At 46.9% G+C, this 144179-nt stretch overlaps 2 long non-coding RNA genes across 3 annotated transcripts in view; both read left to right on the forward strand.

Moving 5' to 3' along the window:
• The first annotated feature begins 6455 nt into the window (after nucleotides 1-6455).
• LOC138515488 (uncharacterized) lies at nucleotides 6456-108878 on the forward strand. 2 transcript variants are annotated; one of them, XR_011282024.1, is made up of 3 exons: nucleotides 6456-6591; nucleotides 75583-75690; nucleotides 108571-108878. It is a non-coding gene; the product is annotated as an uncharacterized lncRNA (long non-coding RNA). The 2 variants fall into 2 exon arrangements; XR_011282023.1 differs by lacking the exon at nucleotides 6456-6591 and adding an exon at nucleotides 66310-66386.
• Nucleotides 108879-142465: 33587 nt separating this feature from the next.
• LOC138515490 (uncharacterized) overlaps nucleotides 142466-144179 on the forward strand; it is a 2673-nt gene continuing 959 nt past the window's right edge. Inside the window, exons 1-2 of the long non-coding RNA XR_011282025.1 lie at nucleotides 142466-143083; nucleotides 143955-144100. This is a non-coding gene — a long non-coding RNA (uncharacterized lncRNA). The remainder of the gene's footprint in view (nucleotides 143084-143954; nucleotides 144101-144179) is intronic.

The following is a 144179-nucleotide window of genomic DNA, read 5'->3' on the forward strand; positions in this document are numbered from 1 at the left end:
CAGAGAAGTGATAGAAGGAATAGCAAGAGAAGGAAGGAAGTTGAGATCCAGACCTCATTTTTGACATCTCAAATGTACCTACTAAAGTCCCCATCACCTAGCAATGGCTTGGAAGTAAGTCACTGCAAGGTCCCAGTATTAATGCTTGATGGAGGGACTTGTACAGGTTGACAATTGCGGAAACCGCCGCCTGGCAAAGGGCGTTTTATATTGGTATGAGAGAGGTGAGTGAGGATGTAAATGCATGGAACTCTTCGACGCAGGCACTGTTTGCTTCCTCGGATGATATGCCTTCATGTGTAACTTATAACGCAGGACATGCACAGCTGGACATCATGAGGCACCGATGAGCCTGTCTGGAGTGCAAGGACATGCCACTGATCATAGATAGGGGAGGTGCAGGACTGGGGTGCAGCACTGTATCGACACAAGCAGAGGTTGCTGTTTGCTTTTATTTGGATGCTTTTAATTCTTATTGTCTGAAGCTGTTTTTGGGGGGATTAATTGAGATTGCAAGTGTGAGGAGACAATGAGCTGCAAGGACATCAGTTTTATGTGTTGTTTGTTGATGGGAATAATAAAATTGTTTTTTTTTTAAAGTCCCTATCGCCAGCCCTGGGGTCTTTTGTCACAGCATTGAGATTGAATTTGCTCCCAGATGTGACGTGCGAGTCACGTTGCGCGCATGCGCGAGCCTCGTTCGGGCTACGCGCATGCGCAGTTAAATAAAATGCGCCCGTGCCGGCAGTTTCGGCCGGGACGCGAAACGGCCAACACCGTGTCCCGTGTGTTCCTATGTGAATGTGCGCAGGAGTGCATGCAGGCCTGCCCGAGGCACGGGCGGCCACACAACATCGTGGCGACGAGGATAGGATACCAGCGGGGCGCAGAGTGAATGCTTTTATTTTCACAACGCTGCACCGCGGTATCTTACGAACCCGGCGCGAACACAACGGAGGTGTTTTCACGCTTCGTAGACAGCAGTAGCGGCCTGAAAAGGTGCTCGTGCGCTACTGTTTACCTGAAAAGCCTATCACAACCGAATTTTTGGAAACCCTGCAGTCTTCACCAAACAGGAGGACTGTACCTCAACTAGCCGCCACCACCCCGGGGCAGCTGGTGCAACATTCAGGCAACTCGGAGGTTCAAGGACCGCGCAGTGTTTCAAGATACGTCCAATAGTCATCCAAGGCAGGTTTGCGGCCTCGAACCCACCACGAGGTGCCTGTGCGACCTGTGAACATGGCAGAGAGCGACGGCGAACAAGAGGCAGCGAGAGTGGTGGTAAGGAGGCAACAAGGGGCATTACTTCCCATGCAAGAGTTCGACACGACGGGCCCCCCTTCCAAACTAGGCCCGAGGTGGCTGTTGTGGATCAAGAAATTAGACATGTACTTCACTGCGACGGGGGAAACCGATGACGACGCAAAGAGAGCCAACCTGTTGTACTCGGCGGGCATGGACGTATTACGCATCTATGAGTCCCTGAATCTACAGGTAACAACCTATGACGCCGTCAAAGCTGCTCTTGAGAACTACTTTATCCCGTTATCCAATGTGGACTACGAGAGATTCCTGTTCTGCGGTGAAAAGCAGCGGGAAGAGGAGTCACTCGACCAGTTTTGCGCTCGCCTGTGTCAAATGGCTACAACTTGTCGGTGGGACAATGAGGAATCCATGGTTCGTAATCAGGTCCTCCAAGGCTGTGGCTCAGGCAAGTTACGCAGGCAAGTTTAGAGGGAGCCGGGTTGGACTCTACAACAAATTTTGGACAGCGGCAGGACGTATGAGCTGGCGGAGTCAAGGGCTGCCAAAATGGATGCCGCAGTGCGCCCGGGAAAAGTGGAGGAGGCTTTGCCATTGGCAAACAGGGGGCGTCAAAGGCTAAGTGGGTCCAAAGGCGCCAGGACACGGGGTCGGTGCAAGGGGCGTCGTCTGTGTGCCAGTACTGTGGATATGACCTTCCACACTCCAAAGAGTGTCCGGCCAAGTTGAGAACATGCGGCAGATGCAACAGTCCTGGTCATTATGCACGGATGTGTCGTGCTCCTGCCCCAGTGACCCTACAGAGGGGCCCCGCCAGGGCGTTCGGCGGAAGTTCAAGGAGACAGAGGAGCGTTGCCGTACTAGAGCAGGAAATGCAGAGGCTCAACTTGGCAGAGGAAGAGGAAGAGGAGGAAGAGGAGGTGTTCTTCATTTCAAGTTTGGCCACGGGGGCGAGGAAGAAGAGGCAACCGAAGTGTGTTGTGGACATTCGAGGGGTGCCGACACAAGTACTGGTAGACACGGGAGCCTCGGTGTGTGTACTGGCGTCCGACCACTACCAGTCCATACCGGGCCCACCGGCGTTGGACGTTTCAACGGCGAAAATATTCACGTTCGGAGGAGATACACTGCTCCCCATCAAGGGCGTTTTCGTGGCACCGGTGTCCAGAGGAGGCAAGACCATCAAAGCTTGTTTCTTTCTCACAGATGTGAGCCCTCACTCTCTACTAAGTTGTGCAGCTTCTGAGGCCCTCGACCTGGTGCATTTCGCATGGGAAGTTTATCAAGTCGACATAGTGCAGTTACTGGGCAAGTTCCCAGGCATTTTCGAAGGCGTGGGGAAACTGAAGGCTCCTCCGGTACGTCTGCACATAGATGACACCGTCAGGCCTACGGCGCTCAAGCATCGTAGAATCCCGTTCCACCTCAGGGAAAAGGTTGAGGAGGAGCTTCGGTCGCTGGTGCAGATGGACATCATTGAGAGGGTGGAAGGCCCTACGCCCTTGGTCTCACCCATTGTGGTAGCCCCCAAGCCGAAGCAGCCTGGAGTGGTGCGTATATGCGTAGATATGCGGCTCCCCAACGCCGCCATCAAGAGGGAGAAACACATCACACCCACTCTGGATGACATTATAGGCGAACTGCAAGGCGCAACAGTGTTCTCAAAGCTAGACTTGCGAGCGGGCTACCATCAGCTTGAACTCCACCCAGACTCCAGATTCATTACGACGTTCACGACGCATGAAGGCCTGTACCAGTTTAAGCGCCTGAGCTTCGGCATTTCCTCAGCTGCCGAAGTCTTCCAGAACACCATCAGGGGGGCGCTGGCGGGCCTAAAAGGTGTTTTGAACATGAGTGATGACATTCTAGTGTTCGCAGAATCTGAATCGGAACACATGAAGAGGTTGGAGTGCACACTAAAGAGGTTGGATGATTTGGGACTCACCTTACATCGCGAAAAGTGCAAATATTTCAAGGACAGGATTGGGTTCTTCGGATTCACCTTCCATGCCAGCGGTGTGTCTCCGGATCCGGCAAAGATTAAAGACATTTGTGAGGCTGACGCGCCCCAATCCCCTACCGAGGTGAGGAGTTTCTTGGGGATGGTCAATTACTGTGGGCGCTTTATCAGAGGGTTGGCCTCCCTGTCGGTACCTCTCAGGGCATTGACCAGGAACGATGCCGTGTGGACATGGGAGAGGGAGGAGCAAGAGGCTTTTCAGCGCCTCAAGAATGCCCTGTCGGATGATGACACCATGGCGTATTTCAACCCATCAGTTGAATCAGAAATTGTTGTAGATGCGAGTCCCGTGGGTGTTGGTGCAGTGCTACTACAGCCAGACAAAAGAGGGGAAATGAGACCCATCGCGTATGCGAGCAAGGCGCTCTCTGACACTGAAAGGCGCTACTCGCAAATTGAAAGAGAGGCTCTAGCTATTCTGTGGGGCTGTCGCCACTTTCGGCTATACATTCTGGGCAAGCCCGTGGTGGTCGTGACTGACCATAAGCCGTTACTGCCCATCCTGGCGGGAGTATCGTCTAAGCCGCCTCCCAGAATCGAGCGGTGGATGCTGGCCCTGATGGAGTATGGGGTGAGGCTCGTGTACAGGCCAGGCACCAACAACCCGGCGGACTATCTGTCGCGCCACCCCAACAAGGGGAGTGGGGACCTGAACGAGGAAGTGTTCGAATGCCAAGGACTACTCTGCCACGTCGTGGAAGGGGTATTGCCAGTGGCGCTATCGAGACTCACCATCGCAACGGAGTCATCCAAGGATGAGGTGTTCCACATCATCAAGGCGGCGGTGAGGAGTGGTGACTGGAAAGCTGTGCTAAGGGACAACTCCAGGCGGCAGCTAGAAGCCCAGAAGGACCTTCAGGCGCTCTGGAAGGTGAGGGATGAGTTGTCCATTTCGGATGATGGGCTGCTACTGAGAGGGAGACAAATTGTGATTCCGCAAGCCTTGAGGAATCGCGTCCTGGAGTTGGCACACATTGGGCACCAAGGGGTCGTCAAGACCAAGGCGAGGCTCCGTCCGAAGGTGTGGTTCCCCGACCTTGAGGGAATGGTAGAGCGCTTTGTGGGAAGGTGTCTGCCGTGTCAAGCCGCGGCTCCCGGGGACAAGGCCCCACCGATTAGGTCGATGGAACGAAGCGAGAAGCCCTGGGGAACTGTACACGTGGATTTCGGATCGACTGGTCGGGGCATGTACTTTTTAATGGCCGTGGACCAATGGTCACGATACCCAGAGGTGGAGGTGCTGGTACACACCGCGACTGAATACACCACTAGGGCCCTGGACAAAATGTTCGCGACCCATGGGTTCCTGGAAATATTATGCTCGGACAATGGGCCCCCGTTCACAGGCAGTATTTTCGCCGAATACCTCAAAGACAGAGGAATTCACCACCGGAGAGTATCCCCTCTGTGGCCTCGCGCCAATGGGGAGGCCAAAAGGTTAATGCGCACTTTGAACAAATTGCTAAGAATTTCCGCTCACGGAGGGGAGGACCTTCCCAAAAAGCTAGTGGAATTCTTAAGAGAGTACAGAACCACCCCACACCAGTCCACGGGGGTAGCCCCCGCTGAAGCACTGTTCGGACGCTGCCCCAGAGGCATGATACCGGAGATCGAGGGCCGCGGGCCAGGCGTCATTGACAACGAGAAGGTCCGAGAGGATCGCATGGCACGAAACCAGCGAGAAAGTGAAAGAAGGGGTCTACAAGACAAAGAGGTACGTGTGGGGGATGCAGTGCTGGTCCACAACCGCCACCCCGAGGGCAAGTTGTCATTGCCCTACGAACCCCACCCGTGGAGAGTCACACATGTAAAAGGGACCATGGTGACGGCAGCCTGTGCCCGTGGCACAGTCACTCACAACAAGTCATTCTTTAAGCGAGTTGACACTTCAGCGGATATGAGTGAGCGGAGCGAGAGCAGGGTTCCCGAGGAAACCCCGCAGGGTCGAATGGAGGACATCCAGAGGGAGCCTGGCCCAGCTGAAGATGGTCTCCGTGGAGCCGCGCCAGAGATGTCCAGGTACCCGATGAGGAGGGGTCGCCGACCTCCCTCAGACCTCAAGGACTATGTCCTGGACTCGGGAGACTGAGCCGGGGTGTGTGAAGTCATTTCTCTGGGAGTAAGAAAATGTTGGGGGGGTCTGTTCCAAGTTTGAACTGTTATTTCCACATATGTTGGGTTTGTGTTTTCGTTAAAGAAAAAAAGGGATGTGACGTGCGAGTCACGTTGCGCGCATGCGCGAGCCTCGTTCGGGCTACGCGCATGCGCAGTTAAATAAAGTGCGCCCGTGCCAGCAGTTTCGGCCGGGACGCGAAACGGCCAACACCGTGTCCCGTGTGTTCCTGTGTGAATGTGCGCAGGAGTGCATGCAGGCCTGCCCGAGGCACGGGCGGCCACACAACACCAGTGTTTGAGGTGAAGGGTGCGTGGTTGGGAAGACAGAGGCGGTAGGATATCTGGAGTGCCGCTGGAAACAGCGCAACATGTGCTAACTCGCAGTACCAAATTGGGACATCTGTATAATCTGTGGCTTTGTGCACCTGAAGGAGGAAATAAAGAGTGTACAGTTTGGGAGGAAACCCCTTATTGCTACAGACTAAAGACCAAATATGGCCCTTTGCAGATGTTGGTTTAGGACAACTCTATTGGACCCCGAGAATGTATAACAGCAATCGAAGGGCGTTTGCCCCTATTTTTCCTTTCTCTGAAAGATCTGTAACAATATGGATTTAAGGAAAAAGTGACTATGGGAAAATGCACCTCTATACAACAAGTGTGTTTGGTTCTTTTATTATATGTTTTAATGTCTAGGTAGTGATGTTTTATTTGATGTACACTTAAAATTTGTAATAGTATGCGTAAAGTTCTGTGAACTTAAACACTATCAAACATATTTTAAAGAAGAAGCCATGCTGTGGCGCAGCACGGTTTTGGTACGCAGCGTCAGAGACCCTAGGCATACGTCCCTGTGGCTGTGCTCTTCTTCTTAATGCTCTCGGCACTTCCAATGCACACATTCGCAGCCACGCCCTTCCATCTCGCCACCCATCTCCATTGGCGTAACATCATGCGCACAGGACGGCTCGAGCAGAAAAAAGACTGAATGCCGTAATCACTTCATTGCTTCTCGGCAATGCCGCGCCTTGTCACGTGAGGGCCTGGGGCGGAAACGCCTCACACAAAGAACGCAATGAAACAGTTTACTGTCTGTCACCAGGGCTGGGTTAGAGCACGGTGCAATGGAAGGATAACAAATGTATGGCAGATTGGTGTTGCAGTGCAGTGGGCAGAGGCAGAAAGACGAGGTAGTGAAATACAGATCTAGGTTTGGGGCATGAACCTGTTGTGTAACATTGAGGCGCAAGGTTTCCATTGTCGTAGGTACTTAGGTGTTCGTTTATGAATCCCCTACTTCACCAAAGGGTTTTAACTATAACTCCAAAAGGCTTATCTCTTAAACCCAACAGTATAAGGATGGAGGCTTAACCAAGAGTCCAAAATTCCAAGGATGTAATCTTAAAGCAATCTAGTGTCTGTGTCTTACTCCAGCTCCATTTCAACAAAAAACACAGTTCCATTGATTCAGACCCCTGTTCGCATGTTCCTAAACTTCTCACAGTCGGAGGATGTATAGAACTCATTAGCACATTTTATTAGCTTGTCGCTGATGGCTTCTTGGTGCAATTGTGATGTTCCTCTTGCTGGGTGCAAACGGAGCCAGTGCCTACTAGGCAAGAACTGTGTTTCCCCCTTGCCATTGGGCATACCGAAAACAATTACCAACAGGAATTTCTTCCCCGCCTCTAAGGTCTTTCTGGGCTTAGGTTATAGGCCCCCCGGAGGCTGTTATCGGTGTCCTTTATGGGCTCTGTGTGGGAGACAAGGGAAAAGCTGCAGTTGGAGAATTGGGTGAGTGATGTAATGATGCTATCTGAGTTTGAGAAAATTATGTTTTTTAAGGCAAGATCAGGAGGACAGTTATTTAGATCTGTGGGTGCCCTTTAACAGCTTGTATGCTGGGTGAATATTTGATTGATTTGTAAGTGGTTGCAGATCAATTGAATTGCTGAGAGGACATCTGGGCAATACATTTTTTTTTTTAAAAAATTCTCTTTCTTTTACCCATTGCCCGTTGTTTGTTTTTCTTGTCTTGTTGTCTTATACGCTTGGTTGATTTGATTGTTGGAACAAACATGTTTGGGAAAAGTTGAATTGAGTTCTGATTCATGTAATGTGTACTTCTGTGAAATTTGAATTGTCTTGATGTAACTACATTTGGAAGGAGTTTATAACTTTAGGATTACATTGTTTGAGATGTTCATTGATGCATTTGGTTATACTTTCTTCTGTAAACAATAAAGAAAGATAAAAAAAAGACTTGGCTGCACCGCACAGCAATTTACTCTCCAAGCTCCCGCTCACATTCTCGCTACAGTTCTCACGTTCACCCTCCTAACTCCCACACTACTGCTTACTTCTGTTCAAGATTTCAAGATCTCATAGGCCCTCCAACATAACCTGTGATGGTTAGATATGTCTCTCACTATCTCCATGTCACCCATTGGTCAGGGCTTCTAAGGTCTGCCTCCTGATCACATGATCCCTTCACGCCCTCCTCTCAGTATTTCAGACATGGGTCCATGTTAATGCTTTATGAACATTGATTTGTACACTCCCACCTAGAGTTACCCCTCCCATTGGTAATTTTTAAAGTGATGGCTAAATATGTCCCTCGGCTCCACAACTCATGAAGCATCCTCCCAAAATTGAACATCAGACTTGGATCTGTCAATGCCAGATCGGAGAATAAAAATGCTGGCAATATTTAGAATCTCCTGGCTATCTTTGTCCTAGCTGGGTTGAGAGTAACATAAATCATTCCCCTTGATACCCTCACCCAGAATTGTATAAGATTCTAGTAAAGGATATGGTGAAGCCAATACAGGGAGGCGGCTGGGGTTTGTAGTGATCTGACCAGAGGCAATTCCTTGCTCTCACCAATCTCACAGTGCCCTTACTGATAGTGAAATGCCCCCTAGACACACTAACAAATCCCCAATGATGGTGACAGCTTGTGGCCTGCCAGGCAAATATGTCTCTTTTACGACGAACCACTGAAATTGATTAGCTCAATTAATACATCTTTCAACATAATACTAATGATAGGAGATCTTGCATTCACAGTAATTTGACAATATGGATCTACACACACAGATATTAATGATACATATGGTGATCCATTCTTGTGTTAAATGTATATCACATTAGTGAAATCATAACCATATTTTTCGTAGTGTATTTAGGAACAATGTTATTTGATACCACTTCCTGTTTTGTCAAGGGGTGAAAGGTCGTGTTTCATGGCTTCCCGGGATGTCACTTTCGGGTGGGGTCAAAAATCACTTCCGGTGGTGTCATTAGAAGTCAAGGGCCGTGAGGCGAGGGGTGGCCACCTTTTTGAGGCAAGGGTTGGGCCACTTTTTCTTGGGTGTCCAGGCCTATTTCTTGTCCCAGTCCAACCCTGCCTGGTTGTGCTCTACTCATAATAGAAATGTGCTAGATGTTCTCAATAGCACGACAGCTAAAGTTTGATCCACTCAGGAACCAGCCTACACATTCAAGTGGTGAGGCACGCAATGGTTTTTTCTCCGTGAATGTGTCCCTAACGTCATGCGCCATGAAAAACTGCCAAGGTCTCCCCTCACACATCTGGAGTAAGTCTGCCTAAGGTGCTTCCCAGCCTTGCTCACAAGTGACTGCGGCCCTCTTAATTCCATGTTCCAGCGGGAACCAGCTGGACATGGCGGTAGGATTGAACGGTGCCCAACCCCCTTCAGCGCATTCTGGCTAGCTGGGCCCTGTGCGCCAAGCCAGTCAGCACTAGCAAATCTTCCGGCGGGATCAGACGCCAGATCACTTTCACTTTCTCTTTTTGGGATTGGTTAAGCTCTACATCCAGGAGTGTACACGGCATCACCACAACTTGTGTTGTTGCGGAGTTCTGGAGGATTTTGGAGGAGTTTGGGGAAAAGGTTGGCCACTGTGTTCGATTTGTGTGCGTTTTTATCCCTCTCTCCCCCTTTTTGTCTAGATGTGTGTTTATTAGGGGCCCATTTTTGACCTTTTCATTTGCTCATTAAAAAAAAGCACCACAGAAATATTCCCGTCTTTTCCTGCAGCTTTATCTACCAACCCATCTTAAAAAGCACATTCATTTAAAATCTCCTTTCCCTTTTGCATTCCTAATCCCATTAGGCTGTGTGTTTTTTCTACGGGGCCTTGTGTGACTTCCATCATCTTTACCTTGCCTTTAACTCATTTTAATCATTTAACCTTCTCATTTGTGCGTGAACCCGTGAATCCTTCCTGTGTTTCAGTCGCCATGCTTTGTGTGTCCAGGAAACCTGTGTGAATCCATTAGATTGCCTTCGATAGTCACTGGTCTTTGTTGTCTTTGTCTAGTGTTTGTCCTTTAAAAAGCACAGGAATGATGAAGTAGAGTAAGGTGTTGTATTTGGGAGAGGTGGAGAAGGAAGAGGAGGTTGCCTTCTCAGAGGACAACAATGCGAATTGCCAGGTCTTTCAGGAGAACAGTGTGGCTGCTGTGCCTCTGAGGGTAGGTGGCAGACACCCACAGCCACAGCAGGTGTTAGCTGAGGTGGAAGAGTCATAAGGGGACAGCTCAGGAAGGAGAGCTGGCAGGGCTGACAAATGAGGGGTTTTCACTTCCACAGGAGGAGGAGATGAATGAGGCATGATTGACAAAGAAGGATTTGCCACTTCCACAGGAGAAAGCTGGGGTGGTGGTCGAGGTAGAGGTGGAGGAGGTGGACGGGTGCAGAGAGACTGTGCCAGAGGCGGTGGATGTGTCTGGATAGCACTGGACTGCAATAGTTGCCTTGATATGTTTGGAGGACGTTGCAAGTTGGTGGCAACACAGTAGACATGTTGCTCAACCATGCCTCAATCAGCTTTTGAGTTGGAGAGGAGATGATGGTGGCACAAGGAGATGCAGAAGAAGAGTCGTTGGGCTATTCGAGAGGGTTCCATGTGATTATTCCGTATTTTGAAGGACCACCATGTCCATCTTCCTTTGCGGCCCAGCTGCTCCCGTCAGCCCCTGCAGGGCCTGCCAGTTCGATTTAGAATAGCGACTCAGAGCAGTCACCGAGTCTTTCTAAATAGTTTTTTTCCAGTTTTGCCCTTTCAAAAATGTTTTATTTCACTTCACACCATTGGCGACAGGCAATGAGAGGGTGCAGCTGGATGTGCTGGAAGAGACGGAGCGGCAACAGGCACAAGAGACAGCAGATGTACCGGAGGAGAAAGAGTCTGAGATCCCTGAACCCATGCAAGGCAAGACAGGCACAGACACCCTTTCAGCATTCAGGTGGGACATGAAACATCCTGACCCTAGGCCTGGACAGTGCCTACCTTTTAAGGGCCTAAAACCACTTTAGCTTGAAGGAAGGAAAGGCTGTGAGGGGCAGGAAAGCACTATAATATTCAACACTTGCAAGATATGATATGATATGGCATTTATAACGCGCCTATACACAATAAAGTGGAGTGCCAAAGCAGGGTTGCTCGGTACCACAGCACAGGCACATGAAATTAAAGCATGGTCTGATAGTGTCTGTCTAGTCCTAAGGCACACATGTCAGCTTCCAGGAACCCTTCCTCCACAACAGCCTCCAGCGGTGGAGACGGAAATGAGGGCGTGTCCTCACACCTTCCGGTCACCTGACACACCACCACAAGGTGCCCTCAATCCTACAGTCCTTAAACTCCCAGCCTGCATAATCACTTCTGCCATACATTCATACTGCGCCAGTGACACAATCCACCAGCAGGGCCATATCCCTACTACCAGCCCCACCACCACCCCATGATAGCTTGTGATTGTTTGTGGTCGTAGCACTGCGGGTGTGCAGCTATTGGAGGATCCTCTGGAGGTGCACTTGCGCTGGCAGAACCCACTGCTTTAGTAGCTGTTTGACCTGGCATTGGGCAACTAGGATAGAAAAAGGGTAATTGGGAGGATTGCTCCCGACTATGGTGCCCAGAGGCTCCCCACTCCTGCAAGAGTGTAACGAGGACTGGCAGAAGCTACGACCACTGTCTGCAGGGTTGAAAAGGAAGTGAGAAAAGTTTTTTAAAAAGAGTTAAGGAGTTAAAGGTACTAATCCAGCTAAGAATCAAGTTACTTACTCAAATGTTGGCCCATCACAGCACATGCTGCCACACCAATGCAGACGACGGGAAGAACCCCAGGAAGGTAACAGGGGCTTCCCCTGACTATGGCAGTCAGAACGCAGGTGAAACATTATTGGGAGTATGGTGGTATCGAGTGACAAGGCAGAGGGAATTCCACACAGCTCTTCATACCTGTAAGAATAAAAGGCAGTGTACTTTTATTTTGCGGTCATTAACTGACTGCTCGTAGAGTTGTCTTTGAAGTGGATCAGTCAGGTTTTATGAAGGGTACTAACACTTCTTTGAATGGCTTTTTAATTTCCTACCAAAACAGGTAGGCAATTATCGGCGTAATCGACTGCTCGTAGAGTTGTCTTTGAAGTGGATCAGTCAGGTTTTATGAAGGGTATTAACACTTCTTTTGAATGGCTTTCTAATTTCCTACCAAAACAGGTAGGCAATTATCGGCGTAATCTCTATATGGCCCTTTTAGATAGTAAAGCATTCCATTGTGTCAACCGTTAAGAACTATGGTCCGAATTGCAAAGAGGCGGTTGTCCTGAGGCCCTGCTTGATTTATTGATCAAATTACACTCAAATACCAGGATAAAGTTGAGGCTTGATCAAGCGGGCTCTTCTCGGTGTGGATACTTAGCAAACAGGGTCTACGCCAGGGATGCATTCTGGCTCCCTTTCTTTTTAATATGCATAATGCAGACATTGGAACATGTTTTGTTAATAGTGGCTGTGAGAGTCCAGAGACAGAAGGATTAGCAGACACAGGGCGAATGCTTCAGAATGTCTTTATTTAAATAATAAAGGGGGTGAGAAAAACGCATACCTTGCCCTATTGATAATTGGGAGTACTCTCAATCATCAAAACAACCAATACCTCAGTCATTGTCAGGATGTCAAAAGGTGTCCACCTTCCTGTGTCAAAACTAAAACAACTATCTAATGTATTAAAATAATCACTTGGAAACTTTTTCTATAACTGTAATGAAGACAGTAAATTGTAGACAACAATGTCAGTGGAATGTTACGGAAGTTGAAGACAAGATTATCGAATACACTAAAATGTTAATCAAAACAATGGTATTACCCAAAAGTCTGATTCAGAACTTTACGTGTTTCGGGTGCACAACCTTCATCAGGAGCGAAATGTATACATCATAGTGCCAGAATATTATAGTCATCATCTATAAAACAACATAATATTGAAAACATGATTTATCTAATGCTCAATTTAGCTATCAATGAATGATTAAATGTACTGGGCAATCATTCTCCCATGGTAAATTGTGGTCCTTTACCTGGATTTAATTGTGTTCAAGGCACGGATTGAGGTTGGACACCTTGTTCCAAGTAAAATGGGAGACCGCTCACAAGCGGTGCAAAGTTTAAAGTCCACACTAAAGTACAGGAAAGAAGTGAAATCAAAATTGGGACCTATGATTTTATCCAATAACCGTAATCAGTCTATGGAGATCAAAATAAAGAATAAGGCAGCGGCGGCCTCGCCTCCTACTGCAGGAGAAAACGGGTAGCAAGGGGACACCTCCCAACACAGACCTGATGCACAAAGCCTAAAATCTGGAAACGCCTGGAGCATATTTGAGAGGCTTGTGTGCAAATGCAATCCCTAAATATGGGCTCAGAAACATCTTACAGTGCTCCAAGCGTGTCCACCTTTTCCCTAGATTTAGACTTTAGGAACCAGGTACAAATTAAGAGGAGCGAGTGTGAGATGCTCATGGGCATTTCCTAATTTGTACGATTGCAAATCTTCATGCTTCAGGCCCAATGGGTTTAAAGGACACGTTGCTCAATTTGATGAAGTCCTTTCTCTGAAACTCTTCCTGACAGGTCAATAGCGCAGAGTTTCTTTCCACCCGGCAGGTCTTAGATGCAGAGTCCTTCAAGTAGTTGCTCTCGCTCTCACTCTCTCTCTCTCGCCATGTCTGTTTAATATGTACATGCAGCCATTAGCATCCATCCTGGCAGGCTTCACTGACTCTTTTCAAACCCATGCCAATGGCAAGCAGATGTTGGTTACTGCCACCAATGACCTTGACTCCTTTCTAAGGATCTCACATAGTCTCCTAGCAGTGCAAGACTGAATGAAAAAGAAGCTATGGTTTAAAGACAGCAAGGTTGAGAATACTATTATTGGCATGAAGACCCCACATACCCACCACTTCAGTGGCCTTGCTACGCTGGAGATTCTCCAACCCCTTGAACCAAATCTACAAACCTAGGCATCCTCAATAACTCACAACTATTACCCTAAGATCTACACTCTCAAAAAGACCACATCAAGTGAGATCTGTTGAAAAAAATCACTGTGTTCACACACCTCCAGCACGAAGTCCAATTTAGCCAATCACTTGCTCCTTCAGAAAATGATTTCAACTGATTTTAACTGGTGTCTCCAAATCTTTGTCCCTCCAGACAGCTACAATTGGTTCTGAATCATACAGCCAGGATCCCCTTTGCTCTGAGCAAACACACCCATATCTGTGCAGGCTGGAAAACCCTACGTGGGCTCCCAGTTAGCCTAAGGATACAATTGAAAGCCTCCTGCGTCACACAAACATGCTAGCGGAAGATGGGTCCTGAATATTTAACAAACCTGCTCCCCTACTAACAACCAAACAACCAATCAGACTATTACTACACAGGTAGTAAAGCTCAGTGCGCTCGTCTTGGAAGCAAGACAGATGCAGAGCAACACAGGTTCGAATCTCTGGTCCACCTTAGAATCCTCTTTGGTATTAAACAATTATAACCTGAAAACAAAATCTGCCAATAAAGTAAACATTTTGAAAAAATGACTGGTCGTTCAAAAGCAGCTGCAATGCTACAGATTCCTTAAGAAGGGCCTGGAGGCTAACCCACCGAGTCATGCCTTTGCCTAAAAAAGCCTCACCCAGAGGCCTGAGAACCTAGGTCTCAGCTCTGAACTTTTTTTTTATAGTAATCGTAATATTTCTGTGTGTGTCTCTTGAGTGGAGAAATCTTTGGCAGAGCAACAACCCTATAGCAATTTCACGCTCACAACATTTTTCATTTTAAATGTGGGCAATATATTTTTTAATGTTGCAAAAAAGGCGCAAAACAATATTTGATCCCTCTGCCACTTATTAAAATGAGTCTGATCAACAAATACTTGTCAATTTCCGATATCGCGGGCCCCGAGCACCGCTGGCCCGGTGCCCAGACCTCATCTTTGGAAAAGACTTACCTTTGTGAGAGATTGAGTTACATCCAGCGCACAATGAGGGCTTTAGAAATGGAATTCTGTGAGCTTAGTAGCTGCCATGAACTATCCTAATTAAGCATAAAGGCCGCAAAATGTACACAGTTGTGTTGCAATATTTCCTTTTTCTTGCCACAAAATTCGGAGATCAATTCTGTAATATTTTATTATATTTATTGTATTAATTAAAGCGAGGGCCTAGCTCGAGAGCAGCGGAGCGCTGTGCGGAGTGTGGCTAGCCGGCATTTGACCTGCCATCTTTTAACAGCCCATATTGTTTTCCAACTGTGGCTCCTTCTTCGTCTCTCCTTTTGTGACTTGAAGCACTTTTGTGCCTGGCTATGCTGCTTGAAGAACCAAAATAAAATAAGTAAACGACAATAAATGAGACCATGCACATTTTCTTTGCATGCAGCGTCACGTGACACGCTACATTTGAGGATGTGCAAGATTGAACACTTAGATGTAGAGTATCCATCAGTCCTGTTTTTATGTTCTGTGTCCTGTGTCCCTCGCATCATCCTTTTTGGGATGAGGAACAGTCCCAGCGTTGCTTGACTGCCTGCAAGATTAAAGCATCCCCAGTACTCACTCGGTCGGGGCTAACGCTTTTGCAGGATAGTTCCCCAAGTGTGGCCTGTAAATCAGGGTCTTAGCTCTATTGGCTAATATGGGTTATTTCTAGAGGCCGACGCCCAGACAGAGCAGTGAGGGCGCCATTGAGGAGGGAGGGCCTTCAGAGATGCCTTTGGTGGGGGGGGAGGGAGCACGCCTCTGCATGCTGTGTGACATGAGTGCAGTATTAAAACCCATGGGGTATTTGTTTATGCTCACATTACATGACGCTGCTGAACCTTCCTTGCATGATGTGGAAAATAAAGCTATAGCCATATTGTTTTGCTTGCCATGTTTCTTTAACGATTGTGCACTTTTGAAGTCATACTATGAATCGACCTAATGTTTAAGCTCGTGGAACCCAAACCTTAACACATATTTATATGAACTAAAGCTAGGGAGATATGTGGTCAGGTGATTAAATCGTAGACTGGGGCTAAATCGTGGCTTCACTGCTTGAACAAAATGTGTGATTCTGGGCAAAACGGGAAATCTTTCCATTTGTATCTTTTGCTATTAAAGAAGTCCTGCTCATGGTTTTCTAGACTATAGAGTTGCTCCGTATGTAATACAATGGACTATTCATATGTTAAACACGGTTGTAAGTCGCTTGTAACTTCTTGTAATGTCACTTCCCATGATGCCCTCGGCTGCCAAAAACTGGTTGCACTCGTTATAATTTGGTTTTCTGTGACATCACTTCTGATATCAATATATATATGCAAAATAGGAAACCCAACCCGCCTGGAGGAGGTCAGTGCCCTGTCTAGTGGTCGTACAGTGTTTTGGTTTTCTTATTTTTGTGCTGTGTATTTGTTAAAACGACATTTCACTCTACTATTTCCAAGGGAATAGGGGCGTGAAAGACGCTGTGTGGGACTGCAACCTGCTTCTAGGGCATCTGTGCCTCTAAAGTGTCCTGCAAAACCGTGTAATCCTTTGATAATAAAGTTGCCCACCCGCCATGCTTACCTGTGTGCTCAATATCGAGTCCTACACAAGAGGCAACCCTGTGTGACACGCACACCTTCTTCATACTCACTTTGTGAATTCGCCCACCTGCTGAGCAGCACAACCGTGCACGCTCATTGCAACGTGCGTATGCATTTCAGTGCCACGCGTGATTCTTTGTCAATGAGTTAAAGAGTGGAGGGAATGAGAAACTCTGAGGGTTACAGAAGATTGAGGGGTATTTTAAGAACAGTTGGTAGGTAGGGAAGGTCGTGTGGAAGGGGAGGGATTCTGAAGGAAGCGATAGAGCAGACAAGCAGCAAGGCTGTGATGGAGGGTGTTGCAACGGAGGCGATCCCAGTGTGATGCAGGGGCTGCTGATGTGCGCCGAGAAGTAGTGGCACAGCGGAAATTACGTATACCAGCACGTTACCACACCAGACAACTACAAGTTTGCCGGTGGGGTGGAGGTAAGACCTTTTCCTCCAACCTTTTCGTCCACCAAACGCGTATTTCGGCGGTGCAAATACGCCAACCTTTTAATGAGGCCAATCGTTTTGCTGGCAAATGCCCCCGCCCTAGGCATGGGCCGGCCTCTTTATTGAGGTTGCAGGATGATGTTAAGTACATCACCCCTCTTAACATGCATAATGCGTGTCGTATCATAACATCCCTCCATTATAATAAGAAAAATCAGCCCAACCAGCAGCCAACAGAAATCTTGAACAATTTCGCTCCCCTCTCCTATTCCTCTTCAAGTTACACCACCTCTCACTGGTTCCATATATAGTGCCTGATTCATGGATTTTTTTTAGCACGGTGCAAAATGACTTTCCGCTGCGAACAAACCCCCTGATTCACAGAGCGGTGACTTTGCACTGACTTTGCATTTAGCGCTTGCACTTGCACTTTGCACCGCTCTGTGAATCAGGGAGTTTGTTGGCAGTGCAAAGTGACTTTGCATCATGCTAAAAGTTCCATGAATCAGGTCGTTTGTCGCTGAAACTTCTTGGTGCAGACCTTTCTGTTAGCAGGAGGATAGCTCAGGGGCAACGTGCTTCCCTTGGAAGCAAGATAACGTGAAGCAAAACAAGTTCAAACCCCAGGTCGCGCTTAGAAACCTCTGAGTACTAAGCGTGTGATTACATGGGATACCTGATGGGCTTGGAGGTCACTACAGACCCTGGGATCCGTTCCTTGGAGCCAGAGGCCTCAGGCACTGCATATATTGGCCTTCTGCGTCTCCGACTTCCAGGTACCAAAAGCCGTGAGATGGCCCCTGAGCCATGCATTCATCTCCTCCTTTCCTGTCACAAGGGAGACCTCCAGCTGACAAACGGCATCTAAAAAAACGGGAGCTTCTGGGAATAGTTTGGGAATCTCATGGAGCATTTTTACTTCAGTAACTTCTCAAGGTTGAGGCACAAACCATAAACTTAGCCTGTTACAGGGTTTCCTGTTCTTGGCTAATATGTAATCCCCTCCATTCAGATCAGTGAACTCATGATTGCGCCACCTGAGACTTTCCCTGGCACTTTGACAGTTGCCTGTTCCTGATCGCATGGCTCTCAATGTTCTAACACTCACTTGACCTGTGCAATGGCATAATCCCTATCAGACATTTCCCCAGAGTGCTTCAGCCGGGGCTACTCCTGTAGACGCATGGGGCGGTTGTTGGGATGCCGTGACCTTGGCCTTGCACTTTACTGAAAGTGTGCATGAAGCGCTCCTCTTCTCCATTAGCTCACGGCCACACTGGTGTAATGTGCCCGTATTGCCAAAACATCTTACCACTATCTCCCCTGAAAAGGTGGGGGGGGCGTGTTATATTCTCTCTTCTTCTCCTCTGGTTGACCATGTGCGGCAAATACTTTCGCCAGAGCTGGAATAACATCCTCTGCTGATGTCGAGCATATGAAGTTAACCTCTGAATAGCGTGACCACTGAGCTATCATCCACAGCAAATGCCAGTCTGTGTTGATGGTGCCAAAATCCATACTCAGACTCAGATGCATCCACGGGTTGTTGCTCCCAGTTGAAGATTCAAACAGTGGAGGGTGCATTGATGGAGCAGCAGCCTGACACCACACACACTTCTGTAGCCTTTCTTCCACCTGGGCTTGTAGGTGGGGAACATAGCCTTCTCTCTCAGCATCGCCTTAATTTTCATGGAGCAGTGATGGCCTTAATGGGATGGTGGTACTGAGATGCACACATCACTTAGAAGTAGCCCTGCAGCGATATGGAGAGTTCATGCTGGCTCTGCAACAATGCTTTGGCCTCTGCCGTGCACCAATTCAGTGGAGGCAGAAGATCTTTCCAGCCCCCGCTCCCATCAGTCTCGAGGACCATCCTGAAACATGTGTTTGCTGCTGAGGCATCTGCCAGGTCTTGCGGTGTCGCTAATTTAGGAATGGCTGCTTCTGCAACCGTGCATACATGTTCATCAGCTCCCAATTCTCCCATGTCTCATGTCCTGTCCTTATGCTCTGTCTCTGGGAGAACGTGAGAGATCGTCCGCTGGGTTATGACTACCTGGCCTGTAGGGGATAGTCACATTATAATCCTGAAGTTACAGGCTCTACTTCGCAATCCTTGCAGGAGGGTGTAACACAGAGCCCGACATTAGGGGGATCAACGCTTTGTGGTAAGTCACTACTGCAACTGGTTTGCCATATTTTTAAACGTGATGATGCCAGCCCCGCCACAGGACAGCGAGGGCCTCTCTATCGATTTGGGAATATCATTGCTCTGCCCCAGGAAGAGCCCCTCTGGCATATACAATGGAGAGTACCCGGCCATTTTGATCCTTTTCGGAAAGGCATCTACTCCGAATCTGCTTGTATCCACCAGTATTTCCGCCTGGCATGCAGGGTCAAGGAATACCATAGTGGCATGTTCCGTTAATGCCCTCTTGATGTCTTGAAATGCTGTTTCCTCCCATGCCGAGTCCCTCTTTGTCTGGTGGTGCAGCAGTCCTGGCAAAGTAGCCAGATTTCTGATGAACCACCCGGAGCAGGTGACCAGTCCAACAAAACTCCTCACCCTGGAGCGTTCTTCGGCGTTGGGACTAAAATAATATCTCTGACTTTTTAGGGTCAGCCGAAAGACCTGCTGCTTGAAACACACAGCCAAAGAATTGCAACCTCTTGCAGAGGAATTCACACTTCTCCCTGTGAAGGGTCACCGCTGTTCTTGCAACTGAGCCAGTATATTTGTAAGTGGAAGCATATAACAAGATATCATCACTTATATTAAACACCACTAGAAATCCATGCCAGCACTCTCCTAACAGGGTGCTGGAAAACCGCTGCTACGGGAGAAGGCTTAGTATCTTATATTGGAACAGCCATTGACGGTTGGTTAATGTCGTGGTACGCCATGATTCAGGGTGCAGGACCCCTTTATGGTATCAGTGGTTCAAATCTAATTTCGAAAATAATGCTGCCCCCTGGACAGCCACAACCACATCATCAATAGTGGGGCCGTATGCCTCTGTTTTTCTATGACCTTGTTTGGGCGGCGTATGCCCATGCAGATGCGAACGGATCCAGGCAGCTTCGGTTGGTGGTGATCACAATGGGCGAGCCCCTGGCTGTAGGGCTGGTTACCTTCCCAGTTATATCCTTAAGTACCAAATTCTCCCATTCTCGCTTGCTTTCTTTTTCAGAGGTGGAATGGCACCCTTCTGTGTTTGAGATCCGCTGGTTGTGTAGTTTTGTCAATGTGGAGCTTTATGGGCGGCTCCTTCAAACACCCTACTCCTTGTAACATCTTCACGAGCCCATTTACCAACCTAGCCACTTCCTGGACATAGGTCTCCAAATGCGAAGTTCACATCCTAGCAGAATGTCCTCACGTATGCTGCTGATGCAGAATCTAGAGTTTATCCATTTCTGGACATAGGGAACGTCTGCTACGAATGTCCCTTCCAGCGGGGTCGCTTGGATCGCCTAAGATCAACATCTTGACCTTTGTGAGACGTAATGGTTTTGCTTTTCACAGCAGCTTGAAATTGTATAGCGCCATGACTTTAACTGATGCACTAGTGGCTGCGAGGGCCAGTGTGTCTTCCCCCTTCAATGGTTACTGAGCAACTTGATTGTCTGTGCCACTTCCGTCCTGCACACAGGACAGTGCAGATTAATAATACTTATTTTTCTTCTCCTTATGATTAAGTCCCTTGATCTGCAGGTGGTTTGTCGCTGTGTGTCACTTTATCACTCCCTCCAGCCACATTTGGCCTGCCTCTGGGTCGTTGTTTTGGAAATTGGGATCTACACTGCCTGCAAAATGGTTGTGCTTCCTGCACCTTCTGCATGCTGGGACCCTCTGCTGGGCAGGACCCTGCATGAGGATCTATGCTTGATGACGGTGGTGGTGCATCTGCTCTGGCTGTTGGTCAGTGGTCCTTGATTTTGGTGCAGGGACTTCAGCGTTGTATCCATTTGAGCTACATCATGGTGGCCCGTTCATTGCAATGCCATCGCTCCAGGATCCTCATCAGGCATTCCTGGCTCAGATTAGCAGCCCTCTATTACCTGCATCCCATGTCTGCCTACATTCCAAAATGAAAAACCCAAAGATCTACGTCACTGCAAGGCCACGCCCACCACACGTTTGCAATGCTACACCCACACCTTCGCAAGGGGGTAGTGATGTGGAAGTTTCTGTTGCGGCGCACAGGGCTAAAGTGTAATTTTCATTTTTAAATGAGAGTGCCCATATTAATACAGTTTGCGCTACCATCACAAATAGGAAAGCACAATTAAACAAGGCCGTGAGGGGGGGCGCTGTTGCGCACGAGAGGAAATGGTCGCTCTTGTGTGAGCTCCGGCGACATTCTGGGCCGCAATGCCATATGACCACCAGACAGAGCCGTTCTGAATGATAGCCAGAGGAAACGTGCTGCATGATTGCCCGATCACTCATGCAAAGTTTGGGCACGATTGATTGCGTGGTCCCGGAGTTGCATCGAAGAAACGCTCCTACGCGGATCGTGGGAGACAGCTCTGCGGCACGCCGCGGAGCAGAGGGAGGAGCCCGGCGTCAATTCCACGAGAGGGCCCAGAGACGGACAGTGAGCCTAGCTGTACATGGAAGTCGTGGGCTCTCCGATCCCTGTTAAGCGCCCGCTGACTGCAGCAACACATCGGCCAGACCCGGAGGGGAGCCGAACCCGAGACCCGTTGGGAACCGACGCCTGCAAGGTAGGAGAGAGAGGACACGCGCCATCGGGCCCCCTCTGCAGCAGCCGGTCCCATGAGTGCTGCGCCCACAGCATCAGACACTGGTGGGGGCCCGGAGATAGAGTCAATAACATCACGAGCACTCCCTGGTGTCCGGAGCCATGCAAACCGCACCTACAGACACTGGAGAGTAGGGGGGGGGCGCGAGAAGTCACTCTCCCCCCAACGACCATCCGGGTGGGCCCCTACCCGTGGCGCCGGGGCCCGCGGCCCAGTGTGACAACTGGCCATACCAGCAACAGGTCGGAGCCCCCACTCCGGACACCTGCCGAGAGGCAGCCCTCCCCCTGATGGAAAACACTGCCACGGAGCAGTGCTGCCCCATAAAATTCATCACGAAACTCGCCGGAGGGAGAATGCATGGGCACTAAGCACAGCACTTAATCACCTCCCTGCCACTCTATCCCGGGATCCAGTGGAGCCAAAGGACCATGGGTGCTACCAGAAGCAGACAAGAAGAGGATACCAGGATCACCCAGAAGGGTAGAGCGACCTAAATATAGGCAATACGGGAGCCTGTGGAGTGGGATAACCAAATGAAGCAATAAGTGGAACACGAGGTCACAGACCCAACAGGCCACAGAGTATTGGGAGGCACATTGGTATCCCCGCCCGCAGCAGATCTAAACCATAACGCAGCTGGGCAGACAAGGCGGCCCCCCCCTCTGGGGAAAGAGGCCTGCAAGAGACAGTACTCTAAGATACAACAAACTCATGCTCCCGCTGAATTAATAGGGACAAGATCCCACCTCTTCAACAACGAGCTAACCCCTAAGAGCATTAATTAATCATAGAAGAGGCTGACAGGGACACAAGGCTGATAACACGCAGGGGCAACTAAAAACTGAACTAATCCATATACTGAGAAGGCACGAGAAGGTGCGCAGAACCATCCTTGACAATAAACCAAACCCCTCCATTATAACGGTATTAATCACCATCCCAAGCCAACCCGACACATGACTCAAGCAGGAGGAGATACTAGCTGGGCAAGCTCCCGGAAAACCTTTCTTTAAAAAACGATGCCCAAGAGCTTTGGTTCCAAGAAAAGGAAAGGGGCCATCGAAAAATACACTACAACAATACGGAAAGAAGCTGAAACCATGATGTCCAAGGAAGTACCCTCACAAGAGCAACCAGCCACCCCAGTACCAATGATGGACCCTCAGGCGGTCTTTCAGGCCATGCAACAATGCTTCTCCGCCCTTAATAAAAAATTAGATGGGATAACAGCAAATGTCGCCTCCATTAAGGCACAACTGCACAAAACTACATCACGCATCGCAGAGGTGGAGACAAGAATATCGGTCACAGAAGATGCACTAGAGGCACTGAAGACCACGGTGCCCACAATGGCAATAGAGTTCGGCACAATCAAAACTAAATGTGAGGACTTGAAGGCTAGATCCCGGCGGAATAACATCTGCATAATCGGAGTGCCGGAAGAAGCACTGAAGGGATCAATGGAAAAGTCAGTAGAGGATCTTCTACGCAATCTCCTGGGAGATCCCGGATGGTCGGCAATGTTCATCGTGGAGCTGGCACATAGATCGCTTGCCCCAAAGCCAACACCTGGTGCATTTCCTAGACCAATCATTGCACGTCTGATAAACTATAGAGACAGAGACCTGATACTGAAAACAGCCAGGGAAAAACAAGAACTAAGATGGGAAGCCAACACCATACGTATCTTTCCTGATTTCACATTGGCGGTGCAACAGCAAAGGAGACTCTTCACTGGGGTCAAGAAACTATTGTGTGAAAGTCAGGTGCAATACGCCATGCTCTATCCGGCGAGGCTAAAGATACAGCATCAGAACAAAGCATATTTTTTCACGTTCCCTGAAGAGGCGGCGAGCTTCGTGGAAACACACATTCCAGCTCTGGCCGTCCAACCTAGAATTGAACAAGACTCGTGAAGCCCTGAAGTCATATAATGAGAAGCATGTGAATGATGAATAATAGACCAAGGAAAATTAAGGCCCCCTCCAGGTGGCCCACATAGAGGGTGATTATGAGCTATTCTGCAAAGCATATTGTTGAGCTTAACCCCACATGTGTCGACCATCATGCACATGATCTCAATCACTTCATAGGTAATGGCTAAATATAACATTTCTGAGCTGGAATGTACGTGGCTTGGGATCCCAAGTCAAGAGAAGGAAGATGCTAGCATATATAAACAGGCAGAGTGTAGAAGCAAAGAACCAAGCAACTTGAGTTAGACAGATGGTTTATTGCTCATAGGGAAGACTGGGTAGTAGAAACGCCCAACCATCTCTACAGTGTAACATCAACTGACTGGTTAGTCAAGCAATAACATTCTATAAGCAATGCTCCAGAACTTACATGTCATAGCATCAAGTCATAGCATCATTTACCAGAGTTCCACTCAGCACAATAATAGAAGACTATGCTAAGACATCACCATAACACAGAGCCCCAAAATAATCTTTCTGCAAGAAACACACTTAGGACCCCAGCAAGAGAAACAACTTGTGCCGAACTGGGGGACACACCAATATTACACTACATATTCCAACCGGGCAAGAGGGGCGGCGATTCTTGTACACAAAACTCTGCCATTCACCTGTATTAACTCTGAATGTGACCCTGAGGGAAGATAAGTGTTGCTCCATGGCACCCTCTATGATAGGGAAATAGTCCTACTCAACCTATACGGTCCAAACATCGATGACCCCGATTTCTATTCTACATTATTTGAAAAACTGGCGAGCTACCCTACGGCCTCCCTGATATGTGGCGGGGATTTTAACACCATCCTTGATGTACACTTAGATCGCACATCAACACAACCAAGAATACTCACCAAGGCAGCACAAAAGATACTCGTCCACATGTCCGACATAAACCTTACAGATGCATGGAGAACTCTAAACCTCTCAAAAAGGGAAAATACATATTACTCCTCACCTTGCATGACATTCATTCTAGAATAGATCTATGGTTGGTGGGCAGTGATGTATTGAGCTGGGTTACTAATGCCCACATCTATCCCAGAACATACTCTGACCATTCGCCAATACAGCTAACCTTATGAATTCCTGACACTACGGTAAGCAGACCACCATGGAAATTTAAACCTGCGTCCTTGCAAGACTTGATCTATAGAAATACCATGGCCCAGCAAATACAGGAATACTTTGATATTAATGAGGGCTCTGTTTCCGGTCAGGCAATATTATGGCATGCATTTAAGGTCTGCATAAGAGGTAATTCAATATCCGCTGAAAGCGGAGTCCTCAAGGATATCCGGGGTAGACTGGCACGCTTAGAAACACAAATAGCCTCTTTACAATCCTAGTATGCACACATCCCATCATCACAGCTAAATTCTGAGGTTAAGATCAAGCTGGATGAATATAAAGAAGCAGCGGATCAAGAGATCCGTTACTTCGACAAGCCAACGGCGGCACGTCGATATGGGGAAAGTGAAAGCCCGGGGAGACTATTGGCCAGAATGGTAAGGGGTGAAAGAGGCCCGACAACTATACCATGCATAAAATTACTGGATGGTACAGTGACCACGGATAACAATAAGGTGAAAGAAACATTTTATGAATTCTATAGAAAACTATACTCCCCCCAGTGCAATACCACTGAGGAAGAGATAGATCAAAACCTTTCCCAATTACCTACGACGCTATTAGCTGACACCACTAGAGAATCTCTAGAGAGTCCGATCACTGAGGCAGAGATAGCGGAGGCAATAAAAACACTACCCAATGGGAAAGCCCCTGCTACAGACGGCCTAGGGGCGGAATTTTATAAAGAATTCAGTCACCTTTTAGTACCCAGGCTGTATGCAATGTGGGGGGAAGCTTTAAACAAAGGGGAGCTGCCCGAAACCACTGGGGAGGCTGTAATCACGTTATTGCTTAAACCAGGGAAACCCCCAGAGCAATGCGGCTCGTACAGGCCACTGTCACTAATAAATACAGACGCGAAGATCTTCGCAAAAATATTGGCAACTCGATTAACACCATTGATGCCCTACATGGTTCATGAGGACCAAGCTGGGTTTATTGTGGGTAGAGCCACAGCAACCAACATTAGACGATGCCACAAAATTCTGACGACAATACCCCCCCGAAACTCAAGGGATAGCGGTCTCTCTCGATATGCAAAAAGCATTTGATACAGTCTACTGGCCCTTCCTATTTGGGGTAATATGAAATTATGGATTTGGCCCCAACATCATTAAATGGATTCAAATATTATATGCATGCCCCTACGCTAAGATAAGAATCAATGGCACTTTAACGGACATACTAGAACTACTTGGGGGCACCCGACAGGGCCGCCCACTGTCACCATTACTATTCGCTCTAGTGATAGAGCCCCTAGCAGACATCCTTAGGGCTCGCTACAGCTCATATGGGAAATGAAAAATACAAAAAAGAAAACAAAAAAAAAACAAGGCCTTGAGAGAGCTGTTTGATCTTCCCTTCCCATAGAATATTTGGATGCATGGGGGTTTTCGGCCCCGACAGCTTGTTGTATTTGCCTAGGAATGAAACACAAATAAAGTCCTCCAAACGGGCAGCGGCTCGACATGGGGAGAGGAGGGAATGTGTGAGGAGACATGAGGGGATGCTGGAAAACCCGGACACTCCATGCTCTTCCCTGGAGACTCGTAGAAGAGCGTAAAAACCCAGAGTCTCCGGGCTAAACCCAGGGGTTAGGCAGGTATGCTGCACACGCACTTCATTGTGCATGTGAACGCCAATTGCCTCAGACAGACATGAAAAGCGTCCAGCGTGTCCCCTTCTTTCTCTTTAGCATCCTTCAGGAGAGAAGGTTCATAGTCTTCACCGACCATGACCCTAAAGTAGTAGTCCATGGCCACCTTGGCTGCCTGGTACGAGTTGTCCATGGGGGCGAGTGTTCTAAAGATATTATGCACCGCCGGGCCTGCCCTATACAGCAATAATGATCACTTTACTGCATCATTATGTTCCCTCCTGGTTGTGAAGAACCTTTCCACCCGCAATGCCCACTGTGGGCCTTGACTGGAGGGAGCAACCATCACTTCTTCAAACTCTGCCACGGGACTAGACCCCTTTGATGTCTAGGGGGGGGGGACAGGACTATTCTGCACTTCCTTTTCATCACCCATAATGCCCACTTTTCAGGAAGTAGTAGCCAACAGAGGAAAGTATCGGCAGATCAACTAGTATGCAAACTAAGGGACAACTGGAATTGTGAAAGTTATTCAAGGGGATGGGGCCACCAAATAGCCAGATGAGTGAGTAGTCCATATTTTACTGTAGCGCACACAATCACTCATTTAGAGTCTACCCTTGTTTTTCTTTTTCTTTTTAATTAGCAATTTTTGCATTTTTACAACACTCAGTCAACATGTCTTAATAAGCCAACTCCCCCCCCCTCCATAAAGAAAAGTATAAACAGAGCTAGTACATGTCCAGGAATCTACCCCATACCTTCTCACAAAAGACCATTGACTTCTTCCGACGATAAATCAATCTTTCCATGTCAGCCAATTTTATCATTTCGTCCATCCAAACATTCACTTCTGGAGACAGTCTTGACTTCCACCTCTTAATATCAATTATTTTAGCCACTGAGGCACCGCTAAATAGCCATTTTAGTTGCGAGGTGCTCAGATCATTCAGTAATTTGTCATCACCAAAAATGAATGTATTAAAATCGTAATCCAAGGTCTGTCCTAACACATTGGTAAAAATGATGCAACGTCCCAGAGCATGTGTTCCAGGGTGCCCACTCTGTGAACAAAACCCCAACATTCACCCGTATCAGAGAGACCTCTCTTATGCAATCTCTCAGGTGTCCAATACACACTATTTAGAGCCTACCCATGAGATGGTGAATGAAATGTCCGAGGTATGGTGTGCTCCAAAGCCTCTTATCTTGCTGCCAAACGGACGGACTGGGTAGCAACGTCGGGCGCCAGGCAGACGGGCAGGACGTACATACGCAGAGTAGCCTCTGGCTTCGTCGCCAGTTGCTAGGGCCAAGGTGGTCCCCCATGTGGTGCAGACAGCCGCTGATATGTGCCTAGGCAGAATGGCACACCGACACAGAGCGCGTGTTGTCTTGCTGGAAACTGACCCCAGGCTGCGCCTGTCCCGTCCTTGTTATTATGGGTGAGCGGTGATGTGGTAACATGCGTACAGCGTGTCATGTCATTACAGAGAGGCAACAATGGGTTGAGAACAGTGCCTTGAATGTGCCGGTACTACCCTCAGTACGTGCACTTCTTATTTTTGAGCATTCAGTACCTGCACTTCTCAACGGGCGAGGAGAAAATGAAAGCTTTTCATTTTACTTTATTGCAACTTAAATGACACCGCTTCTGCAGCCTTTGCTGGGGAAAGCAGCGCCCTCTTCCACCTCCTCTCTCCACCACATGCAGTGCCCATAATGGGCCTCATCACGAGTTTGGCGGTAGCGCTATTACCGCCGGATTTAAGGGTCTGCCAAATCAGGGCTTCTGCGGATTTCTCCCCAGCTCTGAGCTGGGGGGAAATCCGCCAAAAATTCGCGCTCATACCGCCGGCGGGAAATCCGCCGGCGGTATGAGCGAGAAAATTCCCCATTGAGTCCAATGGGGAATGGGGCATTCCCGAATGGGCTCAGTGGGGAATGGGGACTTCCATTACCGCCAAACCCGTGATACGGCGCTAATAGTGCCGGGGGGTTTAGGGGTAGGGCAGATCGCGCCAGCGCTATTAGCACCGGCGTTACCGCCCAACTCGTGATGAGGCCCATTGTCCTTCAGCGCTCAGCCTGCGGAACAAAAGGAGAGACAAACATGCGCACACCAGGCGTGGAACACTGTCTTCGCCAAGTGGGCTTCACCTGTTACCATTGGTGTCATTTGATGGAGCGGGAAAGCTTGGAAAATTACTTTTTTAAGCTGTTTCTTATTAGCAGTGCCCATTCTAATATGTAAATGTTTAAGTAATTTGAGTTGTGATGGAACGTTTTCCACTGAAAACTCCCACACAGCTCCAGTTTTACCAAATTTCTTGTTAGGCAATGAAAGCTAGCAATGATACAACTACCCTTCTAAAGCTTAGTTTACAGCTATGATACCTGCTAGTTTGATATGCCAAAAAAAAAGTCTAATTTTATATGGATATTCAAACTATCTTAACACAATAATAACAAACTGGAGGTTTGTGTGAAAGGATCCCGCATACACTGCAGTGTGTGATCCTCGGCACATAATTTAATCTCACTGGGCATTGCCTAAAAACAACAGGCTGCGCCTAAAAGAGACCTGTGCACAAGGAGCCGCAAAGCGGCCAGAACCAAAATCGCTGCACAGGAATGTCCGTCCGGCTTCGTAACTTGGTGAGTACCTGCACTTCATTTTTCCATTTAAAGCACTGATTGAGAGTTGATCATGTTATTTGATCGTTATTACCATCTCAAGTGCTGGCCCGGCGTGGCACACCATCAATGGCAGAGTTTTAGCAATTTCTTTAAGGTCAGTAGTAACAAGTTGGCGGCCCTTTCTCACAGGCTAAATGGGGTACTACTTGGAGATAGCATTTTTTTTTAACCCTTTCTCACAATAAAAACATCTGTTCCATCCAGGAAGCAAGCAAAACATGTATATCTTGTGTGCGTGGTCATAACAGTTAACTGTTTATTTGTGTGCAGAGCATGTGTTTATTTTCGAAGATGGACTCACATCCTACTTGCTTCATTGTCTCACTGTAGTCCTGTATTTTCGCTAGTCTTTGCGCAATTGCACACTTATAACAGGATAGGGCATGCTGGGAAGGAAGCGGAAGTGTTTATCTGCAGACATCTGTTTGTGTCCCTTAGTTGCTGAAGGCATTTCCTGGTATTATGGCGGGGCGGTACATCCTCCTTCACGGTGGGACTCTGTTTATTCAATCGCTCTTATGAGGATAATAAATCTGTCATTTGATGGTGCCCAAGAGACCACTGGACGTCCAAGACAAGCGCCCTGGCCCCTGACTATGTAAACATGCGACGTGCTTCACATCGCAGGCTTAATGGAGCTGCTAAGGAATTTTCCAAGCGCTGGGGAATTAATGTTATGTCGGTTTGGTACATATTACAGTTAAAGGTTTGAGTGAAATTCGATTTTAAAAAGCCATAGGATTTTCAAGCAGGTCTGTAGACGAGTCTTGAACTATCACTTTACTTCAGAGGCAGGGTCGTAATTTCACCAAAATGCCAGGGATAGCGCAAGTGACATCACACGCCCCCCCTCCCTCCCCCTCCCTCCCTAGGCATGGCAGGGGCGGGCATGCACAGTCGCATGAAGAGGGTGGCTTAGGGGGCTATAGCCCCGGGTCTTTTGGTTGTAGCCCTGGATTGAAGCACAGGAGCTACAAGCAAAAGGTTAGCTAGCCCCTAGTCCTGACATTAGCGTAGCCCCAGATATTTTCCAGACCTAGCAACACCCTTGATCGCATGTGTGGGGCCCACTAAGGCAATGAGAGCGCAGGCAGCCGCTCAACTCCTATTCCTTTCTTCTGACCACAAGGCAGAGACTCCCCACATTTACGGGCCAGGATCTTCAGGGGCCATTGTCCTTTTATTTGCACTGCGCCCCCTCAGAGCGTTTCACTATGATCAGTGCCAGAGGCTCAAGATTACTGCAGGAGGGGCTGCCGGCACAACAGAATGCTGCCGGGTCTCAATGTATGGTAGTCTGTGCTGCTACAAAGAGCACCGAAGGTATATGCAGGACCCGTGACTTGCCATGCCTTTCTTGGTACTGTCTTTCATATTGGCGAGGATCACTGCTCCGCTGCTCTCAACATCCTTTCTTTCCATCATTATGTTTGTATTCTCCTCACCAGGCGTCTGAGTGGAACATGAGGATGGTGAGGGTCCAAACACAGAACGTTGCACCACTATGGTTAGTCGACAGTTGATGGATACGTGACGGCTTTTGGCAACTTGTGTCTTCCTCTTCTAAGCCCACTACTCAAATGGCTCTAGGTATTGGCCCTGGAAGGTTGTTTCTCCTTTGCTAGAGCCAATCGCAGTATAGGACAGCGACAACCAGACCGCAGGATGGCCTTGATATACTGTGTCTGGGCTCCTTGCGGCTGTATTGGGGCTTAGCTGTGTGCATGGGCTATGAGATGAGGTAACAGTATGCTGGGGCCGAGAGCAAACTCATTGTCACTGACAACGTGAAGTGGCAAATAGGTGAAATGCCCACTTACACTGTTTTCTGAGCTGTGACTTTGCCTGTTTCCAGTGGAGGTGCCATCTGTCAGGGAAATCCAGAGGAACAGATCTGCTGACTCGTTTCTTTGACCATCTGCCTATAATTCTTTATGTTTCCGGCTCCTGACCACAGGACAGGTCCAAATTTCTAGGACGGCAGATGATGTCCTCTGAGAAAATTCACACCCAAGTTGCTCGCCATCTTCTAGCTTTCAGGCCGTGTCAACACTAGAAAAGGATATGCAGTTGGAGCCATCACTCGAGCCATTGCTGTGAAGTTGCTCCCTTCAGTGCTGTGAGCTCTCAGTTTTCCTACGAGCTGATTTCCCACTGCCCCCACGTTGTCAATCAATCTGCCTTCTTCATCTTTCTGACCGGATGTGTGTTAAGGTAGGCGCCATGTGAGTTGTCTGCCCGCTCTGCTGTGATGTGCGTGATGGCACACAGAGTACACATCTGCAGGAGGGTCCATTATTAATTCACCACCAGGCGGCCCAGGACATTCATGCAGGGCGGCACACAGAATGCTGGCAGCGACGTCACTTCATACCACCTTCTTCACTGTTGAAACTCTGAAACTCGGAGCATTTTCATTTTCAGTGCGCCACCTGCAGCGCTTCCTTTTTGGTTTACTGCACAAAAACCAGTCTTGCTTATAGTGGAAAAGGTCACTTTAATGTGATAGGCCAAAGCTTACAAATAACCGCTTACCTCGCTCCCATAGCCTTACAGACTAACAAAATGTTTTAAACAACCAATTAATAATTCAACACCTTTCCTTTTCCCAACAAATAAATAATTAAATAGTTCCACTTCATTCCTAACTATCCCTTGGTCCCTACTGTCTCCTTACCACTTCTCAAAGTGTCCTGCTTTCTCCCCGGGGCCATGCCCCTCCAGGTTCAATACCTGTTCCCCTGGGGTAGCCCATTTGTGCAAACAGCACCACCCCCATCCTTTCCCGTGCCATTCCCCCATTGTGCTTAACTCCCCCCACATCTAAAGGGGCCATGCCCCCAGCAACAGAAAAACCCTCCACGAAGTGTTCTTTCTGCCCCACCCCTACCATTTCTTTCTACTTCCAACTCCTAACTATATCTCCCACCAGCAAGGTCAAATCTGCCAGATAATAACTATTCCTGAAAACTGACAAGTGGACACCATCCTCTCTGAATATCATTAAGCCTTCATAAACTATTTCTTTGTGGTCCAAAACCTTTACCGCCGCTGAGGCACAACATGTTACCATCTCTCTGTTTATCCCCTTGCTTGCCCGTTTTATCGCTCTGTCACTTCTCGCTCCCCTCCAAACACTCCACGGCAACAACTTAGTCCAAACTACACATGCTTGAGGCCACATTTCTCTGACCCATACCAAATCCCTTTTCATTTTTCTAAGAAGAGCCACACATGTATCTCTTACCAGTTCATTTTCCCCTGCATGAATGATCATCCCCTCTGGAGACCCATAGCGTTCCCTCAACCCCGCCAACATCGGCAGTGGCTGATCCTAGCGAAGCCCCCCTAAACCGGACCATCTTACCAATGCCACATTATAGCTGCAACCCAATTGCCTGCCAAAAAACCCTTTCTCTGCTTCCTTCCCCGCCCACTTAACAATAGAGTGGCCCACAATCCAAATCTGCAGCATCTCCCCCGGCCTCCTAGCAGCATCTAAAAAAGAAATTACAATATCACTTACAAATCACAACCATCCTACCACTTGCAACACTCCTGAGATCCTCCGAAAACGACTTCAAACGTCCCTTTTACCCAAGTCTCTGATGTACCCTTTGTATCTCCCGGACTTCCACCGCCCCAAACTTTTCACCTTAGCCTCCGATAATCCTAGTCTACTACCTTCAGATGCTGCACCCATCCTAAATGAATGAGTTCCAAACTCCTCCACCTTTTCCCCTACCGCTACCAGAACCTTTCGTATGACCCCCAAAACTTGCGCCGCTGATACTGCCGCCCCATCCTCATGCTGAAAAACCAAATCTGTCCTCCCCCTGCAACGCTCCTTCCACACCAAACCTGTCAGAACCGGGCACATATCCTTGCTCCCCCGACCCAGCAAAACCGAAGAGCCTTTTCCTTTTTGATCTGTCTTAGACCTCTTAATCTTGATGTCCAATCCTAACTCGGTAAAGTGAACATCTTCCCAACGCAGTCCACTTACCCCACTTTTTTCCCCCACCAACTCAGAAACCCTAAAGGCCCCAAAGAATAACCAAGTAAAACAAGTCGGAAACAACTCTCCTTCCCAGGCCGACCAGCAGAACCCCCCCACCCACAGTCCGACACAACCTTGCTAGCAGTTCTGCCGATACCGGTCTCCTCTTGTCCTTTTCCCTCTTACTTTCCCTTGCCCATCCTTCCAACATCCTGTTCGCCATTTCTCCCCCACTCGGCTGAAAACCCCCAAACCATTTCCCATAGAACGCAATCCGTGCCAATTTCCCCGTTATAGTTGCCCTAGACCAACCCCTGTCCATGCCCCTCAAGAGGAAGTTAGTGACATCATCCCTTCTCCCCTCTTCCGCATCCCCTCTACCCTTCCAACTACAAGCTCCCCCCTATGAAATCCTCCCAAGCTCTCCTGTATGCCTCCCTAGATGCCGGTCCAGCGCAAGTGCTCTCAGCTTCCTATCTTCCACAACTCCTCCGGAATCCACTGCCCCTCCTGTTCCGCTTCTGAAGCCAATCCACGGAATCTCTGCCATTGAAAACGAGATAATGCATCAGCGATGCCATTAGCCTTTCCCAGCACATGTGTTGCCTTAAACACCACATTCCATTCCATGCAACGCAGAACAAACTCTCATCAGTCTTGCCACCCTCTGATCCCTTTCTGACTGCCTGTTCACTACATGAACCACGCATTCATTGTCCATGTTGAAATTCACTTTCCTGTTCTGCAACTCCTTCCCCCACAACTCCAATGCAACCAGCAACGGAAAAAAATTCAAGGAATGCTATGCTCCTTCCTTCCTTCAACCAAAGCCATGGCCACTTCTCCACGCACCACTTTCCTCCCCAAAACAATCCAAAATCTCCTGCACTTGCTGCATCTGAGAATATCTGCACTTCCCATGACACCGGATGTCCCTGCAACCACATGGACACCCTGTTAAAACTCCCCAAAAAAACGCAGCCAAATCCTACAATCTTCCTGAACAGCACCTGATACCCTTACCCGATGATGTGGGCCCTTTGCTCCCGCCATAGACCGCGCCATGTTTCTACAAAATGTCCGCCCTGTGGCTTCCACCTTGCATGCAAAATTCAAATGCCCCACCAATCTCTGCATTTCCACAAGCATCATCTTCCGGGCTCCCACAGCTTTCTCCAGCAATCCTACCAGTTTGCTCACCTTGTTGTGCGGCAGGCGTGAAGTCATGGCCACTGAGTCCAATTCAATCCCTAAAAAGGTCAACACCACTGCGGGCCCCTCTGTTTTGTCTTCTGCTAAAGGCACACCCAACTTGCCCATCAAGTCCTGAAACATTTTTAGGATCTCCCCGCACTCCCTCTCTCTGCCCCGCTAATGTACAGAAAATCATCTAGGTAATGCAATACCCCTTCCCAACCGGAACTGTATGAAAAAAAACCACTGTAAAAAGGAACTGAAACGCTCAAAGAAGGCGTGGGAAATCGCGCACCCCATTGGCAAAGCTTTGTCAATGTAGATGCGGTCCTAAAATTGCATTCCTAGTAGCCAAAAATCCTCTGGTTGCATCGGCAACAACCTGAAAGCCGCCTTAATATCACACTTGGCCATGAAGGCGCCACACCCAGCTTTCCTCACCAAATCCACCGCCTGGTCCACACTTGCATATTCCACCCCACACTCCTCAGGGGCAATGAAATCATTGACCGACATGCCCTCCGGCCATGACAAGTGGTGTATCAATCTAAATTCCCCCGGGGCTTTCTTGGGTACAACACCCAGTGGGGATACCACTAAATCACCTGGCAGATCGTCAAATGGCCCTACTACCCTCCCCACTGCTATCTCCTTGCCCAATTTCATTCTCACCACCTCCACATTTTCTTTGGCGGACTTCAAATTTTCCGCCCACCGACGCACCCTTGGCCCCTGGTATCCTAGCCTGAAACCATGACAAAAACCTTCTCCCAACATCTGATCCCCTTCCCTGTCTGGATAAAATTCCAACCACTTCTCCAACACATCTAATTTAATTGGCGTAAAAGCCTTTCCCCACAACCCCTCTGCTGGCACCTCTCCCCCTCCCCCTGTCTCCTTGTTGGAAACACTGTGTGATTGGGTGCTTCTCCGCACATTTGCTACATTCATGTCTGAACCTACATAGGCTCCTTGTGTAGCTGTCCTTGTTAAACGCCCAACATGCCGCTGAGGGCTGCCCTCTACCTCCTCCCCCCTCCCCCTTATGGGCGGGGCGACCAAGAAAGGGTCGGAAAGGCACAGGCAAACCACTCGCTGTATGCAATGTTGGGGCAGGCCTCGTCGGTGCCATCCACTGCAGCCATAGATCCATGTCTATTTCACCCAGACTGCCTGACTGCCCTCTGCCATCCTTGCTCTAAATTCTTCGTCGTAACGTACCCACGCAAAGCCCCCAAAACCTGTAAATGCCTTTCTGATCACATCCATATATTTTAGCAGAGCCACGCATCTCTCCAGAAATTTCTCGCAATAGACACTGGCGTAGATAATAAATGCTGATGTTCAATTTTCAATTGTCACTGGGACCCTTGGGCGCGAGGCCGGTTCTCTCTCCTCTTCTTTAGAACCCTCCTTTGCTCTCACTTCCCTATGAAGCAGGTTAAAAACATCCACAAATTCCCCTGCCTGAATCTTATCCTTAGTCGCTGTGATCAAGTGCGCACCCAAAGGTTTTGTGATGCCCATGTATGGTAGTTTTTTCTCCTTGCCCTTCACTTCAACCTCTTTTTCTTTTGAAACCTGTACCTCGAGCACCAATGGCTCAATCACCTTGTCCGTTTGTACCTCCACCGAGCAATTTTCCCTTTCTCCCACCAAGGCTCCAATAGCCTGTACACCAATCTCTCTCCTTACCCCTTGCAAACCAGACCCTTCATTTCCTGCCCCCGTTCTCGTGTCCCCCCTCTGCGTTGCAGTTCACCAGTCCCTTTCCTGCTCACCTCTTTCCGCCCTGCCATCGCCTGTCTGCGGCCTGGCTTCCACTCCGATGCTCCTCATCTCTTTCCTTACTGGGCTCCTGCTGCGGGGACAAAACATATCAGCAGTCTCACCCAGCCAATTATTCCCCGACCTCTTGCCCCCAACCCCTTGCTCCTGTCTTTCACAATCCCACCTAAAGCCCCTTCTCGCCCTCCCACTCCTCCTTACCGCCCTATATCCTTCATCCTCCCACTGCCCCACATATTCTTCCATCCCATCTTCATCACCCCTGAAATACCATTGCTGCTGCGAGCACATGCTCGGGTTGAGTAGTTCTTCTTCTGTGAGCCTGGGGCGCCCACCCCGCCACTCCTTTGGCGTCTTCTCGGCAGGGCCGCAGAAACCCCTTCCTGGTCCTCTTCTCTCAGGCGAGGTGTGCTCTCCTCCACCCTGTGGTCTTCATCGCTAGCGGCCGTGCTGTGCCCTCTAGACTGCCCTTGCGCAGTTCGAGGAGGGGCCGTTCCTAAACCCTCTCCATATTCATCATCTGGAACAGCGGGGGCTGCTCTGTGCCCTCTGCCCGAAATCCTCCTAGCCGGAGGGGGGGTAGGGAGGGCATTCCGTGCCCCTCCCTAACCTCACTAATTGATGGGGACCTCTCCCTCCTCCTCCCACCAGCACTCTTCTGCAGGTACTTACCCCCCTTGCCCCTCTGTCCTGTCACTCCATCACCTCCATCTTCGTGGCTCCCAAGAACTACCCCTTTTTGGACACTCCTAACATCCCCTACCTCCACCTGGTCCTTATGCACCACAGCTCTATCTGACCCCCAACCCAAATGCACTTACCCCCTGGATGCTCTCCTGTCAATCTCCCTCCTCATCTTCCTGCCCCTGAACTCCCAGACCTCCCCTCTGCCAGCCGCAGGGGTGCAAGCCACCACTGCTGCGAGAGCCCCATCTGCTGCTGCTCTACGCTGTGGCATGCTCCTACTTTCCTCCCCTTCTCCCGCAACCTCAACCACTGCCCCTTCCAGCTGGGCCTTAGATGCCCTGCTAATAATCTCTAGGGCCTCCCTCAGCGCTTTGGCATCCACCAATCCCTTCTTACTAGCTCCCTACCCCACCAAAGTGCACCAAATAATATGGCAGTGCACTAAAATATGCCCCTTAAATGATCACATAGCTGCACTAAACCCCCGAACCAGCACCTACCCGGGGACAACTTCACACTGAACTGGTCTAACCTGGAAAAGCGGGGACACCCCAACAATATGGACCTGATAAATAAAGAGAATTAACTGTTCTTATATTAATACAACAATAATTACCACTTATTTGAAAATTATTTTAATTTGTTTGTTTTTTAAACTTGCACCACTGTACTAGGAACCCCCTCTCTGGACCTGACTTGAACCACACAATATAAGATCACCCTCAAAAGCAGGCTGCCTTTTAAAACAAAAAAGGGGCACAAAAGCAGCAGGAAATCACTGCCCCCTGAATGAGAACGGAAAGAAGCGCACAGATATGAGAATACAAACCTAATCGCGTTACGGTCCCTTTAAGGGAACTGCAGTTCCCCCTGTGTACAGCGACTGCTACCGCGCACAGGTGCCGCGTAGCAAATGAAACGGGCTGCTAAAGCTCTACAAACAGCACCGGACGTGGCAACAGGGGCTGGATGGCCCCGGCGCTTATATCCCAGACTAACAGCTCACCACGGAGCACGGGCCAGAAAATGCCTACCGAACAGAAAAAACACGCTGTCGGAATGGAAAACCCTGCTCCCACTGCCCAACGGGTGAAAAACGAAGCTGCTGCGACCCCGCCAAAACACTACAAAAAAGGGAATGGGAAACGAAAAACCCCTGCTCCCCCGCCCAAACAGCTGATAGGCTCCGGTAAGAGGGGGGGGGGTACCTTATCTACAGTACCCCTGGCTATAGATAATACATTTTTTTAATTTTATTTTTTATGAACAAATATATTCCTAAACCTATACCTTACCTACCCCCTTTACCTAACCACAAACCCTACCTCACCTCAGCTAACCTCAACACTCTAGGCCCAGCTACTCAGGGAAGGCTCGGGAGCAGGCGACGTGAAACTCACGTCCCAACCGTCGCCTGCTCCAGAACCTTCCCAGACCCCTTAAATACCCCCGGGGGCGCTCTATGCACAGACCAGCTCACTGGCCTGTGCAGCGCCAAAAATACCCACGGGGGAAACGCTTTGCGTTCCCCCCTGGTCCCCCTTCTGTCCCGGTAAATGACATGCCGAATCGGCTGTTCAATAGGGCCGGGCACTCACCACCACTGATGCTGGGTGAGGAGACCCAAACCGCCGGCAGCAGCGGAATCTCTCGCTCAGCGCGGCAGAACGCTTCAACGCGCAGGAGACAGCACATCTTCCATTCCTTTTTTTTGTTTGTTTTCTTGTACAGCAAAACAAACACACACCTCATCCATGGCCTCGACCATTCAGTGAGAGCACCAGCATTCACCCAAGCCTCAATTATGTATATAATTATACTGGCCGGGATCGACCTCTTCACTTTTACACAAGCTCTGATGACAGTTGCATGGATCACTCCACTCTTAACCGCACATGCGGCCCGGTTATGCCTAGGGGAGAGCGGTCCCCTCCTCAGGAGTGAGGCGGGGCAACCACTGCCAGGGGCTGCTGCAGCACATTAGTGTGGCGCGGTCACAGGCCTCAGGCATACGTGCCTACATTTGAGAATAAAAATTCCTGAGATGTATGCCCCGCCCACAGCCACACAAGACTGCCCATTTGCACATGGTTCCGCCCACACGCCCTGCCCACCTGTCAAAAAGGTAAACTCAATTGTTGTAGCCTTCATTTTGCTTACTATAGCATTGCAAATCATTAATTCAATGCTATAGTAAGCAAAATGAAGGCGGAGCCGCCGCAGAAATAATACTGCTTTCAATCCATGTCATTGGATGGAAAGCACTATTATTACGGCGGCGGCGCCGCATTAATTTTGCTTACTATAGCATTGAATTAATGATTTTCAGTGCTATGGTAAGCAAAATGAATGTGGCACCGCCGCCGTAATAATACTGCTTTCAATCCAATGACATGGATTGAAAGCACTATTATTACGGCGGTCGGGGGTCGCATTGAGGGAGAGAAAAAAAGTCAGTGAATGCTCGCTGCCAGCAGCCGCCTCATATAGTGGTGCAGGCAGTGGGCACGAACATTTCGCGCCATTTCTGGGTCGCCCCCACTTCTCCACCCGATTGGCTGCCACCGGTAGCCAATTAGGTGGAGAATATGACGGGACCCGGAAAGAATGTCAACATTCCTGAGATTCAAGGGACTTGAAGGAATGCTTAAAATTCCGGAGTCTCCAGAAAGATTCCGGAGGTTAGGCAGTTATGCCATCATACTCAATCCCCCCCCCCCCCAGGTAGGAGTTCAACTCACTTCGATGCAGCAGCAGCCGTTTCTTCACTTCTCTTCCTTTGGAGCTCCAGTCGTGGAGCTGGGCACAGATCACCTGGTCTTATTGAGATGCAGTTGGGACTCTGGCAAGCCTTTGCAGCCCCTGGCCACCATCCTGGTAAGTGGGCCCCATTGCACCATGGCCTGCAGGACCCGTGGTCCCACGGTGTGGGCCTGCAGGCCTGAAACGAGACATGGACACAGTCATTCCATTCTTGGAGTTTGCAGCCGTTCTGAGGCACGTGCATGCGGGAGCTCCCTGTATTAGCTAGTGTCATGACGCAGTCATGAGCCATCTTAAAAGGGCAATACACATTGGGAGGGTCCCACATAATAGACAGAGACCACGTTAAATGTCCTCGCTGATCTCAGGTCTTTAACTTGGTTTTCAGGGCCTATAACTACCGTACGGCCCTCAGGCTAGGCCTATAAAGGTTAATTAGGGCAGTGTGCAAACACCAAGTAGGGACGGGCTGGAAATGGCTACCAAAATATTTTCAAAATATCATGTAAAATACTTTGCAGCCATCTATAAACATTACATTTTCTCTCGGTTTTAAAGGACTGTCTTCCAAGGATTGACACACAGTTGTAAAAGAAAACATTTAGGATATTGCATTAGGGATTTCATTGTGTGTGGCACTTCCGGTCACTGCATCTTAAATGGTCATGGGGCTGTATATACACAAGGTGTGTTCTATGGAGAGTACCTAGCTAGGAAGCTGCAGAGTGCTGCACGGTAGAGGGGAGGATATGCAATAAGCATGGGCGGGAAGACAGGGAGGTTGATAGAGCAGTAGGAGTAGGGTAAACCAAACTTCAACAGAAGGGCAAAGGGCCAAAAAGATCAAAAAGGAATTGCTACCAATATATCCTTTTTTGAACATGCTGCATCCCTTCTGGAATGCTGTGGGATTCAATACACTCCAGATTCCCAGCAGCGGCAATTCAAGCGGTGAGCTCCATGCTCTTTGGGATTCCTGAGTTCATACGCTCAGCCATGTTGCAGTGAGCGGGTCTTAATGAAGGGCAGCAGCTGTGTTGTAATGTCAATTCCGAAGAGGTAGTCAACTCTGACCCTAAGCGATGTCCCCCCTGACATTTGTTCCTTCCAGCGTTTCTTTTCCCCTTCATTTTCTGGCATTTTTGTTATCACTAGGAGTTTGGTGGACAGCACCTACTAATGTAGAATGTTTCTCTTGTGTATGGATACAGCGCCTCCATCCACCCTGTAATGGGGTCCATGATACTTGCCACACCAAACCCTTATATAGTCCCCCATATTTTGCTACGGTTCCTAGTTGTGGAACAAACACGCCCCCATAAATCTTGGGAGTCACCAACTGTGCAAGTTGTAAAGGAAACCAATCGAGCTACTCTTGGCAATCCACCTTAGCTAGCCAAGGAATTTCTATGTGTACAATTCTGCAAATGTCACACCACCGATAAACGGAACTAAAGCTGAGCAGTGACAACAAATCAGAGTAAAAAGGACACTGCCTCTGAAGTGTTCTTCGGAGATTCAGAAAACAAATGGAGAGTTAAGAAGAGAGAGAGAGTCCAACACGCTTCATACCTAGCCATATAGAACCTGTGATGTTGTGTCAATGTCCAGGTTTTTATATAGTGAAAACCTACCTGGATAGCAGTGCACGGCTGTCAGTACAGGATAAGATAGACAGTGGGTAGGCATGGGTGAATGGCAGTGTGCAGGACTTAGAAAGTAGACAAGATGGTGCTATATCTGGGCTGTGCACCGAGAGCTCATGAGGGCACGTTTCGTGCCTGGGCCGCCCTACCACTATACTGTGCTCCCTTCCTTCTCGCCTCCCCGGAGGTCGCTCTCACTAGTCTCTCGACGTCCCCTCCTTTTCTTGCTCTCAAAAACACCCACTAGCCCCTGATAGGCCTCATCCAGAGGTTTTGCTCGCCCACCCCCGTTGTCCTCCTTATCTGTACCTAGGTAGTGTCATGTCCGGGTTCTCCGCAAATGACTCAAGACTAGATTTGCTCATGCAAGGATTAGGATTGACGTGGTTCGTGGTGGTGAGGGCACACTGGTATTTTAGCAGATTCATCACCTCCTTTAGGACTGTCCTCCTCCGTCCTTCCCGCTCTCTTGCACTTCAGCACTAGGTTTTTACAGTGTACTGAGCATTTCTCTCTGGATCGGACACTTTTTTTTAGCATCACGGTTGTGTGTTGGTTCTCCTGGACTCACCTACCAGGACCACCACCCGGGAGCCTTAGGTCTTATGACCGGAGCCAGGCTTTGGGTACATTATAACTAGTTGGACCCTGAGGTATTTTCCTTTCTCCCAAACTGTTTGGTCACATCGGACTAGTCCTTCATTTTGGGTTGCACAAGATTCTCCCCCAGGGTGTATAAACCCAGACAGGCCCTGCTCTGGTCTCCACTCCACCACTTTAGGAACCAGATCTGAAGGGCTGCTACTTTCTTTCCTTCCTCGAGCTCTTAGCACGTTGAACCTTTTCCTACTGCTCCACCTGTGGTCTTAACCCCTCTTAACTGGTTGTTCGCTGACTCCTTTTACACTGTCTATTATTCTCCCTGTGCATTCCTTTCTCCTTCCTCCGCTTTGATGTTCTCTGTCTACACTATTCTCTCTTCTGTTTCTCCAACTTCTCTCGAACTTTTTCATTCTCTTCTCTTCTTTCCCACTCTCTCTTTTGTTCCACTTGAACCTCTGCCTCCTATTTCGTTCTCCTTTCCACTCTCTCTCCCTCGCTATGCCCCACCCTCCTTTCTCATTCTCAGTGTTCTTGAATCAACTTCCACACCACCCTCTCTGCCCCGCATGTCCACACTGTGTGTGTTTGTTTGTGTGTGTGATTAAGATTGTAAATTAATCTCATAGAAGATGGTCATCAGTTAGGTTTGGGATTTTGGATTGGCCGGGTCCAGGTAGACCCAAACATAAAGGGCTTGGTGTGGGGGGGGGTCTTGGTCTACAGTCCTAACTACCCAGGAGAAAGCAACATCAACACATTGGGCCTCATTACGACCAAGGCGGTAACCATGGCACTAATAGCGCCATGGTTGCCGCCGGTATTTTACCGATTCCGCCATGGTGAATGGTGGAATTACCGCCCCATTCCAAGGTTGGCGTGGCGGTAATTCCCCATTCACCATTGGCCCTTCCCCATTCCCATTTTTGCCCCCATAAGGCTCAATGGAAATGGGGAAGGCGATAGTTACGGTACCGCAAATTGCAGTACCGTAATTACCTCCAAGGTCCCTTTGCAGTTAAACCAGCCGTTAAGGTAGGGACCCGCAAAGGGACCTCGTAATTAGGCAGTAAGGGGTTAACGACGCCGCCACCTTTTACGGCGCCGTTAACCCCTTACCACCTGGGTCGTAATGAGGCCCACTGTGCCTTTATTAGGACTGTGTTACTAACATGCCCTGTATTTACTTAGAAACCTGTGAAGATCATTAAGTCATAAACGAACTATCATTTGAAAGTGATGTAGTAAAACTTAAAATAGAAACCTCGCTTAACTCACAAAGAAGCCTCTAATGCTGATTTGGTGAACAACGTCAGTCTGTTTGGGCCAGAAACACACGGTGAAGTGCGGCCAGGCATTTTTAACATTTTGAAGAAGACATTATGAGAAGCAGCATTTTTCATCCCATACAAGGATTTCTATAGAGAACTACCGCCCACAATTATTTAGTCTTTGATCAAAAAGTCAATTAATGAAGAGGACGCCACAAGGAATAACAATTCTCAGACTGTTAAATCATCACCCATAGTATTTTGATGCAACTGTATATAACAAGGGTATTTTGTAACATCCAATATCAGAGGTACTGCGGGCCCGCACTCCACTTAAGCTGGCGCTGTACGTGTAAATAATAATGCCTTGAAAAAGACAGTCGAGGTCGAAACATGTGTTGGCTTTTTGAAAATGTGTGAATATGTAGATAAGGATTGTAAACTTTGACAATTAAATTCTACAATCGCCACAACTTTGAAGGGTCTTGCGCCACATATCAGATCTTCACACCAATTTCCCTTTTTACTCTGTCAAAAGGATAGGGCATTTCCTCGTTGAGACTGGTGTACGAAGCAGACCTATTAACTCATCAGGATATTAATTATAGATATTGACATAATATTTACCCTAGAGCTCACAGATTTGGTTTGCCCTACATTATTAACACACAGTTCAGATCATTACCTTAGGTAACGGCTCAAGGCTTCCATGAATAAACATACAACTGGTGCAAAATCATTTGATCAAAAAATGGGGAGGTGGGCAGGTAGAATTCAGGGAGTGGACCAGGCCCACGGGTAGATGAGCAAGCTGAAGTTGCTGCAGTTTGTGTCAGTTTCATCCATGCAACCTATGGAAGGCTTCCAACAATGTGCTTCTGTCAACCCATCCATGCTGGGATTGCCAGGAGGATGCCCAGCCCTGGGAAACTATTGAACTTTCAGGGGGAAGAACTATGGTTTATTTGGGCTGACTTCTGGTTGCAGGTCAAGGAGAGAAACCTTTTGGGGTTTTGCTTGTTTAATATCCAAGGAGAAGTATGCAGATGTGTTTTGTTGTGCAGAACAAACTCGTTTGAATCCTCTAAATATGGTGCATCTGTCTCATTGATCCCCACTTGGCTTTGTTGCAGGACTTGGTGAAGATGAAGGAGAAGCTGGGTAGGAAAATAGCCTTTATAAAGGCTAGAGAATGCAGTGGAGCAACTTTGCTGAAAATGCTGGGGGTGGAGAGGTACATGGCATCTAAATGAAAGGGGCTCCTGCCGGTACTCCAAATAGGATTTGCAAGTGGGAGTATTTCACTCCATATTTTTTAAAGTTGGGAGTAAAATGATTTTTGAGGGAGTAAAAATGTAAGTCCAATTCACAATGAGAGTATTTTGTAAGCGGGTGAGAATATGATTTAACCGGAAAACAGAACTGCTTGTGTAATGTTTATTTCTTTGCACCTAGTATTAATTAAAAGATACATGTTTACTTCTTCCAATCAGGCAGTTAAAATTGCAGTTTCTTCCTGTGGTACTACGTATACTACAGGCCCAAATATATTTATGGAGCTGTGAGGGTGAACACAGGGGTGCAAGATTCGGAGTATAAGGACAGTTGACCAGAGCGGCCAAAAAAAATTACCCCACCCATAAATTCAGTGAATCATACATTTGATGCCACTCTTGTGAGTATAAGCCAAGTCCATTTGTTTGCCAAAGATGTGATTGAACACAAACAGGAAAACAAATAAATATTAAACAGGACAAAAAGTAAAGCAACTGCACATATATATTATAAACTTAAGACATTGTTTTTAAAACATTTTGTGAGAGACAAAAACATACAACACAATTACCCCATACAATCTGATGGGATCCTGTGATCTCGTCAGAACAAAAACACGTTGATTTAAACAACTCAAGGGAGTAGCAGTGTTGACATTAAACACTGGAGGAAGAGATGTCGACACAGATGTGTTTCGGTCATTAAAAGCTGATCTAAGGTGCTTGAAGTTAGATGGCCTTCATCAGGAATAAAGAAAAGAGTTTGGTGGTAGAACATTGAATGTTGGATCTTGTCTTTCTCTGCCTAGAGAGAGAACAGAGAAGAGTGTGTAAGGGTATGGGTAGTCGTTTGGGTCAATGATTGGAGATTATATTTAAAATGCTATTATTACAACTTATTTTCAATAGTGAAAAGCACCCCACAGTGGGGTGGTGTTCTTACTGTGTATGACTTGCATCAACACAGTATGGTGGAAATCCACTGCAAAATTAGTGGTAGATTCCAAACCCCAAGTGACGAAGGGACTTTCGAGGTTTGATCTTCTCATAGAAAGTATTGCTGTGGAGTAACAGCAGGGGTGCAAGATTCTACATGCCTTTTTTCTATTTTTATTGGGAATATTTTTGCTCCCTATTTTTATTTTTTGGGAGTATTTACCAATTGTTAGGGAGTAAAAGTGGCCGATACTCCTCTTATCTGTAGGGCTGGCCCCGCCAAATGAGTTGTACAAAAGGTTGTGCTACGAATGTTAGGGGGCGACAAACACCCTTGTCCCCTCCCATAAAATTACGCCCATGAGAGTATGTAAAAGAGGAGAGATTAATTGGGAGAAATAGGCAGACTGAGAGAGATTGCAGTCAGAAGGTGAGCGTGGTACTTCATACATTTAGTAAGAGCAGAATCCTGCTTGGGCAAAGAAATCAGAAGGAGTATAGTGACTGTGCACAATATGTAAACGTGCTAACATGATTGTGCAAAGTAGGTGAACCAAAGCAGAGATGCCTGTGTAAAGTAAGTGGGAAAGAAAGAGCAAAGGGTGATTGTGTGTGTGTGCAAGTGTTTGTGTCTGTGGGTGATTCAGAGAGGGCTCGCAAAGTGTTGTATAGAGGAGGCTCACAAAGGTGAGGTAAATGAGGGCAGGAGAGAGAGAGGAGGGTGTGTGAAAATAAGGTGTGTGTGAGGGGAGTGTTTGAAAGTAGGGGCTGAGGGATGAATATGTGTTGAAAAGCAGGGCTAGGTGCACAAGAGGTCAGGGGCAGTGTTAGTTGGAAGGTGCTAGTGATAGTCCATGTGAGGGTGTGTGTGTGTGACTGTGTGGGTGTGTTGAGGATTTCTAACCCATGCTGGCTATTTGTGGGAGGTACAAGTGTTCTTGATATTTCTTGCCAGCAGTTAGAGAACTGAGAGAGTACTGTGTGATCCCAATCGTCCATCTTCAGCGGTCACATCATTGAGAGCGTGGCTGCCCCTGGCCCCCAGGTTTCCTCAGTTTCTCCTGACAGAGGGGGCTACAGTAATTTTGTGCCAGTTGCACCTTACCCTGAGCCTTCATACCTGAAAGCCAGGTCCAGGAAGAGTCAGAGAATCCCACTTTGATGTTGGGGTGCTGTTCCGACATGGTGGATGGGCAGTGTAGAAGTAAAACTTCCATCTGGCTTTAGATAGTATTGTACCCTGACCAGTAAGGTAGGTGGTCGCCTGAGCACCACATATTCTTTGTCACCCATGCCTAACATGGGTATACCATGCCATACCAGAAGAGTGTAAGCAGTGTAAATGGGGGACAGGAAAAGACATCACACCGAAGGGCAGAGCTAACTTGGTGCATAAAGGCAACAGAAGACTGTCCAAAATGGTGATAAGACAAGGTAAAGGAAAACAGAAGGAAAGTGAAGGAAGAATGTGGGGCCAACAGGTCAGGACCCAGGTGTGAAGAGAACAAAGCAGTGCAGACTTGGACAAAGGATTAACGAGAAAAAACCTTGCTACAGCATCTCCTCAAGTGACTGGAGAGGATTGGGATCTGCACCAGCATGAACGCAAGGCTCTCCCTCATTTCCTTCTTTGCCAATAAAAAGGGCCCATGCATGATGTAAAGCACACATGGGGAACCAAGACTCTGCATGTGGAGGGGCCTATGCACCCGCCAATACTGCTGCAGTTGCCCAGCATGACCCCAGGTAGTGAGGATAAGATTTAAAGTTTTCATGTGAGAGTTAAGTTTTCTAACAATGGACGCCAACGAAAAAGTTGGCGGTAGACCAGCTAGACTCATAGGATTGGATACACGAAACGGATAGTAATGATAACATTAAACACAGAATCTTCTTGTCATAGTGATATGAACATCAGTTGGAAAGATCCATATATATTGTATGTGAAGGATTAATAAAAGAACACACAAATTCAATTATATGAATAAGAAAATAAACTTGGAAAGAAGTAACCATTGTATAGTCCAGGATTTTGAATGCTGAGGTTTGCACTATAAAGATCTGAACCCAAAAGAAAAAAACAAAGATAATTAAATTGAGATCTATGATTGTAATTACCCAGATTGCAATGTTACGTTTGTTACAGTGTTACCCCCGAGGAATGTCCAGCAATTTTAGCAATACAGAACCGAAACATGTAGGGTTATATGGATATAGAATTGCATAAACACATACATCTGTCTCGGGTCCAGAATTTGGGAGTATGTTACTCAATTTACTGGCACACATACTTTGAATGTAAAACATTGAAGCCCACAGGGCAAAGTGTGTTGGAGTTGGCGTCTGCGCTGCACAGGCCGGCCTTTGAATAGTCCAGGATTGTGTGCAAGAGAAAATACTGCTCACTGCCTCCGCCGAAGTTGTTGAACAGGCTGTATAGTCCCTGAAACCAACACACATGATAAGTGGTGTTAACAAGCACCCAAACAGAACTTTAGCACAGATGAGAAGCAAAGTGGGAGCGGGCGATATAAGGCCGTTATCAACAAAGCTACTTCCCGAAACAAGACGAACAGAACCCTTGTGCTGTCATTGATTTTGCCCCAAGTGAACCTTGATTTGTGTAGGGTTCTTGAGCTTCTCGTTGTTTCTACAAAAGGGCCTGTAGTTCATCTTTCACGCAGCTATGAAGGCAAACTAACTCCCGCTGCTATAGGCACTACATCGGAACAGACTCTGGTGCCCTTGCCTAAATGTAAACTGTTGACTGTGTTCATCCAACGTTCCTGTTAGTTTGGACTCCGGGGCGGGTGGTGGAGGTTAACTTTGCAGAACACTGAACACCTTATTAAAATGGATAAGTCCACATGCTTTCCCATGGGCCGGCTCGCTGACTTTGGACAAATTGGAAGCGATGATCATTATTCCTGTACATCTGGGCACACTTTTGGGTCCCTCATTACTATCTCTGGCGCAGTGCCCGCTTTTGCTCCTGTTGCTCCTTTTATTTTTTCTGTTGCTCTACCTTCCAGCTTGTGCAACCCAGAATGGTCTCATCTACCACCTCCAATCAATGCTACTCACGATACCAGAACCGGCCATCCCTGGCAAGCCCCTTAACACCCTTGAACACCATCACGTCCCGCAGGGCCCCAAGAATTAGCTAACGTTGGTTGGAGACAGTGGGCCTCATTACAAGCCTTGAGGTAACCTGCTGGTGCTGCCAGCGGGTTGCTTCCGGACTTGCAATATTTACCAGCGCCTGGTTTGCCGGAATCACCAAGGGATTACGACCCCGGCGATCCGGGAAATCAAGCGCCGGAAAATTGTTAATCTCCATTCCCATTTGAGTCCTAATGGGAATGGGGATGACGGAAGCACTGGCACCGTTAAAAACAGTGCGGGGATTCCGTGAAAGTCTGCGGGCGGGGTGCCGTTCCGCACCGCCAGGTCTAATACTGGCGGGTGGGTGAGACGGCACCCGCCCGCATACTTGTAGTGTACCGGACTGATAACAACTTACAGGCACCATTGTTACTGGACCGGCACACTTGTAATGAGGCCCATCGGCTGGCAGCTACGCTGGTTTGGACAATGGGATGTCTAAGCCTCCGCCATCTGGTGAACATGTGGCAGAATACTCACTCATGCAGTCTGAGGAGAGGGGTTTGGTATCTAAAGAGTGCCAGTGCAGTTCTGTTCTTGCCAAACTTCTTATTTTAAAGAAACTGGTTCTATCATTGATGGATGCTGTTGGGAAAGTTTTATTCAAGGGGGAGTCATTGTATCTTCAAAAGGATGAAAAAAAAGGTTACAACTACTCTGGTGTAAGCTGGCTCGACCCTGTCTGAAATACGCCTGGGTAACACCCGAGCCACCAAAAACATAAAATCTATTGGGGGTAGGAGGGGGTTGATAAATGGGAACAAACCATGCACTAGCCTTACACGTGTAACTGTAGGCAAAGGGTTGTGTAGTATTTATAGTAGCTCCAAGGTGTGAAGGCTCGCGGCTCTCCCAGCCCGCGAGCTTCAGATAGAATGTATGGGTTGGAATGTGTGTACGAGTGACGCGAGTGGAGGACGGTTGAAGATGGGAGGTTGGTAGGCTGGAGGTGTTAATACGGGGCGCCGGAAGATTTATACATGAAGCTGATAAATAAAAGAAATTGACGAACCTTTGGCTGCCAGACAAGTTACTTCAAATGGCGACGAGGATGCCGGCGCCCTGAGAACCCATGGGCCGAACTGGGTGAAAGAAAAAAAAAAAAAAAAAAAACGTATACGAAGAGCAGACGCTCCGAGCCGCCGCATCTAGGGTGCAGGCTTGTGCTGCAAAGGTGAACAGGATCACCTTATTACACGAGAGCGGACGCTCCGAGCTGCTGTGCCACACGGCGCAGGCTCGTGCAGTGAAGGAGAGTAGAGCACACGCTCCGAATCAACGTGCTGGCATTACGTTGATTCGTGCAGAAAAGGTTGTATATTCATGAATTTTGCCCCGCCCCAGTGTGACAGCCTGTATTTGTAACACATACTGTGAAGTAGAGGAAAGGACCCACACAAAAGTAGAAATCACATAACATTAAGAACATTGAGGCAAAATGAGGAGTAGACAATAACCCTCTTCCTCCTCACAGTAGTTGAAGATTAAATTGCTGGAATTAGCAAACCCAACTAAGGTACAAGGAACAGTTGTATAACAAGAATATACAATTGATGTCAAGAATGTTACAAGGCATCGGTATACAACCTCCGGCAAGTTTTCTTCCAACTCCTGGTCAACCAGTAGTATTATGGTCAGAATGGAAAGAATTCTGGTTAAATTACATTCAGGCTGTAGAACAGGAGGAGCTCACATCCCGGAAAAAGAAATTACTACTGTTACACGCATTGGGGTTGGAAGGACAAAGGAAGTTCAGAGAATTACCAGAGTTAACTGTAGATGAAGCTGGTGATGCGGATGAACATGATAGAGCCATTAGACAATTGGACAAATATTATGCACCAGAGACCAATGTAGCTATAAATAGATACAAATTCTACACCAGGGTGCAAAAGGAACAGGAAACCATTGAAGAATATGTTTCTGCATTGAGAGTACTGTCAAGGACGTGCCAATTTGGAAATGGCATCACGTTGGATGAGTTAATCAGAGACCAAATCATTATCCACTCAAAAGATAATATTATTCAGGATAGGTTATGGATGGTGGGTAACCCATCACTACCAGAAACAATAGCCATAGCGAAACGAGTGGAACACACTCAATTGTGTTCGAGAGAGATGAAAAGCAGGAAAGAAGAAGCTGCACAAAGTATGCAGAAACATAACCAAGGCACTAAGGAGATACAAGAGAAGGAAACTGAAGAACAAAGTCAGGTGAATGCAGTTCGACCCAGAGACAGAGGAGGGGCAAATATCAAGAATAGAGAGAAAAGTGAAAATAATGCAGGACGAAACAACAGATTGAAGAATTTTGACCAGAAGGGAAACTCATACCGAGGAAAGAACTGGATGAAGAGTGAAACCAGGGTTCAAAATGATCAAAGGGTTCAGTACAACCAACAGAGAGAAGGAGACAGATGTTATAATTGTGGCAGAACTGGCCATTATGCTTATGCTAGACAATGTCCTGCTTTGGGACAAAAATGTGGGAATTGTGGAATAAGAGGTCACTTCGCGGTCACGTGTAGAAGGAGGAAGAAAGTTTCTGCCGTAACGGAAGAAGAAGAAGAATCAGATGAAGAAAGAGTGTTCCTTATACGAGAACCACCTGAAGGAGAATTCAAATGCCCAAGTTGTGAGGTGTTCCTGGACAATTGGAAACTCAAGTTGAAGGTGGATAGTTGTTCCCCATGGACAATTATCACAATGAGATCTTGGAAGAACTTAAAAAAACGTGGTCTGAAAACTAAGATGGAAATATCAGATATAATGAATCCTGGAGGATTTGAAGGATCCAGAATCAGCATGATTGGTTGGTTCCCGAGTATCATTCAATTCAGAGACAGACGATCTCAAGTTAAGGTATATGTTGCTGAAAAAGGAGTAAATGTTTTGGGGTGGAGGGATCAAGCTGGACTGAGAATCAGGTTGGATCCATGTAACGAAGAGCAAGTTTTGGTGGTCAACAAGAGTCAAGGACGAAGAACAAAGGAAGTTAATAAAAAGGAGCAAGAAAAGCCTGCAAAATTAGGATTGCTAAAAGATTTTTCACACAGAATACGACTCAAGAAAGGAGCAATACCAGTTAGACACACGAAATCCAGACCCATTCCATTTGCGATTGCTGACAAAGTGGAGCAAGAATTGATATCATTAGAAACTGAAGGAGTTATAGAGAAAATTGAGTCATCTGAGTGGGTGAGCCCTATAGTTATTGCATTGAAGAAAAGTGGCAAACTTAGGATAGGTGTGGACCTGAGAGATGTCAACAAAAACATAATAACAGATGTGTTTCCACTTCCCATCATCTCTGAGATGTTGAATCGTATTGACAATGCCGATGTATTCTCTACTTTGGATCTATCGAGCGCATATCATCAAATATCATTAACAGAGGATTGTAGAGACATTACAGCATTTGTTACACCTTATGGGTTGTATCGTTACAAACGCATGCCATTTGGATTAGCGTCTGCAGCCGCAGTATTTCAAAGAATTATGACGAATGTGTTGAAAGGTCTGAGTGGAGTGTTGGTATATCAAGATGATATAATAGTATTTGGCAAAGGGTCACTAGAGCATGATGGGAGATTGAATGAAGTTTTGAGAAGATTGGAAGCAGTTGGATTGAAGATTGAGGTAAACAAATGTAAATTTGGGGTAGAGGAAGTAGAATATTTAGGACATGCAGTAAATGGTAAGGGCAGTGCCTTAAGTGGCACTACAAATCGAGCCGGGGCTCATCGAGGGGGCGTGGCCTAACAGCGGGGGTCCTGCTGGCTCGTGAGGCCACGCCCCCTTGACAAGCCTCGGCTCAATGGGCTACTGGCACCCCTGCCAGGCAGCCTTTTGTAGAGATCAGCACCCTCTCCCCATGAGGGAGAGGGTGCTGATCTCTGCATTTGTTTTCTATAGGCTTGCCTGGCAGTGGACAGCGCCTCGCCTATTCAGCCTTAATGGTGGCGCTGCCCTTCGCCAGCTGGGGAGGGGCAGCGTCACCATTAAGGTTGAAAGGGTGAGGCCGCTGGAAGCAGAGGCCTTTTTCCTAAATACTGAAACTCCCGCGAATCCGCGGGAGCTTCAGTATTAGAAAGCAAGGCCTCTGCTTCCAGCGGCCTCACGTTTTCTCTATAATGGTGCGCCGGCCCACAGGCATCCCTTGATTAAAGGGATGCCTCGCAGGTGCGGCGCCACCATTATGGCTGAAAGGCATTTTTTTCTGAAGCCTGAAGCTCTCGCACACGAGCGAGAGCTTCAGGCTGTAGAAAAAAAGCCTTTTCGTGTAGTGGTTGGGGCTGCAGGGGGAGATTAGTGGGCCCCGGCAGGGCCCCGCCTCAAAACGAAATTTCGGAGCCTGCCGGGGCCCAGCCCCGGCAGGCCCCGGCCCACTTAAAGCCCTGGGTAAGGGTTATAAACCCAAAAGAGATGCATTAGAAGCTATCAAACAATCACCAGAGCCAAAAAACAAAGATGAATTAAGATCGTTTCTGGGGCTGTGTGAATATTATAACAGATTTGTAAAAAATGTTGCTAGTACAACGGAACCATTGAGGAAATTATTGAAAAAAGATGCTAAGTTTATTTGGAGTGATGAATGTGGTGAAGCAGTCAGGAGTATAAAAGAAGGGATTTGCAATTCGGTAGAATTGGGAGGGTTTGTTTACGGGAGACTCACTAAGATTACAGTGGATGCAAGTGGAAATGGTCTAGGAGCAGTGTTAACACAGGTAGATGAAGATGCAAATGAAAAGACCATCAGTTATGCTTCGAGGGCAATCACAGAAACAGAAAGCAGATATTCAGTAATTGAAAAGGAATTATTGGCATGTACATGGTCGGTGAATTATTTTAGAAAATATTTGTGGGGAAACAAATTTGTAATTCAAACCGACCATAAACCATTGATAGAAGTTCTCACGGTGAGAGGAATGTGTAAAGCATCTCCGAGATTAGCTAGACTCAGTTTGAAGTTGCAGGATTACAATTTTTCTGTGAGGTATGTGCCAGGAAAGAGAAATATAATAGCCGATTATTTATCTAGATTGACGTTAAAGAATAATGAATTGAATGCAGATCCAAACGAAGAAATTGTAGCAACTATTTTCGAGGTCACATCTAAGGAAATGTGGATAGAAGAATTAGCCAAAGATGAGGAATTGCAGGAGATAAGGAAGTACACAGAAAGTGGTTGGCCTGAAAAAAGAGTTGTGAGCGAAGGTTGTAGGAAATATTGGGAGATTAAGGATGAGTTGTCGATGGAAGATGGGTTTTTAGTGAGAGGAGATAAGTTAATTCCTCCCCACAAGTTTTGGAATGAATTAATTGAGAAGGCGCACCAAGGCCATCCTGGCATCACAGGGACTAAAAATAATGTAAGGTTGAAATATTGGTGGCCAGGCATGGATATTATGATTGAGAGGTTTATCAGAAATTGTTGGCCGTGTCAAAACAGTGATAAGAGCTGTAGGATTGTCAAGTCCAAACCAATTAACATTGACAAAGGTGATGCGCCATGGGAGATGTGTGGGATTGACATCATTGGACCATATGTGAAATTAATTGGAGAAAAAAAATTCCTTATTGTGTTGGTGGATTATTACTCAGGTTGGGTAGAAGTCAAAGCAGTGAAGGAAATTGATACTTATGAGGTAATAAAATTTTTGATGCAGGTATGCAGAAGGGAAGGATTTCCTAAAATAATATTAAGTGACAATGGAGTACAGTTCAGAAGTAATGAAATGAAGGAATTTGTCAAGAAGACAGGCATTGAGTGGAGGTTTTCGTCATTATACCACCCACAAACCAATGGATTGGTTGAGAGACACAACCGTGTGATTGTAGAAGCAGTAGAATTGGCATTGAGTAACAACCTACCGGTTGACGAAGTTCTTAAGGAAAGGATTTGGAGTACTAGAATGTCTGTCAAAAGAGGAATGGAAGTATCACCGTTTGAATTAATGAGGGGAAGAGCTCCCAATACGTTACTTAATCCTGAATGGGTTAAACGGAGGAAAGGTGTAGGTAATGGGTTACAAGGTCATGGAAGAAATCAAGAATCACATAAGTTAAGCAAAATGCATGTTGAAAAGTTTAAGTTGAAGATAATGCCGGGTGACTTTGTACGAATAAAGTTCGGAAGGAAAGTTAAGAAGGGAGAATCTAAATACAGCAGACCTGTCAAGGTAATACAAGTGTTCAAGAGAGCGGTTAGAGTAGAAGGGGGATCTGTATGGAATATGGACAGGGTTAGTAAGTGGATGTGGAAAGGTGACAAACAAGGACACATACAACTCAAAACAGAGAGGACAGTAAGTGATGTGTTTGGTGATGAAAAAATTCTGAATAGCAATGATGTAGTGAATGGTAGTGTGGGAAGTTATACTGATGAGAATGTGGTTCAGCGACAACAAGTGGAGGGGAGGATTGGGAACAGGTGTGTGCGGAATTCAAGAGAAAGGAGATTGCCGTTTTGGTCTAAGGATTATGATATGTAAAAAAAAAAAAAAAAAAAAAAATAATATATATATTCCACATGTATATTCAATATTCAGTTTCAATAGGTTGTTCTCACATAATGTATTTATATAAGTCAAATTTAGTAATATCATTTTGAGTTATACCATCTTGGTTTTTCATTATGTATATTAGTTGAGTTTACCCAAAGTTTCCTTAATTCTTAAAGATGTTAAAAGGGGGGGGATGATGTAGTATTTATAGTAGCTCCAAGGTGTGAAGGCTCGCGGCTCTCCCAGCCCGCGAGCTTCAGATAGAATGTATGGGTTGGAATGTGTGTACGAGTGACGCGAGTGGAGGACGGTTGAAGATGGGAGGTTGGTAGGCTGGAGGTGTTAATACGGGGCGCCGGAAGATTTATACATGAAGCTGATAAATAAAAGAAATTGACGAACCTTTGGCTGCCAGACAAGTTACTTCAGGTTGCCACTCGAAACGGCCACCACTAGTTGTATTCGCTAAAAAGAGTGACCAAGAATTAACCTCCACCCCATTGCCCCAGACAACCAATTCGCAAGCAGACAAGGAATACAGGTCAAAAACTATACCTGACAAGGCAGAGAACAGAACGGGTCATCCCCATAATACCCGCCCTGCAAAACCTGGAAGGCAATTAGTACCCCAGACGAGGGGACTGTAAATTAGCACAGGGTCCCCAAATTGGTGACAAGAGATCATGAACGCAGGGAAGCACTCACGATAAATGCACGCACTGGCTACGAGTTGTAATAGGGTGTCTATTTTCAACACGAGGACACATTTTGAGCTGCGCCAGAGTAGTAACGCCCTTGATTCTATCATAATGGTTTACAAGAGCTCACGCACAGCTAAGCGCATATTGAGTTTCCTTGCAAGATGCAGTCCCCCTGCAAACAGTGTAATTATACCCAGTGGCTGTGATCGGGAAAACACCTCAAGGAGGCCAGTGCCCTCGGGAGCGCACACACTTGGGAAAAGGTTCACAGTGGATACCGTTCCGCCGAGACCTCCATAGGAAATGTCTAAGCAATGCCACCATGCCCTTATCCATGGCCTCTCTGTGCTATAAACCCAGTCTCGCGATTGCTTCGGCAAAGCCTCATTTCCCAATGTTCAAAGTCTGGACTTTGGGTCCGCTGCCTCACTTGCTAAAAAAATGACTCAATGCTCCCTTTTCCTTTTCCTTTTGTTTCATATTTGTTTTGCAATACTTTTATGTCGCAATGCCGCAATACAGTTATTGACCGACTGTAAAGCAATGTTCAGTAATTTGGAAATTGTAGAATGAAATATTTAAATAATTGGACCTAAGAATGTATTTTGTTCAATCACACAGTTTTTGATTGTGGTTGTTCAAGTATGTATGAATGAACGAGTGGAATATAGTAGTATGAAAGAGTGTGTTATCATTGCTGGTTTATTTCTATTTTTGTATTTAGGACTGATCCGTGTGAGCTGCTTCTAGGACTGTTATGAGATTGTGCCCCATCGACTGTGATTGCTGACTCTACAGTTGTATCTAAGGATATGATAAGGAAACGCTGGCAACTGAAAACTTCAATCTGCAAGGTTTTGCCTGCTGCTCAAATCTAGACAGACAACAAGCCAAGAAGGACTGACTGTCAGTGGGTTAAAAGATCCTTGTGTCAACCCGCAGTCAAGGGCGCAGGTGTTTGGTGCCACAAAGAGGTGGAAGCTGTGTGCGGGAAGCAACAGATTGGCCACGCTCCCTTGACCTACATCCGTCCACTGCAGGCCCACCAGGCTGAAGCCCGCAGTCAAGGGCGCAGGTGTTTGGTGCCACAAAGAGGTGGGAGCTGTGTGCAGGAAGCAGTGGATTGGCCATGCTCCCCTGACCTACATCCGTCCACTGCAGGCCCACCAGGCTGAAGCCCGCAGTCGAGGACACAGGTGTTTGGCGCTGTAAGGAGGTGGAAGCTGTGTACAGGAAGTAGCGGATTGGCCATGCCCCCCCTGAGCCACATCCGTCCACTCCAGGCCTGCCAGGGTTTAACCCGCAGTCAAGGGTGCAGGTGTTTAGCACCACAAGGAGGGGGAAGCTGTGTGCAGGATGCAGGGGATTGGCCACAGCCCCCTCTGACCTACATCCGTCCACTGCAGGCCCGCCACAGTGAAGCTCGCAGTAATGGGCACATGTGAGTGCCGCTGAAACGAGGTTGGAGCTTTGTGCATGAAGCAGTGGATTGGCCACGCTCCCCTGACCTACATCCGTCCACTGCAGGCCCGCCAGGCTGAAGCCTTTAGTCAAGGACACAGGTGTTTGGCGCTGCAAGGAGGTGGAAGCTGTGTGCGGGAATCAGCAGATTGACCACGCTCCCCTGACCTACATCCGTCCATGCAGGCCCGCCAGGGTGAAACCCGCAGTAAAGTAACACAGGTGTTTGGCACCGCAAGGAGGTGGAAGCTGTGTACAGGAAGTAGCGGATTGGCCATGCCCCCCCTGAGCTACATCCGTCCACTCCAGGCCTGCCAGGGTTTAACCCGCAGTCAAGGGTGCAGGTGTTTAGCACCACAAGGAGGGGGAAGCTGTGTGCAGGATACAGGGGATTGGCCACAGCCCCCTCTGACCTACATCCGTCCACTGCAGGCCAGCCACAGTGAAGCTCGCAGTCAAGGGCACATGTGAGTGGCGCTGAAAGGAGGTGGAAGCTGTGTGCAGGAAACATTGGATTGGCCACGCCCTCCCAACCTACATCTGTCCACTGCAGGCCCACCAGGGTGAAGCCCGCAGTCAAGGGCGCAAGTGTTTGGCTTTCCTGCAGTGAGTGTTTTGTCTTGGACTGTCTCGGACTGTCTTGGGTTCTCAGTTACTAAATTGGTTAGTAACCTCGACTCCCCGCTCAAGCCCTGCCCCCGGCACTCGGGCACCCTGCCAACGTGACTCTTAATCCACGGCTACCCTCAAGACCCTTTAAGTAAGTTTATGTGGGACTTGCATGTGGCTGTAATTGGTCCTAACTCAAGATGGTCAAAAGGAAGGCAGTGACTCCAATTTCACCGGTTGAGGGGAAGAAGACATTTTTCAAACTCTTCAAACCAATTGAAGATGTCAATATTCTAATTACTGAGATCCAAGGCCTCCTGGAGGATATAGATGATATTACACCAGCTGGCTACCCCACGGGCAATCGCTTACCAGAGCCCCAGGAACAATTGGGGGGGGGGGGGGGGGAGTAGACCCAAATCCAACTGTGCATTGAGTTGCCTCTCCTCAGAGTTAATCAAGGTCTTTATAGTAGTCTCTTCCAGTACCAAGCCCGCAGACTTGAGAAGTGGTTCCCGCAAGGTGAAGGGCAAGTGCGCACCTGATCTGCTGGAGGCATATCAGGCAAATAATGCTGCGCGGTGTGCTACTCGTGCTAGTGGGAGGAACTACGTGATTCCGGTATCTGGCCCTGGAAGAGGCACGATCGAGTGCTATTCCGTCCCAAGAGAGAACTGCAAGTGCCAATCCCGATACAAAAGGACGTGCAAATTGGGGCTGTAGATGATGATGTGGGGAAAAGCGACCTGAGTGTCAACCCTGTGCTCGTGGCTGATGCAAGTAATTCTGCAGTGATAAAGGGAGTGCAGAAATGGTGCAGGCAGATGTGCCCTAACCAGAGGATCCCACCGAGTCTTGTTGGGATAAAGACATTGTTCCAGCACCCGAAGTGACCCTGGCGATTATCACACCTGACATTTCCATAAGAAACCGCTTTGGGCATTTAAGTGAGCTGGACAGCTGTGAGCTTAATCAGAAAACCACAACACTGGGCTGTCCAAGATCGGCCCGACCTCAGAGGTCCTGCTCCTGGCAATCTCGATACTCAACCTGGTGCTCCCTTTGTAGCAGTTCTGAGTGCAGGAAAACAAATCTGAGCGAAATTGCGCTGGAGTGAAGCAGATTTAAGGAGGTCATGCACCAACTGGTGGATGAAGTCAGTAAATTGTCTCATCTTGAACATCACAAGTGTGTTGCCCAAAGCAGTGCACCCCTGCGTGCACAGAGCACCGAGTCATCTTCTGTTGCACCAACCCCCAAAATGCCCACAGCTGGGATGAGGCCAGGGTGAATATTGTGTCACAGCCGCCCAGAATGCAAACACCCAATAACCACCACAACCCGACTCCCAAGAAACCAGCATGAACGTAGGGCAGGGGTTGGTTACAGGGACCACCCTGCAAAATCACAGTTCGCACCTATCCCCAGTATCAGAGCAACCCAAGATGAATTTACGTTCCTATCAGAAACAATAGACCCGTTCTCCTGCATGAACCTGCTGACAAGGCAATGGATGTGTGCGGAACCCAATGACAAAATTGAGGGCCGAATCTTAGCCCTTCAAGAACTCCCTCAAGAACTCCACGTTCCTACAATCTTGTAGGCAATCATGAAAGGCAGATGCATGGTCTCCCAAACTGTGTGTACATGGTCAAAGTTGGGTAGCCCTCAAAAAGAAGGCTATCCATTGGCGCCACCACATCAGGGGAGGCCAACAAGATATTTTGGGCTGTGAGAGAATAGAAATGCCATCAGGCAGATACGACTCCATCAGGTTGTCCCTGACAAATAGCTACTTGGTGGATGGGTTGCTGTCCATTGAACTTTGTACCTATCCCCCGACAGGCTCAAGAATCTCCCTGCACTCGCATGTATTGGCAACGGGATGACCACATGCGCCACAGGGCCCCTACAAACAGGCAGGTGTAAGTCCATCTACAGCTGGCCAACACTTGGCTGGCGAGGAGGGACTTGATGGTGTAGATTGACCACCACTGGTTTGATTGGTTGACATTCCATCGTTGCCTCCTACTCCATCTCCTCCACTGGTGAATGCACCCAGCCAAGTATGTAAGCTGCTATCCTGGAATGTGGCTAGCCTGCAAAGACATGTGCCCTGCCTGGATTGGATAAGCTTTATTCATGAATGTAGGGAAATGGGGAAAATGCAGGTTTGTGAGCCTCTACACGTTTATGTATTGCTGTTTGAGTAGTGACATTAGTTTTGCTGGCTGCTGTACCCAAACTGAGACCGATTTTCTTTAATCAGTGGGGTAGAGATAAGAGAATTCTGTAGTTTGGTACTAGCGTTATTCAAGACTTCGATTTGGTATGCCTGTAGAAAACTTGGGTAATGACTTTATGCAAACGGGTGCAGGGGAGACTCCCGCAATCCCCACTGACATTATGGTGAACATTAACCATAATGCCACCGAATGGGGCATTTGATAGAATTTTTCCGGCTGTTCAAAGTTTTCGTTCGTCCAAAATTCGATCAAATGTCCCATTCAGTCTTTTTGGGTGTTTCCCAATGAATGCTGTTGATTTGCAGGGCTTCTGCTCATTTATGGTACCAGCCTGTAGAGGCCCACGGGGAAGACCAAAGGGTAGGTTGCTTATTTTGGTAAATCCACAAATTGTCCTAAACTTCCACTAATAGGCCAACCGGCTCTGAAGACCTGAAATGTTTGGAATCATCCACCAAGGAGGGAAGGCCAATTGTTTTGTTTAATATCTATAACAGACCGCATGGTAAAGCACCATTGTAGAGTCTCAAGAAAATGCTCCAGATTATCTTTGATTATGAACTGAAGGGCACAGTAAATCCATTAATCCTTTCGATGAGTGACATCAATCTCCAGATAGAGCCACTTGAAGCTCTCATCAGCCTCTGGGGTGACCAGGATTCCGTGTGGAGCATACCATCCCTGGTGTGCGATAGACCTTCAAGATCTCACCAGTATGCATTTAAGGCAGCCCGCATATTCTTTGATGCTAACCTGCAAGCTTGCAACGGTAGAATTAATCCTTTAATTTATCTTCATAAGTGTGACTGACTGAGGCAATGTTGTCAGTTTAGAAGTTCTTAGGCGCACTAAGAGTGATCACCGTCCGGTACACTGCATTACCAGCAGAGTGGGTAGCCAGGGCGATAGCAGTGGGCAACCGATTGGTAAATCCACAATCACCTTTGCAGGTCATGCCAGACGCAGCGTTGAATGGTTGCACACTGATTTTTCTTTTCTGAACATTTCTTCTACGCTGCTATAGAACCTCATATCTCTATAATCTGTACAGAGGATGCAGCTGTGGCTAGTATTATGAATTGCTACAGTAAACTGGTGCTCACTGCGGTCCCTTTCCTCACCAAGCCTGCAAGGAGGGTACAGCAAGCTGCTAAAACAACCAAGAGCTGCTTCAATGGGGAATTAAAAACTGCCAAGGATATCCTGCTGGCGTATTTGCAAAAAGCGAACCTATCGATAAGCAGCAATTAGGATTTCTAAGGGTAGCCTACAAACCTATCACCCAGGAAAAGAAGTCTGTATTTATATATGAAACTGTGGGATGATCTGCAGCTCCCTCACTTCCTTCTTTTATGTATGGGTTACAACGATCTGAGATCCTGCTATCTGTCCACATTATTTAGATCAAACAACATAGGGGCCATTGGGCCAGCACTGGACCTCTGCAAGAATACAAATGACTTAAATGTTGTCTTTTTTTTGTCAACTTTTTTATTGCTGGCAGGGCTAAGAATGTCAAAAAGGGTCTAAACTGTTCATATCTGATTCTACCTCTGCTGATTTTTTTTTTAAACAAATATTTTATTAGATTTTCAATTTATAACACATAGAGCAGTAATGATAAAACAGTTCGCTAAAGTTCCTCCTTAGTTCATACAACAAGAATAAGCGTAACAGTAGGTCATCTCCTAAAGCCATTGAACAGTTATTAAACAATAATCGACCTTCCTCCCCGCTACGTTTAGCAACCCTATTACATAGTCCGACTTAGCTTGAGATCGAGTATGCAACATATGGGGGTACATTCGGGAAGTATTTTGCCCGCAACAATGGATTCTAACTTATGGTTCCCGTTGTGAAACTTTACAATATATTGCCTTCCCTGCTTCATCTCCCTGTCAATGTTTTACTGAAGCGTTAATAAACTCAGAATACGTCTGAAGGCATTGTAAATGACAACTCTGTTCAACTCAGTTAATTACCACCAGGGCTTAGTTCGGGATTGGCCACGCTTCACCCTCCATTACAAGTTAAATAGCTTTCGTAAATGAGTAAATCCATCATTTGTCCTTAGGCCATGTTCTTTTAGTATTGTTTCGAAAAGAAATTGTGCTTTTAACCAACTTTATATGTACAAAATCTATTTCACTTACATACGTTATATAGGACCGAGTTGTGTCTTAGTGACAGTCCATTCTAAGGCTGTTTCTCAGTCTGACATAACCATTTCGGTCTAGCTTCCATGTCTATTTTTGGTTCAAAGGCATATAAGCTATTACAGCATAGCTTTTGAGCACATTGAACTCTTATGCTCTACATTTTACTCATGTTCTTGTCTTACAGAACATTATAGATCGCATTACCTCCTGAGATTCCCCAGTTCTCTCCTTTCCTCCCTCATCCCTCCTCCCCCACTCTCCCCATTTCTTTTTATTAACCCTCCACCTCTATACAGTCCACTACCCCCCTACTATAGGTATTATTTTACATTTCAGATTCTAGGCTTTTACAGTTTTGTACCCCTTCTTAACCGCAGCATCTCTTTATCTTTGTTTTTGAGAGAGTTCAGGTTACATGTGTGTTTCGGAGCAGGCGGGGTTTGAAGAAATGGGCTTCTCTGTCCTGTACATGTTCATGAAATGGATTCCATATAGTTAGGAATCTTAGGTATTTGCCGGTGCTGATGGCGCATATCTTCTCCATAGCCATCACCCCCCAGATCTTAACCCACCAGCATGCTGAGATTGGTTCTTCTTTGTTTTTCCAATTTTGTGGAAGAGTCATTCTAGCTGCTGATAGTAGATGGGTGATGAGTTTAGCGGACGCTCCTGACATCGCATATTTCCCTTCTATAGGGACTCCTAAGAGGATCGACTTCGTAGATCTCGGTAGATCCACCCCTGAGATGTCTTTTATGTAGCTTAGTATTTCCTTCCAGTAGGCAACGGCTTTAGGGCACGTCCACCACATGTGAAACAGGTCTCCCTTCTCACCGCAGTTTCGCCAACAGTTTGGTGAGTAAGACTTTGCAATTTTGTGGATGCGGTTCGGGGACATATACCATCTGAGGCACAGTTTGTACGCAGATTCCTTTATTGTGGTGCATCTGGAAGTGCTATGTGCACGTGCCCATATTTGGTACCATTCCTCCTCCGTTAGTGACTCTTGCATATCTCTCTCCCAATTCATTTTGTATGCAAGATGGTCGGTTGGCTGGTCATTGGAGAGGAGTTTGTAGAGTCTAGAGACCCCCTTCGCCGTATTGCCTTCTTGAAGCGACAGTTCTAGGCCTGATGGCGTCCTCATGCCCGCCTTCTTCACCGTTGGGTGGGTAATCCAGTGCCTAATTTGCGCATATCTATAGCGTTCATTTTCCCCTATATTGAATTGTAACTGGCAATCTGTGAAGATCAATGGAGCGCCATCTGCTGATTTTACACTTTTAATATTTTAAATGCTTTTGTTTTATTTGTATCAAATTTGTATCTCAGCTTATGTTATCATCTGTGCTTTTACTAGATGTACAACCGATTGAAAGCCCTAGGCATGATACAATCATTACACTGCAACACTTGTCATTAATGGTCGACATCGAAATATACTCCAGATCTTATTGTATGTGAAGTGGAATTTTGATGTATGTTGTATTGCGGCAAGAGTGTGTTTTGGTGTGAGACAAAGTAGCAGTGTCAGCAGTTAAACAGAGTGGAACAGTCTTTTTACCATTCCTATCATAGGAGGTGGTTTTCAAGCAGAGCGGAGCGTGACGGGAGCGTGGCGAGAGTGTGTTCAGCGGCTTTTGTTAGCTTGCTCGCTTGTTTGACTCATCATCAACTTGACAAGTCATTACTAAAAAGCCCTTTATTAGTACCTTACTAGATGTTTTAAAAAAAATATATATATATAAATTGTTTTATAACAAAATAAGAAGAAAATAGACTTAGAACCTTTTTTCTTTTTCTCTTTTAACTACACATTTAGACAATCCTTCTGTAGTTACTTTAATCAAACGAACATAAAACAGGACATCTAACATACATCTGTAACTGACGTCAAAGGAAAGTCTTGTGCTCTTGATTCTACATTTACTGCAATTGTAAACTTTATTAATACTGGAACTTTAGTGGGGTTTATATCTTTTTGGTAACTACACGACACTCACAATAACTTGAATGGCTGCAGCTTTAGGAAGCAAAGAGCAGTCTGCCAGAGATTTAAGTAGTTTGCAGGACTCCACAACAAGTAGAACGATGTTGGATAAAGTTGAAGTTGGTTTGACATCTTCCGTCCAACGTCAATCACCTAGCAAGAAAACTCTGCCATGTACAAAGCAATCCAAAATTACATTTGCAGCTAAATTGATACAAAATATGTGTCACAGGGAAGATATGCACTCCCTCAACTGCAAATCAAATAAATCATTTGGTTCCAATGCCACTAAATCCCTGTGGAGAAGATATAATCAAATTGATCGCCCCACGGAGGGAGGACAACAAAGGACAATGGATCAAACCTTGGAATGACAAAAAGGGGTAGTGGATCAAAACCTGCCACTACAAGTAGTTTATGTAATTGCCTCAACTATAACCATGATTCACAAGGCGGACGATACAAACACAGAACATCTTGGCCCTACAACTGATCGAGAAGTGCCAGAGGCTCTAAAGATTCCCAACAATCTTTCTGAGGATTCCATCATCCCAGATTAATTGTTCCTACGCCTGTGCAGAGACATGGGTGATTTAAATGAAAAGGATACAAGTGGGATGGAGAGCTCAACAACTAAACATACACTACGCAATCAACATTGTCCACTGTGGGGTGATGTGAACTGATGTCCACCAGAAAGGCTGCCTATTTATTACAGACTGATGAATGCTGACTTTTTCACCCCGAGGAACATTCAAAACAGACGAGATTCAAACATCCTACCCAACTTGCTCCCTGTTGGAAAAGGTTGTGTATTTGCACCCACCCTCTTTAACATTTACATCAGCGATTTACAAAACGTCTGGTCAGAGGCAGTCACATTCCCAGTTAATCTGGGACATGCGAAGATAAACAGCTTAATATTTGCTGACAATCTAATCACTCATGTCCAGCCTCTGTACATTTTCTCTCCACCCTATCATTACGTATTATTTGGCAAAAGTGGAGCCCTCTATTCTATATGGACTAGATTTGTCAACTTTTGATTTGGGCCCATACGTAAACACCATTCAAGGGGTGATATGGAAATAGAGCTTAGGGCTCCCCAATCCCAGATACTATAGCCAAATACATTAGCTGAGTAGTTGCCACTCATTCAAGTGCTATGGATTGATGTGGTGTGGCAGTGTCTCACTTATAATAGCATTAAATGGTTTCTTGGTAGAGACATTTAGGAGATTTGAAGAAATCAAGCAGGTTATATTAAGATATTAATCTGAATAATGAATTATGGAACGTAAATATGAACGTGTGTTTTTATTTTTTGATCGGATGTTTTTATGCTCTACCATAATGAAATGTGATAGGCTTACTTTAATAAAACCAATATCACAATTAAACAGTTAAAAAAAGATGTATGTTGTATTTTACTTGTGTTTTATGCTTTTATGGCAAATTTGCTGTATAAAAATATATTTTTCATAGTTTTGTTGCATATATTTTCATTTTGAAGTCCGTAGTAAAGTTGACTTTGGAAAAGGAAAGAAAAAGATAAAATAATTGGCACATATGTCGCATTTTTTATAATCTCATTCCTTTGATAAGTTAATGACGCGCACCCAGAAGCGACACCGGGTAGTGCCACCAGGGTAGGCGACGGGACCCGCAGTGATTGGATGCCTCAGCACTTTGGCACATACCTCCTACCCCTCTTTCGGTGCCAGATCAACCTGCATTTTCAGGTTCTGGTACAGGGTGTCAACTCAATGCACCTTTGTTTGGAGATTTCCCATCTCTATGTTCCACCTTAAATACGTAGGACCAAAGTCTCAAGAACCATCTCATGATCCAGTGATTTGTTTCTTTACTTCATACCAACCAGGTTAAGGGGTGTGGTCTGGAACTGATAGTATTTAAGGCCTTCAGTGGCGCACCTCATGGTTAAGCGAACAGTCTGCACCTTATGACATGGGTGTAATTATAGGAAGGCACAGGGGTGACTTGCCCTTTGGTCCCCCCGTCCTTTGGTGGAGCGGTGCCAAGGGGCCACATTGCGGCCGCTGCATCAATTAAGTAATTGGACAGCGCAAGCCTGTCTGGGGTGCGGGGCCAGGCTTGCGCTGTCTCATTACATCAAGCGTGTGGCCGGGATGCCCCACGCGGCTCAGTCCCTTATCCTGCCTGGCCTATTCAAAGTTAGCAGCCACTGCCATGGTGCTGGACTGGGTGGTGCAGGGCTCTGCTGCACTGTCAGCACTTCCGCGATCCTAGAGCCGATGAGCGTTGCTTTCTGGCTTCGCTTGCGCTTTTGCGACACAGACAGGAACTAGGAAGTTCATTCAGCTTACTAGTTTCTGTCTGGAGGAGCGCGAGGTTAGCAGCTGAGCTAGGTGTTAACATGAGTGAGAGCGGCCATTTGAAAGTAGAGGTACGTTTTTTTATCGTGTTTGTATATTTGTTGGGAGGCTTCAGGCTAACCGCAGGGGCTAACCTTTAGAGACTGCGGTAGAGGGGCAAACTTTGTGGGTTGTGGTACATCTACATATTCTAATGAAACTATTCTAGTCAGGTTACATTTTAAAAGCTCTCGGTGTCGGAAACACACACTTAAGAACGGTGAGAATCAGCTGCCTTTTGCTTCCCATGCCCTGCTCACTCCCCTGACGTGCAAGTACCAAGTCACCCATAATTTCAATTGTCTAAAAATGTATTCATGCAATTTCAGGTGCTAATAATGAAACATGTTAAATTATTAGTTATTGCAGTAGAGTGAGTTGCCTAGACGAGGAACGCCCGTCCCCTGCACATTATCTTGGGCTAATCGCCAAATGTTTTAACATTCCTATTTAAATGATAATAAAGGATTTTAGATAGATGTGGTAAACAATTTTTTAAAGTAAATTCAATCATTGAAGCAAAGCAAATACTTGTATTCATTTCTTAACATTGATTTGTACAAAATGATTTATTAATAAGAAAGTGTTGATAAATCATAAAAAGGGGAGTGTCCTAACGCGTTTTGAGAGGATCTGTCTTCATCAGGAGAATTTTTCTTACAAATACTCTACAAACAATTCAGAAAACATCACTGTCAATAAGTTTCCATCTTTCAATTCAAGATCAATCAGTGGTAATGTTCAATACAATAATTAACGTCTTTCAATCAATATATACCGAAGTCATCCGGAATACACAGTTTGCTTCATTTTTCACATAATTACTTGTTATGTGCCCTTCCTGGTGATCAGAAAATAATCCCCATTACTGGAAGGAACCTTTTTTGATTTGTTCAAAATGTATGATTTGTTGAGAATGTGTGTACAATCTCACCTGCCTCATCTGTGTGCTGGGCCTCTTTATACCTTATTCTGTCCAACAGTGCCTCTTGATCTCCTGCAAAAAAAAAAAAAAAAAAAAAAAAAAGATTCCTAACTAGGTCAGTCATGCTGTTTCTATCTATCTCTCATCCATTATCTTACATCCAATACGTCATCTAATGTTGATATGCACTCATCTCGCTAAATAGTCAACTTTGTATGTAGGCTGGTGTGAGAGATTCTTCAAAGGTTCTTCCTGTCCTGTACTTCTTCTTATCTAAAAACAATTACACCTTAGTCTATTAGGCTTCCTGTCAAGGATAATAATGCTGCCAATATACTCAAGTATATGTGGTGGAAGCTAACTCTTTTTATTGTCCAAAACACTCACCACCTATGTAATTCTGTCTGTGGTCAACTGGAAATTAATGGATAGATCAATGTTTTCCCTCTTTGTCGCTTAGATCCACAGGATTCGAGAGATAAATATATATGTTTTAGGAGCAGGTGGATCCAGCCCTTGGTGGTCTATGGCATTCTGTTAAAGTAATCTTTGATTCACCATGACGTCACCCATGTAAACAGTTCTATTTTTTTTTTTTTACGACTAATTGCTGGACCAGAACAATGTATTCCTAATATTTCTGTGCTATCTGGTGTGTCTATCTTAATGATCCATGTAGCTAACTATGGCAATAGTTGTTCAAATATCATCTTGAAGAGTTATTTGGATGTAAATTTATAGGTCATCTGTTACGTTCACAAGGTACAATACAGGATTAATCTTTCTAAAACGGTTGTCTGTCTAGTCTTTAGATTATCAAACAACTGGAGGGGGTTTGCAAAATGCAACAGAACAAGCACTGCGATATGTACCCATTGGGTTGGCACACACCGCACATTGGCACCCCTCACATAGATTTTTTTTTTTAATGAACGCCCTTACTAATAAATCAGCCAGTACTCTTTCCTTCAGTGACGACAAGGCTACCAGGATTCTGTGATTAATTGCAGATCTAGACAGATAATCTCTTCCCGAAGAAAATTCAGATATGTTAATAAATAAATTGGAGAGACTAATCCGAAGGGAAATGTCCCCAAAACATCACACAACCACATTGGCACAGTACCATAAAGCTCATAGGATGCCTCAGGGTTTGAGGGTATATCTCCGACCAATCCTATGCAAAGAAAACCAGCAATGTGTAAAAAGATGTGAACAGATCCTGAATACATTCTCATTGGACTTGAGATTGTTGACAATAGAAGAGTTATCTAAATCAATCTTCAACATCCACCAAGAGATAGACGAAATTAAAGAACAGTTAGCTGTATTGAATTTAAGAGAAGAGTTGAACAACATTTTGGAAGACACCAATCAAAAATTGGATTCTTATCGGAAAGATATAGAACAGAGAAAAATCAGGAAATTCCATAGAGATACCCTAGACTATGCCCGTGATATAGTTTATACATGGCAAGACTTCTACAATCATAACAGACCAGGACCAGGCACACAACTAAGGCAACCTAGATCAACACTGCCAATTCTAAATACTGACAGCATTGACGTTGCATGTGGAGAAGGGGAAAATACCACAAACACATCAGTAGTCACAGTACCGAACACAGAAGAGGAACAGAACAAGCGAGTGGGAGTAACACAACCAGCACATTAGTACAAACACCTTTTTTAGGTGGAGGAAAACCAGAAGAGAGAAGGACAAAGAATAAGTAGCAAATTCAATAATAACTAATATTTATTCCAAACAGTTCAATAAAACACGAATGGAAATCCTCAATTTGTGATTACCCTATATTCCGCTTAACAATAGTTCCAATTTTGAAGAGGAAATAAATCTATTTAAATTATTGAGGAAAATGGAACTCAAGGTGTATTTTGAGGGATTACCTGGAACAGAAGAACGATCTAGGTCTTATGACTTTCTACAGTTGAAAAATAAAACCTTGCTTCATCCAGAGGTTAATCATCCTGTGATAGACATGTTCAAAATCAAGACGATGAAGGACTTAAAGAAAATTAATTACAGTCCACACACAAGGGGCAACCTAAGAAAACATCAAGCATGGAGTCTTAAGGAACTCGCAGAGGACACCAAAATAACTATGAAACCGGCAGACCAAGGTGGTGCCCTAGTCATAATGGGCACCACAGCAATACATACATGGTTGCATGAGATTACTTCAAGACCAGAGAACCTATTTGGAGCTGGATCAAGATCCCACCAGCATGTTAAAAACACTGATGGAAGAAACTGTGCTCAAAGCTAAGGAGTCATAATGGGTGAACACTAAGGCAGCAGACTTTCTTATTCAGAGACATCCCATCATTCCGGTATTTTTTGCATTACCCAAAATACATAAGGACCCAGTAGATCAACCATTTAGACCAATCGTAGCAGGTACAGAGAGAGTATCTTTGACCCTTTGGCTATCTATCTGGACACAGCACTTCAACCACTTGTATAACAAACATCAACATACCTTAAAGACACCTCACATTTCCTGAGATTACTAAGCGAACTACAATTGAACGACACTGAGTTGATATTTGTCTAATTGGATGTTAGTAGCCTCTACAGCTCCATACCCCATGTGGAAGGAATTGAGGCCATGGAATGGTTATTATTACAGCATGAAGAGGTACAAATCCACTAGGTGTTTGCCATAGAACTTATACATTTTATCCTATACAACAACTTTTGTAGATATAAGGGTACATTTTATCTGCAAATCTATGGAACCTCAATGGCTTGTCGGTATCCCCCACATACGCGAACACATTTATGTTTCACTTTGAAAAGACACATGTACTTCAGAAGGAAACTTGTAGCTCCAAGATACTGTTCTGGAGAAGATACATCGATTATGTTTTGCCATTTGGGAAGGAACACGTTTGGAATGTACAAGTTTCTTTGAATACATTGACCAATGCCATGAACACATCAAGTTTACAATGGAAGTATGAGAACCGGGTTCACACTTCCTGGATGTATGGATCCCTTACATAGAAGGGAGATTGATGACAAGCATCTATAGAAAACCTACAGACATCAACAATAAACTCCATTACAACAGCTTTCATACGACACACCTAAAGGAAAGTTTACCATACAGCCAATTTCCGAGGCTGAAACGTATTGTATATTGCACAGAGACACTCCAAAAAGAATATGATCTCATGACAGAAAGGTTTCGTGAGCGGGGTTACCCATTGGAGAGCTGGAATACAACAGTAGCCAGAGCTGAGACACATCAAAGAAAATACCTATTGAAACCTGAACCAAAAAGAGAAACTAACAGACTAATAAACACATTAAAATATTCAGCACAAAGTTACCAAGTAACAAATTATAAAAAAAGAATTACAATTTGGTCAAATTGGAACCTACCTTAAATAAACTGTTTCCAGAGCCACCTATGATGGCCTACAAGAGAGGAAGGAATATCAGAGACTCTTTAATCAGAGCAGAAAGATCAAAGAAACCAACACAGAGGCTCCTGCATAAACCCAAACTGGGCACCTGCCCCTGTTTGAATTGCCAACATTGTTCGAACTTCCTTAAAAGGGATCACATCAGACATCCCAACACGGGCAAGAAAATCCCACTTTGAGACTTTGCAGCATGCGTTAGCAAGATCGTAATCTATGCTTTGAAATGCCCATGCAGCAAATATATGGGCCAAACTATCCGGAAAGTTAAGGAGAGATGGACAGAACATAAATCAAACATAAGGACTGGAAATATCAGATCACCAGTATTCAGACATTTCCATGAAAAGAGGCACACAATAGCACAAATGAAATGTGTCGTCCTAGAAATCCTACACCCTCCACCTAGGAGAGGAGATATCGGCAGAAAAGCTAGCCCAAAGAGAACTGTATTGGATCCACCGGTTGGATACAATAGCCCCACTAGGGATGAATGAAGATTTCTATTTGGCCCTTTTCTATGAATATGGTTCATTCTGGACTTTGCACTGTGCTTCTATTGGTGGGACAATAGACTGTGCACTCCATGGAGTAGGTTTCAACTGATGATATCTCAAGATCAGATAATACTGAATCAACATTAGGATGTACACTCTATTGGAATACAAGCATGAAGATTAATAGTACACTGTTGTATTGAGTATGCTCTTTTATACAAACCTATTTGTTTTTGTACAGATTACACCGTATTGCCAAGCTAGATCGGCCCTAACAAAGATTTTTTTTGTACAATAGACTATTTCCTCGGAGGAGCAGGGATATTTCCACCATAAATAATGAATGTATTACACAACAAGTTAGAACATTAGACTGTACACCCCTTTGGGGAAGGAGTCACCGGGAAGTGGATATAAATGACAATTTGGAATACACATATTCACCCCTCCATTTGTTTGATAATCGAAGGACTTGACAGACAACCGTTTTAGAAAGATGAATCCTGTATCGTAGCTTGTGAGCATAACAGCTGACCTAATAGGCGAGGTCAATTCTGTATTTTAAGTATAGATTTACATCCAAATAACGGTATGCAGTAATAAAATTGCAGCAAAAATGTCTCCTATAAAAAAAACTGCGGCAAAAATGCTGTGGTTTGACCCAGTAAAGGTGTACCCCATTATACCATTTAAGGGGGGCGGGGGTTGCAGGGTTGTCCCCCGCTTCCCTTAAATGGTATAGTGGGTCCAAGGGTTGCAGGGGTGTCCCCTGCATCCTTTACATGGATTGCCTCGGCAGAACCACAGCCTTTTTGCTGTGATTCTTTTGTGTAAACGTCAATTTTTGCTGTGATTTTAACACGTGGAACCCTAATAAATCTTTAAGAGATATTTGAACAAGTATTGCCCTAATTAGCTATATGGATGCTTACGATAGACACATCAAATAGCACAGAAATATTAGGAATACATTGCTCTGGTCCAGCAATTAGTCGCAATAAATAAAAGAAAAAATTACTGTTTACATGTGTGACGTCATCAGCATCGAAACGTGATAATGTCACTGTGGCGGGGCACGCCACAACGTAAATAGGCCAATTTGTAGTAACGCAATCCATTGCTTCACGAAAATGGCACGGGAGGTGCTTAGATTTGAAGGAAGAAGTAAGTTGAATCATTTTGGGTGTCTATAAAGATTACTTTAACAGAATGCCATAGACCACCAAAGGCTGTATCCACCTGCTCCTAAAACATATATATTTATCTCTAGAATCCTGTGGATCCAATTAAGCGACAAAGAGGGGAAAACATTAATTTCCAGTTGACCACAGGCAGAACTACATCAGTGGTGAGCGTGACTGTTTTGGACAATAAAAAGAGTTAGAATTCCACTACAAATACTTGAGTACATTGGAAGCATTATTATCCTTGACAGAAAGCCTAATAGACTAAGGTGTAATTAATTGTTTTTAGATAAGAAGAATTACATAGCTGGAGGAACCTTTGAAGAAACCCCCACATCAGCATACATACAAAGTTGACCATTTAGCGAGGTGAGTGCATATCAACATTAGATGACGTACTGGATTTAAGATAATGGATGAGAGATAGATAGAAACAGCATGACTGATCTAGTTAGGAATCCTTTTTTACAGGAGATAAAGAGACGCTGTTGGACAGAATAAGTTATAGAGAGGCCCAGCAGATAGATGAGGCAGGTGAGATTGTTAACACATACTCCAACATACATTTTGAACAAATCAAAAAAGGTTCCTTCCAGTAATGGGGATTATTTTCTGATCACCAGGAAGGGCACATAACAAGTAATTATGTGAAAAACGAAGCAAACTGTGTATTCCGGACAACTTCAGGATATTAGAGGCATTGATTGAAAGAAGTTAATGATTGAATTGAACATTACCATTGATTGATTTTTAATTGAAAGAAGGATACTTATTGACAGTGATGTTTTCTGAATTGTTTCAAGAGAAATCGTAAGCCAAATTCCCCTAAAGAAGAGAGATCCTCTCGAAATGCGTTTGGACACTCCCCTTTTTATGATTTGTTATCAACACTTTCTTTATTAATAAATCACTTTGTACAAATCAATGTTAAGAAATGAATGCAAGTATTTGCTTTACTATAATGATTAAAAATGAATTTCAAAAATTGTTTACCACATCTATCTAAAATCCTTTCATTATAATTTGAGAAGGAATGTTAAAACATTTGGCGATTAGCCCAAGATAGTGTGCAGGGGACGGGAGTTCCCGGTCTAGGAAACTCACTCTAAAACATATGTAACTGCTGGCCATGTGCCAGGTCAGGCCATTCTCCCGTGCACCTTGATCTGTTACAAAATAGAGTAGACCTGAATAATTTTACTAAGTTACTGTACATTTATTTACTCTAGCGTGTGCAAAGTGCAACAGAACAAGCACTGAACTTATTAGTAATTGCCAGGCCTTATTAAAAGTGCATCCCTTCCCACCCCCCAAGCACTGTTTGTAGGTCCTTTCTGTCATGAAATTGTAGTTCAGCCAGATTAAGCCAACGTAGCCCAACATTTCGGGGGTCAGGTCGGGGATAATGCCTGGTCTGCTTTATGGCCTTTGCACCACTGTTTGCAGGTGTTGTGTATGTAATGTACATATGAATGTCAATTGGGAGGGGGGGGGGGTGTCCACCTTTCGGAGGGCTGGATGCGGGGATGAAAAAATAAAAATAGAAGCAGACCCTGCAGTGTCGGATCTGAGCCGCGTCTGAGGGACGGATCCAACGCTGCCGGGTCAGAATATGCACAGACGGCGAAAAGGTAAATAGGGGGTAGGTGGGGGACTGTGGAGGTGGGTGTTTTTGTTTTTTTTAATTAGGGCAGATTTGGCCGTGGCAAAATTGGCTTAGAAGTCCACGGACCGTAGACAATTCAGCAGCAAACAATTGTGCCTTTTGTGTCTGAATGAATAATAAATAATGCACTGTTTGTATGTTCTGGGTGGAATTAAGTTTGTGAATCTTATGTTGTTGCGTCACTGGGTGAACGTCAGGCCTGGCTGAAGATGTGTGGCTGCCTATTTTCAACATGATGGTTGGGGCCACCTGATTAGAGCAAAACAGTCTGAGGCACCCGTGGGGTGCATACATTACAATGGTGACAAAGAGCCGCAAATTATCACGAGGCGGCTAGCCAGCAGGGAGCTTAAACACTAAATGCCTACTGAAGAGTTTTAAACCCTTCTTTGTCAGCAAGTGGCTGATGTGGAGGAACCAGTGTTAAAAGGCAATCAGGTGATAACTTCTTTTTATCCTCTGGAAAGAGAAAACGCAACTTGTAACACAATTGCCGGAAGTGCACATTTGAAGCCCCAGAAAAAAAACGGAGGCCTATTACATTTGAAAAGGTTTAAAGGCCCTGATGCCGCCCATGGTGAATGGGTATACATTTTGTGTGTGTATGTATGTATGTATATGTCTGCGCGCGGGGTGCTTGGCAAGTGCAACCTTTGATTTTGGGCATCGAGAAGGCAAATATGAAATATTACATGGCTAGACACAGACTTGGGGGCCGCCAGTCTAGCCCTTTCTTACTGTGACATGACCTTATTCTGGGCATGTTGATAAAGCAAACATGGTATGTGTTATCAATTGACTAGACTGGCATTTTGGGGAAGCCATTCTAGCCCTTTCTTACTGTGTCACTGGCTGTCATGAGATTCTGTACTGGCATCATTATCAGTCAGCCACTCTTGTGGGGGCATACAGTTCTCCGCCTTCAAGGTCTGGGTGGGAGGGACATCATCAGGCACTACTTAACTTCTTCAAAGACCTCAGCACGGCAGTTCAGTCATGGATTGTCAAAATGTTCTCCTCGCAGTTGGACTCACTACATTAAGGCATGTCATGCTGATGAAAATGAATCCTGTTCAGATCATGATCAACGTGTGCAGTGACCGGCTGCATGTTGCATGGTTCTTCTGGTTCGGTTGCTTCTTTATAAGTAGGAGTTTATAGCGCAGCTATTTTATGTTTCTTGTGCTGCACTGTTAACAAGCTGCAAGAGTGATTTCTTTTCACTTGATAGTTGAGGTTCCCCTTATCCACATTTCACATAAAGTGTGCAGCAGCTTTTATTTCACAATGTGGGTTCATTTAGTTAGAAAACTCATTTTAGTAGCTTTTCTTGTGTAACGTATGCTTGTGACCTGCGGTTTGAATCACAGACAGAGACTAAGCAACTGAGCACAACTCCCTCCGTCTGCTTTCTGCAACTCGAGAATAAAGTGATTTGTATTGAACCTCATTTTGATCACATGCACGTAAAGCAGCTCTTAAATGTATTTATTTAATAATCTTTAGGTGAGGAGAACAGAACGGGTGCTTGCAGCAGTCCTTCCGCCACCACTATGTGCACATTTAACGACGTCCTTATTGATCAAAAAAGAGATCAGGGCAGAGGAGACACAGGTAAGTCAGGAGCTGAGCTAAGTGAGATAAGGACAGCCCTGAGCCCTAGCCTGTCCTGCGTATGCTTTAATATGAGGATGAAGCAGACAGTCTCCCCTGTCCCCTGTTTCCTCTCACCTCAGCAGCTGCAGTGTGAATATGAAATCGGGCAAGCTTGCATTTCAAACGTCTTACTTGGCTTTACAAGGGCAGGGCATTAATAATTGTGCTGTTGGTTTGGAAGATTAATGCTGGTCTAAGGCTACATGCTGAGCCACCGTTATTGATAGGTATGATATCTAAAAGCCATTTTCTGCATTACTTTCCAATTTGGTACCAATGTGCACTACGTTGTGAGGCTGCTCCATCCAGGGTCTGTCACTCTCAATCTGTACATAAATAACACACAACTTTTTGAATGGGCAGTCGACAACTAGAGACAAACCCCTTGCTGCCTAATGGGTCACCTTTTCATGATGGCTCGGCTTGTGCTTTGGCTATCAGAGCCAGGATGGACTAAAATTGGCTCGGCTCTGGCAAGTCCTGTGAAATTCTTGGCTTGCCCACACCTCTACACACATTTTACTGATTTACAATCCTAAAAAATGTACTTGCTGAGTGATTCTGATTTTGACAGAACAATGTATGTTACAAATCTACATTTCAGAGCAATTCACTTTGTCCGTCCAAACCGGAAAGAGTGCAGATGAAGCGCCAAAGGGGAGGCCAGCCGACGATATAAGCCTTTTTCAAAAGACCAGACATTGATCCTGCAGATCACATTAAAACTGCATCAAGTAGTGCTCCTCATGAAGAAGCAATTCACACTGAGTGTGATGAGCATGAATCAGAAGTCCAAGTTGAACGACAGCCACAACCAACAAACTGTGCTGGTGATGACATTGCTACAACACATTCTTTCACACCGAATAGCACACTTTGTCAGTCTCCAGAGGGGCATGTAACGCAGATGATAATTCGTACTTTGGAGAAAATCCCATGCAACTACCTTATGAGGAGATAGCACCACAAATCTGTGGACAAAGAAGCCTGCTATTTCAAAGTGCCTGCTATAAAGAATTTGAGTGGCTACATTACAGCCCTGATTTGAAAGCAGTGCTGTGTTTCCTGTGGGCAAAAAGTGAAAACATGGGTTTGCTTGCCTTGCCAAAGAGACATGAGCCAACATTTTCTTCAGTAGGGTTTTCCAACTGGAAAAAGGTGGATGGAAAATGTGCAGCTCACCAGTCATCTGGAACTCACAAGCATGCATCTTGTAAATGTGTACATGCTCTACATGGATGAAGCATTGATGCTACTCTGCAAGATCAGTCAAGGCAGTCACAAGAACTTTCAAGGAAGTGCCTATATAAGCATGTCACCAATTTGCGCTATCTGGTCAGACAAGGACTGCCACTACGGAGTCATCAACTGGATGAGCGAAATTACGATGAGTTACAAAAAATGTTCAGCGCCTGTGAAGTGAACCAACTTTCAAAATATGGCTGCAGTGAAAGCAAGACTATAGCACTCCAGCAATACAGAAGGAAATCAATTGTTCAATGAGTCATGAAATAATCTATTCCTTCATAGCTGACATTAACTGCAGCCCAATGTATTATTACATTATTGTTGATGGAGCTCAGGACTGCTCAGGAAAGGAACAGGAAAGCATCTGTCTTAATTATGTAGACTACATGAATCCTCATTAAGAGTTTATTGGCTTCTGTGAGCCTAAGGATGCGACGGGTGCTTCCATTGCCAGCCTAATTCTTGATGTGCTTGTCCGTCTTCCTCTTCCTGTTGCTCTCTTCCAAGGTATGGCATTTGATGGAGCTGCTAAAATGTCTGGGGCATATCGCGTAGCCCACATTTCATCAAAGAGAAACAGCCACTAGGTGTATTTGTACACTGTGGTGCACATTGTGTGAACCTAGTAGTGAAGGAAAGCTGTGACGCGAGCCCCTTGCTACGGAATGGCCTAAATTGGATAAATTGGCTTAGGGAAGTTATTTGGTGAATCCCTGATTTTCAGAACATTGTTTTTTTTTATGTTTTCAATTATATGGTTAAAAATACATCTAACCTTTAATATAATACAAACGATGAAAAGATCAGAAATACATACCCATACATACACATCCGCGCTCTCTATCTCTCCTATCCTTTCCAACTGTTTCACTATCTCCTATCATTCTCCTATCACTAAATCTGGCTGGAAAAACTTAAGAAGAACATACTGGCCTCCAAGCCAGGCCATCCTATTGCTGACACCTATGTCACGGCTTCCGCCAGAGAGACTATCACTGACATACTCTTCTTCGTTACATGGTCAGATTTCTCTCTCCTATCGCCTCTTAATGGTGGCACTCGCTGGGAGGTCCTCCTTGACCTCTTCGTCATTTCCAGAGTCATCATTAATGTTTATCTCAACAGCACCATCATAGTTCAGGGTCCACAACCCAACCTTCTTCTCTTCGACCGGCTCCTCCCTCACCTGTCTAACCAAACCTCTCCCTCTGTCCAGGCTCCCTTGCCTTCTGTGCCTCCTCCTCTGCACAAGCTCCCTTGCCTTCTGTGCCTTCCTCCCCCCTTCACCGGCTCCCTCACCTTTCCTCACTGGCCCAGCTCCCTTGGCGGCCTCGGCTCCTCTGCCATCCTCTACTATCCCCCTGGTCCCCTTGCCACCCTCTGGGGTGACCACTGTCCCTGTGCCCCACCCTACAAGGAAGACCCTCAAAGATGGCAAGCTGCTCCACATTGCCGTCTTTGAGGGTCTTGGATCTTGATGTGCTCGATATCCCTGAGACCTGGCTCAAGGATGGCTCTGTCACAAGCTTTCACACACTCCTCCCTGAAGGCTACAACATTCTCTCTGTGCCCAGGCCTAAGAAGACAGGTGGAGGAGTGGCGTTTATCTTCCCAGAGTCGATAACTGTGTCCATCATCTCCACTCAGGCCTACTCCTCCTTTGAATGCCTAGTTTGCAGACTCTCACTATCCCCTAAGTCTTCTCTCACTATTGCCACCTTCTATCAGCCACCAGGACAGTCCACTCTCTTCCTCTCTGAATGCGCTGATATGGCTTCCTCCCTACTCCCCTCCTCCTCTCAACTCCTCCTGATGGGTGATCTCAGCATTCATCTGGACTCACCTGACTCCTCAGGTCCTTTGTGTAGCCTTTGCAACTCTCTCGCCCCTTTCTATCCTGCCCTCTTGCCCCACACACACCGCAGGCCACAACTTGGATGCTCTCATCTCCACTGACATCCCCCTCTCTATCCCTCTCACTACCTCCCTTTCATGGACTGGCCACTCTCTTCTCTCAACACTCCTGAAGCTCTCCTCTCCTCTTGCAGCAATACATCCGGTACAGCCACTTGGCTTCAAAGTCACCGGACCCATGAAAAAAGTGACAGTGGCTGCCTTTGCTGCCTCCTAGTCTCCACCACCCACCCCTTTGGCTGACTCCCACCCTGACACAGCCCTCTCTAAGCTCAGTCTCTCTATCTCCAACACTCTTGACATTCTTGGCCCTGTCATGAGGGTCCGAATGAAGCCTTCCAAAAAGTGTAACTCTTGGTGCGACTCCGACCTGGCTGCCCTTAAACGCAAGTGTAGGGCAGCTGAGCGAAAATGGAATGCGTCGGTGAACCATCTGACAAACTGGCCTGCCGCCTCCTTCAAAGGCATTATCGACTCTGCATCTGCACCAAGAAAAGAGTCTCCCTTGGCCCTGTGCCTGTACCCACCTGCGAAGCAAGAAACCTGGGGGTCATCTTTGACGTCACACTCTCCTTCTCCTCTCACATTTCAGACATCTCTAAAAAATCTATCAGCTTCACCTCCTCAGGGGTACTCTACCTTTTCTCACTTTCCTCCAGAGGATCACTGCCTCCAGAGCCCTGGTTCTCTCCAGGCTGGGCTATTGCAACAGCCTCTTCCTCAACCTCCCTTCTTCTGCCCTGCGCCCTCTGCAACTCATCCAGAACAGAACCGCAACATTTATCCTTGGCCTCAAGCCCAGGGACCACATCTCTCCGGTGCTGTAATTCCTCCACTGGCTCCCCGTGCTTGCAAGGATCAAATTCACGACCCTTTGCATTGTTCACAAGGCTTTGCGGGCCCTGGGACCCATCTACCTACTGTCCCTCACGAGCCCTCTCCTCATCTACCTCCAACGTTCTGCGTGTGAGCCGGTTCTCCAAGCAGAGATTTGGAGGGAGATCCTTATACTCCGCAGGTGCCTCCCTCTGGAATAGCCTCCCTGCCACCCTCCGCCTTGAGCCAGATCTCCTCAAATTCAGGAAACCCTTCAAGACTTTCCTCTTCTCATCCTTCTTTCTCCCTCTACCCTGCTAACCCAGTTTTGTTTTCCTTCTTTCCCTCCTCTTTGTTACAGCATGCTGCCTGGCCGTCGAGTGTACCTCAGAGTCTCACTGGTCCCGGCACCCCCGCCAGTCCTCTTTCACACTTGCCTCAGGGCCCCACACCTCACCCACACTCAATGCACTTGTGGAATTTACCCTAGAGAGTGGCTCTTTTTGCTCTTACCCCAAACTCAACCGACCGGGTGCACTTGTTCCCCCCCGACCTTCTGTGCACTTGCTCGATCCGTATGCACCACGCCTGAAGATCATATGTCTGTTCTCCCTTGTCTTCACCCCTAAATTGCACTGTTAAAACTGCAGAATCGCCACCAGTCCTTTTTCCTGTCTCTGAAGCTGTTAAATGTATTCGTTACTCACTTACTCTGCCTGTGCAGACTATTATGTCCTCAGAATTTCAAGGGCTCTAAGCGACTGTTTATTTTTTCCCCTTGTTCCCACCGTCCTTGAGCGCTTTGAAACAGTTGCATGTGTATAGACGCTATATAAATGAACAATACCATACCATAAAATAGGGTGCAAAGCTTACACTCACATAAAATCCAGATAAAAAGGACGTTATTGCCCACACGTAAAAAGTATCAATCAACAACATTAAAAAAACTGCGACTTCTTTTCCCTGCCAGATGGACAGTCCGACAATCTGCAATGAAGCTGTCCACGGACAGCATGAACTTATCATACAAAGCCTGCAAGGAATGGAAGAAAGTACTGGAGAAGTAGCAGCAAGGGCAGGTGGTCTCCTCAAGCACTTTCTTAAAGAAAATACTATTCTTAGTTTAATACTGATACAATCATTAATGGAAGCACTCACAGGACTAAATAAAAACGTACAGGAGCGCAATTGCACTGTTTCAGGCATGCTGAAAAAAGTTAATCTCATACAAAGAAACCTAACGCGTCTCAGAGATGAGCCACGTCTTGTCTTCTTTTTTCTGCAAGCAGGACAATAGTTCAGTATTGGATTTAGAACCAATCGCCCATCCACGACCTAGAATATTGCCAGTATGTTTTGCTTTTAACAGAGAACAATAATTTACCAAGACAGTTCTTCAAAATCATCACTATGGCCCTTTCTCAGCTACAACATGGTTTATTTAGTCAACCAGGATTGCAAGATTGTTCCCAATTGGAAGAAATACTTCTCAATGCATTGAAGTGCAGTGCTGGTCTCACTGATGAAAACATTGAAGATTTAAAGCCCTATCCAGACATCAATTTTACTGGAAATGTTCTCACACCGTTAAACATACACTTCCTTAGATGAGGCTGGGAGCCAGTTCCAACAACTTGGGAGTGATGCTAGGAGACTATTTGGTGAGCTGGAAAGATGTCTTAGGCTGCTGATGGTCATCCCTGTAAGCATGTGTGAAGCGGAGAGGAGTTTCAATGCTCTTCAGCGCCTAAAAACATGGCTGCGCCCCACAATGTCACAAACTCGTTAGAAAAGATTTGCTGTTCGCCAGGTGCATCAAAGTCGCCGAGATCAGGTATCTTTAGACAAAGTTATGCAGCAATTCATTCAGGGTAATGAGCGCTGTCAGGCTATATGACTTTTCAGAAAATGGCATCATCAACCAGGGTTCAGTCTTAGGACAACTCCTATTTTCTTTCTGTACGATTCCTCTTGTCTCTATCATTTCGTCCTGCGGACTTTCTCACTACTTTTACAGGATGACAACAACTTCTTCCTTTCTTTCTCTTCTTTTTATACTTCAATTCATCCTACTCTTCTTGTCTTCTCACTATCCAGCCTTGGATGGCGGACGACTACCCGCTCCTATATACCTCCCCCAGCTGCCTATTCCCCCTGCTTCTCTTAACATGTCTTCGTTCCAGTCTTGCCTCTTACAGCTTGTAAATATTCAGAAGGTACGACCCTCTTTTCCTTTAATGCTACGAAAATATTTTTTCTCACAAATTTTTTCTGTTCTCTTATTTTTGGCCTCCCGGCTACCCATTTATATGTCTTCTATTTTCTTTATCCTCAATTGATTATCTCTCCCAGATGCTCTTCTTTGAACTACGTCCTCTCTAGAACGTTCTCTGTCTTGTCTTCAAATGCCTCCATGGCGTGCCCATCTTTCCTCTTTTATTTCCTTCTACTCCCACTCCCTTATTTCTCCTTACAGTCCGCGTCCTCCATGTCTTGCTATCGCTCCTTTTCCTTACTGTCCCTTAACCATTGGAATGCACTCCCTCTTCCCCTCACTCTCGATCCTCTTTTTCCACACTTCATTCTCATCTCAAAAACACATTTGCTTGCTTGCTTATTTCCACGTGAATTGTACCGTTTGATTTTACTTGTTAACACTTTTGCATTTAGCGCTCTAAAAAAATTAAAACATGTAAGTAATTTTAAATCAGAATAATCAACTTAATGTGCTGTTTTAAAATCTTGCAGGCATCCATTTTGTATCATGTCTATAGGCTTGTTTGATTCAATGCCCTGGTGGCAATAATCAAACACCAGCTCCCTTGTGCCCGCTTGCAGGCCCTCTTTAGGGAGAGGGGACTACTGTTGTCAATGCAGTGAATTCTAAAGATACACTGTGGTGTAACTTTCAGGAAACTGACGTGTCTTTGGAATTGAATTTTAAAGATACGCCACCAGTTTCATGAAAGTTATAACAGAGTGTCAGCAAGGGATTCTTTTTAATGTTATCGCTCAGAGCCACCATCCGCCTTCCCCCACCCCACTCGTTTCTTTCAGTTGTCATGGCCCCGCCCCCAATACTTTCAGCAAAGTTACTCCACTGAGGAAGGTACAGAATTTGCTGTTCCAGTCCTTGCCTTTCTGAGGCTAAATCGATCTTGCAGGCATCAGTTTGACGAATGAAAAGATGTGAAACAGTGGGCGTAACTAGAAGGGGGGCAGGGAGGTTGCACAATGTTCCTTCAATGACTGAAAAGTGGACCTTTCTGTATTGCCCCTTCTTAATTTCACAGGTTGGTTTGCATTTGATTGATTAGGGGCCGGCTCCCCTACAGTGAAACAATTAGGAATAAAGCATGGTGGTCTTCTTTCTTAGTGGGGTGGGGGGGGCTCACTTTCTGTACTGCTTTATATTTTCAGGTTGGGGCTGCAGCAAGCTGCTTCTACACGGAATGGCCGGTCATTTAACGCAGACAAGGCGAGTCAACACTTGGCAGCACTAGCCACAAGCACCACTGTACTTAACACTTTGGGTACCAAATATTAGTGTCTCGTGTTTCTTCCTAGTTATGACTAAGCACTGGCACCATTTGTTCGAAGGTCTATTAGCCCAGGTTCCAATACTTGTGCAGGAGCGGCTTGTCTGGCCCAGTGCGTCACGAACACCTGTGGCTATTTCCTCGAGACTGCAGCAATGATTCACGAATACTTCCCAGCCTGCCTTGCGCCTGTACCAGTCCTGTTGGGAACACTCCTGACTGCACGCAGAATTATGGCTTTATGGAAGTCAGGCTTTGCGTTGGTAGTAGGTGTGACGTCTCCCAGTTCTTCAGAATGCTGTGTCTTGTTCAAACGTGCCAAACCTCTTCCCACTTTCTTGCAAACAACTTCGCTGATTGGGCTTCCATGAGTCATTTGCCGATTATGGACCAATTGAGTTAGACGCATGGGGCGGTAGAGCCACCACTGACGCAAGAATCTTTGTCAAACGACTCCGGAGGCCAGTTTTATCTGAAAGGGGAGTACAATTAATGAGTCATTCCAGTGGTAGAAGTGTACCAAAAAAGTAGTGGAACTGTGGTCTCAGCAGGGGAGAGGGTAGCCAGAAGCTTAGTGCAACATGTGATAAGGTGTTGCGGCCGGGGCATTGCAATAGTCTAAGTGACTAGTAACCAAGGCTCCTATTACAACTTTACACTTGCACAGAAGCATGAATGGACAAATCCTCTGTATAGAATGATGAATGTGGTCATAAAAAGTAGAGGAATGGTAAACAGCAAAAAATAAAAGTAGTGGAACACCGTTGCCAACCGTTCCCGCTCACTTCGATCACTGAGTCATTCTCCTCTACTGCACATCTCATATTGAAACAAGCCGAAAGGCGTCCCATGCATGGGTGCCGTCTTTTGATGTTCGGTACGGGGACGATATTCTTTTCTTTGTTGCACTTACCGTGTCCTTAACCATAATGCTGCAAAGGTTAGCACGGTGTGCAAGTTGTAAAGACCATAAAATCGTTGGTTAACACTTTGTGAGGTGTCTAAAAGAATCCAGCATGATGCTTTGCGTAAATTGAGACTAGTACAAAGCTTTGGGAACAGTTAATCGAAATGACCACTAATGCAGGCCATCTTTCCATGGAATGTGTTCTCACGTACAGTGGCCGACTAATACATTCATCCACATTTGGATCCACGCCCAAAAGGTGCAATATATCAGAAGGACAAATTTAAATCAAGAAATGCTAATGACCCCCAATCTGCCCAAAGCGAGTAGGCCCTAATATATGGCCATTCATGCCAAGGCCTCACAGCTGAGACATCAATCAATAACGTTTTCGGGTTGGCACTAATGTGCTGTGATTTGATATAAAGCAGCTGAGAATGGAAACAATTCCGGGGGCTTTGATCGGTGCCTGCATGAATCAGAGTAAAACCAGCGATCATGGAGTGTAAGGTCTGTTAGGGAGACTTCTCAGAAATGTTCCCATTCCTCTCTACCTTGGAGACCCCCAGCACCTTTGCTGGACTCCAGGACTTTTACATTTTTTACCTTTTTCCCACTCTCACGTGTATTTTACTGTGATTTAAACTCTGTGTTTCTTTTGCTTTTTGGAGTCTGACAAACTCCATAGGCATCATCTTTGCATTTTGACAAACAGCACCTTCAGTGCAGTGGCACAGGCAAGACTTTCGGATTTCCCAAAGGTTTAAATACCTTCTCTTTGATAAACTACTGTTTCCAAGAGCAGTCAAGTGAAATTGACTTTGCTTACATTTGTAACTTTCTAGACCCAGCACCCACTATCTTACAATAGGGTGCTGGAGGGGTTACTTAGTATCCCCTTTGTCTAGTTTCTCATGTAACATTTTCATGTTACTCTTTCTACAATTAATGGCTGGTGGCAGTGGTTTACTTTTTACTGCCATTGGGAGTTTTTACAGCGGGCTGCGCTCGCAGCTGCAGTAAAGCACCCATGGGTGCCCATTTTGTCAAAATGGCCCCGGTCTTCTTTTTTTGCCATGTCTTGCTGGAAAGGTCCTTCTTGGGATTTACTCTGCGCGCCAAAACAGGTTTGGTCCCTTTTGTTCATTTTGTCTTTGGCGGGATTCACGAGTGAATCCCGCCTCTGGCTCCAGTATGTCTGGCAGGGACAGAAAGTGAGGGACGTGGTCGAAACTCCCTGTGCTTAATCCCCTTGGTTATAGGAATGCACCCAAAGGTGATTGGCCGGCTGGCTGTCCGGCAAGGACAGACACCCTGCTGTGTGATTGACAGGCTGGAATGAACGGGAGAAACCTGCATAAAAGGCAAGGATTTTTTGCTTGGAAGGCAGAGTCGACCACTGAACAAAAGAAATTCGAAGAAGAACTTGGAATAGACGCCTGCTGCAACTCCTGGACCGTTGGTTTGCCCGGTGAAGCCCTGCTGCTGTGTTGAAGCTCCGAATTCACCTTCGCTAGAGAAGCCCTGCAAGGACGACTTCTCCCATTGAGTTGGTGGGACCAATGAACTCCAAAGTGAACTCGTTTGGACATCCTCTCGGAGCTGGCTGTACTTCTGCTGCTGCTGCTGGAACCGAAGTGCCAGGGCGAGGAACACCAAATCGAATGGATCGCTTTTTAGTCAGACCCGAGCGCTAGTGTAACCTCTGTAACATTAACTCCTATGATTTTTAAGAGGTTTGCAATAAACAGAACAAAACAAATCCTCCAAGAGTATTAAAGTGACACATACAGTCCTCAGCCCGAAGACAATAGAAAATGCAGTCCACTGACCTATTCTTCGGGTAATATAGAAGAATAGAGTAATTCACCTGATGTTCTCTCAACACGCCTACGTAAAACTGGCTTGGAGAGAAAACACAAGAGAAACCCTCCTGGGGAAGAAAACCCTGCGGCGCGGGAGCACGAAAGCCGAGATGACAAACTTGCTTCAAATGATAGAGAGCGTTGACCGGAAGAAGAGGGCGTACTCTCTGTGAATCAGGTAATCTTCCGGAAACCACTGCAGAATGGGAAACAGCAGGATTAGTGAACGAAAATGAGTGCAAGGTGTAAATTGCTCAAATTATGTGATGTACCTGTCTTGGAAATCGTGGAGGTTCAATAAAGATTGTTGGCTTTCATGAAATGAACGGGAATGCAACATTAAGAGAGAATACCAATTTAGTAGCTGGTTCGGCAGGAATAAAGGGTGTTATGTCGAAAGTGAAAGCGGAACCTACCAGCCCTTATAAACGATCTTGCACTGTCGAAGGAGAGATGTTCCTCGGGAAAGGTGAGGTGTATACCGGTCAGGGAGGTCCGAATGTGGGATCGAGTGTCGGGAAACTAATGAGAGGGAAAGTATGAGATATTGAATTAAGCGGGATACCACAGAGAAAGAGAGAGATTCAATGATGGAATTGCTTACTTGAATGCCGAAACTCAGATGTGTTTCGTTCGGGGGTGGACAGGAGACGAAATGAGCGGGTTCGCTTATGTCAGAGAGAAGGCTAAATGAGCAGAGACGGGAAAGAATGTTAGTGAATGGAATTATTTCAGCCTAGTAACAAACGAGGAATAACTCTAACTCACTGAGTGCAGCGTCTGAAAGCAGTAGCAACGCAACGCCGCTCTGGATTCCTGTTCAGAAATACACCTTCCCATGGAAGGGGCGGAGTCACATCTTTCGGCTCCATCCTAAGCACTAGGCTGTTGACTCGCGTTTTAGCCGCCATCTTGGTAGAAGGGAAAGATGTGCTGTAAATGTGACGCCAACGGTGCCATAACGACCATGTCCGTGATCCGCTCATGACAGCTAGGAAGATCCTCTGGACATCCCTGATGCAGGACTGACCAAGCTTGAGCGACATCAACAGAGTGCTGGACCCCAGAAGCAAGGAAAATCTGAAGTGGTATCCGAGAACCGCAGTGTTGCTATTTGCTGTCAGGCGTGAGGAGCTGAAACGCCGAAGTTCCATTGAATTGAAGTTTGTCCATTCCTATCGCCGACCGTACCGTTGTGTTGCAGGAGTCCCTAGAAGTCCTCCCTCTTGTCCCCATGACGGAGGCACAGGAACAAAGGGATCTGCAGAGCCACACAGGAACAGAAGCCAGCTGGAACCATTTCATCTAACCAAAGGTACTGCAAAGTTTAAGAGAACTTACCTTTTGTCTTGAAACCTTACTTGTTCTCAGTTGAGGCCTGTGTTGGTTGCTTCTGTAGAGTTGCTTGCATCTTGTACACCTCACAAACATCCCAGCTTGTGGCCGTACTTTGATTCTTTTTCTACAAAGACTTCTAAAACATTGTGCAAGACTTTTACTACCTGCAAGAAGTGCTTCAGCTCACTTAGACTTTTGCCCAATTGACATTGGCTGGCCTGGCTCCCTGAATGACTCTGCTCACCTCTGATTGTGTGTTTTTGCCTTCCTTCTAAGAAAGGGTTAACTTACTTAGCATTGGAGCGTTCAAAAGTACTTACCTGCTTCCGAATATTTGTGAGATCTCTTGTCTTATTCTGAAACCTCTTTACCTTGACACCCATCTCAGTATTGCTCTAAATGTACCAGTGATATATTAATGTCCAGTGTCCTAACTATTTACGCAACTTGAGGGTGTAGGAAGTGTCTGTGTGCCATCCCAAAAGGGTACTTGATGATTTAGAGAAACTAAGAGTGTGTATTTTGGAGTGTATTTGTGTGGTACTGTTATATTGCCCCTTCTGAAGATGTCTTATTCAAACTGACTGTTAAATAAATGAATCATTGTGTAATCAAGAAACCTTGAGTGTAATTGTTTATTTGGATACGTGTCACTGGGAATCTCTGTGTAACCACCCTACTGCTCACATTGACCCCTCTTGAGATAAGCTTGGCTGCTCAGCCACACTACCAACCTGTGTAGTACAGACTTATACCAAAGGTTGGGTTCCTATTGCCAGGAGGTCAAGGTTGTTGTAGTGCACCCAAAGGGTACTGCACCAAATCTTGCCTAACAGGGTCTGAGGGTTAGGAGGAATAAATACAACGCAATATTACAGTGCAGGACCGTCTGAAAATGTGCCAGGGCTGATGTTATGGAGCACCCTTACCTACAGCTGGGAAAACAGTCCAAAGCACCAATAGGTTGCTTAGATATAATGGAGACAAAAGAATGCAGCGAGGCGGTTAATAGCTGCAGATTATCATGGCCATGCAGCCAGCGAGGAGGTGAAACACTAAATAACTACTAAAAAGCTACTAATCCCTCCTTGCCATTAGGGTGCTAACATAGAGGAAAGAGGAGTGATAATGCAACAAGGTGATCAGAAGGTAGCTGGACACTGCAGGAGGCCTGAGGGAGGTGATGAATGGAAGGCACCAGCAAACACTATCTGCAACATGTCTACTGCAAAGCACACATTCAACTTCCTGAATTAAAGGAGCATAAGACTTCCAATACCATTACCCCACCACCCCCGAGGCTCGGGGATCATTTCAAATGAAAAGGTTGAAAGGCCCTTACACTGTCCCTGGGAGACTTACAAGAATCTCTGGCCATCAGAGTAACATTCGGGAGGTGGGGTGAACACCACAATGATTGGATGGCATTTTCTCAGCCTTGATAGTAGGAGGGCCTTGCGTTTCATTGGGCCTGTGGTTCTACTGCATTGCTTGGGGTGTGGCAAATCCATTCCTGGATTCTTGCACCCTCTGTGGGGTCATTGACTACTATTCTGTTTTAAACCTTTTGTTTCTCTGGGTTTGTGTTTGCGTGTAAATGTTTGAGGATGGAGTTCCTGCACCATAAAGGGCTACTTTGCATATAGTCTCATCATCATATATAGACAATCCCTTCATTGGCCTAGGGGCGAAACCAGCTTCAACATTTTGGGGGGGGGGGGCTGGTTGGCAGTTTTGAGAGCTGATATGTAGCGGGGGCTATTAAACCTATTTATTGCACTTTTCACTCAGGAGGCTGAATAGCTCTTTAACCCTCCATTGGCCCGTTAGATACCTCTTTCATCCCAATTCCGAGGCTATTTAGTTTCACAAAGATGATAATCATCGGCCCATCTAAAAGTGAAGACCACTGGCCTATGATGAAGCTAAAGGCTTAACTGTTGGGCTCAAAACATTTGGATGCCAACCCCCCCCCCCTGAAGGTTACAGGTGGCCTACCCACCTAACCTTGAACATGGGGTTATCTGGCACATGGAAATTGAGGCACGTGGTATATCAAGCATCCTAACCCATGGGTTGGCTATGTGTGGCGGCATGCCAAGATGCCACGATCACCCACTCTAATGCATTCAATTAGACCTGCTTAGACTTGAAGGGAGGGGAACAAGCATGAGTGTTTTGAGGTGCATCCTATTGAGGTCAAGATGGCATTTGGTTTGCTAGGAGGGTGAAAATGCACACCAATGAGGACAAGACCATGAGAATTGCATAGTATACTTCAGCGGCAGGAGGATTGAAGGGGAAGTCTCAGATTGTTTAATTGTAGGTGGAGGGGATGGAATATAGGTTTCCAATTGAAAAGATCCAAAGCCTGATTACTCAGGATGGAATTTACACAACATGGAACAGGCTTGCGCAGAGCATATGTCTTTTTGTTTTGGGTTCTTCTTATACACTGGCTTCTTATTTCCCTCATCACTCCCCTTCCCTGCACTCCCTCCATTATCTCTCAAAGCTTCACACTCCTCTTCCTTCGAAGGTCCGTTTTGTACCCTTACTCGCTCACTCTTTCACACTCCCTTTTGTGTTCATATATTCCCTCTTGCATTCTTCCTCATTATTCACCTTCGTTCCTTTACTATTCAGTGTCCTCTGTCTATATCCCTCCTTCCTTTTCCTTTTCTATCACTCCTTTTCCTCTCACTTGGACTTTACATTTTGTTTAGTTTCTTCCCTTTATCCCTACCATACCCTCTGCACTCACTTCAGTTCTGTCTCTTCACTCTATTTTTCGTTCAGTCGCTTGGATCGTCCTGACTCACATTGTTTTCCTTACCATCTCTCGTGTTCTTTCTCTTTCACTCCCTTTTGTTCTGTCTCTTCTCGCCCACCTATTCTGCCTCTCCTTTCTCTTCCTTTAGGTATTCAATATGTTCCCCTCCTGTTGTGTATTTTGCCTCTTGCTCCCCTTCGCCAAAGCATTTGCCACATGGCATCCATATGTAAGTCATCCAGCACTGGTGTTTTCTTCCCAGCAAGATGAAAAGTCCCAATACGCAAAGAATAAAGCCTGGACTTGATGACCCAGTTATACACCACATGTGCAAACTCTACAGCTCTACGTGTCTATGGTGTGTCGGCCTCTCCTGTCTTCTTTCTCTCTCACTCCCTATATACCCATACGTCTCTCTCTCTCTCTCTCTCTCTCTCTGTTCTCTCTCCATCTCTCTCTCTTTCTCTCGCTGTCCTTCTCCCCCTCCACTCTTTCAATCTCTTGCTTCCCTCACACATTCTCTTGTCGTGTGTTTACTCCTACTCATCATATCTCCGCTATTATTCTTAATTTCCCTCCTGTTCACTTCCATCTGTCTCTCTGCCCCTTCTCTTTCTCTCTTACTCTCATCCTGACTCTCTCTCTCTCTTTCTCTCCCTCGCCCCTGTCATGTCAGTGCTGTCACACATCACCCTTTTGGTGGTGTTTCTCCCTTCACATGCAATGCCCCTGTCACTTTTGTCCCGCACTGCTCTTTCACCTCCTCCGATCCCCTTTTCAGTCTGATTTCTCTCCTTTCAGTGTGTTTATCTGTTTAACAGCCACAGCTGTCAGCAGCATGGCTCTCTTTCAGGGGACTCTGCTGATAACTTCAGTAACCGAGAAATTGACACAGCCTGACCCTTCCTTTCAGGGTGCACCTATTTCCTTTGTGCCCATTTACTGCATAGGGCCTCGGCTCAGTTGAAATGTGGATAAGGCTAAATAGTTTTGATGGTGCTTCACGCTGTGGCATTTGAGCCCACCCACTGTGAAGGTGCTGGCCCCTTCCAGGGGAACAAGCAGGACCATGACAGTCTCCTCCCCCTCAGCAGCGGCAGACCCCATCCCAATCACCTGTGGGGTGCCCCAGGGTTCTTGCGTCTCCCCACACTGTACAACATATTCACTAAGATCCTTTTCGATGATCTGAACCATCTTGGAATCACCTACACTAACTATGCAGATGATACTCAGATTCTCCTCCCACTTTCTGGGGATTACGTTAAGGATTTGGCCTTGGTGAATGAAGTGTACCTCATTATCCAGGCATGGATGGCGACCCACGGTCTCATCATCCTGGGTACCCCCACCAACCTCAAAAAACTAGGCCAGGATTACTCTTTCATAACCGATGGTAACCTCATTAAAGTGGCCAAAGAGGTAAAAACCCTTGGCTTTTACCTCGACTCCACTCTCTCCTTCACCAAGCAAGTGAACTCCTTGGCCTCGGCCACAGCTTACACTTGTAAGCTCATTAGGTCTGGCAAACCCTTTCTCTCCGCTGACAGCTGCATTATCTTGGCCAGAGCCCTCATCCTCTCCAGGCTAGACTATTGTAATGCCCTATACATTGGTGCCAACGAATCGATTATCCAGAGAATACAAATCCTCCAAAACAATGCCCATAGAGTGGCCCTCGATGTGGCAAGAAGAACCCATATATCTGAGATTGGGCGTCAAAAGAACTGGCTCTCAACCTACAACAAAATCCAGCTAAAAACGGCGTCCCTTACCCATAAAGCCCTGAATAACGCTGCCCCTAGTTATCTTATGGATAGATTCTGCAGAAGAACTTCCATCAGACCTATGAGACTGGCTGACACCAATTGCCTCACCATCCCTAGATTCAAGCTCTCGAAGGTTGGTGGTTGCAGCTTCCCTGTCAAAGCGGCCCAGCTATGGAACACCCTGCCACCTTCAATTAGAGAAGAACAATCATATCCGAACTTTAGACTTAACTACATGAACCGGCTCAAATCTACCGGTCATTAAGGCCCGATAGCCACCCACCTGCTATACCAGCCAAGCTACCTATTGCTACCTCATAGCTTGCCTGTGCTGCGTGCTATTCAATGTATTTATTCACTCATATTTGTTTACTGTACCTGTACTATGTCTGCTCACTATGTGCAACTTTTTGTAATCCAAGCCTTGTTTATCCTTGCAACTTCTGCACCCTGATACCCTCGGCTCTGGTGCGCAATCCAAATGAATAAACAAACAAAAACAGTTTGAAGACGACTGAGGGCCTATTGGTATTGCCTCGCCAGGCTTTTGTCCTCTGTCACTGTTTTTGATGCTGCTGCCATGCCGTCACCGAGATGAGAAATGCGCTCTTGCCCTCAGAGCCAGGGGCTAGGCATGACATCAGAGCGGTGCCTCAAAGTGGGAGGACCTCAGCCCTCCCAAACCCCTGGCTGGCACTGCACATGCACCCGCCCATCCGCACTTGCATTCCCTTACTCCCTCCCATCTCACTCCTCCTTCCAATATACCGCCATCCTCCCACTGCTACTCTCTACCCACTCTCACTGTATCTTTTCCCATCTGTCACTCCCTCTTCCCCTCCCTCTCTCCATCCCACAAATGCCTATTTATGCTTCCCTTTGCTCCTTCCATCTCTCCATCACACACTCCTTAGCCTCCCTCTCTCCTTCTCTCTCCCCACACATTACTCCGGATCCCTCCCTCATTCTTTCTTCTTTGCACACCCTTTCCCAAACCCAGTTACCATGCTCTTTCTCTACCCCCGACCCTTCCTTTCCTCCCTTCTCTACTCTCCACATTTCTATCTCTATCCCACGCCTTGCCTTTCTCTCCCTCCATTTTTCTCGCCATGTCTTCACCTACCTTCCTCTCTTACCTTTTTTCCACTACTTCTCTCCATATGTCCGTCTTCATTCCTCTGTGCCGGTCTCTTAGGCAACTGGACCCTCCGGCTGCACACGTGTTCCACTGCAGGTGCATTAACATGCTGAGCAATCTTATTGAATTTGACTAAGTGGCCCCCATGCTAAAATAGCAAGGGACGTGTGTCCAGTGAGCGGGTTGGGGGCTGACTGAGCACTTAAGAGGGAAAGGAAACAGAGACAGGAGCAAAATTATAGTAGTAAGGGACATGGTAGGCAGATGAAATTAACAAATTAAAGAGAAAAAAAAGCAAGGATTAGCAATCCGAGAACAAAGAGCATGGCGTGAGTACTATCACCACAATCAAGGCTGGGGTGTTGGTAAGGCGGCCTTCCCGTTGTTAAGTGAGAAGCACTTGCTAGTTTTGCAAGTTGAATGCTAACACTTCACCAACACTGAGCACAGCAGGAGAGGGGTCAGATGCCCTCCCGTGCCCAGAGAGGGTGTAGGCAGTGACTGCTTGCTTGCCTTTTGAGACTACCTTCCCTCGAGCCGAAATGTTTGATTTTTATTTGTAGCCACACGTGCAAAGATCCCCCGTGCAATCCCCATGGGCGCAAATAACACTCCTGTCCCCGTTCAAATAGAATGAGGGCAGCTGCCCCTTTTGGCCCAGTGTACTCGGCGCCTATGATCCCACAGGCCGTGGGGTCACCAGGTAGTTCCCCAAGCAGCTGAGAGGGACTATCCTTTGTAACATTTCCGGTTAGAAATGAACCATTGTAACAAAGTGATTCAGCCACTGTGGGTTTCGGAACGAACCTTGTAGCTGAGGGAGTGTACCCTCTGCTCTTGTACAGGTACTGATGCTATGGCTTTTTCTTCTCCAGAAGTTCTGAGATCCCCTTATTTAACACTTCTCTTTTGACAGGATTTCTTGGTGTATGAGTGTGAAGAAATGATCCATCTGTCAGAAGTGATGAAAATTCGATCTTATAGCCTTGTCGAAAAATCAGTGAAACACACTGAGAACTCTTGTAAGTTTCACCTGATCAGAAAATCTGATCCAACCCACCACTGGGTGATGAGGCAATGCCTCAGGTAGGCATGATCTCTGAATCTACGTGGGGAGGAATGTTTGCTTGGTGCTAGCCGCTTATCCCCCTTCTCTTTGTGAAGGCTGGCCTCTACGGGGCCAGAATCTGATATTGGTCCAGTGCCGGAAGTAAGATGCCTATCTGAAGATCCTGCATGCGTTTTGAGATGGAAAATGTAATGCACATTTTTCCATATGTTCACCTAACAAAATTGCCCCATGAAACAGGATCTTCAAGGCTGTAGCTTTCTGGGAGGTGTCAGATTTCCAATCTCTATGGTGGATGTGCTGCCTTGCCACCACCGCTGCATCTGTAGTTAGGGATGCAAACCTCGCAATCTCAACTGCAATCTTTGCTTCTGCACATAGTTCCAAATTTGGCCAAACAGTCACTCCCTTCTCCCCCTGCCTAATACCGATCATCAGAATAGGACAGCAAGCATTGTGCCATGTCGGAGGAATGAGTGGCTGCTGTGAGGGACAGATAGATTCCAGCGTAGGTTTATCTGAGACCACTGAATGAACAATGTCCATCATCTATAGCCATTGATGACCTACTGTCATACTTTACAGCAGTAATTCCACCTGTACTACGGGTAAGCTTTTTTGTTCCAACCAAGGGATATAGATGTGACACCAACAGAGGCATAAGTATTTTGTTTAGGCCTCCCCATTCCCTCAGTATCTTCAATTTGATTGGGGATATCAATGGAAAACCTCTGTACATTGCTTGCACCTGGCCTCTACTGATGGGACTGGCTAATCTGGTGCCTGAAGCCCCATTCATGAACTGATATGCTGTAGGATATTTGACGGAGACTCCATGTGTAGGTGAATGACCCAAAATCCAAACGATAAAAAACAATTCCAAGAAGGCCAAATAATCGATGCACTGTTTGCAAGGAAAAAAAAGTTGTATTACTTGCAAAATATCATACGGTTCAGCAGAACTGAACCAACATGAAACTTGCTCCACCCAAATTACAGCCTTTATAGTGGAAAACCGAAAATTAACAAAACTATGCAGGACAAAGATTGCTACAAAATCTGCACTTACCATTGGCTAACACCTATGTACAATTCTAATTATCCCCTATAGTCCATTACCTGATTGGTCACACATTATCTAAAGCACCTGGCCTACTACCTCATCATTGTGAAACTCAGGAGTTGATTGACTACCAGGTACATCGTTACCATGATAAACTTCCGTAACAAGTAAATATTCATGAACATCACGTGATGTGCACCCCTCTGTCGGAGCCTGATAAAAGTATGAATATCAAGGTTAACTCTGCTTGGAATGCAATGGGCCTCCTCATTATACCAGACACTGTGGCATGCACAGACAGCTCCCTGCACTTCTAGATACATTTATTGGCATCACATCTGCTTCTCCTGTCCCGAATCAAGGTACAGCCCTAGTACATCTTCCCCTTATTTCTCTGCGAACCCAGGTGCCCATGACTGACGTGATCAGGGCACCATTTGTATGTTTCAATTTTGATTATTTATTGGTCTCTGGAGTGCATCACCTGCAGGTCAAATAGGACAATCGCTCTTCGGGTGAGGGCAGTAGTGCTCTAAATCTTCACCAGGTTTCTTGACATAACAAAACCCCATGCCCTGGTCACATGAATTCAACCTTCAAAAGGCACATCCCTACCCTTCCTGCCTGAACCTAAGATTCATTTCCCAGCTCCTCAGAGCACTGCAGCTGCACTCAGTTAGCTGTTATCTGCACAACACAGCTGCCTGTGGCCTTGTCAGCATTACACTAGAGAAGAGTTCCCAAAACAAGCTACCTAATGGTGTCACACTTCTAGGCTGGTTATTTAGGCTGGAATGAGGCATTCATAAATCATAAATCGCAATCTTGTGCCAAAGCAAATATCACAAGATGTACATACAAGCGAGTATTCCAAAAGGAAAGTATTCAATTTTATTTTTCTAATACACATAATCACAGTCCTGTTAGAGACAAAACTATTATGGAATAGTCAAGTATGTCTATTTCCTTTGATCAAATTTTACATCAGACCCATTGTACTTTTGAGGTGATGTTAGTAAGGACAAAGTGACTTAATACCATAGACATTATTTTGTGATACTTTTTCAAAAGCCCCAGTTGGAAATATGTGCTAGCATAAGCCCATATTGGGCACGTGTCGAAGGAGTAGCTCTGTTTCCAGCTTAAGGGGATACAATCTCTGAGTGTTCAAAGATGACTGTAGTCCACTGGATAAAAATTGGACCAAATGAGGCTTTCATCAGGACACATGAACGACAGCTTTGACCCAGGTGTCGTATTCTTCACAATAGATGTTTGATGTCTAACAATATATCTATATGGACAAACAAAAATGTGTGTTAAAAACTAGCTATATAACAGATGACAATAGTGATAATGCCACATAAATCCTAATACAGCCAGCCCTTTCATACAGTATTGGGTATGCAACCTAGATATATTAGTAATTAATACTGTATATATCACTTACAATTATTTGGGTATAGCATGTTTCTCATTCTTGAACTGTGAAGCAGAATCCTGCCGAAATCTGGGCAAGGAGAATTCACCCGAGTTAAGGAGAGATTGTTGGTACAATCTGAATTCAATCATTATTGTTTTGAACTGTCATTCATTTCCTCATTTATTTATTGCATGTATAAGTGTGAGGGACAAATATCCTTTGTTAGAGTGTTTCCTTTAGTTATTTTGGGCTGGGAAATCCCTGTCAGGGTAGGGATAGTGTGGTGTTTATTCAACCTTCTAAAATAATAAAATGGCATTTGTTGAGAAAACTTCACGAAGTTGCCCGTCTCACATTTGTTACCCCTCACACTACCGACTAGCACATTGTTGAAAATGTAACACTGTATACTACTGCTAAATGCAAAATGCATCACGTGTTGGTCTTTCTATACTGCTATATGGTGCTTCTAATATTTGTCAAAGCTAACTACAAATGGATGCAGCGCATTGAGAACTGCTAGCACTAGGCCATCTGTTAATATTTTTTGCACAGTCTAAATCTCGTCCCCTGGCCTGGCAGGAATGATTCACTTGCATCCCAACGCTCCCCTCTTTAGTTAACACTCCATTAACTAACCCAGCAGGTTCCCTCTTTTTATAATCATCGTCTTTGGGCAACCACACTTTGCACTCGTGATACAAACATTCCCCCATCTGGGCATATTCTTCTGGGGTACATGTTAACATCCCACATCTCCTGCCAAATCTACCCAATGCTCCACAGAATTGTCTGGATCAGTTGGGGGGTAAGACAGCATCCCTGTGCTCTATTTCACCATTCCATTTATAGGTCTGTGTGTACATGTGTTTTGTGAGGGGAGCAGCTTTACCTGTTATTTTAGACACCAACATCATCATCGCACCCTTAGGCAGTGTCTTGGAGCAGCACCGTAGAATCATTTGACAAAAACAAGAAATTACAAGAAAAAATACCACGATAGGAACCAGCACGTTTACGGCTATCCCCAAATAAGACGGGGCTCATAAAAATATTGACTCGAACAGCTTCCTTTTCCATGGCAATCTGCAAGTTGTGGAGCACCCCTGTGGCTTGGGTTAAAGATCCATTGTCTGTGTCATTTGGGGGTGTGTGCAGCACGAACTTCCTATCTTTTTGCGCATGCCCCCTTCTATTGTCGTAAGCAAATCCAGAACATACCGGTTCTAGAGGGTCATGAGACAAATAGCTTGACATTCTGTTTTTATTGAATTGAGGCCCTGCTCTGCCTGGTTTGCTGTCTGGAGCATCTCCAACCTGGTTATCTGCAACCACTTGGCAATGGCGGAAGTTTGGATACCAGCAAAAGGAGGGAGGTGAACAACGCTTCCATCTTTGTGAAAAGACAAAATTGTTCTGGGATTGCTTTGAGCTTGTCAGAGGAGTCTAGGGACCAATAGTTCAATATCATGTTGTCATCAAGAACTTAGTGAGCGGTGAACATGCTGATGAGGAGGGGGTTCAGTTGCAACTGGGGGTGGCACGTTTATGACAGCCAAATGTGAGTCGGGCAAAATTAGAGCAGTCAAATGCAAGGTGGTGAGCGAGCAGACGACTCTCCGGGATAGGCGAAGGTGGAGGTAAGCATATTGCCCATACACCCAATAGAAGCCCATTAATGAAGAGATGCCGTTAGTCAAGTCAGGAATAAACAAAATCTTATTGCCCCTTTCATTTGTGGCTATGAGCATAGTGCTATTTCCTCGGAAGCAAAAGGAAAAGTGTGTCAGTATTTGCACCTTAGCTGGCTTTTTGTTCAGTCCAATCCAGGTGAGTTTTGACACACATATGTGCTTCAAGTTTTAGAACATTTCTGGTTGACACGTGCCACTACATCCTCTGAGAACCCCAGTAGAGCCCCACCTGCTGCACAGCTCACTAGTCCTTTCACCCATGTGTTGTTGGAAAACACTTCACCTTCCAATTTCAGTAATGATCTTATTTGACACCAGCTGTCCCCGGCCACGCGTTGCTGTGGCTCAGTCTGGCTCTGGCGGTTCTCCAAGTTGAGGCAGTTTAATTTTCCCGGCGGCGCAACACAGTCCTTTTAGTTTCTCCATTAAATTTCAGAGCCTTGCAATAAGGACACACTTCAGTCATGGTGCCGATGAGAACATGCCGGTTCAAACTATAATCATCAGCTGGGTTGTACCGGAATGCAAGGCGATTGTAATCGCGTGATTGCTGAGCACGGAGTCGTGTTTGACGCTGATCTGCTGTTTCTCGTTGACGTCTTTTAGCCACACTCAGCCTTTCGCGTTCATTCTGTTGAGAACGAAGCAGATCTGAAGCTGCAGAACGCGATCGCCATGCTCGCAACCGTGCATCCTAAAGTCTGGCTGCATGCCGCTCTGCTGCTTCCTCGGCACATATTTGAGCCATTCTAAATCGGAAACATTGAAATGGAATCGTAAAATAGCGTGTGTTGCTTTTACGTCCAACAGATGGTGCTGTTTTGCAGTAAAATGTTCAGTATAGCGTGTGTTGCTTTTACGTCCAACAGATGGCACTGTTTTTCAGAAAAGGCATGTTTTTACCTGTCACGGGTGTGACATCTATGTATAGTAGGCACATAAAAGCATGTGCCTATTCGAATGCAACGTTGTGTCAAAATTTCAAAGCAATCGGTGAAGAACATTTGGAGATTTAAAATTTTGAACAAACAAACATTTAGATTTTTATTTATTTATATATAGATAGATTGTGCGTGCTCTTTATTCTTGGAACACTCGCTTTAATCTCTGTCCATTATTACTGCCTGTGCCATTTGTCCTTGAAACAGTATGATATGATGTTCATCGATTGCCCGTTTTATTTTGCTGCACTTTTTGCAGAAAATGATTTGCTGGAAAAAAACATCAAGAAATATGGAGGGGGTGCAAGGCTATATAAGGGGTAGGGTGGGATGGAGTATAGGAATGAAAAATAGGGGAGTCAAGGTTTGGTGGGAACCCCAAAAATAAAAAAAATAAAAATTAAGATGCATTTTTTCAGCAGAGAGAACAAAACAAGCTGTGGAACAAAACTGGGGCTGAATCAACATAGGACCCTTGAAACAGGCTTTGTATTCTGCTAAGGGCCATGTGCGCTAGATATTGGGCTATAAGAGGTGAATTTATTGTGGGATTAACAGTTTGGACATGCCTGTTGCGTGGGGTATGATGGCCAAATGTAGCAGCTCTGATTTGATTTAGCCCTTCCCACCTCCCACATGTAGTGTACCACATATTGATCCTCATTCAAAGTTTGCCAGTATTCCAGCGGTAAATCCAACGGAATATGGGCAAATGAAACTGCCTTTACTGACACTTGGTCTGATGGAATAACCAGCAGATTACAAGTGCCAGTAAGGGTGGTTAAACCCCATCTCATGGAGTTCCGTAGGATTATGCAGCAATTACGGTCCATGCCACTACTAAAGGCAGTTTTCTGCTGGTACGAGTCAGATTTACCTCCAGTTCTTGGCTGGAAGTAAATCATTAACCCCTACAAGGAAAGTTGTAGTTGGCTGGTCTGGTAAAAGTTCTAGTATTCGTTAATACCTGCACTTTTACCATGTGCCAGCCAACTTGTAATGAGGCCCATTATCTATTTCGGGATGGTGCACATCCGGAACTGTATCTAAGATGACACCTTTATATTAATTATATTCAATTTCATTTTCTGTTACTCTTTTATTTCTTGCCATCCTTATACTTAATGCTTCTGTGTCCTTGTCACTACTATTCCCCCGTTATATGCACAATCTATTTAAATTGCCTACAAAAAAGAAAAGAAGACGACAGAAACAGAAGCATTTTATAAATCACAATATATACAGTGCACTACTTCTTGATGTTGAACTCTGTGGGGAAGAAGAAAACATAGTGGTATGGTGCCCGTGAGGGCACAACTGTTGCAAAAATGTCACTCGAAAGGTAATTACATTCATGTTTTAATATCACTGTTCTTGAGGGCCTGCAGGAGGTAGGGCTGTACGATTTGCTTTCCGGTCGTCAGATAGATGTTTCCAATACAGTAGCTTCTTCACTCACACAGCAGACGGGATGACATAGACTACCTTGCAAAGACCTTGGTACCTACAGTTGTTCCATTTTCTCACGAAGGAGTGAACATAGATGAAATCTCCAGGATACAGCTGAGGTACCTCCAGAGATGTTGGGTTGACCGTAGGCATGACAGCTGTTTCCTCTCTCCTTAGAGCGAGCTGTTTGGAGGTTACTTTTATACATTGTTAAATCCCTCAAATACACCTGAAACTCCTGACCCAAAATTTCAGCTGCCCTCTGTGCATCTGATGCAGCGCGTACAGGTATGAGTTGTGTGTGCAACCTTCTTCCTGTCCCTATCTTGTGAGGGGACAAGTGGTGGTCCTTACCTGGCTGGTTCCTAATGCTAAACAGAGCCAAAGGAGATAATACAGCCATTTCCTCCCTAATGTATGGCACAACTTCAACAGTTTTTGTTTTAAGAGACCATTAAGACATTCAACAATCCTGTTAGCTTGAGAGCGGTAAATCAAACACAATGGGCCTCATTCCGAGTGGGGCGGTAAGGGATACCGGGCACTGGTAAGGAGACCGGTGCCGGTAATCCCTTACTGCCCTACTACGAGCTCCCTTAGCGGGTCCCTCCTTTAACGCCTGGTTTTACCAGGCGTAATGGACGGGACCCATTAAGGGAATTCACAGCCAATAACAGTACCACAAATTGCGGTACCATTATTAGCTACTTCCCCATTCTCATCGAGCCCTATGGGGGCTCGAATGGGGAATGGTTTTTTCAATGGGCAATTACCGGTCCTTCAAAGGTCGGACTACACCAGTAAATCCTAATTGAATGAGACCGGTGCTGGTACCGTTATTGGAGGCAGTCATGGCGCAAATAGCGCCATGACTACCTCCAATCTCGGAATGAGGCCCAATGTCTGTTTAATCCCTGGCAGGGATGTGATCTCTTTGAGTAATTTGTTGAAAAAGTAAGTCCCGTTGTCTGACTTTAGGATGCCACATATCCTCCAGCGAGGAAAGACTTTGCGTACTAAACATTTAGCTGCTGATTTAACACCTGGTTGTGCGCAAAGGCCCGCCTCAATCCATCAGGAAAATGGACACACAACAAAAATAAGATAACAATATTTACTGCACCTGTTGATCATATCCACATAATCTATGTGGAGCTCACAAAAGGCTCCAGTTGGACAGGGCAATGTCGCATGCAATGTCCTGTGGGTGTATCCGGTGCTGTAGAGATAGAGATGGCACGTGGTGCAAATTGCCACTAATTTGTCAACATATTCTTGAAGGTTGGGGACAAACCAGTCCTCCTGCATATCTGCTGCAATATACTGTTTAGACATATGCGTTGGGTAATGCTGAAGAGTAACCATAAGTAATTCCTGCTGCATTACTACTTTACCTGTAATGTTCTGTCTCCAAATAATACCTGTCAGTGACAGGAAGCACCCCGTTTCGCCCAAAAGTCCTTCTCCTCTTGGGGTGCCTGTCCTTGTAATTCAGTTATCTGAGTTAGCTGGACTGCTGTGTAAGGTACCGCTAGCTTCAATTGTTGTATAGCTACCTCAGGATATGCTGTGATATCCAGCACTTCTAAATATGCTGCTCCTTTGTCAGCCCTGCCTGCGGCATCATTGCCGAGTGAAACAAAGTCTGTGTCCCGGGTGTGGGTGGCACATTTCACTACTGCTACAACTGATGGGTGGGATAAGGCATGAATTAATATTTCTTGCAATTCCGCATGCTGCACAGGTGTGCCATCGGCCCTCTTGAACCCTGTCCTTCACCATCTGGACGACTCTGAATGTACTGTGGATGTGACGTGTGCCGAATCAGAAAATATTTTTAAGGACACCCACTAGAAGAGTGCTTCATTCAGTGCAATGAGTTCTGCTGCTTGTGCAGAATAACGTGTTGGCAGTCTTTTCTTAACTGCTACTTTGTACTCGCTGGCTACGAAGTCCACTACTGCTGCTCCTGTATGCCTTTGGCCAGTCTCATTACCAATCATTGATGACCCATCAATGAAGAGCACCGCCCCCTCTTCGAGTGAATCCTCACTTGCATGAATTAGTTCATCCTCACGGCCTTCGTATGTGACAGTCATGAACCTCCTCCCCTGGCTGAATGGACACTGCAATGAATGTAGCAGGGTTCACTGTACGACACCTTACAATGTGAATGGAAGGATTTGATAATATGACCTCATAACCCGATGCTCTCGGGTTAGTGAGGGTTGATTTGGACCTCTCCAGAATGGCAAAAACTGCATGCTCTACATATAATGTTACTGAGCACCCCATTGTTATTGCAGATTATTTGTTAATCGCAAACGCTGCTGCTGCTAATGCTTGTTTGCATTACTGAGTCTAGGATCCCACTGTAATAGACCAATAGCTTGTGTCCCATATATGTTGGTTGAGTCAACACTGCTGTCATTACTTCCCCATTAGAATGTGAGAACAAATAAAGATATTTTGTGTAGTCAGGGGTTGCTAACACTGGAGCTTTACTTAGAGCAGCCTTAAGTTCTTGGAAATATGTGATCATGTCCATGTGAGGCAGCCTTATAGTTACACAATCCTAAAAACAGTTGCATCTCTTTCACAGTGGTAGGCTATGGTGTTTAGTACTGCAGCTGCTCTCACTGGGGTCAGCCTTTTTCCTGCTGAGGATATCATTTGTCCTAAGTAAACCACTTCCTTCTGACAATACTTTGTTTTGTCTTCGTCCATATTGTACCCCTTTTCTGCAAGTAATGTCAGTAGTGCCACTGAGTTCTCCCTGCACTGTACTTTGGTATTACTGCACACTAGGAGGTCTTCTATGTACTGAATGTTGATGCTCTGAACGTGTATGTTACCTAGATCCATATGCAATACTCTCTAAAAAAATACTGGGGGGCTCAATGTACCCCTAATGGATCCTTATGTATTGAAATTGCTGCCCGCAATATGTAAACACAGTGAGATACTGAGAATCAGTGTGCAATGGGATGGAGAAAAATGCACTTTTTAAATCAATTATAGTAAAATATGTGGACTAAGCGGGTTTGTTACAAAGGATCATGGCGGATTCGGTACTGCCTCCACAATAGTGTTGAAATGGCGGGTATCGTGTATCATTCTCCAACTTGAACCCTTCACTTTCTTGCCAGGATATTTAGCTGTGCTGTATGGGGATTGTGACAGTGTTATTATGTCCTGCTGCCATAATGCCACAATGGTGTCATACATTCCTTCATCTTCCTCTCTAGATAATGGGTATTGTCGTATTTTAAGTAATATTGCACTCAGCTTCAGCTGTATGTGAATGGCCACTATGGTTTTCAATAATAATACATCATGGGGCGTACTGGTCCACAAGGTGCTGGGTACCTTTGCCATGTCTTTCTCTAAGTGAGAGGGTACTGGTCTAACGATAGGTGCAGTGTGCAGTAGGTTTTTTGCATTGCACCATGACCTGACAAGGGATAGATATTTCAAAAATAATTTCTCCATCATCGTCAACATATACCATACCCTGTGGCAGGGGGTTCTTGTACCAAGAGTGGGATGGGGGCTGTGGGGCTTGCTGCTGTTTATACACTGGTGCAGGATCCGGACCTGGGTTCTGATTTGCTGGTGTGAGTGTGTCTGACACTGTGGTGGTTGTCCAGTGTTGGGCACTTATGGGGGGCATGGGGTAATTGGGGGCAACATCTTTGATGGTGGATGGTATGTAAGTGCATATGCAGGCCCATTAGGATAAATGCAGGGATCATAATAATATACTGGTCTGCTCCTATACTCTTGCACAAAGTTTCCTCTCTTGCCTCCGGTCCAACACGCTCTCTGTCCCCCAAACCTCAGTCTCATTCCCCAAATCCACCAACTCCTCCTTGGAAACCTCTTCCCCTCTCATAACCTCCCATATCCCTTCTATTGTCTGGGAACCTTGGCAAAACTCTGTGCATTCTGCTGCTTGCCTTATATTATGCTCTCCCTCAGGGGAGCTGGTGATCAGTAGCCCTTCTACACTTAACTTCATCAAATTCTTTTGTACTAACTTTGCTTCAGCCTTCTGCGCCTGCTCAGCTGTTTCCTTTTCCTGCTCCTGCCTTCTCCTGAAATTATGCATTATAATCCCCTAAATTTCAGCCCATCCCTTAGCTTCAATCCGCACTATCTTATCTAAATCCTTTTGCACATCCTTGGGGAGTGCCTTCCGTAACATATGATAAAATATTGCTATATTCTTGTCCCACAGCCCCCTGTCATCCACCTTCCAGATTTCTTGAATCTAGTTTATATACAGTGCAGGGTCTTTGTCTAACATCATGGTATGGGCCATAATCAAATGAATGGCTGGGTATTCTGGGTATTCTAACCTCAACGCATTCCATACTCTCATTCGGCAGTCATTAAACTGCTCCATCATGACTGCCCTTATTTATCTGTACCTCTGGATACCCCGCCGTCCTCCAAATGTCATCGGCCTGTTCTCCTAGCAGCGCTACAATTGAACTTGTAATGTCCCTATTGCCAATGCAATACCTGCAGTTTGTTTTTCTAATGCATACTTCTATTTACCTGACCCCGCTGCGAATGAGGGTAATGCTTTCATTAAATAGTTTCTTCCGTTGGTGTGGCCAGGACACATATTGTGCCCTCCCATGTCCCTTGTGTAGTAATGGAAGCAGTGTTCCCACTTGTTTAGACTGTGTAGTTCTCCCTCCTCTCTTGCCTTTTGCTACAGCCGTCCCACCTGGTCGTGCTCTAAGCCTTGCTCCCCCATAGGCTCTCTACTCTGTGTTGATGCTGGTGGCATCTCATCCTCCTTCTCCCTTTGCTCCGCCCATGATGCCCACTCATCTTCCTCCTCTGCGACCTCTGGTTCTCTAGCCATTCGAGTTGAGTCATAATCTACGCTGACAGCACGCAATGGACCCTCTGGATGTCCCCCAGCATTGAGGCTATCTTCGCTTGCAGTTACCTGCACGTCCCTGATCACTTTACTAACAATTTGAAACAGAATGTCACCTCTCTGCATTTGTCTGCACCTAGCGTCAATTTCCGTCCCTCCTCCTGCTCCTACGGTGCCCACGCTAACTCTGCTTCAGTCCTATTGAGCGCCATTTCTAATTCTCTCTGCACCCTGTTTTTTTACTTTCATAACCAATGGGTCTCGTGTAGCATTAGCCACTGAAGCGTGTGTGGCATTCGTACTAGCAGTGGGAGCTCCCTGCCTTGGTGCAGGTTGGGGTACATACTGGTGGTTGGCATCACCTGCTACAGGTTGTAAGAAGAAACACCCATATGGAGACAGGGCTATTAGGACAACATGAGGTGTAGGTAGAACCACCTTCTGTTCCTTTCATTCCTCTGGGCATCTTCTAAATCATCAACCATTTTCCAAAGTTCAAGGATACCCTGCCTATTTTTCCACTTGTTCCATTTATACTTTGCAGCCAAATATGTATACACTCAACACATCCTTGTTATTTGAACCCTTTTCGTGCCATGGCTTGTACATTCCTAATTTGTATCTGCGACCATCCACTCAAGATGATATTTTAGGATCTTTTCCTGGTACACATATATTCAAATGGGGTACTCATACCTCTTCCCAATTCTCTCCTTACCAAAAATACGTATTTCTGAGCCAATCTAGCGGTACCATTATACCCCACCCTCCTAATGCTGCACACACTCCCCACATCTCCTCCCAATGTACCTCAACCCAAACCACACTCCCCTTGTCCCTTCCTGCTCACACATACACCCACCACACCACACCCTTATTCATATAACTGGGCAACCATTGCCCCACAACACAACATTTCTATTTAGACATTAAACCACAATTAATAGCCAAACGTCATCACAATAAAAATACACTCATTTACAAAATGGTGTAGACCCTTCCTCTGCCTCACTGCCTCCAGGCAAAGGAATTTCGCATCTTCATGTCCCCTTGTGCCAGATGGAGGCATTCCTAGCTTTTTATACAATGGACCACTACTCTACTTGCAGCGCTGCCTTCCCTCTTTCATGAAAGGATCCCTTTTTCCTCTCTTCTCTTTTATACTACTTAGAATGCCCTCTTTCTTCTCAACAGAGGATAACCCTCTGGCCACTATCATACAACCAATATATTGCCACGTGGTCTGCTCTCTCCACACACTAACAAACACTTAACTTCAGGCTTCTTTTGTCCTCTGTTTACTCTGCAAAGGTGCACTTACATCTATGCGTTCTTCCGAGCACTTCTGATGTGGGGTCCTCGTCAATTCACCTGCACAACTGTGTGCAACGTCCTGCTCCAAGGAACAGGTAGGCCTTTTGGCAACACAGCAACTGCAAACCTCCTTAAATCATGCATTTGGGATTGGACTCTGCAGACAGGTGGTATGACCAGGATGAGTGGCAGGGGACCCCCAGAATCAGAGTCTGGGATCACATCAGGGTCACCAAATATGTAGGTGAATGACCCAAAGTCTGAACAATAGAAAACAATTTCAAGTATGCCAAATAATGCATGCACTGTTTACAAGCAAAACAAAGTTGTAATAAATGCAAAAAGTATCAGATGGTCCTTTAGAACCAAACCAACACAGAGCTAGTCAGAGATTTTATAGCGGAAAATCGCTAATTAACCAAACTATGCATAATAAAGATTACAATACAATCACGCACCCCACATTGGCTAACACCTATATACAATTCTAATTATCCCCTATAGTCCATTACCTGATTGGTCACACATTAGCTAAGACACATTCCCCTAAATCTGTGACCTACTACATCGTCATTGTGAAACTTAGGTGTTGATTGACTACCAGGTGCAATGTTACCATAATATATTTCTTTAACAAGTAAATATTCCTGACCAACAGTGGATGTTCACCCCTCCGTCAGAGCCTGATCAAAGTGTAAATAGTGAGGTCAACTCTGCTTGGAATACTATTGGCCTCCTCATACCAGAGACTGTGGCACGCACAGACAGCTCTCTGCCCTTCTAGATACATTTATTGTCATCACCTTTTCTCTTCCAATCCCAAATCATGGTACAGCCCTAGCACGTCACCCCCTTATCTCTCTGGGAACCCAGGTGCCCATGAATGACGTGATCGGGGCACCACTCTTGTCTTTATATTTTGCTTATTTATTGGTCCCTGAAGCAAAGTGCCTGCAGTTCAAATAGGATGACTGCTCTTCCGGTGAGGGCAGTAGTGCTCTAAATCTTCATGAACCTCTTGGCACCACAGAACCCCATGCCCCGGTCGCATGAATTCAACCTTCAAAAGGTGCATCCCTAGACTTCCTGCTTGGACCTAACGTTCCTTTCCCAGCTCCTCCAAGCTCTGCAGCTGCACTCCATTAGCTGTAATCGGCACAGTTCAGCTGCCTGTGTCTTTGGCAGCATAACTTCTCTCTGGAAAATGGAAGGGGGACTTGTCTCTGGATCAACTAGACAGAGCTGCAACTCCATGTTATGTGTGTTTCTAGAACCAACTTGGCGAAACTCGTGCTACCTTAGACCTTGCACCTCGCCTTTGTTGCAACACTTCTCTGACTCCATCTCACACACCTAACTATGTCAGCTACCTACTAGCACGTCATTGAAAACATAACACTGTATAGTACCGTTAAATGCAAAATACACCCTATCTTTAATCTATGCATCTGCAACGTGATTACATTGTTGCTTTTTCTGTATTGCTATATGGTGCTTCTATTATGTGTCAAAGCTAACTACAAATGGATACATGTGTATTCTGCCTTGCCCAACCAGAACTGCTAGCACTAGGCCGTCTGCTAAAATGTTTTGCGCCGTGTAAATCTCTTCGCCTGTCTGGGGCATTGCATTTGCATCCCAACACTTGTTTAAATACTCTCCTCTCTTTCCTCCTCAGCTGCACCCTCCTATGAAGAAGAGTCTGCCCCTCTGAAAGAGAGCAAAGAAGAGGAAAACCCTTTTCATGGAGCATTTGTTTATGCTTAGCCATTCTTCTCATGGTAGCTTTGACAATCTTAATTGATCTACGTTCGAAGACTGATGGCCAATGAGCATTAGATCTAGACCTCCTCCTGGTCAATCTTCTGAGTTTGAGAGTAGAGGGTATAATTCCTCATAAATTAGGGTCACTATGTAGTGATGTGAGAAGTTTTATGCATGGACCATAGAAACACTTGTATAAATAAATCATGTTTTCACATTTTCTTTTCATATTGTTCATGTAATGTAAGTGTATACGTGAAACAAGTAGATGTAAAGTACATGGAAAATGGAATATGGCTGTTTAGCAGTGTAGTCCTTGCCAGCCATGATTAACTGTAATATTTACCATATTCATAAATTGCAAACACAGTACTGTTGCTGAAATGCATTTTATACCATCCCAGACTCACCTGATTGACCATTAGCTGCATTTAGCCTGTGCCAGTAGGGGAAAACTACTTTCCCTGAGCAGACCAAAAAATGTCCCATCACTCCCACTGGTGACTCCTGGAATGGGGCTGCCCATGAAAAGCCAAATAAATCGGAACGAGTGCAGATGGGACAGTACTTGACCAGACCTCTCCCCGAATGTGGTCCTGTTAGCCTACATTTCTGTTATTACTGTGCCATGTGACCTTTGTGAAGCCTATGATGTATGGTACTGTTTAAACACATTTTTAAAATGTAGAAACCTCAGTAAATGTTTTCTACTAACACATAATTCCTGAGAACATGTAAGAGTATTTTCTGTATGCGAAGGATCGTTAGTCCTCTCTTCTCATGTCCTTCAAGGACTCTGTCCTTCAAGGACTCTGTCCTTGTCTTTTCTATGGCTGTTGGTGCTCCCAGATTCTGTATTACACTGACGTCCTATCCTCTTTCTGAGGATACCCGAGGACATTGTATTTGACTCTACAGGCTAGGCATCCTCCCCCACAAAAAACTGCTCTAACTGCTAATGTCTTGGCTGATGACTTTTCCACCACTCCTCCCAAATCACTAAAATACAATAAATTCTGTCCACACTCCCCTTTCTCACACCACCTCCCTCCTTGGTTCCACTTCCTGTCACCTCCATCCCACCTCATTATCCCACTTCACCCCCACCTCCCACACTGAACTTCTACCCATCCTCCGCCCTGCTACCCCATCCTGTTCGCCCATTGATCACTTTGCCTCACAAATATTTAAAGAGATCACACTCATCACCTCCTCTTCCTCTTCAATGTTTACCTTCACTACATTCACAGGCATCTTCCCAAGCAGATACAGAATAGCCACTGTCATTCCTAAAATCCAGAAACCCACTGCTAACCATAGGAATACCTATTTCTTCAGAACTGTACCTTTCCTGGTCTTAAGTGCATCATTTTCTACCAATCAGGCCTCAGGAGCAAACACTACACTCAAACTAAATGAACACAGACAGTGGTCAGTCTCACTGCGCTGAACAGTGCAATAGTGACAGGTGTTCCAAGTAATTCAAAGAAGGAGGGATTTCTCATGAGTCCAATGAGTTTAATAACGAAGTAGCCTGAGTCATCACCGACTCTTCATCTGCAGAGTTCCGCAATTGCAAAGCAGTGCGAGAGTGCATCTGGCACTGGCCACAATATACTTAATTGGTTAGGCTAGCTCTTGAAACTTTCAGCCTCAGATGAAGAGTCGGTGATGAATCAGGCTACTTCGTTATTAAACTCATTGGACTCATGAGAAATCCCTCCTTCTTTGGTTATGATTTATTCAAAACCAGCCATCATCTTTTGGTTTTGCTTCAGTCTTCCTCCTCGTGTCACCTTCATACCCATATCATTTCAGCCCTTTACGTCTTCCACCCGCTCCAATCTGCAGAATAGTCTCTTTCATCCCATACTTCCCACACTTACCTGCCTCATGCCACAAACATACTTCCTCACCCCCATGTCCTGCTCATGGCCGTTATGGAAATTGAAGAAGGTACTACAGGTAGTTTCCATCTCCCTTTTCCACGATGGACCTCTTATTTTGTGGTTCTTTATTTTAACTTGTGAAACAGCCACCGACAACATGGTGTGTTTGCTAACAGGCCTAACACCCCCCCACCCCCGTTGGCAGGCTTCACCGGCAGGTACCGTGTAAAGGACTTAATGAATGGTTTGACAATAGCCAAGGACAAAAGACCCAAAGGAGAAATCACTTCAAATGCATTGTCAATAGCAGGACTTACCTGGGTTGACTGGCACTTCGACTTGGGGAAAATAGGTTGTCTGTCTGAGGAGGCCATGCTGTCTAAAATAACATACAGGTGACCCCCAGAGACAGGGACCTGAGCAGGGAGAAAGCCCAGGAGGGGAAACCCCTGATGGAGAAAGGTTGCACAGATGGAGATTGCAGCACGGGTCCACAGGATGCAGGAGGGCGGAGGAACCTGGGACCGCTCTTAGGATATCACAGGATCAGCAGGGGGCAAGGCAAGGAACAGGAATGGAGAGTGGGGCACAGGAATGGAAGGACAAGAGAAACGAGGCAAGAAGGAAACAGATAGGGCAAGGAACGTAACAAGGCGTTGAAGCCTGTTCTGGAACTGGAGGACTCTGCTGCTGCGGTAAGCACCAAGATGTCGCGTCTGGCCATGGCACGCACTCAGTTACAAGAAACTATATAGTTTGCTTTCTGCCAGTTGGTGACATCTTGTACGGAACTTACCTGATATTGCTCTGCATACTAATGTTTTAACTATCTACTGTAATGTGTAACTAAGAAACCTACTGTTGGGCCGCTCTCAATGTATCCCTGAATCAAGCCTGCTTACAATCACTTCTAACAGCGCCTCGATGCCTCTGGGCTGTAGCGTGTTCTACAAATACAAATAAATAAATCTGGTAAAATGTTGGAAGTGGACTGCTATGTGGTTAGAATGGAGTGCTGATTTTGAGAAGCTTGCTGTTAGCTCTTCTCCCTCTGAAACCCCACTTTTCAACCTTGGGGTGGTAGTGGCATTGGGGGAGTATACTGTGAACAGGTTATTACAGAGGGGTAGTTCCACGTTTCTTTGGGCTCCCTCTCCATACACTGGCCCCAAGGTAGGGCCTAGCCAAAGCGCTGGTGCCTGCTCCCCCAGTATCCTAAAGAGCCCTGCATTACCAAATTGTAGGATACCGCTCATGCATCCTACGCAAACTGGAGAGACCCCTGTAGCAGCGAGCCAGGGCACCAGCAGTGCAGTTGTCATCAAGTAAGGGCCCGGTCGATCGAAAAAACTCCTATGTAGTGGCGAAAACAGCCCTTGAAAACTACTTCCACCCGGAAGCCAACACAAACCTTGAAAAATCTGGCTGCACAAAGCGCGCCAAACGGCACATGGGCCCATAGACGCATTTCATGCAAGGCTTCAACAGATGGCCTCCACTTGGACCCTAGCCAATAAAATGAGGAAGTATATGCCTCCAGGTCCCTGATCTCCAGGTTAGGCTGCTGCCCATGACCCCGACGCCAATGACCCTGCAGAAAATTAGTATAAGACACTCCAATGCCAGCGCTGATCAACACCGGGTATCTGGGGGTGTCATGATCAGTATGCAATTCAATCAAGTCAAAGCATGTCCACCAATTAGACCCACCAAGGTGAAGATCTTTGCTTATGGCAGTTACGTGCTCATTCCGTTGGACGGCGTGTCCAAAGCAACATTCCAACATGAGAGCACGATCATGCAGAGCAAAATCTTCATTACTCTCGCTCACACAGTTATGCTACTCAGCTGCAACACAGCAGAGGATCGGTGCTAGTTTGGGTTGCCTTCAGCACTCATGAAGAGAAAATAGAAAATCTGTTCCAAGAATATGAAGAATGCTTTCATAGAATGGGCTGCCTCTTGTCTCATGCGGTGCTATTGCACATTGACAAGACAGTCCAACCCTTTGCGTGGAAGCACAGCCGCATGTTCTTTAATCTGCGTCAGCAAGTAGAAGAAAAGCTTTGCAAGATGGAACAGGTGGGTATCATCAAAGGGGCAGTAGGCCTCACCATATTGGATTTTGCCCATCATCATAGCCTGAAAACCAAGATGAGCAGACCAAGTACACATCTGTGTGGATATGCGCCTCCCCAGCTGTGCAGTCTAAAGGGAGAGACATCCCATTCCAACGTTGGATGACCTCCCTGCAGACATGTTGTTCTGACAGCAGGATACCATCAAATCCCATTATACAAAGACTTGAGGTACGTTGCGACATTCTCGTTGCATATAGGGCTCCATCACCACAACAGACTGAGCTTTGGTGTCTCCTCTGCAGCGGACGTTTTTCAGAATAACATACAGGGGGTCCTCGCAGGAACCTCTTGCGTCATCAATGTGAGCTACAATATTCTGATCTGTGCAAAGACAACGTCTGAACTCCATCACCGCCTGCCGACGGTCGTCGTGCAGAGTCTGAAGGACAGTGGACTAAGTGGTAACAAGAGCAAATGCACATTCCTCAGGTAGCAGCTGGAGTTCTTTGGCTTTGTCTTCCAAAAGGAAGGGGTTTCGGCTGATCCGCTAAAAGAGAAAGATATCTCAAGGCGGCTCTCATCCCAAAAACTCAGTCAGAAGTGCGCAGCTTCTTAGGGATGTGCACTATTGCGGGACGTTAGTCCCCAGCCTAGCCATGCTCACAGAACCTCTCAGGCGACTGACGAAATCCACAGAGTCCTGGGAATGAGGCGATCGGCAAGTCAAAGCGTTCAAGGATAGAAAGAATGCACTGGCTAAAGACACGAAAATGGCATACTTTGACTCACGACTCAGCACCGAACTGGTTGTAAATGCCAGCCCTCATGGACTGGGTGCTGTGCTGAAATCCTCCCAATGGCATTTGCAAGCCGCAGGCTCACCCCTCCAGGAACGAGGAACTCACAGATGGTAAAAAGAGGCGTTTATTGGCATATGGAAAAGGTTCTATGTGATAATGTTCCAGCAGAAATGTCGCCATGCAAGCAATTCGCCAAAAAAGGCCTGTTTTTTTGCAGAGACATTATTACATGGAACATGCGGGGGACACCACCTGCAACCTTTTTTTTTAAAGGGGAGAAGGAAACACACCCCAACCCACGGGGCGGACACCCCACAACCCCCGCTCACCCTGTCCCTATATATACAGTCACCTATATAATGTCGCCACAAACTTTTCCCGGCGACATTATACACAATGACCATATATATAGGGACATTATTACCTGATAAATCTTATGTTTCTCCTTTCTGTCTACTGAGAGTCGAATGTAGTTAAGTGATGCTCATTGAGATGAGATGATGAATTGTCCAGTCATTTTTATTAACTAAAGATATGGGAGTAACGAAGTCAAATATTCCAGCAGGAGCACAACTTTGTGTAAATAATCACTGCTCAGTTGTGACCGTCTGACATGGAAGGTCAGAAGTTCTGTTTGCCTCAGATGGGCAGGGCTCCTTAAGGAGTGGCCGCATCAAAGAAAGCGGAAGTGATGCGATAGAGCCACGGGATTGGACTATGAGGCAGTGACATAATGATGTTACAATGTTTCAAATGTATATGCAGTTGCTAGAAAGCCCACGGTTTGCTGGGAAATGTAGTTCTTTGATCACATTTGGTTTGCTCCCGAAAGTTTCAGTAATGAAAGCAAAGAATGATACTTCTACCAGTGTCTTAAGTATAATTAGAACTCCTTTATACTACCTAGTATGGACATCTACAATTAAGCAATATGCCCCGAGCGGCAGGGGCATTACTGAGTCAGGTAATGCCCTGCAGCCCGTAGTTATACGCCTGAGCGAAGCGAGGGCCTTAACGAAGGACCTGTGGCATTACCTGACTCCAGGGCTGGACTGGCCAGGACACCGAGACTTCACCCGGTAGGCTTCGGGGGATAGGGCATCTTTTCTTCTTCGTGTGGAAGGATACATGCTCAGAGCGAATCACCAGACCAGCCTGGGAGGTTCGCTCTAATCTGGCTGCTGCTTTCTCAGGTTGCTGCAGTTCTGTGTGGCCGGGCCTGCGCGTTTGTGACGGCAATGCAGGGCCGAGCATTGAGAGCCGTACGTCCCCAGTGCCCTAGTTCTGTCTATGCTTGCATCACATGATATGCAATGCGCAGGCATCCTGGGCAATCTGTATTGAGCCGACCTCAGTGCGGCTGTTGTCTGATGAATAGTGCTCTGACGACGAAGGTGAGGCGAGCTAAGGCGCTTGCCGCTTGCTGGCTGCTGCTACTTCGCTATTCAGGTGAGGTGCCAGTATATGATTTTTTGTTTTTGGGGCGGGATTCTGAATTCATGCCCAGTCAATCCTTGCCCTCTCTTTTGGAGCTACCAACAGTTGCCAGAACCCTCCACACACACAATTTAAAAAAATCAACAGGGAGAATAGCCGAGCAGCATCACACCCACCTTAGGAAAAGGACGCATGCCACATGTCGTGAGTTCGATGCCATGGTGGGTCGACTCAGCGCTTCACGCTGCCATGTCGGTAAATTGAGCACCACATTGTGGGTAATAATTAGCGTAATAATTACAAATTTTACCAAGCACTCCCAAACAGGATTCAGGGCAATGCGCTATTTAAAACGAAAGCATTATGATAAAAAAAATTCATCTTCAGTCTGAAAACATAATGTAGGACTATTAAACAGCAGACGCAAACTAACATCTGTTGGCTTTGTCAATACTTGCTTGGAAGACAAGTGCTTTCAAGATCAAACATTGATATGATATGATAGCTTATTTATATAGCGCCTATACACAATGTGTTTCAAAGCGCATTAACAGTTGTTTGCCTCCCATGCCCTATTCTTTACAAATTGAACCCAAATGACTCTCTGGGTGTCATGATGTCGTGGTGATGCACAAAGATCAGTGTCCCCTAGAGTGGATTGCAGGGCAATGTGTATAAACGGGTGAGGTCCTATGGGACCTTCAAGACAGGTGACAGGAAAGCCCCTATTGCACTTTCAGGGCATGCAATGTGACAGGCCCTAGGGGTGTTGAAAACATGTGATACGACTCTGGGTCTCTCAGGCAGGCCCTAAGGGATGTGCAGTTCTTGCATTCTTGGGATAGAACAGCCACTAAGATACTTACAAAGCATATTACAAGAGATGACCTAGTGGCCTGTAAGGTACACGAAGGGCTTTCTATATAGATCTCCCCCTTGCTCAGGGTACTTGTTGACCTCGCTCTTCCAAGTCAGAAGGCCTTTTGGGGGAGGGTGGCACTACTCATCCCAGATAGTCCCTGCCTAGATGGATTGTTACCATCCCCATCTGCTCACATTGGCACTCTGTTCCTGGCCAATGACAAATATTGACCCCCATGGAAACCTCTGAGCTCTGTGGCCGCTCACCTCGCCTGGTGCAGAGGCAGTATCCAGGGACTGACCCGGATGCCCTCTCTCGGAACACCTTGCACACAGCAGGCAAGCCATGCTATTATCATGGCAGCCAGCGAGGTTCCATGTAATAATGTTGCCACAAAAATCTCGCCATGCAAAAATATCGCCGAAAAATGGCCGTTTTTTGTGGCGACATTATTGCATGGAACATGCGGGGGTCACCCCCGCAACCCCCAAACTTTTTTTTCTTTTTTTAATGTTTTTTTTTTTGCCCCTGCCCCCATATATATGGTCACCCATATAATATCGCTGCAACCTTTTCCCAGCGATATTTACGGCGACCTTATATATGGGGATAATATTACCTGATACCGCCAGCGATAGCATGGACATGGCCCCAAAGGCCAGCTGAACGTTTTACAGAGAACAATGAAAGTGTGGTACATTCAGAGCTGTGCATTTTGCAGATGCATGCTCTGGTGTTTACACAGAGCAAGGGGGTAGAATGGTTTGAGAGGGATATAGCCACTTGATAGTGGATGTCAGTACGGGGTAAATTATAGCAGTAGCAAGGTTGATAGGTAGTGAACAATGGGTAATGGAGTGTAAACAAAAGGGAAGGATACTTGGTTCTCACTTGAGAGAGGAAAGGTCATGATCTTTCACACAGGACGGACTTGAGCTAGTTCCATGTTGCAGTCACTGTCTTTTCCTGTTTTTGTCGAGTGCAGACTGCAGTGTAATATGTGTTTAATTGGGGCAGATCTTGTGTTCTTTGTAACCCATATGAGCTGTAATGTAATGGGCCTATGTATGGACTTCCGTACTACCAGCAGCCTCACACACTGTTGTTTTCTCTCTGTTTTAGAAACTGGATGTACAGTCTGCTTGTGCTGTGACGTCTTATTTTGCCACCCCTCCCCCCACTTTGACTCATTGTCTTGTTCTCTCAGACTATATCCTCTTTCTCTAGTCTGGCCCTCTTCCACCCTGGTCTATTTCTCTGCTGTGTTTCTTCCATGCCTGGGTGCATTTGTCACAGCTCACAGGCTTACGCAGGAGAAATAATTGCCATTCGCACTTTCTGAGATTCAAAATGGTGATGTATTCACGATTGTCCAAGGCTTTGGGTCTCAACACTCTTGGTCCCATGCTGTCCTTTACCTATATTGTACCCACTGAACATGCACCATCTATGTTGTTTATTGGGGTGTATTCTTTCATGGTTTTCAGGGACAATACAGGGTTGGACATATGGGTTTAGGATGATGGAATAACAAGTAAAGGTTGGGGAGACTGGATGAACACCATAGATTAGAGATGTACTGGGGAGCCGTGGAGCCCTACGTTTACCACCTCTGGCTCTACATCTCCAATGTTTACCACCTCTGGCACTACATCTCAGAGCGGGTGGTAGTACCCAGCCCCCATGGTTTCCTCTGTCCCTTTCACTAACTCCAAACATGGGACAACGTCATGGAGTTTTGTGGCGATCCTTGGTGTGCTCCACAATAGAAGTAGTTGTTGCTAAGCCAAAACCAGCCTACTTCCACTGGCAGCTACCGGTAACCACCAATGAACTAAACAGCTTTGCTAGTCCCCTTTTTCAAACTACTCTGGTGGATGGAGAAGTCCGCAGGCACCCTCATTCCCTTCTTTATTTCTAATCTGGCTCTTTGCTTCCTACTCTAATCCTGCCTTGCCAGTGTTCAACCTTCCCCCTCTTCTGAAAGGCCAGTCCATCTCTGTTCTTGCTCATACGCCGCCATCCTCCCCTTCACATTCCAAGGCTCAGTACATCCTCTCACTCGCTACATTATCTGTCTCTCACACGCTGTCTAGTGATCTTTATGCAGTGCCCGCCTTTCGCTGTGCTTTTTACCTCTTCCCCTGTACGTTTACTGGCTCTTTCCCCATTCCTAGTCTAGCTGTCATCTCTCCCTCTCTGCACTCCTATTGATCTGCTTCTGTCTCTCACTTCCAGTGTGTGATCTTCTTGCATTCTTTATCTATCACGGCCCCTACCTTTATCTCGATCCACCCTCTCAGTCCTCTGTCTTTCCACCCCCTCTCACTATCTTGCTTCTCTATTATGTAACTATTCTCCTGTCTCAACCCTTGCCTTTCTTCTGCTGTCTGTGCCACCTATGACCCGCCTCCCTTTTCTTGTCCTGTACCTCTTTCCCCACCTTTTCCCTGTCCCTTCTGTTCCATCTCTCCCCACCATAAATGTCTTTTCATTTTCTCTTTTCCATTGTTTCTAGACTCCTCCGTCTCCACCTTTCCCTTCGACCCTGCCTCCTTTCATTTTGTCCGTGGTAAGATATCGGTTTTCATGTGGATTATAAAAGTGCACTGGCAGCCCTGAGCCCTGCAGAGTTTACTGAGAGCTCTGGCAATAGCAGACAGCCTTGAACATTAGCAGCCTGTTCAATCTGGCAGGCCTGCACATCACAAGCAACTAAGTACAAGCAGCCATGGCCGTTGCCATTCCCTGTGAACAGGCAGCCACAGAGAGTTGGCCTCCTGGGCATTTGAAGTTCCTATGTTAGTATTCCCTGAAACTCACACCCAGTCGTAAATGAGAAGGGTACCCAGCTCCCAGCTCTGGTTCCTTGGATACCATAGGCCTGCTGGCACTCGCCATATCAGGTCATCAGCCCATGTATGGACCCCTATTTTTTCTTTTTTTTTTAAACATATTTTATTTGCATTTAGTCATGCAGACAATATGTGATTTTTGGCAAATGTCAGTTAACAATATGTCTAACTGCTGCGTACAATGACATTTAACAAGAAATACCATAATAAACAATGGAACAAACAGCCTTGGGCGTTAGGGTATCTTCAGCTACTGTTCGGGGACCAGGGAATGAGGGATCAATGTTCAGGTGCCGCGTCTTCAGAGGTGTGGGTGAAACTTTTCCATGCGTTGTCGGTTTAGGCGGACACTTCATGGGGGTTTGTGGTCTGCGGTGAAGGGTATGTCTCATGTATGGACCCCTATATCCATACCACCTCCATTGTCCTGTACCACGCGATAGCGAATAGGAAATCCCTCTTGTTACCTGGTGCTCCCTGGGTTATGCTGGCTGAATGCATCTGAAATACTGCCTTTACAGAGACACTGGTTTATAGGGAAGTTAATAATAATCATACTAATAAGCATCATAAAATAAGACCTTTTTTAGGCTAGTGCAAAATTGATGATATGATATGCTATTATTAACCAACCTTCTATACAGTTATTTTATCGCTCCAAGAATGTTGAAATCATTAGCCACTCATGTAAATATCGAGCAGTGAGAGGGTGAGGCATGGAAGGAGAAGGTTGAAAATTTAGCTCTATGAGGAATGGGCTTAACTCTATATTTTATTTATTTGGATATTGTGCTTTTGCCAAAGCACAATATATGTTCATTAACGGTAAAGGATATTAAGTGGCTGAAATTAAGATGCATTTGCATTCTGGAAGCAGATATGAGTTTTTAAGACTTGAACATTGAATTGTGTAGAGAACATTTATTTTTAAGAGTGCTGTGGTGAATGACTCAAACTGAGATACTTGTGGGCACTGCAAGTCACAATGTGGCAGCATTGTGAGAACTTGGCTGGGAAGCCACTTAACGCTCTAGGTTGCAAGAGCTTGCGGGTAGTCTGAACTCAGCCATTTCCACTTCATTTGGCCTTGATATGACAGGAGACGGCAGCTTCTAATAAGCATCACTATCCCGTGACTCGGGGATCCATCCTAGTAGCTGGGGTGCGTGTTGGAGAGAGGGGTGCCAAACGTGCCACGTTCGCAGAGCCACTCTCGCCTCTAAAACACCCAGGACACAGCACCTCCATTCAATGGGAGCTGATCCGGCCCGTAATCGCTAGGCCGGCTCTTGGCAGCCTTCATGTGGCAGCTTAATGGCTGCAGTGTTTATTAAGTAGTTCAACAGCCGCCCGGCCTTAACCGATAGGACGTGCTATGGGTGTATGGTGTAAGCCATCCTGGGAGTCTAAGCTGCTGGGACCTCTGGTATATTGATGCATGCATTTATGTAGCTGTTTTTGCATCATAGCAGGATTTCTCTTGATGATGCTGCAGGGTCTTTAAAAGCACAGGAGTAGGTAGCAATACACACAGACCCCTAAATACTGACAGCAGAGCAAATATGTGTAACCGTGTAAGCAGAGAGTGATCTGAGGACGAACATCCTGTCCAATCTTTCTTTGTTTGCTTGGTTTGAAGAGTTGGGCTCACGCTCTGTGCTCATTCCTTCGGTAAAATATGGGGCCACTTTAAAAAAAAAATCCAGGGCCACTGTTGATTCCCAGTCCAGCTCTGCCTGACTGGGTAATGCCCCCGCTGCTTGGGGCATATTGCTATTAGTACCCCGGCCCGGAAGATCTGCATGACCGGCGTACTAAAAGCGTTTCGGGACAGAACAAAAAAAAAAGACCAAGAAAATGGGCGCCGGGAAAGCGAAAAAGGTGTCAGTTTTCCCTTTCCATGGCGGCCATCTGGAGCGGACGCGCTGGGAACAGAAGTGTTCGCAGCGCGTTCGCTCCAAAAGATGACAGAGAAGAAGGTAAGTGGGGTTGGGAGGGTGGGGGAGAGGGAGGGGAAAAAAATAGACGTACCTGAATGCTTGTTTCATTCTGATTGAGCCCTCGCCGAGTACTAATTAAGCAATATGCCCCTTGCAGCGGGGGCATTACCGAGTCAGGTAATGCCCCGGGGCCCATAGTTATATGCCCGAGCGAAGCAAGTGCCTTAACGAAGGCCCCGGGGCATTATCAGAATCGGTAATGCCCCCGCTGTGAGGGGCATATTGCTATTAGTACCCCGGCCCGCGAGACCAGGGTACTAATAGCACTCTTTTCTATTCTGAAACGTTTCATGTACACAATTTTGGAATTCCTTACATCGGTATGTTTTGGATTGTACACAAACATTGGGAACTACGGACCCGAGATGCCTCGCACTACATTTGCCTTTAGATTTCATGGCATTTACGTGGGTTGTAAGTTTCAGGTGTGTTTTGCGCAGGTAGCTGCTCAGAGGGTTCCCCCTGCAATTTATATTTCCTAAATATGGTGATTGGAAACGATTTGTGTAGGTTAAAGGGTCCTCGGTTGACCACGTGCAGAGTGCATTTATCAGAGAGCAGCAACAGAGAGCAAATTGGGCAGAATGAGCTTAACTATCAGGACACATACAGGCCATGCAGACCATGCCGGCAGTGCCTTGTTTCCTTCTTGAACGGACACATGTTTTTATTTATATATTTATTAGTGTTGTTCGGTTGAAATTCAACCTTCTTTTTATTTTTATTTGTTAATACAAAGTTAATACATCCACTTATAATACATAATTTGCAAACATGATATATGCAATTAATAAAATCGCCAATGATAATAACTCTAAAACTATATTGAGACAATTATCATAAGACGGCGTAAGAGTCATACTACAACGATGACATAAAATGTACAAATGTATCTGTTACATCGAATACTATATTAATAAACAATTGACTTTCCCCAAAGCAACGTTCAATATATTATAGGCACAATTCGATAACACACTTGAATGGCCAGAGCACAAATATGAGCATAACGGATTCTCTTTAACCCATTGCAAGACATGTACACAGCACCGTTTCAAGGTGCGCTCAGAGGGGGCGGCCGAACAAGGGCGCCCCCACGGCGCAGCAAAAAAGGGCGCATTGCCTCCAGCTCAGTGTCACGTGAACAGCGCCTATTCAGGAACCACTGTCATTTTTCAATAGGCGCTATTTACATGACACTGATCTGGATGCAAGGCGCCCTTAAACACACTTTACGCGAACAGCGGGGGCTCAGTTGAGCCCCCTGACGTTTGGCATTTGTGGCGGGCGTTGGGGGAGCGCCCAAATCTCGCACAGGGCGCTGGCAGACCTGGGGCCGGCACTGCATGCACACATTCCTTATATTCCAACGCTTACATTGATTCAAGGGTGCCACAAAGACCCTTCCCCCCCCCCTATTGTCAGTATTACTGTAAAAGAGCAACTAAATGTTCTGTGCCAATAACTTAACCAGAGTTGCACACTCGTGCATTTTCATGCTATGCCTCAGGGCCCTCCTCATCTTGCATTTTGCTGATGTAAAGATTGCTATCAGATGTGCATACTGAAATGATGATAGACGCATTGGCAGACGCTTTCAAACACCAACGTGACTTGCTAATGAAATACAGTTGGCTTACAGGGTTTCTTTTTCACATGCATGGCATTGCTGACCATGTTTCCTGCGGATGCTAGCAAAAGGCAGGAAGAAGAGGTACTGCCATGAGAGTGGCGTCCAGAGGGTAAGGCAGGAAGAAATCCACACGGGAAGAGGTGATGCACAAAGAGTGCAGTCCAGAGGGTAAGGCAGGAAGAAATCCAGACCCGAAGAGTTGCTGCACCGAGAGTGCCGCCCAGAGAGTAAGGCAGGAAGAAATACAGACCGGAAAAGGTGCTGCACTGAGAGTGCCTTCTAGATGGTAGGGCAGGAAGACATGCACACCGGAAGAGGTGCAACACCGAGAGTGCCTTCCAGAGGGTAAGGTAGGAAGAAATCCAGAACAGGTGCTGCATGGAGAGTGCCGTCCAACGGGTAAGGCAGGAAGAATTCCACATCGGAAGAGGTGCAGCACCGAGAGTGCCGTCCAGAGGGTAAGGCAGGTGTCACAGAGTTCCCCCCTTCTCACCTGAGACCGATCCTTGCTGGACTCCGTGGGTGGTGTCTTCTTGCAGACAGACCTGGACTTGAATAAGGCTGAGCGAGTCTCTTCCGACTCCAGCGTGCGTTTAAGATTCTGGGATGCAGCAATCCGGGGAGCCGGGAAACAAAGAAGGCGTGCTGATGGTGCACGAGTCCAGGAAGCAAGAGGAACAGGGAAAGGGGCAAGGAATGGGAGTAGAAAAGCTAGGAACCAGGAAAGCAATACAGCAAACGTCTGATCGCTACTTGGCAATAGCATTGAGACGCGCGAAGCCGCGGGGGTGCGGTCTATTAGTAGAATACGTTAAGTCCAACGTATAGACCGCAGAAGGTGTGTCACGCTGGACAGCCATGTTGGGAGTGTCAGGGAATGCATTGCCCGTTGTGATAAGGACCAGGAAGACCAAAAGGGGCGAGTCCTGTGGGTCATGACAGCATGCCTCCTCCGAAAACCTGTTCCTCCAGGTTTGCCTGGGTGTATGAGGTGGTATCTTCTGAGCAGTCGAGGGGTATTCAGATTAGAAAGTGGTTCCCAAGTTCTTTCACTGGGGGGATATCTTTTCCATTCAACCAGGTATTGAAGCTGACCCCGTTTATACCTGGAGTCGCATATCCGGGACACTTCATATTCCAGTTGATTGTCCACCACCACAGGAGTGGATCTGCAGGATTTCCAGGAGGATTGAATGTAAGGTTTCAATATGGAGGTGTGAAAAACTGGGTGAATCTTTTTCCAGGATTCTGGTAGCTTGAGCCGGTATGAGACTGGGTTTATAATTTCCTTGATGGAAAACAGACCATAATACCGGAGGGCCAATTTGTTTGGCCGTAGATGTCGGGGTAGTAATTTCGAGGACAACCAGACTTAATCTCCAACTGAATAAGAAGGCCCGGGTCTTCTTTTGGAATCCGCATATCTCTTGGTCTGTGTTCTGGCCTTCTCTAAGTGCTCTTTGGTCTCCTTATGTATGTTGATGAGTGTTTCAATCCAGGAGTCGACAGTAGGTACCGGTGTGGGTTGTGGAAGAACTGAGGGCAGAACTGATGGATGGAATCCTTGGCTGCAATAAAAGGGACTGGTCTTAACTGCTGAATGATCGGAATTGTTATAGGCAAATTCAGCCACGGGTATCAGGAGCGACCAGTCATCCTGAACCTTAGTGGCAAAACATCGAAGATATTGTTCGAGTCTGATTAGCACGTTCTGTGGCTCCGTTGGTTTGAGGGTGATAACCTGATGAAAGAGCACGTTGGATTCCTAATATTTGACAGAGGTGTTTCCAGAATTGTGAGACGTATTGAGGTCCTCGATCGGAAATTATATTGGAAGGAATTCCATGAAGGCGGAATATATGCTCCAGGAAGATTCCAGTCAGTTCAGATGAGGATGGTAGCTTACTGAGGGGTGTGAAATGAGCCATATGAGTGAACAAGTCAATGGTGACCATGATGGTGGTGTACCCTCTGGAAGGCGGTAATTCCACAATGAAGTCTGTCGCAATAAATTCCCATGGCCTTGTTGGCAGTGCGGGTTCTAGCAGAAGACCCGCCGGCCTCTTGTTGTCATGTTTATTCTGACTACAGATTGCCCAGGCTCTGACGTATAGTTGTACGTCAATCTTCATTTTAGGCCACCAAAATTGTCTTTGTATGAGGTGGAGGGTGTTGGTGATGCCACGATGTCCGGAGTGAAGGGTATCATGATAGAGGTTTATTATCCTTTGTTGTAATTTTTGTGTAGGAATGTCCTTGAACAAATATCCTTCCTTGACTCTCAGGTTCCATTGATTCTTTCTTGAAATATTCTTCCAGAGTTCAGAGGATTGGGTTTGTACTCGGATTTCTTCCAGGAGATTGACTGCTTGAGCTACAAAAATCGTGTGGGGAAACATTTTAGGATGGGCCTTATCTTTGGTAGTTTCATAGTCAGGCCGTCGAGATAAGGTGTCAGCAATCAAGTTTTGTGATCCAGGAACATGAGTGATGTGGAACTGGTACTGGGCAAAGAAGAAAGCCCAACGAGCCTGACGACTGTTCCGACACTCTAATGACTGTAGAATTAGAAGATTTCGGTGGTCCGTGCGGACCTGGACTGGATATCTAGCTCCCAGGAGTAGATGTCGCCACTCAGTGAAGGCTTGGCGGATGGCTAAAAGTTCTTTTTCCAGGACGGAGTAGTGTGTCACACTGGGAGTCAGGGTTTGTGAAAGGTAAGCAATGGGGTGTTCTAGTTTATCCTCAAATTCTTGCTTCAACACCGCTCCAATGGCGTAGTTAGAGGCATCCGTTTCCACAAGGAATGGTCGATCAATGTCGGGTTGGGCCAGAATGGGGGCTTGAGTAAATCTTGTCTTCAAGAGTTGGAATGCCTTATCTTGCAGAATAGACCAGACAAAGGGGGTGTCTTTCTTCAGGAGAGCAACAATCGGTTGAACAATCTCAGAGAAGGTGGATATAAACTTCCGGTAGAAATTGGCAAGCCCCAGGAAGTATTGAACTTGTTTCACGGATGTGGGAGCAGGCCAGGATAATATAGCCTTTACCTTTGAAGGGTCCATGCCAATTGCCTCTGGAGTAAGGATAAATCCTAGGTAATGAACAGAAGCAACGTGAAACAGACATTTCTCGGATTTGGCCAAGAGTTTATGTTCACGGAGTCGTTGTAGTACTGCCTTTACATGCTCTTCTTGCTTTAGAAGGTCCTTGGAGTAGATCAAAATGTCGTCCAGGTAGACGATGACGAAGAGGAATAGCATGTCAGAGAACACCCTGTCCATAAAACATTGAAAGACTGCTGGGGCATTAGCTAATCCAAAGGACATGACCAGATATTCAAAGTGACCAAAGGGTGTTCTGAATGCTGTTTTCCATTCGTCTCCTTCCCGGATATGAATCAAATGATAGGCACCCCGGAGGTCCAGTTTCGTGAAAATCACAGCGCCTCTGACCGCTTCCAGGATATCCGAGATTAAGGGTAAAGGGTACCGGTCTTTGAGGGTGCATTGATTTAATCCACGATAATCGAGGCAGGGTCTGAGTTCCTTAGTGTCATTCTTAGGAATAAAAAACAATGAAGCTCCGGCTGGAGATTTTGAAGGTCTTATGGTGCCATTCTCAAGGTTGGTATCCAAGTATTCTCGGAGGGCCTTTTTCTCAGGTTCGGAAAGGATGAACATCCTGCCAAAGGGAATCACTGCTGAGGGATCCGTGTCTATGGCGCAGTCTTCCGGCCTGTGAGGGGGTAAGGCCTGGATTATGGCAGTTGAGAACACATCAACAAATCCCTGATAGGCCTTAGGAACCTGCACGATATTGGAAACCATGAGAGGTGCTTGATGGTCTATTGGTGGTTCTTTGGAAGGGGTCAAGGAGGGATCCAGGATTAGACAGTGAGACATACAAAACTCTGAGCCGAGGAATAGTGATCCTGCTGTCCAATTGATATACGGATTGTGTTTCTGTAACCAGGGCATGCCCAGTACCATGGGGTAATGGGCTGACTTGATAATGTCGAATCAAATCCGCTCTTGGTGGTGGTTAATTGAAAGCTGGATCTCTTTGGTCTGCAGGCTTATAGGCCCCGAAGTGAGGGGTCTTCCATCAATCGCTTCCACCGGCTGCATGATGCTTCGTGTTTCGTATGGGATGTGGTGACTAAAAACCCAATCTTGATCAATGAATATTCCCATAGCCCCACAGTCTACCAAGGCCAAAACAGGATAGGTCTTATTCCCGGAGGTTGATAGGAAGGCCTGTAGTATCACTAGATTGTTTTGTCCAGGAGAGTTCAAGGATGGAATTGATGTGGAGCAAACATCTCTCTCCCGAAGCCCTGCTCCATCTAGGATCGGGAGTTGGCATTTCCCGAACGCCGAGGAGGGGCCAGAGGGCATTCTCTAACCAAGTGTTTGTCTGAGGCACAATACATGCACAACCCCGTATTGATCCTTCTCATCCTTTCTTGCGGGTATATGGGTCCACGGAAGGCTCCTATCTGCATGGGTTCTGGTTCGGTGACTGATCCTGAGTTTGTGTCAGATATGGAGGTACTCTCAAAGGACACCTTCGGAGGGTTTCCTCTAGATTTTTTCTTCTCTGCCTTCCTTTCCTGGATGCGAAAGTCTATTTGCATGGCAAGGTCCTAAGAGCCTAGAATGAGTTCGGTCGGGCCACTCTGGCTAAATCATCTTTAATCTCCTCATTTAGTCCTCTCCTGAAAAGGGTAAAACTTGCCTCCGCAGACCAATCAGCTTCCTTGACCAATTGCTTGAATCGGGTTACATACGTGAGCACATCCTGGGGTCCCTGCTGAAAGTCTAAGAGGTGTTCCTGGGCACTAAAGACCTGCTCTGGGCGATCAAACATGGTCTTTAGGGCCCGTATGAAACCATCGTAGTCATCTAGGGGAGCGTCGCCCAAGTTAACTAGGGGTGTAGCCCAGGTTAAAGAATTTCCGGAAAGGTGAGAGATTATGAAACCCACCTTAGCCCTGTGAGTGGAAAAGTAATAGAGCTTAAATGTAAAGTGAACCAAACCTGAGTCCAGGAATCCACGAAGGGTTTTTGCTGACCCATCGTACTTTGTCAACAATGCCGCCCAGTAACACACTTTCTTTTGCGGCTGAATCACGGGAGAGAACTAATTGCTTGAGAGCTGCGTTTTCCGCCTTTAAATTCTGCACCTCGGTGGTTAATTCTTGCATACCTCGCATCAGGTCCTGGACGGCCGCTTCCATGTCGACTTCGAGTGTGGTCGGTAGGCGTCTCAAACTGTCACAGAGTTCCCCCCTTCTCACCTGAGACCGATCCTTGCTGGACTCCGTGGGCGGTGTCTTCTTGCGGACAGACCTGGACTTGAATAAGGCTGAGCGAGTCTCTTCCGACTCCAGCGAGCGTTTAAAATTCCGGGATGCAGGAATCCGGGGATCCGGGAAACAAAGAAGTCGTGCTGATGGTGCACGAGTCCAGGAAGCAAGAGGGAAAGGGGCAAGGAATGGGAGTAGAAAAGCTAGGAACCAGGAAAGCAATACAGCGAACTACGGAGCACACGTCTGATCGCTACTTGGCAATAGCATTGAGATGCGTGGAGCCGCGGGGGTGCGGTCTATTAGTAGAATACGTAACGTCCAACATATAGACCGCGGAAGGCGTGTCACGCTGGACGGCCATGTTGGGAGTGTCAGGGAATGCAAGGTCCGTTGCGATAAGGACCAGGAAGACCAAAAGGGGCGAGTCCTGTGGGTCATGACAGCAGGAAGAAATGCACACCGGAAGAGGAGAGGTGCAGCACCGAGAGTGCCTTCCACAGGGTAAGGTAGGAAGAAATCCAGAACAGAACAGGTGCTGCATGGAGAGTGCTGCCCAGAGGGTAAGGCAGGAAGAAATCCACACCGGAACAGGTGCTGCACAGCGAGTGCCGCACATAGGGTAAGGCAGGAAGAAATACAGACCGGAAAAGGTGCTGCACGGAGAGTGTCGCCCAGAGGGTAAGGCAGGAAGAAATCCAGACCGGAAGAGGTGCTGCACTGAGAGTGCCGTCCAAAGAATAAGGCAGGAAGAATTGCACACCTGAAGAGGTGCAACACCGAGAGTGCCGTCCAGAGGGTAAGGCAGGAAGAAATGCACACCGGAAGAGTGCAGCACCGAGAGTGCCTTCCAGAGGGTAAGGCAGGAAGAAATCCACACCGAAACAGGTGTTGCACGGAGAGTGCTGCCCAGAGGGTAATGCAGGAAGAAATCCACACCGGAACAGGTGCTGCACGGAGAGTGCCACCCAGAGGTTAAGGCAGGAAGAAATCCAGACCGGAAGAGGTGCTGCACCAAGAGTGGCGTCCAGAGGGTAAGGCAGGAAGAAATCCAGACCGGAAGAGGTGCTGCACCGGGAGTGCCATCCGGAGGGTAAGGCAGGAAGAAATCCACACCGGCAGAGGTGCTCCACCGAGAGTGCCTTCCAGAGGGTAAGGCTGGAAGAAATACACACCGGAAGAGGTGCTGCACCGAGAGTGCCTTCCAGAGGGTAAGGCTGGAAGAAATCCACACGGGAAGAGGTGCTGCACTGAGCATGCCTTCCGGAGAATAAAGCAGGAAGAGGTGCTGCACTGAGAGTGCCGCCCAGAGGGTAAGGTAGGAAGAAATCCAGACCGGAACAGGTGCTGCACAGCGAGTGCCACCCAGAGCGTAAGGCAGGAAGAAATCCACACCGGAAGAGGTGCTGCACCGAGAGTGCCTTCCAGAGGGTAAGGCAGGAAGAAATCCACACCAGAAGAGATGCTGCACCAAGAGTGCCTTCCAGACGGTAAGGCAGGAAGAAATCCACACCGGAAGAGGTGCAGCACCGAGAGTGCCACCCAGAGGGTAAGGCAGGAAGAAATCCACACCGGAAGAGGTGCTGCACGGAGAGTGCCGCCCAGAGGGTAAGGCAGGAAGAAATCCACACCGGAACAGGTGCTGCACGGAGAGTGCCACCCTGAGGGTAAGGCAGGAAGAAATCCAGACCGGAAAAGGTCCTGCACCGAGAGTGCCTTCTAGAGGGTAAGGCTGGAAGAAATGCACACTGGCAGAGGTGCTACACCGAGATTGCCTTCCAGAGGCTAAGGCAGGAAGAAATCCACACGGGAAGAGGTGCTGCACAAAGAGTGCCTTCCAGAGGGTAAGGCAGGAAGAAATCCACACTGGAACAGGTGCAGCACAAAGAGTGACGTCCAGAGGGTAAGGCAGGGAGAAATCCACACCGAAACAGGTGTTGCACGGAGAGTGCTGCTCAGAGGGTAATGCAGGAAGAAATCCACACCGGAACAGGTGCTGCACGGAGAGTGCCACCCAGAGGTTAAGACAGGAATAAATCCAGACCGGAAGAGGTGCTGCACCAAGAGTGGCGTCCAGAGGGTAAGGCAGGAAGAAATCCAGACCGGAAGAGGTGCAGCACCGAGAGTGCCACCCAGAGGGTAAGGCAGGAAGAAATCCACACCGGAAGAGGTGCTGCACGGAGTGTGCCGCCCAGAGGGTAAGGCAGGAAGAAATCCACACCGGAACAGGTGCTGCACGGAGAGTGCCACCCTGAGGGTAAGGCAGGAAGAAATCCAGACCGGAAAAGGTCCTGCACCGAGAGTGCCTTCCACAGGGTAAAGCAGAAAGAAATACACACCGGAAGAGGTGCTGCACCGAGAGTGCCTTCTAGAGGGTAAGGCTGGAAGAAATGCACACTGGCAGAAGTGCTACACCGAGATTGCCTTCCAGAGGCTAAGGCAGGAAGAAATCCACACGGGAAGAGGTGCTGCACTGAGAGTGCCTTCCAGCGAATAAAACAGGAAGAGGTGCTGCACTGAGAGTGCCGCCCAGAGGGTAAGGCTGGAAGAAATCCAGACTGGAACAGGTACTGCACGGAGAGTGCCGCCCAGAGGCTAAGGCAGGCAGAAATCCACACAGGAAGAGGTGCTGCACTGAGAGAGCCTTCCAGAGAATAAAGCAGGAACAGGTGATGCACGGAGAGTGCCGCCCAGAGGGTAAGGCAGGAAGAAATCCACACGGGAAGAGATGCTGCACTGAGAGTGCCTTCCAGAGAATAGAGCAGGAACAGGTGCTGCACGGAGAGTGCCGCCCAGAGGGTATGGCAGGAAGAAATCCACACCGGAAGAGATGCTGCACAAAGAGTGCCTTCCAGAGGGTAAGGCAGGGAGAAATCCACACCGAAACAGGTGTTGCACGGAGAGTGCTGCTCAGAGGGTAATGCAGGAAGAAATCCACACCGGAACAGGTGCTGCACGGAGAGTGCCACCCAGAGGTTAAGACAGGAATAAATCCAGACCGGAAGAGGTGCTGCACCAAGAGTGGCGTCCAGAGGGTAAAGCAGAAAGAAATGCACACCGGCAGAGGTGCTCCACCGAGAGTGCCTTCCAGAGGGTAAGGCTGGAAGAAATACACACCGGCAGAGGTGCTACACCGAGAGTGCCTTCCAGAGGGTAAGGCAGGAAGAAATCCACACGGGAAGAGGTGCTGCACTGAGAGTGCCTTCCGGAGACTAAAGCAGGAAGAGGTGCTGCACTGAGAGTGCCACCCAGAGGGTAAGGCTGGAAGAAATCCACACCGGAAGAGATGCTGCACCAAGAGTGCCTTCCAGAGGGTAAGGCAGGAAGAAATCCACACCGGAAGAGGTGCAGCACCGGGAGTGCGTTCCAGAGGGTAAGGCAGGGAGAAATCCACACCGGAAGTGGTGCAGCACCGAGAGTGCCACCCAGAGGGTAAGGCGGAAGAAATCCACACCGGAAGAGGTGCTGCACGGAGAGTGCCACCCAGAGGGTAGGGCAGGAAGAAATCCAGACCGGAAGAGGTGCTGCACGGAGAGTGCCACCCAGAGGGTAAGGCAGGAAGAAATCCAGACCGGAAGAGGTCCTGCACCGAGAGTGCCTTCCACAGGGTAAAGCAGAAAGAAATACACACCGGAAGAGGTGCTGCACCGAGAGTGCCATCAAGAGGGTAAGGCAGGAAGACATACACACCGGAAGAGGTGCTGCACCGAGAGTGCCTTCTAGAGGGTAAGGCTGGAAGAAATACACACTGGCAGAGGTGCTACACCGAGATTGCCTTCCAGAGAATAAAGCAGGAAGAGGTGCTGCACCGAGAGTGCCGCCCAGAGGGTAAGGCTGGAAGAAATCCAGACCGGAACAGGTACTGCAGGGAGAGTGCCGCCCAGAGGCTAAGGCAGGCACAAATCCACACGGGAAGAGGTGCTGCACTGAGAGTGCCTTCCAGAGAGTAAAGCAGGAACAGGTGATGCACGGAGAGTGCCGCCCAGAGGGTAAGGCAGGAAGAAATACACACGGGAAGAGATGCTGCACTGAGAGTGCCTTCCAGAGAATAAAGCAGGAACAGGTGCTGCACGGAGAGTGCCGCCCAGAGGGTATGGCAGGAAGAAATCCACTAACCCAAACATCAATATTTATTGCACCATAGGTATGCCCACTCCCCAAATAAATGATGAAAAATGCAGCAAAACTGCCGTTTCACCAAATGCATTGAAATAGCCTCTATCTGGTGAGTGGATGCCAGTAGCAGGATAAGCTGCATTTGGAAGTAAGAGGTAATAGCAGAGATGGATGTCTTTGTCATGAAGTGACCTCCTGATCACCATCACAGGGTCCCGCCCTGGTAGTATTAGCACCAGGTCTACGAGGCCAGGAAGAAGCCATGTAAACATGTCCCAAGGACAAGATTCCCAGATCATTTTGGAAGAGCAAACAAATAAGTACTACATCTCCCAGAATCCGCCACCCCAGCGTCAGAAAACCTGAAGCGCATCTGGGAAACTCAGCTAAAATGGTTTATGAGAATACCGTAATCAGCCAGAAAGTTGCTACCCATCCAAAAGAGGACAGTTTTGGGAGACTCACACCGCCCTCCTATTTGTTTATGGCTAGCTTTAAAAGTCTTCTAATACTACATGTACAAGCCATTACCAACAATATATGAAACCCCATGGATTAGATTCATTGGTACATTCCAGTTCATTCGGTTCTTCATCCTCAGAATGTACATTGTCAGGTGAAGAGAACACTAGATGACTTGTTTAGAACAGCCACCAGACCACCAACCTGGCGGGGGCAGAAAAAGCAAACCCAGGAGTTGCTACTCCGGCTCAACAGAGCTGCTACTATTTGCCAATGTTTCACAGTGGCCATTATGGTCAGCAGAGAATTTCAGCAAAGAATAATCTTGTGTTACCACCAAATCTAACTCACATTCAGTTATTGGTGGGGCAATGATTTTTTTCTAACTCTTAAATTAAAAGCACATTTTTTAACAACCCAGATCAAAAAGGGGAGTCTGAACCATCTAAATATAAAGTGAAAAGTAACTTCACACTTCTTAAACTTCATCCTTCAAACTTTCATCAGTACAGCTCAGTACGAAGTACAAAAAAGTAATATTTGGAAAAATTAAAAAAAATAAGAAAACTAATTGCATTGAGAAAATGAAAGGAAGACTCTATCAGAATCAAAAGGTGTAGGAAGGTGAGCCTTTGCTACTAGGTGTATGTGTATGTATCCAGGGTTTTGAAAAGTGCTAACGTTCACCCTAAGGTATCTTGCCACTGTTGATTGAAAAAGCCTAACAGTCAGTTGAGAGCATCAAATCTTTTTGAAAGGAAAGGTCTTAAATTGTTTCCTGAACTTCAGCAAATTTGGTTGGAGGTGGGGGGGGGGTGCAGGAAAAGAGTTCCATCGGTTTGCTGACAAGGAAGGCGGACTTCCGATCCTTTCTCTTCTCTTCTATTTATTTATGTATTTATTTATATAGTGCCGTAAGCTCGCAAGCATCGGGGCACATTCACATGAACACGTTACAACAGAAGGAACGTACCACAGACAAACAAGTCTAGTGGTAATACCACTCAGGAGCAGGTAACTGTCTAGTGGAATAAGATAGTTATGATTATTTGTTGTGTTGATACTCGGATTTTCTATCATATTGAAAGCATAGAGGATATCAGGGGCAGTAGGCTTGTAGTTTCTGCAGGAGGGAACACAGGTGTGGTATCTGGCCCCTAGGCCCACGCAGGCACACGCACACAGACACGGACCAAAAGAACATGCGGGACGCGATGCTGCTTGCTCCGTGTCCCGGCGGCAACTGCCGCACGGACGCACTTTATTCCACCACGCATGCGCGGGACCATAACGAGGCCCGCGCATGCGCACCAACAAAACTGGGACGTCACATCCCTTTTTAACTTTAACCAAAACAAATTAAACAGCTAGGCGTGCCTCCCCCCCGCACGCCGGGTACCCCGGGTGGGCGGACATATGACCACCTGAGAGTCTCACCTTGCATCGCTCAGCTCAGTCACATGAGTCCAGGACATAGTCCTGGAGATGCCCGGGCAATCGCCGCTCGCGGCGGATCGGGTACCTTGGTGATGCGGGAGGTGGAGTCGAATCCTCACGTGCAGGTCTCGGGGAGTCCCTGCCCTGCTCGCCCTCCTGATCTCCTGGCGGATCATCCTGCCCTACGCCTTCCTCTGATGTCCCATTTTCAGTCGGTCTTTCAATGCGTTTGAAGAACGACCGGTTGCGCGTGACTGTTCCTCGGTCGCAGGCTGCCGTCACCATGGTGCCCTTAACATGCGTTACCTTCCACGGGCGCGGCTCGAAGGGCAGGGACAACGTCCCCTCGGGGTGCCTGTTCCTGACCAACACTGTGTCCCCCACTCGCACCTCCTTTTCTTGCAGACCCCTTGTTTCACTGTCTTTGTCGTTGCGCCTGGCCCGTTCTTCCCTGACACCATCATTGTCTATTACTCCGGGCAGACGGCCTTCCTCTTCCGGTAGCATTCCCCTCGGGCATCACCCAAATAGTGCCTCGGCTGGAGCCACTCTCGTAGACTGGTGGGGCGTCGTGCGGTATTCTCTCAGAAACTCCACGAGCTTCTCTCCAGGTCTTCACTGCCACAGGCAGAGATCCTCAGGACCTTGTTAAGAGTCCGCATCATTCTCTCGGCCTCGCCGTTGGCCCGTGGCCAGAGCGGGGACACCCGGCGATGCCAGATCCCCCTTTCTCGGAGGTAAGTTGCAAATTGGCTGCCTGTGAACGGTGGCCCATTGTCCGAGCACAGGAGGTCTGGGAACCCATGGGTGGCAAACATTTTATCTAATGCCTTCGTTGCGAACTCTGTCGCCGTCGACTGTACCACCTCCACCTCGGGGTACCTGGACCATTGGTCCACTGCCACCAGAAAGTACATTCCCCGACCAGTCGAGCCAAAATCCACTTGGACAGTTTCCCATGGTCTGCAGCTACGCTCCATCGACCTTATCGGCGGAGCTCTGTCTCCCGGGGCCGCTGCTTGACATGCGATACACCTCCTCACGAAACTCTCCACTCGCCCCTCCAAGTCCGGGAACCATACTTTGTGTCTCAGCCGAGCCTTCATTTTGACAATCCCCTGATGGCCGATGTGGGCTAGTTCGAGAACCCTTGACCTCAGTGCCCGTGGGATGACGATTTGCCGCCCTCGAAGTATAAGCCCATCGTCCGCGACCGAGAGTTCATCCTTCACCTTCCAGAGCGCTCGGAGGTCGCTCTGAGCCTCCGCTTGACGGCAGGAGTTGTCGTGAAGCACTTCCCTCCACTCGCCGCTCCTCACGGCATTCTTGACAATGGTAAACACCTCGTCCTTGGAGCATTCCGTTGCCATCTCAAGTCTCGATATTGCCATCGGAAGAGACCCTTCCACCACCTGACACAAAAGCCCATGGCACTCATTCGCCCCAATGTCGGTGACAGAGTTCTCCTTGCTGGGGTGGCGCGACAGATAGTCGGCCGGGTTGTTCGTGCCTGGTCGGTATACGAGTTTCACCCCGTACTCCATCAGGGCTAGCATCCACCTTTCGATCCTGGGGGGCGGCTTGGACGATCCCCCAGCCAGTATGGGCAGGAGCGGCTTGTGGTCAGTTACCACCACGACAGGTTTGCCCAGTATGTACAACCGGAAATGGCGACAGCCCCACAGGATGGCTAACGCTTCCCGTTCAATCTGTGAGTATCTCATTTCCGTGTCCGAAAAGGCCTTACTCGCATAGGCGATGGGGCGCATGTCCCCAAGTTCGTCAGGTTGCAGTGGACTCGCGTCAACCACCACCTCGGATTCCACTTTGGGGTTGAATTATGCCATGGTGTCCCCATCGGATAGGGCATTTTTCAGAGTCTGGAATGCCTCCTGCTCACTGGCTCCCCATTTCCACACAGCGTCGTTGCTCGTTAGCACTCTGAGTGGTTCCGCCAGCGACGCTAGCCCCTTGATGAAACGCCCACAATAGGTCACCATCCCCAGGAAGCTCCTCACTTCCGTAGGTGACTGCGGGGGGGCGGCTTCCTTAATGTCCTTCACTTTGGCTGGTCGGGCGACACACCGGCCGCGTGGAAGATGAACCCAAAGAAACCAATACGGTCCTTGAAGAACTCGCATTTTTGTCGATGAAGGGTGAGCCCTAAATTCTTCAACCTCAGGAGCGTGTCCTCCAACCTCTTCATGTGCTCCCGTTCGGAGTCCGCAAAGACTAAAATGTCGTCGCTCATGTTCAGCACCCCTTTTAGGCCAGCCAAAGCCCCTCTAATGGTGTTCTGGAAAACTTCGGCGGCCGATGAGATGCCGAAGCTCAGTCGTTTGAATTGGAAGAGGCCGTCATGCGTCGTAAAAGTAGTTATGAACCTGGAGTCTGGGTGCAGTTCGAGCTGATGGTAGCCCGCTCGTAGGTCCAAATTCGAGAATGCTCTCGCCCCCTGAAGCTCTCCGATAATGTCATCTAGTGTGGGTGTAATGTGCCTCTCCCTCTTAATTGCAGCGTTTGGGAGGCGCATGTCTACGCAGATCCTCACTGCCCCAGGCTGTTTTGGCTTGGGGGCCACCACTATTGGGGACACCCAGGGCGTTGGCCCCTCCACTCTCTCAATGATGTCCATCTCTACTACTGACCGGAGTTCCTCCTCCACCTTTTCCCTTAGGTGGAACGGGATCCTGCGGTGCTTGAGGGCTGTCGGTCTGATGGACTCGTCGATATGCAGGCGCACTGGGGGTGCTTTAAGTTTCCCTATGCCCTCGAAGATGCCCGAGAACCTGTCCAATAGTGTCTCAATGTCTATCTGGTATACACCATACGCAAAATGAACCAAATTGAGGGCCTCCGACGCCGCGCAACTGAGAAGCGAGTGAGGGCTCACGTCTGTGACAAAGAACTTTGCCTTGATGGTACTATCCCCCTTCGACACAGGTGACACGAACACACCCTTGAGTGGCAGTGGGGTGTCTCCTCCAAAAGTAAATATCTTCGCCATGGACTTGTCCAGTGCCGGCGGGCCTGGAAGTCTCAGGTAATCTTCCTCTGCCAGCACGCACACAGAGGCTCCTGTGTCTACGAGTATCTGAGTCGGCACACCCAATATGTCCACCACACACCTGGGTTGCCTCCTCCGTTTGTTTTCCGAGACAATGTTAGAGATGAAGAACACCTCTTCTTCGTCCTCCTCTTCTTCTTCCTCTTCCTCCGCGAGTTGTAGCCTCCGTATCTCCTGTTCGAGGGCTGCAATGCTGCGTTGCCTTCTGAACCCGCCGCCTCTCATTCTGGCGGGGCCTCTCTGGGTGGGTACAGGGGCCGGTGCGCGGCACATGCGAGCATAGTGCCCTAGTCCATTGCACCGTCCACACAACCTCGTCTTGGCGGGGCACTCCTCTGCATGTGGCAGGTTATATCCGCAATCTGGACAAATCGACCCAGGCGTGGACGGATGCCTGTTCTCTGATGCCTTCGGGGCCCACTTCTCCTTCAGCTTTGTTCTTTTGGAAACGGCAAAAGCCTCCTCCCTTGCATTCGGCCTGACCCCCGCGTCCATGCTAGCACCTCTGGATTCCGCTAGCTCATATGTCCTTCCACTGTCTAGTATCTGCTGCAGTGACCACCCCGGCTCCCTCAGCACTTGCCGCCGCAATTTGCCCGAGCTGCAGCCCTGGAGCACCTGGTTCCTTATCATCAGCTTGTCGTCGTCCCAGCGACACGTGCTGGCTACCAATCGCAGTCTGGCACAGAATTGATCGAGAGATTCTTCTTCCCTTTGCTTCTCTCTGCAGAATAGGAACCTTTCGTAGTCGACATTTGACTGTGGGATGAAATGGTTTTCAAGCGCGGTCTTGACAGTGTCATACGTTACCACTGGTAGGGCGAGTGATTCATAGATGCGCATAATGTCCAGGCCAGCTGAATATAGAAGGGTCGCCCTTTTTGCGTCGTCATTCGAAGTCGCAGTAAAGTACATTTCCAACTTCTTGACCCATAGGAGCCACCTGGGTCCCAGCTTGGACGGGGGCCCTGACATGTCGAACTCCTGCATGGGCAGCAGCGATCCCTGTTGTGTCCTCACCACTCTTGTCGCCACTTCCGTTTCATCCTCGCTGCTTGTCATCTTCACAGGTCGCACAGGCACCTCTCGGGGTGATAGAGGCCGCAAACCTGGCTGGTGTGCTCTTCGACGTACCTTCTGCTGTGGTCAGCCGCTCTAGCCTTGTGTCCGGCTTTTTTTTTTTTTTTTTTTTTCGGATTGTCCCCAGGTTGCTGGGGACAATCAAGAGTTCCAAAAATTTCCTTCGTGGCAGCGCACGAGCACCTTTGCAGGCCGCTACTGCCTCGAGGCGAAAAACGTTCGCACTCGATCCGCGTTGTGCACTCGCGTGCCGACGATGTGTATAGTGCGCCCACGTCCGTTGGGCGAACGCTGTGGCAACGATCCCGCCTCGTCGCCAGTTGTGATATCTGGCCCCTAGGCCCACGCAGGCACACGCACACAGACACGGACCAAAAGAACATGCGGGACGCGATGCTGCTTGCTCCGCGTCCCGACGGCAACTGCCGCACGGACGCACTTTATTCCACCACGCATGCGCGGGACCATAACGAGGCCCGCGCATGCGCACCAACAAAACTGGGACGTCACAACGGGTAAGTGGTCTGCAATGATTTATGCACTAAGCACATTGCCTCACAAAGCATTCATTTCCGGACCGGAAAGAGGGCAGAGAGACCAATATGGTCAGTGATTTCTCAGAAAGGCCTCAATAAACGCTGTTATTAATCTCAGGTCGGGCCGAGACAAAGGCCTTTATAGCCATGATTCCACGAGGGAAGGACAGCCGTGGAAAAAGGGTCTTCATTAAACTTAATTGATAAAAACCTCTTTTAGTTACTGAGGCCATCCGATTCTGACGGGCAAGTTTGGAGTCCAAAAGAACTGCTTCTCTTAGTTCATAACAGGGGCCACAAGGAGGGCCCTCCTAAAGAGGGTCTAGGGTGTCCTCAGCACATTTCAATAATGCAATTCTAGACTGTCGGATTATATTCATCAAAAGTGGGATTACCCAGGGGACCCCCCCCCCCCCAATGCTGCCTGTAGACCCAGCATCATGCATCAAGAGTGAAATGTCATCTAAAAAAATAACAAATGAAGAGGACAGACAAAAGTATCAATAGCAAAAGGTGTTTGGAGGCAAATTCTGAAAGGCAAGAAAATGGTGACCTTCCAGCAGTGCCTTAAGTGGCACTACAAATCGAGCCGGGGCTCATTGAGGGGGCGTGGCCTAACAGGGGTTTTCATGGCCCTTTAGGCCACGCCCCCTTGACGAGCCCCGGCTCAATGGGCTACTGGCACCCCTGCATGGCAGCCTTTTGAAGAGATTAGCACCCTCTCCCCAATGGGGGAGAGGGTGCTGATCTCGGCATTTATTTTGTATAGGCTTGCCTGGCAGGGGACAGCGCCTCGCCTATTCAGCCTTAATGGTGGTGCTGCCCCTCGCCAGCTGGGGGAGGAGGGGGGGGGCAGCGTCACCATTAAGGGTGAGGCCACTGGAAGCAGAGGCCTTTTTCCTAAAGACTGAAACTCCCGCGAATCCGCGGGTGCTTCAGTATTTAGAAAGCAAGGCCTCTGCTTCCAGCGGCCTCACGTTTTCTCCATAATGGTGGCGCCGGCCCACGTGCATCACTTGATTAAAGGGATGCCTCGCAGGTGCGGCGCCACCATTATGGTTAAAAGGCATTTTTTTCTGAAGCCTGAAGCTATCGCTCACGAGCAAGAGCTTTAGGCTGTAGAAAACGATGCCTTTTCGTGTAGTGGCCGGGGCTGCCAGGGGAGATTAGTGGGCCCCGGCAGGGCCCCGCCTCAAAACGAAATTTCAGAGCCTGCCGGGGCCCAGCCCCGGCAGGCCCCGGCCCACTTAAAGCCCTGCTTTCCAGCACAACCACTGGAGATGAGGAACATTGTCTATGTATATGTCCAAAGGGCCTAGGCTACTGAGAATCCATTCTGTGACTGGTGTTCCTACAAAGTAGGATCCTGATTGAGGGCCCGATTCTGATCGCAGTGTTAAGTACCGAAAACGGCATAAAAAGCGCTTCTGACATTTTCTGTTCTTAACACCTAATCTGAAGTTGGCGTATTGCAGACATGCCAACATTCTGAAGCCCCTGAGAGGGAGATTTCAGCACCGAAATCGGGGGAATGCATTTTCCCCATAGGAATGCATTGGGGATATTGTTAAGTGGCGGCCATACACAATACGTCTTTTGTGGCGGTTTGGATCGCTGTTGAGGAGGCGTGACACGGATTGCAGGGCTATGTCCACACACCCGGGTCACAAGGTCAAAACCATCCCAGCAATGGCAACTGTTCCTTTGCTCCTGTTTCTGATTATATATGCACCGTTCACACAGGGCGAAAAGACACAACTGTCTGCGCTATATAACATACCCATTATTGGAATTCATATAGGCATTCGAGCTCCCCGAAAATCCTAGCCGGGTGGAGTTGATGCAAAAGCCTCCTGACCCCAAAAAGCTAGGTATCTCAAATTCACCCACCAATGGGAGAAACAAAGGTGTAGCTCACAGGACGACAGCACCTACAGGCTGATGAGAGTCAAGTGCCTCTTTGCAGTGCATACTGACAAGCTTACCTCGATCGATCGCTGCTGATCAACAAGAAACGTGGTGTTGGATGAACATATTTTTTGTTTTGGGGCTTAAGCGAAGTAACAATGATTGAATCTGCAGAGTGATGCGATCGACTGAACGAAAGCATGTTTGAACACAGCTGGTGTGAAAAGGGGGACAGAATATGAGGAGAATGAAAATGGCAAGCACGAAAGCACAAGGAGGGACTCACACAGAAGGGGATCTAAGTACACGTATTGATGCTGGCTTATGGAGCTCCGGTTTCGGTGCTAGTATGACTTTAAAAGATTGCATCTGTTTATTAATTTGAGCTCTTAATTCATCGTGCACTTTCGTTCACAATAACACTGTTGCCACCCAAAGTACTGTGACTTAAGGACATCTTTTTCTGAAATAAAGGAAGCAATAATTTTACTTTTCTAAAGCGCTTGCCAAATGATTAAAGCTGCTTCTAAGCGCCATAATAATGTAAGTTTGTATTAATTTAACAGGAGTTGCCATATCTCCGATTGACTAGCAACAGCCCATAATTGGAGACCTAGGGTGTTTCATATTGTACATTTGATCACTTCAACTGCGCCAAGGGAGTGATCGAGTAGCTGGATGCGTGGGAGTTTTTGTGTGACGATATTGTGTGTGTGCGCGATTAGGAGATGGGGTGTATGGGGGAGAAGGGTTGAGGCAGATTGGGGGCAAAAAGGGAGGTAGTTGGAGAAAGGTCTGGGGTAGTTGGGGGGAGAAGAGGGGTGGGGCAGTTGAGGCAGAAGGGGGTAGTTGTGGGAGAAGAGGGATGTGGAGGTGGGAACAGTTGAGGCAGATGGCTGTAGGTCGCAGTTGGGGGAGAAGAGAGGCAGGAGGGCAGTTGGGGAGAAGCAAGGTGTGGGATAGAAAGAGGGCAGTTATGATATGATAAGGCATTTATAACGTGCCTATTCACAAGTGCTTCTAGGCGCGAGGGAGGGGTGGGGGAGAAGATGGGTATAGGCAGTTGGTGGAGAAGCGGTTTTGGGCAGAAGAGGAGGCAGTTTACAGAGCAGAGGGGGCAGTTAAGGGGTGGGGCATGTTGGGGGAGATGGGCAGAAGAGGTTTGTAGGGGCAATTGGGGGAGAAGAGGCGTGGGGGAGAAGGGCACTTTGAGGGGGAAACGGTGTGGGGACAGAATGAGGGCATTTGGGGGAGAAGAGGGCTGGGGCAGAAGGAGGGTTGTTGAGGAAGAAAAGGAGTTGGGCAGTTGGGAGAAAGGTGGCATTTGGAGGAGAATGGAGTTGGGGGACTCGGGCAGAAGGGAGTTGGGGAGGCTGGTAGGAGAGAAGTTGCACAGTTGGGAGAACAGGGGGATGTTGAGAGAGAAAGGGCAGTTGGAGAGAAGGGGGCGGAGTGTAGGGGGGAGAAGATGCTGCAGCAGTTGAGGGAGAAGGGGCCGAGGGCAGTAGGGAGATAAGACAGTAATTAAAGGAGAAGGGGTGGGGAGCAATTCAGGGAGAAGGGCCAATTGGGGAGAAGGGATTGGAGCAGTTGAAGGGGTGGGGCAGTTGATGGAGTAACTGCAATGGAGGGAGAAGACATTTGGGGGAAAGAGGGTAGTTGAGAGGGACGTGGTGTGTGGTATAAGGGGGTACAAGTCAGATGGGGAGAAGTGGCCAGTTAAAGGAGAAGGGGCATTTTATACAGAAGGGGTGGGGAGCAATTGAGACAGAAGGGCCTGGGGCAATTAAAGTGGGTTGGGGCATTTGTGCAAAATGGGGAGAACGGGATGTGGCAGTTGGAGAAGGAATGGGGCAGTTGAAGGGAGAAGGTGTGGGGGCAGTTTGGGGAGAAGGGTAGTGGGTGCAGGTGAGGGAGAAAAGAGCAGCTGGCGAAGTGAGATTTGGGGCAGTTCAGGGAGAAGGGGTGGGGGCCAGTAAGGGGGGAAAGCAGTAGGGCACTGTGGCCAGTTGAGGATGGAGCATTTGATGGATGAGGGGGCAGTTGGGGGTGAATGGTGGCTGGGAGTAGTTAATGGAGAAGGAGGCAGTTGGAGAAGGGTGGTGGTGCAGCTGTTGAGGGAGAAAGGGGCAGTTGGGGGGAGTAGGTGGTGGGGCATTTGGGGGGAAGGAGGCACTTGGAGAGGCTGTTGGGAGAGAAGGTGTGCAGTTTGGGGGGATGAATGGGGTGGGGCATTTAATGGTTAAGGGGCGAAGAGTGGTTGGGAGTAGTTGATGGAGAAGGGGCTGGTGGGGCAGTTGAGGAGGAGAAGGCATTTGGGGTGAAGGGAGTTTGGGAGAGATGGTGCACAGTTTCAGTGTCTTTATTTTCAATTTGAACTTCCATCTCAGGTCAGCTAGTTAGGAGTAAAACCTCTTAAACAAACAAGCCAATATGTAGCACACACACAGGCTTTAATGCTTTTATTGTTGCTGGGAATGGGTGCAGCATTTAACTATTTGAGTAAAGTTACTCCATCACCACACAGGTGGGTGCGTGGTGTTAAAATACACACATACACTGATTTAAAACGTTTTCTTGGCAAAGGAAATCTGTTAATGGTTTTAGGGGCACAAGATGATTGTCCTAGTGACTTTTCCAGGGGATTGCTAATTCCGCAGGGCTGTGTGTCTAACAGGAAGGCACCTAAAAGCATAAGTGTTACTTTGGTCTTGAGGGATTAGAATGTCTGATCACCGTTTTCAAAGCTGAAGATTACTGTTTTTCTTAATCTGAGTCATTCAGTTCAAGAACTACAGCCATGACATTGAGGTTCAAAGGGTCCCAAAGCAAAAGCAAGAGGCCAAGGAGAGGACGCAAGAAAGGCACTCTGCACTGAACGTCCGGCTCTTTCTCAAGGAATTTTGCATCGACCTCCTAGAAAACTGCTACAATCGTCTCATATATCGTGAAGGTGAGTTGGGCCTGTTGGGATTGGAGAACTGTGAGCGTAATGGCAGGGCAGGAATGGTGAGAGCGCATTGACACATGGGGGTTCACTCTTGCCAACTGAGACTAGCAAGACTTAAGCAAAGATCCCAATGCTGGAGCTCTGGCCTGCACTACACTGGTCACAGCACTCGCTATTCACCTCACAACCTTTCTCGGTGCGAACTAGCTGAAGCGGCAAGCTTGCTGCACCAGTTCTAAATCGAGTGACTGAAGGCAGACCTGATTAAGACATTTTTATTACACCAGTAGTGGGTTTACAACTCCAATTAAGTCATTAAAGCTCAGAAGACTACTTTGAAAAAACACTGGCAGGCACGTTTGAGTGCAAAGTGTTTTGGGATGGCTTGCTTAAAGCACGCTCAGAGTTCCCATAAGGAGTTATTTTGGGCCGGGAGGGGTAGGATCTGGGTGTAAATGGCTACAGGGATTAGCATGGCCATGGCTAGTCAATATGTGGGAAAATAACCAAACACCTGCATGCTTTGTGTCCCTCCTTTTACGACATTCCCCCCCTAGCTGTACTCTATTGCAATAGTTTCAGTGAAAACCGATAGCCCTCAACTGACTCCTTTGCTCCCTGGGCTGGTTCAGGGCGCCCATCTGACTCCCTGGCTGGTTCTCCTTCCCTGTTAATCCCTGCGCTGGATCTCCACCTGACAACATTGCTCACTGGTAAGGGTAGTGGACCAGGTTGTAATTGTGTCTTCTCCCACTGATACTGCAGTGTGATATCCTGGGCAATTTGCCTTATTGTTCTTGTTTGCGCTGTTAGAGTTAGTCTGATGGCCAGAAAGTAGGTGCCTTTAACTCTTGTTTTTTCTTTTTTATTGTAGAACAGTTACAAGCCACGCAAAGACACAAAATGCTGGCAATACATCATTTGCAGGTATCACTGGCGGCTCTGACCATGACCGATTCATTCCCGGAATCAGCAGAGAAGTCTTTGGGAATGGACACTGGATCATCCACACAACAAAAGGTGAAATTCTCCTCATAACAGAACCATTCCCAATTTAAAAACTGTAGTTAACTTACTTAATTTTGAGAGTACCTTTTCC

The sequence above is a fragment of the Ambystoma mexicanum genome, chromosome 6q (assembly GCF_040938575.1).
Source record: "Ambystoma mexicanum isolate Mex_15411 chromosome 6q, UKY_AmexF1_1, whole genome shotgun sequence".
NCBI classification, from domain to species: Eukaryota; Metazoa; Chordata; class Amphibia; order Caudata; family Ambystomatidae; genus Ambystoma; species Ambystoma mexicanum.